This window comes from Carassius gibelio, chromosome B1 (genome assembly GCF_023724105.1).
Source record: "Carassius gibelio isolate Cgi1373 ecotype wild population from Czech Republic chromosome B1, carGib1.2-hapl.c, whole genome shotgun sequence".
Classification (NCBI taxonomy): domain Eukaryota; kingdom Metazoa; phylum Chordata; class Actinopteri; order Cypriniformes; family Cyprinidae; genus Carassius; species Carassius gibelio.
The window spans coordinates 34,870,940-35,015,118 of NC_068396.1; the positions used below are offsets into that span (position 1 = coordinate 34,870,940).

Sequence of the window (144,179 nt, forward strand, 5' to 3'; positions counted from 1 at the left end):
GTTGTGTACTGTACATGTACAGCTTTATGAGATATATTTGGATCTAACATTAATTGTGAGGGGAAATTTCTCAAAATAACTTTACCTCAGAAGAAAGGAACAATGGACAGTAAATTTGAAATCCGGAAAACAACACCATAGGAGTTATTTTCAACACTTTGAAAGTGTATATATGAGAACCACCCACAAAGTGTTTCAAAAGTGTTGCCTCATGCAACACCAATACAGTGTTAAAATGTGAACACTAAGAGAGTGAAATATCAACACCGATGCAGATAAAAACAACACTGTTACAGAGCTGGGTGTAGCTTTGTAGCACAGACCAAGAAACCATAAATGCTATGAAATTATTAAAAATAACAGTCCACGACAATGAAAAAAAGATGGTCATTGCAGTTTTGTAAATCAAATGGCTTGCAGTACATCAATTCCTCAGGTTTTTTCAGTATAAGACAATGCTCTTGTTCAACAACACTGAAAGCATGAAGGTGTTCAATAAACTCTGATTCCATACACGATACCAAAAAATTAATTCCACCCTTAATAAAAATTGTAACAATCTTTCCAAAAACAGGTGCATCATCAGCAAACTCTAAGAAAACAACAAGACCACTGCGATACTCAGTACCTTGACACTTTACCCACGGTGTGACCATTACCTCGCTAGAGATATCAATCTGGAGCTGCTCTGAAATAAAAATCAGAGTTTTCAAGGTCAGACAACAGCTCATTTGAAACAGGGCCAGACTCAATACCCCTGATAGTACAGGACTCCCAGTGATAGGCAATGGCTAGCTGGTGTTTTTTTGCAAGCGATTTGGCCAGGTTTTTGAAATTCTTCAGGTTTTTCTTAAAAAAAACTGTGTTTTGCCTCATACCTCATGATTTTGTAAAGATACAGTTCCACTGTTTGATGCTACAGCCCTCAAATTAAATCTAGTTAAATGTTTTCTAAACCCTTCATAACTTTTAAATTGCAAGGAACAACCATCCTGATCACAAACCAGACCAAATTTCTTACCAGGATATAAACCATGTACAAGTTTTAGGTGCCGAATTAATTTAGCTATTGTAGCAAACAGTGATTTACAGACATAACATTTAACATCATTCAAAAACTTGGCTCTAAGCTCCTTTACAGTAATCTTTCCAGCAGTGGAGTGGAAGTCAAGGTTTCTCCTAGTCTGATAACCTTTGCTTTGAAAACTGTCGGCCACCTTTCCAAAAGTCTGGAAGCAGTTTCTGACCCAAAGAGGAGTGTGAAGTCCTGAAGAATCCGAAGCAGTTTGAAGATAACACAAAGAATTTACAATATATTGTGATTAAAATAATGTGGCCAGTTTCAACAATGCAGACCATTTGACAGTTCTCTGATACTAACATTTCAATTTTAGTAAAACATTAAAGAAAATCCATACCAATCCTTTAGTGTCCAAGAATCTAGGAAAAACAGAGAGAATGGTGGTGGATCCCTCTGGATCATGGACAAGGCGCTGTCTGTATTCAAACGTTGCCTTCATCTTCTGCATGATGACCTCACGTTCACTTGTATGATTCATCAAAGAGATGGCCTCTACACTTTGATCATTATCTAGCTGATGTTCTTGGTAACATAGCTGTCTGTCAAGCAAAGGACCTCCCTTTTCTTCTGTTTTTGGAATCGTCCTTATTTCCAGAAGGTCTTGCCCCCCTTTGTACTGTCTTGAGGCGCCATGACAAGAATCCAGTGTTTTTTTGGCCATCATAGAAATATTCCTGTTGAAATGACACAAATTCTTAATTTAACCCTTAATTAAAAATAAAAACATCTTTAGACATTTCCAACTGAGCACAAAATATTGAATGTCCAATCAGTGATAATGACTTACATATCCAGTCCTTCCTTGGGGATCTCTGAGTGAGGGAAACAAGGTGATAATTCCCAATCCATTCTTTTGTTTGATAAGTCGATGTGGGACCCTTCTGAAGAATTTGAACACTCAATGTTACTTTACGCTGATAGGAAATGTTTAAGAACATTTAATTAAACTAAAAAAATTGGACAATTTGCACAAATTTGTATCACCCAACTACATCTATCTACTTCACAATCTATAGAGCATCAAAATCACTAACAAACTGAATAATGCAAGACCAAATTATATTTTTATAATTACCCTTCTGTCTCCATCATCTGTGCAACTAAGATGTTCACCATCACTTTCCTTGTGTCACCACTAATTGTGCCTGTATCTTCATACTCCTTAAGCACATGTCCTCCGCCTGGTCTTAAAAAAGAGAGTATTATTAACAGATACTATTATGAGAGAAGATAGTGCAGTAATATCTAAATTACCCTTAAATATGACCCTGATCTAAAAATATTATCAATATATATGGGGATTACAAAAAAAAAAACCTTATTGAAACTGAATATCATTATGAGTAAAACACCCAGTGTCTGTGTAAGGCTACTGGGACTCACATCTCTGGCCTGTGCTCGTTGTGATGCCACGTCATCATCATCATCATCCTTTCTGAATCGTTTTGGACTAAACCGGTCACTCTCTTCAATGCTTTTTGAAGTTATAGACAGTGTATCAGTATCCAAGCTGACTGAAGACTGAGGTGTGGAAGATCCTGTTAACGTTAAAACTGGGGTTAAAAGATGTCATGTTAGTATATATTAATACTGAAAAAAAAAAAAAAAAACTAATAACGAGAATTTTAAAATCCAGGACGTTAAAATAAAAAGACCCAATATGACCCTTGCCACCCAATATGACCCTTTACTTTTTATAAATACATTGTTGTACACCTACAATATTTTGAACACTGAACATATTAAAACACTACCAGTACTCATTCATAAAATGGGATACAGATCATTCAGCAGGTCCTGTTTTCACTCACCAATGTCAGTCAACTCATTTATGACTAAAACCAACCTACTGGTGGAAATTAGATCAGGAAACACATCTTTATCCACCTCTGTACCAGTTTCATCTGTAACTGTAACAGCAAGGTCGTCTGGAATTGAGAACTTCTCTTTCACTGCAAAACAAAATTTTTACTAATTTTAGTCAAGTTTTATTCATAATTTGACAAAGCTATAAAAAACATATAGATTTAATTATTATGATATTACATATCCCTCACCCTCTGCTAGAAATAAATCAAAGCACGCCTCTGAGATTTTTATCCAAAATTGTGCTTTGACAATCATTGTGATTAAGCACCTGAACTCCTGGCTAGTAGGAAGAAACACATCTTACTGGTTTGCTACAAACACAGACTCAATTTGAAACAAGATTGTAAAAAAATAAAAATATCAAGACAATTTTCATAATTTATCAAAACGACAAAGATACCAATTAAATCGAAATAGGTTAACTTTTTATCCGTTATAACCCCTCATTTACAAGACAAAACGGGAACTTTTGAGAAATTATACCATTTTCGTCTCCGTGCAAACTTTCACACTCTCCTCCTCGAGCAGTCTAAATAAGCGCACGGTTTCTTCATCTATTGCATCCGGAAAGACTTGCAATACAGTTTTACGCTACGTACAACGCCCCAATGTTCAAATCTCGTTATTGCCGATACATTTTACATAAAATTTCTGTGGTATATTGGTTTTAATTGTCGACATTGTCCACTTTTCTCAAATGAGACTTCCACCATGACGTATGCAGCCTTCAAATATGACCAGGACGCAGCCTCCAAAATGAGACAGCAATATATTCCACGAATTTGTTAATACGAAGACACATATACAATTGTTTGCTCCTTGTAATTGAGTACTTGAATTCACTAAAATAAATAAACTAACGTTAACCACGTCTGACCATAGACTGTATAAAAACACAAATCATATAACGCTGCTCAAACATCGACATTAAAACGTATCAAGTTACCACAGTTCAAAACCATGAAGGTCCCAGAAGCACGATCAATGATCAGCAGAAATCCAAGCCGAATCTTAAAACAAAATCTGAACAATCTTTTTTAGGCCAATAACCATATTGATAAATACATTTTCTGTTAACGTTAAAGGACTGCAGAAATTCAGTCTGTATAATTTATAGTCTGTACATAAAATATTTTTAAACTTTGCTATGTGTACTGTGTAAAGGTAGCCTAGATTTGCCATAGAAATTGCATTATGTACCGAACGGTTCGTTGGACTAATTAATTATATATATATAAAAAAAAGTGAAATATAATGATATGCGTTCAACAAGGTAGCCCAATAACCCCAACGACGTAACAGGCAACGCCCCTGACACCCCCGAAGAAGAAAAAAACACCAACTTATATGTTTATGTTAGGCTACTCAGTCAGGCGCTCGCTCACTCAGTACGCGCTGAAGGCTCGTTGCAAAGTAGCCAATGCGTTTAACAGACCAGAAATAGAAGATCCTCCAATAACCAACAGGCCTGGTGTTGGATTCCCTGTAAGCTATAGTGGTGAAGGCAAGAGAGTGGTGGATAAAAAAACAACAGTACGTTGCATCTGTTACATGACAACAGGGTACACCATCGGGAATAAAAAATAAAAAAATAAAAAAAACACACCAGCGGGAATACTTGAAACATGTCAACTCATTTACGGCGACATCAGCTTAGTGTGTCAGTATCTGGAAAAAGACGAAAAAGAGGAGAAACATACATGCAACAAACTATCCCCGCAGCATTTAGACATTTCCAACGGATTCAAACAGGGCAAAATACATCACAGCGGCGATTGGCCGAGCTTTCAGCGCATGCTGAGTGAGCGAGCGCCTTGGGGGCCGTTCACATATCGCACCTAAAAACGCGTGGTAAACGCTAGGTGCGTCTTTCTCCTCCTTTCCAAAGCGCTCGGGCAGAAGCGCCCCTGAGGCATCTACCTTTGCTAAGCAACAATGACGTGCTCTCTCCATGAAGACGCGGAAATTTCAGCAAAGGATAAATGGATTTGCAGCTCTAAAAATCGCTTGCAGTAGCTCTGCTACTAAATTTATTTCAAAATTGCAATCCATATCAGAATCAGAATCAGAAAGAGCTTTATTGCCAAGTATGTTTGCGCATACAAGGAATTTGTTTTAGTGACATAAGCTTCCAGTACACAGAGACACCAACACACAGACAAAAAAAAAAAAAATGTAGTCAAATAAATAAGTGTATAAACAATTGTGCTATAAATGATAATGGGATAGGATTGAAAAAGGTGCAGGGATGTACTAGGATGGAGGGGGTAACAAATAAATATAAGGATGTTGCACTTTTGTTTGCATAAGCATAAGTGGGGAACATTTAACTGTTCATGAGGTAGATTGCCTGGGGGAAGAAACTGTTTTTGTGCCTTGCTGTTCTGGTATTTGCGGCTCTGAGACGCCGGCCAGATGGCAAAAGTTCAAAAATGGGGTGACTTGGATGTGAGGGATCCAGAGTGATTTTATGAGCCCTTTTCCTCACTCTGGATGTATACAGTTCTTGAAGGGTGGGCAGAGGAGCACCAATAATCCTTTCAGCAGTCCGAACAGTACTCTGTAGTCTTCTGATGTCTGATTTTGTTGCTGAGCCAAACCAGACAGTTATAGAAGTACACAGTACAGACTCTATACATATACAACTATGATCAGCTGTTCCTTCATCTTGGCTGAGCTTTCAAAGTTGTTAAGGGAAAGGATGAAGCTGATTGGTTAGTTCTTGTCACATGACCCGTGGTGCGCTTGCGGCATTCTGAAAAGTTGAGGTGTTTTTACATTTTGCTGTATCTAAAACGTACCGAACCGTGACATCAGTGTATCGTATTGAACCGAACCGTGAATTTTGTGAACCGTTACACCCCTAATATATATATATATATATATATATATATATATATATATATATATATATATATATATTATACTGAGGATTTAAAATGACATGCCTTTTCAAAGACTGAGAAACAACAGTTATGGGAGATTATCAAGGATGAATTGCAGTACGTCCTGAACAAATACTCTCTCTTTAAACTACTCAAAAGAAACTACTCATTTAGTAGATAATTATTTGTTATCTTTAGACTAAAATGCCAAGTCATCAGATTATGTCAGTATGAGGGGCATATTTACTGATTTGGGGGCACCAGGCAAAATCTAGGAATGAGGCCCAATACATTTGCACACATTTATCTAGATTCTAGATCCACCTTGAGGTGTTTTGTGCAGAGGTGGGTAATCCAGTGGCCAAAGAGTAAAAGTCCTGCCATATTTTTGTTCCACCCATAAATTCAGCAGCTGATTTCATCAGAGGAGGGAGAAAAGTCATTCATTCCAAGTCACGAACTAGTCTTGAGTCAAATCCCAAGTCATCAAAGAGTTAAAGTTAATGAGATTATTAAATGACTAATTAAATTATGATTGTGCATTAATGATTAACATCTGCTGTTATTGAGAACTGCAGAGGATCAGATGTTGATGTTTTATTGGTTAAAATGATGCCACCATCATGGAGATCAGTGTTTGAATTAGTTGTGCTCTTGACCCTTGACTTGTTGTGTCAGATCTTTCTATGTATGTGGTGTTGTGGAGAAAAAAAAAAAAAAAGATCTGTGATATATGAAGAACATTTAGTCACAATTAACTGGTTTAATCTTATCTTAAGTAAGGGTTTTTCTATTTTTTACATGTTTAGGTTTTGAATAATCCCAGTGAAACTACAGTATACACAAAAAATGCATTGTTCTAATATTTAAAAGGAGTTAATTTAACACACATACAGTCATGCCCACAAATATTGGCACCCTTGGTAAATATGATCAAATAAGACTGTGAAAATTCATGTGCTTTGTTAATCCTTTTCATCTTTTATTAAAAAAATTCACAAAAAATGTATCATTTTATTGAATAATAAGAATTTTAAATGGGGGGTAATATCATTATGAAATAAATGTTTTTCTCTAATACTCGTTGGACACAATTATTGGCACCCTTTTATTCAATATTTTTTGAAACCTCCATTTGCCAATTTAACAGCTCTAAATTTTCTCCTATAATGTCTGATGAGGTTAGAGAACACCTCACAAGAGATCAGAGACCATTCCTTCGTCCAGAATTAGTCCAGAACCTTTAGATTCCCAGCTCCATGTTAGTGCTTCTCCTCTTCAGTTCACTCCTCTCATTTTCTGTAGGGTTCAGGTCAGAGGACTGGAATGGCTATAGCAGAAGCTTGGTTTGGAGCTCAGTGACCCATTTCTGTGATATTTCTGATGCTTGTGTTTGGATTGTTGTACGGTCGGAAGATCCAAACATGACCCATTATAAGATTTCTAACAGAGTCTGTCACTTACTGATTTTTTATCTGTTGGTATTTAATAGAATCCATGATGCCATGTATCTAAACAAGATGTGCAGGACCTCCAGAAGAAATATAGGCCCATAACATCAAAAATAGAGCAGTATATTTCATTGTACACATGGGGTATTTTTTTTTCTCTGTGTTCACCAAACCCATCTTGAGTGTTTGCTGCTAAAAAGCTCATTTTTTAGTTTCATCTGATCATAAAAGCCAGTCCCATTTAAAATTCCAATCATGTCTGATAACTGAATATGCTTTAGTTTGTTTTTGAATGAGCTAGGATAATTTTTCTTGTAACCCTCCCAAACAACATGTGGTGATGTAGGTTGTGTTTGACAATTTTTTAAAAGGTTTTCTGAACCAGACTCAACTATGTTCTGCAATTCTCCAGCTGTGACCCTTGGAGAGTCTTTAGCTACATAAACTCTCCTTCTCACCGCACATTAGGATGATATAGACACACATCCTCTTCCAGGCAGTTTTGTATCATTTTCTGTTGGTGGGAAATTCTTAATTATTGCCCTGATGGTGGAAATGGGAATGTTTACTGCTCTAGTTCTTTTCTTAAAGCCACTTCACCGATTTGTGAAGCCCCAATATCTTTTGCTGCACATCATAAATATTTTCTCTGGTTTTTCTCATTGTGATGGATGATTAAGGGAATTTGGGCTTTATTTTCCCTCCTCTTTATATTTCTGTGAAAAAGGAAGCCAGAGCTGGATGATTTCATGTTTATAATCATGCGAGAGTGCTCAAAATTGTGAATATGAATAGGAATATACTTCAGAGATATTTTACTCATAAGAATTTCTAGGGGTGCCAATAATTGTGTCCAACGAGTACTCGAGAAAAACATTAATTTCATAATTATATTTCCCCTCCGTTTTAAATTCTTATTATCAAATGAAAGGATACATTCTTGTGAATTTTTTAAATAAAAAAATCAAAAGGATTAACAATGCAGATGCATTTTCACAGCCTTCTTTGATCATATTTGCCAAGAGTGCCAATATTTGTGGGCATGACTGTATAGAAATCTAGAAATCTGAACTCCAGTGCTTACATTTTAGACACACACAGATATCAAGAACCAGCAAATGAATCTCTACAATGGTGACAATCAACAAAATTATTCATGTTGCAATACATGAAAGACTCCCATAATGCACTGCAGTATGAATAATTATTTCCAACACTGTTGAGGATCACATAATAAATGGTCATGACTAAATGCCTAATCCCAAATTGCTTGTTTTTTTAAATATATATATATATATATATATATATATATATATATATATATATATATATATATATATATATATATATACACTTTAATATTGAAGCATTATGGTGGCATTAACATAATGAGATTTCTCTCTTTTTTTGTGAAAGTGACATACAGTTAAGTATGATGACCCAAACTCAAAATTTGTAGTCTGCATTTAACCCATCCAAAGTGCAAAAAGCAGACCTCTCTAACCACAAATTATCTTATTTAAATTTATAATAAAGAAATTAATAAATTGAGATCATACAGTCATCAAAAGCATAAGTTACCTGCTAGATCAAGATTTGCATCAGCATTGCACAAATGTTTGCTGTAAATCAACAACGCAATTGCTTAGAAGCAAATTTAAAGAAACTGTTTAAAGGCTCAATAGCTCCACTAAAGCAAATACTCAACACTATTATGGTGGCACAGGTTTTTTTTTCTTCCAGTTGATTTCATCCAAGGCTGTGCTTAAAGTCAGTTGTAGTTCTTGTGTTTCTCTTTTCTTCAGTGATGTTGATTGTAAACAACAGGTGCACAATCTTCATTTAATTAGTCACTTAATTATCTAATTAACTTTAACCCTTTGAGGACTTGGGATTTGACTCAAGACTCATTTGTGACTTGGAAGGAATGACTTGTTTCCTCTGATGAAATCAGCTGCTTAGGTCATGGGTGGAATAAACATATGGCAGGACTTTTACTTTCTGACCCCTGGACTATCCACCTCTGGTTTTGTGTGATGCTTGGTGCTGCACAATGGTGCCCAATAGTTGTGTCCAATGTTTCTACATTTTTTATGTATGTGTTATAATGGCTTACTTTCATGTTGTAGACCAAGAAAAATAATTTCATTTACAAGTAAGATCAGGCTTTTCACAGAAACAAAATAAATTCTTAAATGATAAACTTCACAATCGAGTCTTTAAACATTTTTTTAAGAAAGGGATGAGTTAGAAGTATAAACTATCATATAAATTAAAAAAAAGGGGGTTGTGGGTGGATTCTTGCACTGGTCTGAACAAAAACTGCAGATGGGATTAATGAAAATGTACATTCCTCTGCCAGCAGAAGCACTTTTGGAACGTCAGAAATATAGTGGTTTTCCCAGGGTTAGCTATAAACAAAGCAGTGCTCATAACCACTACTTCATGAGATATTCAAGAGCCCAACTAAAGCAAATACTTATCTCTGACATGGTTACTTCAAATGAAACAATAAATCAACATCTAAACCTTAGTTCATTCTCAATAAGATCTTCTGTAGATGTCTGACAGAAATAAAGTCAGTCTGGTTATTAATAAGTGGAGCTGCTGATGCTGTTTGTGGGGTTGTTTCATCAGATCTTGAGAGATTTCATGTATTTTATTTCAGTTGATTTCATCTAAGTCTGTGTCTGAAGTCAGTTGTAGTAGTTCTTGTGTTTCTCTTTTCTTCAGTGATTCTGTTTGTTAACAGCAGCTGTTCATCACTAATTCTCAATTATCACTTAGTTAATCACTTAATTACTTAATTGCAATGTATATCTTCTTTCAGTGAACTCAACTGAATTAAGTTCAGAGTACTTATAACTGTTAGTTTTAAAACTTAAATGGGTTAAGGCAATTGGTTTCCTCAAACGGTTTGGGTTTGACCTGTTCAGGGCTTCAGGCGCAGGTCTGTTTCACCTGTAAATACAGCAGTGCATTTATTTGATCCAAAATACAGCAAAAACAGTAATATGGTGTTTTTTTATTATTTTAAATAACTTATTTCTAATTGATTCTACTGATTGTAATTTATTCCTTTGATCAAAGCTGAATTTTCAGCATCATCACTCCAGTCTTCAGTGTCACATGATCTTCAGAAATCATGAAAATATGCAGATTTACTGCTCAAACCCACACACACAGACTGCTCAAACCCACACACACAGACACACACACACACACACACACGACACACACACACACACACACACACACACACACATATATATATATATATATATATATATATATATTATAACAGTAGTTTATTTCAAGTTCCTTGATGAATTAAACATTCAGAAGAACTGAAATGGAAGTTTTTTGTACCATTATTATGTATTCACCACCCCTTTTGATCAATTTAAATCATCCTTGCTAAATAAAAGTACTATCTCCTCACACTGTCATACATTTCCATACAGTGACCTTCTGAGCAAAGTTTTGTCAGTCAAACCTCTGACAGCATGCAATTCAAATATTTCATTAAATAATCAAATGTTAGATGAATGACGGGTTTTGGATTGGTGTTGCTTAACGGAAATGTTTGATTATAGATGCAAATAAAAACATGAGCTGCTGGACAAATGTAACCTTAATCCTTTCATGTCACATATGGGCAGCTGTGGCCTAATGGTTAGAGAATTGGACTGTTTTATGTTTTTATATTATAGATACCTTTTACTTTTACTAACAAGACATACTTGGAAATTCAGACAAAGTCATGACACGCACTAAGAAACACCTGACAAAAGAAAAGATTTCAAACGTGACAAATACCCCAGCTGTTCACCCATCAAACCTGTTGTGTACTGTACATGTACAGCTTTATGAGATATATTTGGATCTAACATTAATTGTGAGGAGAAATTTCTCAAAATAACTTGACCACAGAAGAAAGGAACAATGTAAACCCAGATTTTTTATTAAACTCAAAGAGATTGAGTTCATTATTAAGCTGAACTTTTTCATGTCCTTTCTTCTTGTACTTGTGTTAAGTCCAATCAGTAGTTTCTACTAAAACAAATTGAGTTTGTATTACTTAAACATGTCATTTCTTTACATTACTTATGAATTCTGAGTAAACTGTACTTTTTAATGGCCTATCTTATTGTAATTATGTGTTTGAGCTCAAACAACTCATTATCAAGTTTTTCCTGTTACTAACAAGACTGGCTGCAGCCTGGCGCTTCTCGTGTCATGGCATCCCGTCTCATGCCGAGGCGTGTCCAACGGTTCATACACTGTAAAAAGTGTTTCCCTATATTTATTCAGTAAAATTTACAAGCAATATTATTCATTGAATTAAACACATTTTAATTACGTAGAAATAATCATTAAAAATGAGTAGAATAGCATAAAAAAATTAAGTAAAATTTACATAAAAATATTGATTTCATTGGACAAAAATTAAACAAACAAAAAAACACTATGCTAAAGAATACTATGTTATGCATGCCAGGCCAGTAGTTGCCGATCATGAAACATTATATGCATGCACATGACATCAGCCTTTTTACAAATTCACATTTTTGTTGCTTACATAGATATGATAAAGGCATCATGTTCAAAAGGTTGTAATGCCCCCAAAACAGTTATTGAAGACACCTAAAGTTCACAAACCGAATCAATGAATGAAAATAATAATAATAATTTGCTTACCATTGTAGTGGTCAGTGTTTGCTTTAGTTGGACTCTTGACCCTTAAAATTTTAAACAGATTTTTTGGTTGCTAGTTGTGATACAGCAGCTAGATAAGCCAAGAAGGAAATATGACCAGTTGGTGTTATTTGTGTTTACATCATCATTTGATATGGGTTGGGTGTGTCTTATCAATAACATGTGTCCTGTGATTGAACAATATAAGCTCTGGTGTTTTCAGCATTATCAGAGAAATTCTTAGAAGCACCTCTGATCAAAACCTTGTTAAAAAAGAATAGTGTCTTCATTTAGACACACAGACATCAAGAATCAGCCTGAGAACCTCAACAATGGTGACCATCAAAAAGCATGTTGCACTGCATTCTGGGTGCCACCAATCAAAACTCATTGTATGGCTCCCATCATGCTTTGCGGCATGAATAAATAATGAGCAACAATTCTATAGTAGCTTGTTTTGTGATTCTTACAGTTTGTCACCATTCTTGAGATTCATACGCTGGTTCTTGATGTGACTGTGTGTCAAAAGAAAGTTCCCCTTTCTCTGTTTTAAACAGAATTCTCAAACTCTGGTTTACACTGAAAATTCCACTTTTTTTTTGCTGAATCACAGGGCTGCCGTTATCTTGTCTCAGAGATCAGACTCTGAATGAGTTCAGACATTCAGGAAGAACAAAGATTACGTAATAGCATGACCAACACTACCTGATCATCTTTATTCTTAGCTTATCTAGCCGTTATAACTGAGTTACAACAGCAATGTAATATTAAAACATCAAGGGTCAAGAACACAACTAAAGCAAACACTGACCACTATAATGGTAACCAACAATTTACCCTTTGATTCTGTTTGGGAACTTTAGGTGTCACCATCATGGAGATCAGTGTTTGAATTAGTTGTGCTCTTGACCCTTGACTTGTTGTGTCAGATCTTTCTATGTATGTGTTGTGGAGAAAAAAAAAAAAAAGATCTGTGATATATGAAGAACATTTAGTCACAATTAACTGGTTTAATCATATCTCAAGTAAGGGTTTTTCTTTTTTTCACATGTTTAGGTTTTTAATAATCCCAGTGAAACTACAATATGCACAAAAAAAGCATTGTTCTAATATTTACAGGGAGTGAATTTAACACACATATAGAAATCTGAACTCCAGTGCTTGCATTTTAGACATACACAGATATCAAATGAATCATCAACATGAGGAGCAAAACACAGGAAAGAGTCTGACAGTTGTGAATATTAACATTAAAATAATTTAAATGTATAATGTATTTGATTTTAATTATGCTGCAGTGAATGTTTTTTCTTCTTCTTTTATTTCTTGTGAATGTATGTGTGTATGTGAGTGTGTGTGTGTGTGTGTGTGTGTGTGTGTGTGCAGGGCCGTCGCAAGTGGGGTGAAAGGTGGTGACAATTATAGGGGCCCACGGCCGAGGGGGGGCCCCCGGCGATTTCAACCGCCTGGCTGAGGCCAGTCTAAAAAGATGATCAGGACAGTTGACAGGCCACTGCTGCGTATCATCACGAAAGCTTATCATTTTCATGTGTTTTTAAGCCTGACCACTTTCCAGAGTTCATTCAATCTCAAGATGCGGATAATCTCAACTCATCGCATCTCACAGTCTCAGAGCCGCGTCTGACAGACAGCGATACTAAAACGAGCTCTGCTTTGCGAAGTTCTCCTCGAGCTTCCTCCTGCACCTGAACGAACAAATACAAATCGCAGTTTGAACAAACAAAAAAGGATGTAAAAAAGCCCATTTCAGAACCACAGTGTTCTGGTGTTCAGGGCTCACGCAGAGAAAGGCATCTCAAAACACTTTTTTAACACAGAATTTGCCTCTTTTTGCTCTTGTACAGACAAATAAATACAAAATATGTCAAAATATCCATCTCGGAAAGTATGCTTGAAAAAACTGTCGTTTATGTCTTAAGTAAATAGTTAAGAAAAATATTGGATGTGTATTATATCGGATGGTTCATTGTCTCTTAAAGTGACCACGCCTAATTTAGCTACTAGCTGCTGTAATGTTAATCCAAGAAAATTAAAGAAATACTTTTTTTTTTTTTTACGTTTTAATAGTAGGTGCAGGACACTACGATTAATTTAGGTAAGTGAGTATAGCAAAATAAAGTGAGCTGTGAGATATTATACCCCAAAAAATAATTCATACAGTGGAGTACTAGTGAAATTGATAGAAAAAAAATAAAATGGGACGAAAAATTATTCATACACTTTGACCTCAACATGTTTTTTGCTTATGTGTTTTTTTTTTTTTTTTTTTCTGAATTGCTAATGCAACCTTTTCACACCACAGACTGGTAATTGTTCAACAAAGTATTGCTAGTTGTGCAAATATAATCATAATAACAGTTGTCTGAAGTTTTGGTTGATTGTAATCCATTACATATCTTGGACCCACTTTATATTAAGTGGCTTTAACTACTATGTACTTACATTTTAATTAATAATTTAGTACAATGTACTTATTGTGTACATACATGTTTTTACATTGTACTTATATTTAAAAAAAAAAAACTACATGTAATTACATCTGTATTTAATTTCTGTAATTACATTTATAATTACACTGTTGACCCATACTTTACACCTTAACCCACCCTTAAACTTACCCATACCTCCAATCCCACCTCAATAGCAGCAAAAGTGTTTTACAACACAATATGAACACAGTAAGTACATTGTACTTATTTTTTTATGTAAGTACATAGTAGTTAAGGCCACCTAATATAAAGTGGGACCCATATCTTTATATCAAAGTTATCTGACATTATCAAGATGAATTTGTTCTGACAGTTCAACTCTGAGTTCTTGTCATATTTTATTACCATTTTATAAACTAGAGCAAATAAACTATTATAATGTAAGAAATGTTGAAGGTGTCTGAATACATTGTGGTTTGACTGTTAATAAATTTTTTACAGTGAAGACTATTTAGTGCGATTTTATATTTAATTATTTGTTTTCTGTACTTGGACACCTGCAAACATGAAACAACTTAATCATTGTGCAATTAGCACAAATAAATAAATAGAATGAACATAAAAATTAAACAACTTTAAACAGGGCCCACTGGTACAACCTGCACCGGGGCCCCGCTGACCCCAGCTACAGCCCTTTATGTGTGTGTGTGTGCGTGTGTGTGTTTGTGTGTGTGTGTGTTTGTGTATCATCATCTCACTGTCATCGATAAAACTTCAGAAAAAGCAATAGGTAAACAAACATGCTGAGTAAACAAGATCAATATCTGACATATGAGATATATAGGAACGAAACGATATACTTTAGGGAACATTTTGTCCCTGGAATTAAGTTAATTTCAACAAAACCTTTTTACTGGTACATCCAGTTCTCATCTGTAAGAATGATATCCTGTATAAATAGTATTTTTCTCAGGATGAACTGCATCTGTCTGTCTTTGTTAGCACAGAATATAACTGGTTGAGCATGATGCACAGTTTTATTTGCACAACTTTACACAGCTTTATTTGTTCTGTTTGTCTTTTTTGTATTTATTAGCTATATGAATTAGCATGATTAATTTAAACAGTTTCCTGTGTGATTATGTAATATAAGTTGGAGAAGCTCCACCCTGACAGGAGTGGCAATAGAGATACTGAAAGACTTTATAAACCAGCAGAAGATCTTACAGTCTTCACAAGACACAGCAGAAGAACATCACACTTTCCTTGAAAACATAAAACTCTCGAAATGACAAACACAGTAAGTAGACAATACTTAATAATTGACATTTAGACATGATTTACAATAACAGCATATTGAAAACTATTCTAAGCATGTACATATTGTGTTTAAAATCACTTTCAGATGTTAACAGTACTTAATATGAGATATGTTCTAGTGTAATGTTATGGTATGACTTATAAATCACAATGGTACCTAAACAAAATATGTTCAGCATATATATATATATATATATATACATATATATATATATATATATATATATATATATATATATATATATATATATATATATATATATATATATATATATATATATATATATATATATATAATATTAATCTGACTTAAATGAGTTGAATTGTGTATGATGTATACAAATTAAGAAGTAAGTCAAACTAATATAATTAGGTTAATATATGTATGTATGAATGTATATATATATATATATATATATATATATATATATATATATATATATGTAAATTACGTGTATGTCAATTTAATTCATTTAGGGCAGCAACTTATTTCCACAGTGTAAAATAATGTCAGCAGTTTACCAAATAAAAGCTTCAGTTGACTGTATGCGTTATGTAGCAATATACAGTAGTGTGCACACACTCTAAGATCAAATCTTTGCATATGCATGTTTTATAAATAAGGCCTTATGATTTTCTTGAGTTGTTAATTTTGTGGCGAAACAAACTTAACTAGGAACACAAATAGCAAAATATAACTTTTTTTGTAATTCATCTGAATATTTTTGTTAGAACAAACTAACAACAACAAAAAACTAAATGAATATAATCTTTGTGATGAATCAAATTAACATGTTCACTGTAAACTTTATCTATTCAGACAGAAAAATTCCTTGTGGGGGAACATGTCAGCATACAAGATCTGAAGAGCAGACCTGAAATAAGAGATGCAATTCATTTTCAAGGGTATCTTTCCAAAGAGATCCAAACATATCCAACTCCTGTTAAATTTCAGATCTCAGAAGTGTCTCATGTCACTAACAAGACAAGCCTTCCACAGATCTGGAATTCAGGTGGATTCAGGGGATTTGGTGAAGAACCACTTTCATGGTGGAGCCTGAAGATTAATGAAGCAGATGTAAGAGCAGCTGAGGAGCATTACCTCAAGAGCAAAGAGCTATCAGCTCCTCAGCAGTCATTCTTGAGAACATTCACCACATCACCAGCATTTAATAATGACACCTCACGATACGGCAACTTCCGCTTCACATTTCCTCTGACTGAACTGATGGAAGCCTACAAGCAGCAGATATGTAATGGCCAAGAGCCAGTTCTCCGCATATACGGGACCAAAACTTTCAAGCAGGAGATTGAGTATGTTGTTCTTGTTCACAGCCCTGAGTTCAATGAGACGTATAGTAATTTTCCACTGCTTACATCCAGCCCATTAGTTGCTTATGAAGCAAATAAAATAATCTGGATAGCCCAAGCCATTTGTGAAACTCACAACTTCCAAATGGTGATAAATGGAAAAACAGCAGAAACAAAACCCTTACATTCTCATGAGTTTTATGTGTGGGATCATGTTAGCCTTGCATTCCACACCAAAGGCATCCTGAGCTTCCCTAAAAGAAGGCTTAAGGAAAGCCTGAGTAGTTGTGTATTATCAAATATAAACCTTTCAAAAGGTGAAAACTGCTCTTCCATTGAAGAAGCTGATAACTTCATTAGAGGTATACCAGATGAATAAGAAAATGAATCTGGAGAGGTGAATATTTAAGAACTTTAGAGTTCTCTGCTTTGTATGGTTTCTTGGCTTGCAGTGAGAAATAAGCAAATAAATTAGAGGTGGAGGATGATTTGTTTCTTAATAATATTCTTTCTTGGCATTGAAAGACTATAACAAGGGCTGGTTTATGGGTGTGTGGAGTCATGGAGTGAAATATACCTAAATAATCATTGTTTTATGTACTTATCTAGAATGTTCTTTATTAGCTTCACTGTCATTTGATTTTGGTGAATATTTATTACTGTTGTTAGATTTTATAGGCTTGGATAATGTGCTCCGGATATCCCAGATATATTCATTATAGTTTGTTTATGCTTTAGGTCTATAGATCTGTATATTATTTGTGAATTGGTAGTGATGTTAATAAAGCATATCCTGATTAATATGTCACTTTGTGTTTCTGTGAGCTTCTGGTCTGTAAATGTCGGTTTACACTGATATGTTTCACTTTTAAAGTGTCTCAGAGTGATTTTTCCTCCAGGTTTCTGGTCCAGCAGGTTAAAATGGTGTCACATCAGTGTGTAAAAATGTGTATTTATTTATTAAAAAAGCACACCACTAACAATTTAAATAATAATTATTATAACAATAATAATATTATAGAAATTATGTGAATTAATTAATTAATTTTGGGCTTTCTGACAATTATTTACATCAAATGTCTTTTTCCCCTCTTGTTGATATCCCAGTTAACATTCACAACACTGTTCTGTGTAAAATGTGATAAAAGTGAATATGCAAATTCATTATTTGCCAGAAAAAAGCGCTTTTGCAAAAGTGAAGTAAACATTATGTTATTTATATTAACATACAAAGTAAACAATATGTTATTGCAGGCATTATATGGAGGTAATATGAAAAGAAAATGCCATCAAAACTTTCCTGGCCAAAACGTTAGTTTACAGGTATGATTTAAACATCATAAATTGCACAAAATATGTATTATTCATCATCAGTACTCTGACAAAACAATGTTTCATTCATCCAATTAAAAGAAATAGGTTAATGATTCACATCTATATTTTTTTACTTAAGCCAATGGAAAATTAATAAATCATAAATCGGTTAGTCTTTACTGTTGAATCAGCTCACATCTTCTCACATGCTTCTGTCAAACGGTCTGAACTGATGCGCGGGATTTGATGAAGGAGATGAAGCGGCCAGAAGAAGCAGTGAAATGTAGCAACATCACTGACCTGTTCAGGGCTTCAGGCGCAGGTCTGTTTCACCTGTAAATACAGCAGTGCATTTATTTGATCCAAAATACAGCAAAAACAGTAATATGGTGATTTTTTTATTATTATTTTAAATAACTTATTTCTAATTGATTCTACTGATTGTAATTTATTCCTGTGATCAAAGCTGAATTTTCAGCATCATCACTCCAGTCTTCAGTGTCACATGATCTTCAGAAATCAGAATAATATGCTGATTTACTGCTCAGAAAACATATACATATATACAGTGGGGATCGAAAGTTTGGGCACCCCTTTCAGAGTCTGTGAAAATATGAGTAATTTTCTAAAAATAAGAGAGATCATACTAAATGCATGTTATATTTTATTTAGTACTGTCCTGAGTAAGATATTGTACATAAAATATTTTACCATTTATTCCACAAGACAAAAAAAAAAATGCTGAAATTATTAAAATAACCCCACTCAAAAGTTTGGGAACCCTTGGTTCTTAGTAGTGTGTTCTGTTCCCTGATGATCCTCGACTGTCTTTCTGTTTTGTGATGGTTGTGCATGAGTCCCTTGTTTGTTCTGAACAGTTAAACTGAGCAGCGTTCTTCAGAAAAATCTTTAAGGTCCTGCAGATTCTTCAGTTTTCCAGCATCTTTGCATATTTGAACCCTTTCCAGCAGTGACTTTATGATTTTGAGATACATCTTATCACACTGAGGACATTTCAGGGACTCAAACACAACTATTTAAAAAGATTCAAACATTCACTGATGCTCCAGAAGGAAACAAGATACATTAAGAGCTGGGGGGTGAAAACGTTTGGAATTTGAAGATCAAGGTAAATTGTACTTAATTTGTGTACCGGGAAACATACAAGTATCTTCTGTTGCTTACGAAGGGCAGAACTAAATGGAATACGACAAAATAAGACAAATTTGGCCATCTTCTTCGTGTTCAAAAGTTTTATAGTATATAAAGTGTTGTATAGTGTTTTCAGCAGTAGTCCATCTAATGTGTCTCATGGCATTGAACAAACTGAACAGTTGTCAGAGACACACCTTCATAATGAACATGTATGTCATGTGTTAGTACATAATATTACCTTGTGAGAAGTCCATTATTAAATTGCTTTGCATTTTTGTAGCCTGTGATATGCTGAATCTTGTTTTTTTTTTATTATTTGTTGAGCACCCAATGTCAATGTATGCCTCCACACATATGCTGTTTACATGCATCTGGCAGACACTTTTATCCAAAGTGACTTACAGTGCTTTCAGGCTTACATTTTTTTTTTGCCTAACACGTGTTCCCTGGGAATTGAACCCACAGCCGTTTGCACTGAGATCACAATGCTCTACCACTGAGCCACAGGAACACACTAACACCATCATCTAAACAATGAAACCATGCTGGTCTGAGACACACCCTCATAATGACAAGACTTTCCTGAACGTGTATTCCTGCGAGTAAGTTGAGCTGCTGGAGCTGTGAAATCTCTAAGCAGATAGACAGACCTTTATTGCTTCCCCAGAGTTTTCTAACTACGCACAATAATAAAATAAAAGAGAAGATGTCTCGATCTGAACAAACCACAAAAACTCTCTCCGATTACAGGAAAATTCTCCAGGATCTAAAAAAGTCCTATGAAGCAAGTGAAGGTAAGGGAAGACAGATGTGTTGTGTGCCAACACAGATCAGCTGTTCATCTCATCAAACAGCACCTGTTCTTCACTCGTGTAACTGAACCTGTTTCCTCTCATCCCTTTACTTCCTGTAAACCACAGAAGGTTTTGTTTATGTGAGCATCAACACATCATTTCCACATCTTACAGTTGAACCTGCTAAACAGTACCAACAAGTCCTCCAACCCACACGACCGTATAAATTCTAAATTAAAATAAATGTATGCATTTAGCATGATGCTTTTATCCAAAGCATCTTACATTGCATTCTGGCCAACAATTCCCTCCTAACATGTCCTTGGGATTGGAACCATCAACCTTGCACTTGTTAAAGCATTGCTCTACCACTTGAGCTACAGATGCACTTTTTACCCGTGTAGGTCACTATCCTCAAATACGACCCATGACCGTTCCCTAAATTAGTGCCCCTGTGGGCAACAGGAGATATGCTACATGAACTTTGAATGCATTGTGGGTTTATTTTAATATGTTTGCTAATTGCGTTTTGAACTGTTTGTGTTTTAAACTCTCTCAGCTGTTCGAAATGTTTTGCTAAAAATAAATGGATTTAAGATGACATCGAGACATGTACAGATAGGGTTTCCACGCGTCTCATAAAAGATTCGATCATCCTGTGTTTATGAATAATATTATGAGTTCTTTTTTCAAATTACTGGACGCTTTTTGGCCTATTTGACCTGTTTGACGTTTAGATCATTCAATCGGACTCCGCCAGCATTATAACATTAGTTTTCATTGTGATATTGATTTGAAATTCACCTGAGAAGGAAAGAGGTCAATTAAAAGCCACACATTTACCATGTTTTTACCATAGTAATATGTCGCTCAACCACAACAACCTTTTATACAATTTTGCAATGTAATTGTAACTCAGTGTTTTTTTTTTTACTTTTCTGTTTTTAAGTTTCTTCATATCACACATATCTCCATCTACAACAACATTCAGTGTCCAGCAGCTCTTTGTGAATCTCTCTCTCTCTCTCTCTCTCTGTCTCTCTCTCTCTCTGTCTCTCTCTCAATCTCTGTCTCTCTCTCAATCTCTTGCTCTCATTTTCCTTTCCTATTTTTCTGAACTGTAATTCATAATTCAGACACATATTTTTCTTTCTTTCTTTCTCTTGTTCATCATGTCATATTTTCACAGCTCAGAATCAGATTTGGATCAGTTCTTGTATTAACAGGGAACTTGAACTCGAAGCTAAATCCTGAACTTGAAGAAGTTGTCAGGGAAGCTGAAGTCCTTCAAAGGTTCAACACGTCACACGTAATGTTGAAGACATTTAGCTATAACTGATTTATTTTAACTAATGTATCCTTACTTTATTTTTAATAACCTTCCTTATAGTCATTCTTTTCAAATATTTTGTCCACAAATCATTTCTCACACACTGTCTCAACATCTATGTATTAAAACAACAACAACATTTTCCTTTTTCTTTATTTCAGCTGAAACAGTAGATCAAACGAAGGTCTGTCAAACTCTTGTCAAACCCTTCTTGTTTGTGGAGAGTGATGAATTTGATCGTCTTGTGCATTTACAGAGAAGACCAAAAGTTGTAAAGGCAAACATTTCCAGTGGTACGTCTGTGTGGATCTGAGCACCTCAACAGTATTTTATTGCAGTTACATTTTGCACCGAATTTGATGTTTTGTTGTTGTTGTTTTTTTGTTTTTTTACTTTTAGGTTAAATTTAAACAAAGTGTTAATAATTCATACAAATTCTACAGTTTTTCCTCCTGCTGTCATTGGCCATCACCTCAGATCTCATGCAGACTCTGCCCATTGTAAGTAGTCAGAGCGTTATATCCTAAAGTTTATATTGAGTCCACTGTATCCTTTATTAGCGCAGTCTCTTCCCGTTCTAACAGTACATGATATCTGTCCATATCTCACAGTCTGCCTTTATTTCCATGTTGATTTTAATGGAACACATCTGTCTAAAAGCAAGTTTGGCAATGCTGTTTAACTTAAGCTGTGTGTGTGTGTGTGTTGTGTGTGCGTGTGTGTGTGTGTGTGTGTGTGTGTGTGTGTGTGTGTGTGTGTGTGTGTGTGCACTTTGGATGGGTTAAATGCAGAGCACGAAGTTTGAGTATGGGTCACTGTACTTCCAAAAGCATCCACATCGCTCTCTCTTGTGTGGCACATCTTCTCTCAGTCTTAGCATGTCTACTTGTATTATTTCTCCTCTGGTCAACACTCCCATCTCTACTGTGAACACTCCTGTCACTATCACCATCCCACCTACTGTATTCTACATACAAACTAATTCAAAATGGTAATGTAAAAGTTATTATTTCTTCTTAACAATGTTTCATTAATTACATCAACTTAATGTTACTGAATTGCATATATATATATATATATATATATATATATATATATATATATATATATATATATATATATATATATATATATATGTATTTGTTATATGTATTAGTATAGTCGCTTATTTCCCGTGTACTTTCACTTTCGTTTTTAGCTCGGCTCATGAGGACACTCTCGCTCCCTCTAGCGGCACAGAGCAGCAGCACACTCTCCTCTGACACACTGAAGCTGTGCTGTTGCACATTTTATATCTGCCTACACTGATTTCCAAAACATTGTATTCAAAATATTTTTTTTTTGTTGTTGTTTCTTTTTTTCAACTGCTTACTCGCAAATTCTTTACGTGTCACACAGTTTCTGAAAGCTGAAACTCAAACAGCAGAAGCACACAAGTCACTAAGAAATTCAAATAGTTACTTTTTTTAGGGAGTACCTCATTATTGTAATGTACTACTTTTAAAAGTAAGTTTTCCCAACACTGCTGAAAACACGTTACTTATAATTACATTTAACATGGGAACTAGATATCAGAACCATTTCATGTGGTTTAATAAGGAAAACGTATGCTGATATTCAGCGCTCTGTTTCGTGACAAACATTTACTAAACATTTACCACTCTTCTTTAACGGTATTCATTTACTCATATATCTCTCATAAACAATCAACTAACAATGACTGGATTTATGAACTCTCTGAAACAGAGATGGTCTGTATACTCAGATAATATGAGATCACAAGTGTTTTGTTAAGCTTTGCTGTAAAATGTTAATCAAATATTTTCCCCAGCCATAAGAACAAAAGGTGCTTCCATTAGTGAAAACACATTGTGCTATTAGACTTACAAAAGAAAAGCAAAAACATAAACCTGAATGGACATATGTAAGAGTTATAGAAGACAAAAAGAACAAAATACAGCTGAGATAACAGATATATGTCATATACAATGACATTATTAGAAATCAGTGGATATAACAACAAAATATTTAGATGTTTGTATTGCAGTGTATGTTTGAACCAAATAAAACTGCAGTGACTTCTGTCTGATTTGATAGATATTTATATAAGTATACATATCTTATAAGTACTATTTACAAAGAAAATATACTGCATTACATAGTGTAAGTATCTGTTAATAATTGCTCAAGTGAAAAGATTTTAACAAATGCAAACCAAAGATAAAAAGACTGAAAATACAACTTGTGATGATTGCAGACAACACAAATGACACTGATGTACACTCACGCTAGTGTTTTCAGTGATTGATTTTCAAATGTCTGTTTTAAATCGTATGATTGACCATTTAAAAATTACATTTCCATGCATGTAAATGACATATTTATCTACAAATACAGATTGAGCTGTAGATAAATGTTGTATAAAAGAGTTAATAAAAACCTGTGTGATGTTTCCTGAATCAGAAAGTAACACAGTGGCCTCATCTACTCAATATTCACAACAACTGTATTTAGATCTGGAAGGAGTCTGATTGTTCTGTGCAAAATGGGTCTTTCATGAAATGATAACTGATATACTGATTAATATTAGCAACATTCATAAAGCAGATAACCATGAGAGACTATTGAAATCACAAACAGTTCAGCTGTATGAAGACGATCGTCTCTGCAGCACAAGATCAAGATGAAAACCTGTATCATTCAAAGACTTTCAGTCATTACATCTGCCACATTATGTAGGAACCTCAACAGAAAAGTGTTCCTATGAATCACAAGCACACACACTGAAGATTATTATGTTGGGTATTTGGCTACAGATCGCAGGACATCCATATAAAATGTGCTTGATAAAGAATAAAGTGCACAATCTAATAATACTTTCTTAAAAACAATCATGTAAAACAAAATTTAAGACAAGTTTCTAATTAAGTCCGTCATTGCAGAGAAGAGAGCAGATGCGTGACATTAGAGAAAGTATGGAGGTTATATTTGTCCAGCAGCTCATGTTTTTATTTGCATGTATGATCAAACATTTCCATTAAGCTACACCAAAAGAAACACCCATCATTGATCCAACATTTGATTAATAAGTTAAATATTTGAATTGCATGCTGTCAGAGGTTTGACTGACAAAACCTCACTCACAAGGTCACGGCATGGAAATGTATGGCCATGATGAAATCACAGAGCTTCAGGTTTAGGCCAGGAGAGGAAAGTGCCTCAGGACAAGATATATTTGAATGAATGTCCATCTGTCCGCTGTGTCTTTGTTCTCTCTTTCAGTTCTGAACACAAAAAAGCTTTGATAAGCAATCAGTACACTGAACCATTCTTACATTTGAAGATATCTATAAAGGTGTGTGATATTCCAGGGTCTAATGCACAGATATGTCCTTTACTCAAACTGCTCTGACTTATCTAATGAATAAACTCCTCTGATAAATTACTCATCTAATAAAACACAATAACAGTTTACAATACGAGAAAACAAGAACAGAATAGTACACAGAAACTAGTTTACTTGTTAAAAAAGCATAATAAATATAAACTTTAAAATATAAAGTATTGTAGTATATATTTATTTAAAATTGCACAATGTTATTGGGATGCCATCCAATACACTTTAGAAGGTCTGTGTAACTTATATAACACATATAAAATATTTATACTCAACGCATCTTTCTCAACAAAATGTATGGAGGTTAAAAGAGGCAAACAGCATGTTTTCTTTTACATTTACATGCATATTTACATAAATCTCTCGGCAGTTTTCATCCAAACTGATTTACAAATGAGAACGAAAGCAAACTGCAGCAATTCATTAAAGAGGACACAAAACATTTCAAGTGCTGCACTGAGATTACAGACATCAGTAATACTTTACAGTGAGGGTCCATTGGTTAATATTAATGTATTTAATGTATATTCAGTTAATGTACTTAATTATTATTATTTTTTTATTATTATTATAGTTTTTGATTAATCAACATAGGAACTATTGAATACAAATAAAGAAATAGCGATTAAAGGCAAAAACACAACGGAAAGCGAATACAGATCAGCTGTTCATCTAGACAAACAGCATTATCTGTTCTTCACTCGTGTAACTGAACCTGTTTCCCTGTAAACCTTTAATTACTGTAAACCACAGAAGGTTTTGTTTATGTGAGCATCAACACATCTTTCCACATCTTACAATTGAACCTGCTAAACTGTGAAATTTAATTTTCAGGGGCGTTGGTATGTCTTGTGTTTTTATATTATAGATAGCTGTTACTTTTACTAACAAGACATACCTGAAAATTCAGACAAAGTCATGACACGCACTAAGAAACACCTGACAAAAGAAAAGATTTCAAACGTGACAAATACCCCAGCTGTTCACCCATCAAACCTGTTGTGTACTGTACATGTACAGCTTTAGGAGATATATTTGAATCTAACACTAATTGTGAGGGGAAATTTCTCAAAATAACTTTACCACAGAAGAAATGTAGTCATAAAGTTGAGCTGCTGGAGCTGTGAAATCTCTGAGCAGATAGACAGATGTGTTGTGTGCCAACACAGATCAGCTGTTCATCTCATCAAGTTCTTCAATCATGTAACTGAACCTGTTTCCTCTCATCCCTTTACTTCGTGTAAACCACAGAAGGTTTTGTTTATGTGAGCATCAACACATCATTTCCACATCTTACAGTTGAACCTGCTAAACAGTACCAACAAGTCCTCCAACCCACACGACCGTATAAATTTAAAATTTAAATAAATGTATGCATTTAGCATGATGCTTTTATCCAAAGCATCTTACATTGCATTCTGGCTAACATTTCCCTCCTAACATGTGTTCCTTGGGATTGGAACCATCAACCTTGCACTTGTTAAAGCATTGCTCTACCACTTGAGCTACAGGTGCACTTTTTACCCGTGTAGGTCACTATCCTCAAATACGACCCATGTGACCGTCCCCTAAATTAGTGCCCCTATCGGCAACAGGAGATATGCTACATGAACTTTGAATGCATTGTGGGTTTATTTTAATATGTTTGCTAATTGCGTTTTGAACTGTTTGTGTTTTAAACTCTCTCAGCTGTTCGAAATGTTTTGCTAAAAATAAATGGATTTAAGATGACATCGAGACATGTACAGATAGGGTTTCCACGCGTCTCATAAAAGATTCGATCATCCTGTGTTTATGAATAATATTATGAGTTCCTTTTTCAAATTACTGGACGCTTTTTGACCTATTTGACCTGTTTGACGTTCAGATCATTCAATCGGACTCCGCCAGCATTATAACATTAGTTTTCATTGTGATATTGATTTGAAATTCACCTGAGAAGGAAAGAGGTCAATTAAAAGTCACACATTTACCATGTTTTTACCATAGTAATATGTCGCTCAACCACAACAACCTTTTATACAATTTTGCAATGTAATTGTAATTCAGTGTTTTTTTTTTTTTTACTTTTCTATTTTTAAGTTTCTTCATATCACACATATCTCCATCTACAACAACATTCAGTGTCCAGCAGCTCTTTGTGAATCTCTCTCTCTCTCTCTCTGTCTCTCTCTCTCTCTGTCTCGCTCTCAATCTCTGTCTCTCTCTCACTCTCGCTCTTATTTTCCTTTCCTATTTTTCTGAACTGTAATTCATAATTCAGACACATATTTTTCTTTCTTTCTTTCTCTTGTTCATCATGTCATATTTTCACAGCTCAGAATCAGATTTGGATCAGTTCTTGTATTAACAGGGAACTTGAACTTGAAGCTAAATCCTGAACTTGAAGAAGTTGTCAGGGAAGCTGAAGTCCTTCAAAGGTTCAACACATCACAGGTTTTGTTGAAGACATTTAGCTATAACTGATATATTTTAACTAATGTATCCTTACTTTATGTTTAATAACCTTCCTTATAGTCATATAGTCAAGTATTTTGTCCACAAATCATTTCTCACACACTGTCTCAACGTCTATGTATTAAAACAACAACAACATTTTCCTTTTTCTTTATTTCAGCTGAAAAAGTAGATCGAACTCTTGTCAAACCCTTCTTGTTTGTGGAGAGTGATGAATTTGATCGTCTTGTGCATTTACAGAGAAGACCAAAAGTTGTAAAGGCAAACATTTCCAGTGGTACGTCTGTGTGGATCTGAGCACCTCAACAGTATTTTATTGCAGTTACATTTTGCACCGAATTTGATGTTTTGTTGTTGTTGTTGTTTTTTTTTTTACTTTTAGGTTAAATTTAAACAAAGTATTAATAATTCATAAAAATTCTACAGTTTTTCCTCCTGCTGTCATTGGCCATCACCTCAGATCTCATGCAGACTCTGCCCATTGTAAGTAGTCAGAGCGTTATATCCTAAAGTTTATATTGAGTCCACTGTATCCTTTATTAGCGCAGTCTCTTCCCGTTCTAACAGTACATGATATCTGTCCATTTCTCACAGTCTGCCTTTATTTCCATGTTGATTTTAACGGAACACATCTGTCTAAAAGCAAGTTTGGAAATGCTGTTTAACTTAAGCTGTGTGTGTGTGTGTGTGTGTGTGTGTGCATGTGTTTGTGTGTGTGTGTGTGTGTGTGTGTGTGTGTCTTTGTTCTCTCTTTCAGTTCTGAAAAAAAAAAAAAGCTTTGATAAGCAATCAGTACACTGAACCATTCTTACATTTGAAGATATCTATAAAGGTGTGTGATATTCCAGGGTCTAATGCACAGATATGTCCTTTACTCAAACTGCTCTGACTTATCTAATGAATAAACTCCTCTGATAAATTACTCATCTAATAAAACACAATAACAGTTTACAATAGGAGAAAACAAGAACAGAATAGTACACAGAAACTAGTTTACTTGTTAAAAAAGCATAATAAATATAAACTTTAAAATATAAAGTATTGTAGTATATATTAATTTAAAATTGCACAATGTTATTGGGATGCCATTCAATACACTTTAGAAGGTCTGTGGAACTTATATAACACATATAAAATATTTATACTCAACGCATCTTTCTCAACAAAATGTATGGAGGTTAAAAGAGGCAAACAGCATGTTTTTTTTTACATTTACATGCATATTTACATAAATCTCTCGGCAGTTTTATTACAAACTGATTTACAAATGTGAACGAAAGCAAACTGCAGCAATTCATTAAAGAGGACACAAAAAATTTCAAGTGCTGCACTGATATTACAGAAATCAGTAATACTTTACAGTGAGGGTCTATTGGTTAATATTAATGTATTTATTGAATATGCAGTTAATGTACTTAATTATTATTATTTTTTATTATTATTATAGTTTTTGATTAATCAACATAGAAACTATTGAATACAAATAAAGAAATAGCGATTAAAGGCAAAAACACAACGGAAAGCAAACACAGATCAGCTGTTCATCTAGACAAACAGCATTATCTGTTCTTCACTCGTGTAACTCAACCTGTTTCCCTGTAAACCTTTAATTACTGTAAACCACAGAAGGTTTTGTTTATGTGAGCATCAACACATCTTTCCACATCTTACAGTTGAACCTGCTAAACAGTGCAGTTTTATTTTCAGGGGCGTTGGTATGTCTTATGTTTTTATATTATAGATAGCTGTTACTTTTACTAACAAGACATACCTGAAAATTCAGACAAAGTCATGACACGCACTAAGAAACACCTGACAAAAGAAAAGATTTCAAACATGACAAAATACCCCAGCTGTTCACCCATCAAACCTACGGTGGCCGAGAAGGGTCACAACATGTACAAACGCCACAACAACTACATTTTCAGAAAACACCTCCAAATTCAGAAAACACATGCAAACGCCGCCACAACAACTACATATTCAGAAAACACCTCCAAATTCAGAAAACACATACAAATGCCACAACAACTACATATTCAGAAAACAACTTCGTCGATTTCACATCACGTACGCTGCAAATATTCACAGCACGAGCAAATAGGGAAACGAACTGCAAACTGCGAAAACACAACGGAAATGTTTCCAGGGGGGGCCATAATCAGTGACGGACCCGCATCCATCCGGTTGTCTTCGCGCTTCTGAATGTGCGCTTTTGTTGCTTATGGCTACAAGACGTAAGTGTTTCTCTTTTATTATGACAGACTTGTCGATGTGATCTGATACCGTGTTTTCAACATATTATCCCCATAACGTATTAGTCCACTGCCAACGCTGTTAGCTGGAAACTAGCTCGCTAGCTCGCTTCTGGTCACTAAATAGATGCATTACTGGCGTTTGTACATTGTTGTCCTGATATCTGAACTATTTATTTTTCAGATTGAAATGTTCTGTCCGTTTTGTGCTGTGCAACTGGGGGACGCTCCCAAGTTTTGCCCGTCGTGTGGTATGAACGTGGGGTTCCTTACGGAGCGTCCATCCACGTCATCAAGCGTAGGCCATGGGCCTACAGGTAACATCCCCTTGTTGTTCTCCTATTATCAACCCCCATCAGAGCATATTAGTTATTATAATGAATCTATCTCTCTCTCTCTCTCTCTATGTGTGTGTGTGTGTGTGTGTGTGTCCATAACCATGAACCCTCAGAGGATGACCTAATACGTGCCTACTTCAGAAAGGACCACTCCAACGAGATTATTAGAGATTTTTTGGAGTCAAAGCATGGGATTGTTATGAGCCTGAAAACTCTAAAAAGAAGGCTGAAACGGTTAAACCTAAGTCGGAGAGCAAATTACACTCCACTGGAGACTGTGAATGCTGCCATCACTACTGAATTGAATGGCTCAGGACAGCTGTTGGGCTACAGGGCTATGTGGCAGACCCTGCGACAGAAGCATTCACTGACAGTAAAACGAGACAATGTCATGCAAGCCCTCAGATTATTAAATCCAACAGGAGTATCTCTCCGTCATAGGCGCAGATTTGTTAGGCGATCCTATTGCGCCGCAGGACCCAATCAGGTGTGGCACGTGGATGGCTATGACAAGCTCAAGCCCTTTGGGATTGCCATCAGTGGCTGCATCGATGGGTATTCAAGGCGGGTTATGTGGCTAAGTAGTGGTAGCACCAACAACGACCCTGCAGTAATCGCTCAACATTACCTGCAGTGTGTTTCGAGCTATGGCCTTCCGGCTCGTCTTCGGACAGACTGTGGGACAGAAAATGGAGACATGGCTGCCATCCACTGTTCTTTAAGAGAGGACCACACCGATGAATTTGCAGGTTCTGTCAGCCACATGTATGGCACTTCAACTGCCAATCAAAGGATTGAAAGCTGGTGGTCATTTTTCAGGAAACAGAGGTATGTTTTTAGATGTTATAGAGGGTGTGAAATAGAAGACTTACACACATATACACACACATACATATTTTTCAATACTGTTTGATATTTCTGTAATCTTTTCATAATGTTAGAATTTCATAATTCTATTATGCTGGGTTGGCACCATACAATGATGACTTTGAAAATGTAGGTTTTTTTTTATGAGCGTCATTCATGGATTAGGCTGTGTACTGTTGATTTTGCAATAGTTATAACAAGTAAAAGGATTAGTGTGCGTGGTTGTTTCAAATTTGTTATAACGAGAAACAAGTGTTGCTAGTCCAACATTCTGCTGGTGAATGCAGTGCAGAATGTTGTTTTCCAAGACGGTCACATAATTTTTAAAGTATTTGTGTTAGAAACATTTATACAAAACTGAAATCACTGTGTATACTTTAACTCCATTATTAGTACACAGTTCTGGATGGATTTATTCAGTGACCTGAGAGAGAGACACTACTTCAATGGCACCCATGAACACAAGTGCCTTGTACGGTATGTGTTCCTGGGCATCTTTCAGAAAGAGTTTGATGAGCACCGAGAGCTTTGGAATAATCATACAATCAGGCCTGTCCGTCAGTCTCTCTGTCCATCTGGGAAACCGGAGACCATGTACCACCTGCCTCACAGGTTTGTTTGTTGCACCTGTATTGTCATTCAATAAATGTTTGGTTGTTTTCAATTTGAGATTTAAATATTATTCATAATGAGTTCACTGTTGTGTTTTTTGTGCGGCCTTAGGTTTGGTGGAAGGGATTGTGGATTCCCAGTGGATCCCCAAGTGTTACAGGAGTTCAAAGACCTTCTGCCACCCACAAACAGTTTGTGTGGAGATGCTAATCTCCAAGCATATTTTGCCAACTTGGAGAGACAGAGCCAGCTCGCTCCACCCATCAACTGGCCAGCTGCTGTTGACAACTACATTAGACTAAAGGAAATGGCTGGTCTTTGAGAGTGAGAGAGACAGACGTATAGCCAGTTTATTTTCTTTCAGACAGCATTGCCTCCAGTGTGGTATACTGATATGGACACCTTTAATGTTTGACACATGGTTAAATTAAAAGCAAAGATATTAATCGATTGCAATGACTTTCCCTTACTTTTTAAACCATCACAATGTATGTTTTTGGGGTTAACCCAGTGTTGATTAATACGGTATGCTGAAGCTAAAGGTGACCTTCATGTTGGATCAGTAACATTTCATGACCAATTTATGCAACAACAAATAAACTTCATTCTGACGGCCCTTGCAAAATGTTTCAGAATAGACAAACTTACATTTTCTTATATAAATGATTTTATTTCTTTAAACTGTGACAGTACTGACAAACAGTAAAGTGTGAACAGTAAGAGCAATGCAAATCTGCCACAAAAAGTTTCCAAATAGAGAAACGTGCAACTTTTCTTATAAAAAAATAATTGGATTTCTGTAAACAATGTAAAAGTGCAAACAGTAAAGTGCAATGCAAACAGTAACAACAGTAATGCAAATTTGCCATGAACGTTAATTTCTGATTGACACCTCAATGAAGCCCAAATCCAGGGGCGTTCTTGATTCCATAATTCATGGCTTCCTCAAAGATTTCATATGAGGGTAAGATTGGGAGTTTTATTGTGTTAGCGCAGACATTAGCCTCAGGAAACCTTGCGTGTTTCTGGAATGTGAGTTGAGGCTGTGGTATTAATTTTGCTGCTGGGATTTCTTTCAGGCCTGTTGCAAACATTAGAATGTCCTGCAGAGACATCCCTGACCCGTCCTCTGTGGGGGTTGGGAGTAATGAAACATTAAGATTTATGATCCATTTGAGGACATCACTTTAAACAACGTAAAGAAAATTATACCTTTTACAGCGATTAAGTAGTCCAGCCAGTAGCCAAGCACTCTCTCCTCCTCATGCCGATTTGAGCTACCAGTTGGGCTCAATTGTGGACGGAACAGTGACTCTACAATCTCGGCTGTCAGGTCTTCCGCTCTGTAACACATGTAGGGCAGGAAAATGGAGGGATGCTGTTCCAGAGCGTTGAAAAAGTTGAGGGTAGCCAGGCCATCCTTGAACCTATAACCGGGTTGGGTTATTAGTGCTATTGCCAGTAGGACTCACTTTTGACTTAACTATTTGATAGACACTCATTTAAGTTTCATTCAAATTCTCGTTTGAATACTTACAAAGTAGTCAATGTGACCTACCTCTGGAAGGAAACATGGTTGCGGTAGGTGAAGTACCACTGGATGTAACCATCCACAACTTTTTCCTTATCCCCCAGTGTCCTCAGGCATCGATAGCATCCTGCTGTCTGAAGCATGCTGGAGTGCTTATCTGCGAGTTCTACAAGTTCCTCCAATGTTCTAGCATTCTTAATCTAGAGTAAAATAAAAACATTGAATAGACAAAATTACATTATACATGTCACAAAGGTTGAGACTATAGAATATTTTAAATTTCTCTTTGACAGGAGTCTGTATTGTTTGGAATTTAAACTGTACATATTAGTGACAAAGCATGGAAGTCACTGGCTTTATTCCAGTATCACACTGGCTTTTCAAGCTACTGGGGTGTCCATATTGTTGATTGTTCATCAAAATAAAATAAAAAATGTTTTTCTTGAATATGCTTAGAAACACATAATTACCTCAAGGAGAACATTCCTGACTTCAGTATCAGGTATATCCTCAATTGGGGCCTCAATGGTCTTCACTTTACCAACCAGGTACTGGTAGAAGCTTGGGGAAAAGCATCGAGGCCCTGGACCACCATGTACAATAGAGACCGCAACCATTCTTCCAACCTGGAAATACTCATCACCTTCTGCAGCTAACAATGGCAATGTTCCACGGTTAGTTCAAATTGATTTATAATACTGTCAAAAAAAGTGACAAAAAGCAAATTACCTTTGCTATCAAATGACAGGTATTTGCCATCATCTTTGCCTTCAAAAAATCTACTGGTTTTAATGGCGTCCATCAAGAGTGTAAGAAATTCCCGCGTAGGCCCTCCTGTGTCCACAGCCTCCTCTGTTTGCCCGATGTCATCTGTGAATTTGACCAAAAGGCTACAGGTGGGATCAAATGAGGAACGTTTGAATCCCCTCAGAGCACCATCCCAGACATTAGCACGGTTTATATTAAACCTGCTACAGCTCATTGTGTTAATGTTGAATGACAGATTTGACAGAATGTCTGCAGCCGTCAGTCCAATATCGGTGTCTCTGCAACACAAGAAAGAAAAACATTAACACTGCCTTTTATGCGGATAATTAAAATATAAATCTTTTATTGACCCATTACAGTGAGAACACCATGAGAGTGTGATTAAATGTGATGGGCATAAGCATGAAGCACACATTGCAAGCTTTCTATAATTTCTGCCAGATTTTTTTTTTCTGTTAAGGGGTAAGTAAAAAAATAAATACAATGTAAATATTTACTTTAATAATTGTATGACAACAGAAACAAGGTAAATAAATGCCCAATGTAGCTTGAACTATTTAATATGTCATTAGAGAGAAAGAAGAAAAAAGGTTGACAGCATTATTTCTATCAAAGTACCTGTCTTCCTCCTGAAAGTTCTCTACGTCCTCAACATCAGAGCAACTGCTGTCAATGACAACTGGGGCATAGATCTTGGTATATGTGCTGTGGATTAAAGGAACAATGAAATACTAAAACAAGACGGTTGTGAAATTACAGTAAAAAAGGTGTTTTACTTGGTACTGTAATCCATTACATTCAGCAGTCGATAGAGCCAAAAGTATTACTGCAATGAAGAGAACAATTTTAATCCATTGTGACTTACTTGTAGGAGTCACATGATGTGTTGTTTTTTGGTTCTGCTCCTGCTCCATTGGCCTGTTGATGAAAGTAGAGATAACACCAAACAAATGAACAATAATTACATCACCACATCATTAACATAAACTTAATAACATTACAGAATAATACATACTTGCCCATCAGATGGCCTGGACATTGTTGGTGGACATTGTTTTGGTAAACTAAAAAAAACAAATAATTTGAATAATTTTATTTAAATCATAACATAAGTAATTGTTAATATGATTTAAAGAGCACAACATGCTCGATCTATTCCTTTTAGCAATAATAATAAAAAAAGAATGCTGTGAAATATCTGGATATTCAAAAATCGCTAGCACAGGTCTCAAAATGGCGCGAGAAACTTACATTTTCAGTGGAAGCCTAGCAAATGCTTCATCATCAGATTCTGAAGATGAGTCATCTCCATGACCTTGGAAAAGAGAAAATGATGCATCGTTATCAGGCTAGGTATACGCAAAATATATAGCAATTTTTCAACCAGCTCAAATTAAATTAAGAACTCACTCAATAACCAACCATTAGCAATTATTATTATTATTTTACATACATGTACTTCGATACTTACTCAAATCCTGAAGGGGGCAGATGTACAGTACGATCCTCTGGTAAGCCTTTCCAATGGCCTCTTTATAATGTTCAAGGACAAAGGGTCTGTCTGTGCCTGGTATATTTTGTACCTGAGAGCCATCAGGATAGACCAGGACATATTCTCCATCGTACATTGTGTCTTGATTAAAATCTCGCTGTTTTTTTATAGCAGCTGGCAAAATTTGTTTTGATGACCACAGGGGTTCAACATTTAATGGCAAGGTTTTCCCCCTTATAGGTTTTAACCCATATTTTGTTCTGGTCATTATGCCAATCGATATCTACATAAATAAGAAAAAAGAAGGAGGAAAAAAACATGTTTAAGACTGTGTGTAATAGTCACATTGTGACCTTAAACCTCCATATTTGCTTACCTTGACCGTAACGTTTGGTTTCTTTTTAGCCTTTGAAAAGGTCCTCCTCTCAGCCTCTTTAACTTCCCTGAACCTCATGAATTGAGCTGCTCTTCCTTGGATACTTGTCTCATTCACTAACACACACAGATTCATTATAGCTATGATTTGAGATTGGTTGATAAATTGTCGCCTTTCTGACAGCTAAAACCACGGGACGACAATTCAGTGCAGCACCAGTGGAATAGGAGCACAACAAGGGGATGTTACCTGTAGGCCCATGGCCTACGCTTGATGACGTGGATGGACGCTCCGTAAGGAACCCCACGTTCATACCACACGACGGGCAAAACTTGGGAGCGTCCCCCAGTTGCACAGCACAAAACGGACAGAACATTTCAATCTGAAAAATAAATAATTCAGATATCAGGACAACAATGTACAAACGCCAGTAATGCATCTATTTAGTGACCAGAAGCGAGCTAGCGAGCTAGTTTCCAGCTAACAGCGTTGGCAGTGGACTAATACGTTATGGGGATAATATGTTGAAAACACGGTATCAGATCACATCGACAAGTCTGTCATAATAAAAGAGAAACACTTACGTCTTGTAGCCATAAGCAACAAAAGCGCACATTCAGAAGCGCGAAGACAACCGGATGGATGCGGGTCCGTCACTGATTATGGCCCCCCCTGGAAACATTTCCGTTGTGTTTTCGCAGTTTGCAGTTCGTTTCCCTATTTGCTCGTGCTGTGAATATTTGCAGCGTACGTGATGTGAAATCGACGAAGTTGTTTTCTGAATATGTAGTTGTTGTGGCGTTTGTATGTGTTTTCTGAATATGTAGTTGTTGTGGCATTTGTATGTGTTTTCTGAATTTGGAGGTGTTTTCTGAATATTTAGTTGTTGTGGCGGCGTTTGCATGTGTTTTCTGAATTTGGAGGTGTTTTCTGAAAATGTAGTTGTTGTGGCGTTTGTACATGTTGTGACCCTTCTCGGCCACCGTAAAATTCACATAACCGACCTGAAATACGTTAATCACACAGCAGCAGAAAGAAAACCCGCACTACTTCCGTCGTGAGCTCTGCGCGAGACGCAGCAACATATGACGCACTTCCGCCCCCTGCTGGACTGGAGCGCTGGATATGACTTCAGTTTAACGATGAAAATGAGCGCATTGACAGACAACGGATGGTTGTAGGAAAATGAGTGCTAGTTAACCCATTTTATATTACATATGATAAATACTTTTACGATTTTATTGTAGGTAGGGCTGGACTGGGATAAAAGTAAAGTTTTTGAGTAAGATTTTTAATGTTTTTTTGTTTGTTTTATTATTCTCTTCTGCTCACCAAGCCTGCATTTATTTGATCCAAAATACAGCAAAGCAGTAATATTATTAAATTTGTTTACCATTTAAATAGCCCTTCTAATTGAATATATTTTATAATCTAATTTATTCCTGCGACTTAAGAGCTGAATTTTTTTGCATGATTACTCCAGTCGCATGATCATCCAGAAATAATTCAAATATGCTGATTTGCTGCTCAAAAAAACATTTATTACTATTATTATTATGTTGAAAACATATATAAATTTTTTTCAGGTATCTTTGATGAACAGAAAGTTCAGAAGAACAGCATTTATCTGAAATAAATAAAAAAAAAAATGTAACTTTATAAACGTATTTATAAACAACTTTGATACATTTAAAGCATCCTTGCTAAATAAAAGTATTTATTTATTTTAATTCCAAAAAATCGCAGGTGACTAATATGTTTTTTAAAAAAATGGTTTACATATTCTACACTCATGGCGTGCACACACTAGGAAAGGTTTAGATGCCTGCATCCGCTGCAAGTCCCTATAAATCACTTCACCAATTCAATGACTCTCTTCTCCTCCTGCCTGCCTCTTTGACCTGCATCTCTCGCCGCAGAACAAGCCTTTTCTTGATAATGCGCTGTGAAAACTTGGGAAAAATGATAAGGAAGATGGGGTAAAGCGATCTTTATTTAGCCAGAACAAAATACATAATTGCTCTGTCTATAGCGCATTGTGATTGGATGTTTACACTGTCAATATAGAAGACAAACCAATGGGGCACTGGCTGCTCACTGTCCCAGCGGGATGGTCCTCGACAAAAAAAAAAAAAAACAAGGCCCCAATATACTTCAAACTAAATCGAAGAACGCACTGATATGACGTCATTTCGAACAAAATTAGGCCAGAACAAAGTTCATTTTGATTTTGTTTGGCTACTAAACACCTTTGAGATTCCATTGGTCCGTGCCAGCAATCGATGGGTGTGTTCTGAAACTCCACCTTCTTTGACGTGCAATTATTTTTTCTTTGTTCGTTTCTTTATCAACAGAGGTCAGGAAAGAGAAAACAATATCTCCTAGTCACTAGCAACATGAATACACTGGGGTGTCGAATAGCTGAGCTTGCACAGATGTATCCACACCCGTACGATTGAGAGATGTTAAAGGTGCACTGTGTAATTTTTAGCAGCATCTAGCAGTGAGGTTGTGAATCGCAACTAACGGCTCAGTGCCCCGCTCACCCTCCCTTTAGCGAAGCCACGGTGGCGGACGCATGTAAAGATGTCGTCGGTAATGACAGCAGAGAGTAATGAGATTTCTTTACAAAGGTGAATCAAGGAATTATATTTACTTAATTATTCAATAAATCAATGTTATTGCAAATGTTCACATACCTGTTCGACATTGTGTCAGGGTTTTATTCGCAAGAACAACAAAGTTATGAAACGTGCTCTTTAGAGCAGTTGGACGATTTAGGGCTGCGGTAGAAACATGTTGGCGACTTCCATGTCAGAGGACATGTGGTGTATGTAGATAGAAATAACTCAATCTAATGTAATAAAAACATAACGGTTCATAAAGAAAGGTCTTTATACAACACTGAAAACATAGTTATGTCGATTATATTGCATTTATGTAAATAGATTGTTGTAAATATTACACATTGCACCTTTAAATATTAAGAGAAAGCATTTAATTTCAATAAAGTCATGACACCACATAAATATAAAAAGGTGTAATAATGTATCCAGTTTAATAAAGTAAATGAAAACTAATAAAATAAAGTAACAGATCGACCATATATATATTTTTTTCCAAACCATCAAGTTTCAAGTTTGTATTTATTTATAAAACACATTTTAAAACAGCAAGCAGGGCTGACCAAAGTACTAATCAATGAACAATTATAAAAATAAAACACTTCCATCACATCACAATGAATTAAAAGCTAAAGAAAAAAAGTAGATTATAAGAGAAGATTTAAAAACAGTTAGAGATTGAGCCGTTCAATTCACAGTCTAGGCCCGGCAATCACAAAGGCTCTGTCTCCTCTTTTCTTTAGCCGTGATCTGGGGACAGCCAAAAGTCTCTGATCACCAGACCTCAGGTTTCGTGTGGGATTGTGTGGACAGAGAAGCTCGGGCAAATAGCTCTGTGCCAGATTGCTTACGGATTTAAAAACAGAGAATAATTTTAAACTCGATTCTAAAATGCACAGGTAGCCAACCTGCTTACTTTTCCTTTTGAGGAACTTTGCAGAAGCATTCTGTACTGATTGGAGACGAGCAATAGAGTGTTTGGTGATGCCATAGTATAGAGAGAGTTGTAATAATCCAACTGTGATGTAATGAGTGCATGGACAGCAATCTCAAAGGTTTTTCAAATTTGGGGTTGTGGTCCCAGAGAACAGCCAAGTTCTTAGTGCAAGATGAAGTTGGAGAAAGGTAATCCGGATCAATGTTACTGCAATTAAAGTTGCCGTGGGGGCCAAAGACTATAACCTCGGTTTTGGATTAATTTGCGTCATTGCGTTTCAGAGGCAAATAAATGTGTATCATCTGCATAGTGATGGAATGATACACCATGCCTTAAGAAAGAGCCGAGAGGAAGCAAACACAGAGAGAAAAGAATGGGTGCAAGAATAGACCCTTGCGGCACTCCACAAAAGAGTTGGGTTGGAGAGGAAAAAAAAAATTACCAAGTTTGACAGAAAAACTTATATTTGTTAGATAGGATCTAAACCAACTTAGGACAGTTCCCTGGATGCCCACATACAATTATATTTGGGATAAGAGAGTTTTATGATCAACTGTATCAAAAGCCAAGGTTAAGTCTAACAGTATTAGGATCACAGAATCACCAGCATCAGTCGCTAACAGTATATCATTAGAAACCCTTAATAAAGCAGACTCAGTACTGTGCAGATACTTAAAACCAGACTGGAAAGTTTCGAAAATTTGATTTAAGAAAAGACTGGAGTTGATAGAGAACCGTTTTCTCCAATATTTTTGTAATAAAAGGACGTGTCAAGGAAATGATTAAAATCTCTATAATCAAGTGAAGGATTCTTAAGGAGAGGTGTAACAGTAGCTTATTTAAGTATGTCGGGGATAGTCCCAGTGCTCAAGCATTTATTCAGAAAAGACACCAAACATGTTCCAACCAATTCAAAGATTCACATCATGCTAAAGTTTTCAGACTTTGAGACATTCACACTTCTCATAAAGTACTTATTACGGTTCTTCTGTATATCAGACTTGATACTTGACTCTTAACTGCTGCTAATCATTATTATTATTTGTATTATTTTGCCAGCAGTGGAATGTTCGGAAACAGTACACCATCACTCAGCCTCTTCGAACTTATTTTTGCCCCAAAACAAATAATGAAAATGAACTTTGTACAGTATTCCGGTGATTTTAAAAACATTGGCCCACCGGGAAATTTCCTGGTATGCCCAATTACCAATCCAGCCCTGAGTGTAGGAAATTGGGTACTACAAAAACCACAGACATAATGATTATGTTAACCCATTTTATATTACATTATATTACATATAATAAGTACTTATAAGTAAAATAGACAATTTTATTGACACAGAAATGCACAGCTATATGCATCTAAGATGATTTATGTGAGTTTTTAAAGGGGGGGTGAAATGCTATTTCATGCATACTGAGTTTTTTACACTGTTAAAGAGTTGGATTCCCATGCTAAACATGGACAAAGTTTCAAAAATTAATTTGTACGTTTGAAGGAGTATTTTTACTCTTTACGGTTTGTCACAAGTTTCGGAACGTTTTTTTCGAGTATGGGTCTGTGTGACGTTAGATGGAGCGGAATCTCCTTATAAGGGTCCCGTGGAGCAGAGACGAGACATTCACTGATCAGAGCGAGAGACTGAAATGTCACAAAAGAAGTGTGTTTTTGGTTGCCAGGGCAAGACAACCCTGCACAGATTACCAAAAAAAAAAAAAAAAATACATCAAGGGACCAGTGGATGGAGTTTATTTTTAAAGAGCATTGACGGAGTTGTGCAAGTGTTTTTGTTTGTTCCCTGCATTTCGAAGATGCTTGTTTTACAAACAAGGCCCAGTTTGACGCCGGATTTGCATATAGTTTATTTCTTAAAGGTGCCATATGCAAAAATTGAGGTAAAAATATCCAAAATATGACCTACACGCATCAAAAGAATGAGAAGAAATAAGGGCGATGATGTCATTAAAAAAATGTCAGGTTATAGTGCTGCAGAGATATCAACCTTAATTAGCATTAGCATTACTAGCCGCGGCCTGACAGGTGTCGTAATACCAGTTTCGGCCATGGGGGGCGGTATGCAGGCAACATAACCACCAGCCAACCTGCAATACACAAATAACTCGCACGGCTTGTGGCCGTGTACTTGAACCTGATGTCACTCATGTGGAAAGTACAGCCCACTACTTCATTAAAGTTCAGGGAAGAGAGCGTCACCCGCTACAGGGAAACAACCGCACTCGGAAACACAAATCAAATCCAATAAGAAAAGGAGCCAAACCAGAGTAAACATCGGCACTGCTTTCAATCACTGGAGACAACTGATGCACCTGAAATAAATGAGGTTCCACTCCGAACTTGCAACATTTCTTTTGGATTGGTAAGTATGATGCTGTTAGTATTTCGCTAGAAGTTTGTTTTATATGTTTGTGTATTTGTTTTCGGGAAGTTATAACATAGAAATGTATAGAAGGCTGTTCGATAAACGTGCTAATGTTAACGATGGCTAACCGTAGCTGCGTTTGATAATTAGCTAGCTATAACTTACCCATTGTTTTATTTCATAATTAACCTGCTCTGTCTAGTCTGTTGGTCTCCGTGTCTTCTTTGCTTCGCGGTTTTTCTGTGCGAGAGAAAATTGATGTGTGGCGTGAAAGCGTGTGAAAAAAGTCAATTGCGTGTGTCTCACGGTGAATGCTTGAGAGTTGGCAGCTATGGTTACGTTGGTTGGCGCTAGCTTTGATCAGTTGTCTGATATTTACCAATGATGTTGACAGACTGCTGTCTGTCAAATTAATTTAATTCAAATAATGTGTATATACAACTCAAAATGTAATATGAACAAAACCAATAGGAACATATTGACTGGTAAAGGTGAAGGGGAGTAGCTTGAAGATGTCATGTTTCAAAATCACTTGACATCACCCAACGTTCCTCTGGAGGCAAAACGTCCTCTTTTAGGCTTCGGCTATGGCTATAGTGTTGTTGTGAAGGTAGGAGCGGAGGACAGAGACTATGCCGTTTCTTGTTTGTTACTCTAGAGTAAACCAATTCACTTTATTGAGGCATACTGCCCCCATCTGGTATGGAATGTGGAGTATGACTTGATTTTTTTTGCCAGACATGACAGATGGCACCTTTAAAGATAATGCAGTCCCAACGAAAAAGGGTCACGATCGTGTGTTGGAACCGCAGGCGGTGAGTAAAACTGCTTCAAATATCTCTGTGTTGTTAACTTAGCTATCGGCGTGTAAGCACATCAAGTAAACTTCTTGTACACCCTTAAAGATAAAAAAAAAGGACGACATAAAGTGTAACGGAGGCCAGCGAGTAGTGCTGTGCAGGTAAACCTCCCCGATCTCAAGAGACGCACTAGCAACAGACACTAGTGGCTATAGCCATTTAGCCTCCTTGTTAGAGGAGACCCGGGTTCAAGCCCCACTCGGAGCGAGTACGAGGAGCGTCAGAAAGGACCCGGGAGAGTGGGGTTACATAAGCAAATATATACAGTTTCAATACATACCACATAGAGACGCTGTTGTAGTCGTTGCTGCTGCTGCTCTCGTTCAGTTTCAGCCTCGGGATCTGATTCTGGATCATAATTAAACGGCTTAATCTGACTGTAAGCCATGGTTTGTTTTGGATGATGTTTTTTTTTTCCCTCAGGGTAATGTCACAGCTTCCTAACGCTCTCAACGCAAAAGCCTACTCGCACTCGTGATTCTTTAGCTCCGCCCACACGTCACGCCTTTTTTTTTCAAAAAAAATCGGCACAGACTTTTTTTCTCTTATAAATATGATAAAACTAAAGACTTTTTTGGAGATATGAAGGATGTAGTACTACTCTATAGGTACTCAAGATTAACAGGATATTGAGTGAAAATGAGCATTTCACTCCCCCCCCCCCTTTAAGTGACTGAATTGTTTTAAAAACAGTCAATGTTGAGTATCTTCAGACTTTATTTGATAGTTAATTGGAAGTAAATTAGAACATTTTTTCAAGCTCAATTCTTGGAGAGCCACAGGTCTGCAGAGTTTAGCTCCAACTCACAACTGCTTGGGAGTTTCTAGTGATCCTGAAGAGCTTGATTAGCTGGATCAGGTGTGTTTGAATTGGGTTGGAGCTAAACTGGAGCTAAACTAAGCTGTGCCCTCCAGGAAATGAGTTTGAGACCAAAGTTATATATATATAAAAACAAAACAGGCACTCTTTGGTGTGGAATAGCTCCAGATCTATATCATACGGTTCATGTTTTACATTCAAATCATCATGTGTATGGTGTTACTTTCATATATCTCATGGCATGAATTATGAAAGCAACTGCCGAAATAAATCCTTTACTGACAGACCAAGACATGAAAGTCACTCTGATGATTCTGGAGCAGTTTGTTCTTTAGGGTGTTTGTTTTGGTGGGTCTGAAAACTACCTAAATAAGCGAATCTCTCGCCGCAGATGGAGCAGGAGTAAGGTTTCTCTCCTGTATGAACTCGCTGATGGACCTTGAGGACGTCTGATCGAGCAAACATCTTTTCACACTGTGAGCATTTAAACGGTCTTTCTCCAGTATGAATCCTCTGATGCATTATTAAGTTAGTGTTTTGTGTGAAATTCATCCCACAAATGCTGCAGTGATATGGTTTTTCCCCAGTGTGGATTCGCTTATGTTCCCTGAAATGAGTTGGATCAGAAAAACTCTTCCCGCAGTGGGCGCACAGATACGGTTTCTCTCCGGTGTGAATCCTCTCGTGACAATTCAGATTTGTTCTTTGACGGAATCGTTTGTCGCAGTGTTTGCACTGAAAGGGTTTCTCATCTGAATGGATTCTCTGGTGTGACTTTAGAGTGAATGAGTTTGTGAAGGCTTTCCCACATTCTCTGCACTGATACGGTCTCTCATTGGTGTGCAAACGCACATGTTTCTTCAGATGAGATCCGTGATTGAAGCTTTTCTCGCAGTGAGGACACTTGTATGGTCTTTCTCCCGTGTGTATTCGCTTATGAGCATCAAGACTTCCTTTGGTGCTGAAATACTTGCCACATTCACTGCAGTGGAAAGACTTTTCACCGTGAGTCTTTAAGTGAACTTTTAGACTAGAATGATGGAAAAAAACCTTCCCGCATTGTTCACAGTGAAACTCCTTCTTCCCGCTGTGCTCTTTTGAATGAAGTCTCCTCTCTTCTGCTGTAGGAAAGCTGATGTTGCATATCTTACAGCTGAAGTCTTTCTGTTCTGTGTGTGTTCTCTCGTGTCTCTTTAAATTACTCTCTGAACTCAGTGTTTTTCCACAGGTGCTGCAGGAGAAACTCTTGGTCTGCAGCTGTGTTTCTTCATCTCCATCAGAAGATGAGCCACCATTGACATCTGAAAGGAACAAAACTTTAATAAAACAACTTTAAAATATACTTGGATAAAGATATTTGATCACGTCACGCTGTTGGCCTTTTTGATTATTCAAACACAGACAGAGCTATATGTTTTGCTATTTTTGGCCATATAATTTTGGTTGCCAAATACTTTTGGTTTCCCACACCTGTGTGATGGAAGTGATGGAAGTACTGATCTCCTAATCTCAAATAATAATGGAAATCTTACCTTCTATCACATGCAATTACTATTGCTCACCCTGTTAAAATCCACTTTGTAGTCATTTATCGTGCCTTAGATCAACTGACCAGCTTCTTTGAGGAATTGGATGTGTTACTATCAAACTTTCCAGAGGATGGTACTCCTCTGGTACTGCTCGGTGACTTCACCATCCATCTAGATAAACCCCAAGCTGCTGACTTCAATACTCTGCTCGCCTCATTCGATCTAAAGCGAGCGTCTAATACTCACAAGTCGGGTAACCAACATTTTAGTTGCTCCACTGCACACCTCAGACCACTTCATCACTTCCAACCTCACACTGACTCCTGACACAGCACACACTCCTCCGCAGGTCACCTTTCGATGTAAACTGTGCTAACTCTCTCCTTCTCGCCTATCCTCTATGGTTTCATCCTCACTTCCTTCACTCTCTCAGTTTTCAGCACTGGACGCAATCAGTGCTATTGACAATCTCCATTATAACATCTTGCTTCGACAAATTTTACCCACTTTCATCCAGACCAGCATGCACTTCCCCCTCTGCCCCTTGGAACATCACTCTATTTCCTCTTTGCAGCCCTGAGTTCAGTGCAAATAAAACAACTCTACCAACCTTAATGTGTATCAGTCACTCATCTGTTCCTTCTCTGCAAAGTCTCCATTGCTAAAATGACATACTACCAAAACAAACTTATCAACTGTTCTAACCCCAATCACATCCTTCAGGCCATTTCTTCTTCAGTCATACCTTCGCTAACAAACATTTTCAACACCTCTATTCACTCTGGTACATTTCCTACAGCATTTAAGCAGGCTCGTGTAAGCACACTGCTTAAAAAAAGCTTCTCTAAATCCAGCACTTTTAGAACAAAATAAACATAAAAATACAGACCTGTATCCCTTCTTACATTTCATTGCAAAGACACTTGAGTGAGCTGTGTTCAACCAGCTCTCTAAGTTCCTTTTACAGAACAACCTGCTGGACAGCAACCAGTCCGGCTTCAAAAGTGGCCACTCAACTGAGACTGCTCCTCTTCTTGGTTACTGGTGCCCTGCAACTGGCAAGAGCAGCTTCCAAATCCTCAGTACTCGTCTTACTGGACCTGTCTGCTGCTTTTGAAACCGTTAATCACCAGATTCTACTGTCCACCCTCAGAACAGTGGGCATCTCTGGAACTGCACTCCTGTGGTTCAAGTCCTACCTCTCAGATAGATCCTTCAGGGTGTCTTAAAGTGGTGAGGTTTCTAAGTCACAAAATCTTGCTACTGGGGTTCCTCAAGGCTCAGTGCTTGCACCACTCCTCTTCTCTATCTACATGTCATCTTTAGGATCTGTCATTCAGAAGCATGGCTTTTCTTACCACTGCTATGCTGATGACACTCAACTCTTCTTCTTATTCCGACCAGATGATTCGGCGGTAGCTGCTCTTATTGCAGTCTGTCAGACAGACATTCCTAGTGAAGACAGAACTGTTTGAGGTTCCAGCAAATCCATTGTTTCATCACAACTGCTATATACAACTGGGTTCGTCAACCTTAACTCTTTTAAGTACAGCCAAAAACCTGGGAGTTATGATGGACCATCAGTTGAGCTTCACAGACCATATTGCTATAACGGCCTGGTCCTGCAGATTTGCCTTATACAACATTAGCAAGATTAGACCCTTTATGTCAGAGCAAACCACAAAACTTCTTGTCCAAGCTCTTGTTCTCTTTAGCCTGGACTATTGCAATGCTCTCTTGATGGCCCTTCCAAGCACGTACTATCTATATACAACAGCAGTGAGAGTGGTCCACAATTAGCCAAAAAAAGTTTACCTTACTTCTCTCCTTTTCAGTTTACACTGGCTACCATTAGCCGCTTGCATCAAATAGGGCTGGGCGATATATCTAACGATATGATCATTCGCATTTAATCAGTAAATCTGGTTCCCTGATTACTGCTAAATCACCATCACCTGCTTCTAAATGGAGTGACATTTTATAGACAGAGCTGTAGATCACTGAAAAGCTACACAATATCGCGTTCATTATCCCAGATGAATCGCCTTCGATAATGAACGTGACATTGCGTAGCTTGTCAGCCCTAGCATCAAATTCAAGGTACTGATGCATGCCTACAAGGCAACCACTGGCACTGAACCAATATATCTAAAGTTAATATCGCTAGTTCAAACTTGGTTTGAAAACTAATAAACTTAAACTTATTAAAATTTTGCGCCGTCAAGAAGCTTGCGTTTTGCAAGTTGAATGGCGTCTTGTTTTGCTAACCAAAAGCACAAAATCACTCTCATTGACCTTTTCCTGAACTGTACCCAGCTGGTTGAATCATTCCTGATCCTATTCGAACAGCTCTTTAACCAATAATAATAATAAAAATAAAAGGTCTTAAGACATGTTTTTGTTTTGTTTTTGTTTTTCTTTACAAGCACCTGAACTAAATCCTAGCACTTACTTTTTCTATTCTATTCCATTCTATATATATATATATAAAAAACTAGCTACGTGTACTCTGCTAGACTAACTGAGACACGTCAAGGCATTTGTATAGAAGAAATTGTGGCCTAGTGGTTAGAAAGTTTGATTCCTAGCCCTAGGGCTGTGGGTTCGAGTCTTGGGCTGGCAATACCATGACTGTGGTGTCCTTGACCAAGGCACCGAACCCCGAACTGTTTCCCGGGCGCCGCAGCATAAATGGCTGCCCACTGCTCCAGGTGTGTGCTCACTGCTGTATGTGGGTTTGGGAACTTTGGATGGGTTAAATGCAGAGCACGAATTCTGAGTATGGGTCACCATACTTGGGTGTATGTCACGTCACTATTAATGTTGTTGTTATCTTGTTGGTCTGACTGCTTCTATTGTTCTCATTTCAAAATCGCTTTGGATAAAATTATCTGCAAAAGGAATAAATGTAAAAGTAATGATTCATAATGTATGAATATTTGTCACACTATACTGAAAAACAATCAAAGTGTGATGTTTGGCCAAACCCTGCAGCCCTACAAACAAACACAGAAAACCTGGAGCTCTTAAAAAGGGACATTTTTAATCCCATTCAAAAAATTATCAGAAATGTGTCAATTTGATTTTCCTGTAAATCGTTTAGCACTACTAAAATTTTCCATCATGGTCCCAAATATCTCTGAAAATCTGCGCCATCAGTCAATGTGAGCCTGATTCTGCAGAGTCGCTGCTGACAATGAAGTGTCATTTAAAACAACATAAAAAGAGAAACAAACCTGGAGGAACAAAATCTTCATCATCATCATCCCCATTATTCTCCTCCTCCTCTTCCTCATCAGTGTGTTGTTGTTGTTTCTCTGCGGTGGTTTCTTCTCCTCTGCTCTCGATCAGGTTCCTGCAGTCCACCAGTTTGACGGAGCACATCTTCAGCGGCGTCTGCAGCATCTGCTGTTCTCCAGCGTTACAGTCAGAGGTTTGATCAGTGGATTCATGATCCTGAGCGTCAGTATAACAGAGTAAAGTGAGGCTGAGCTCTGAGTCCTGTGTGTCTCTGGATCTCTGATCTCTGACGCTCCAGACTGAATCCTGAGCTTCTGTCCCATCAGTCTCACGCACCCAAACCTGCTCCACATCCTGACAAACACAATCAGTAATATATCTAGTGAGAGTATGATTAACAATAAGACATTGATTCACACAACAATCAGTCCATATTAGCAGCTAAAGATGAAATGAAGATCTGTTCAAACCTCTCTGTTCAGTTTGTCTCCTCTTTCTCTCAGCTTTGCCTCCAGTGAAGCCACCTCTTTCTTCAGCTGACAGATTTCTGTGATGAAATCCTCAATATCCAGCATGGACAGATCAGTTCCTACTGATTTACAGCAGACCACATCCACCTGCGCTTTCATGATCAACATCTGAACACAAACACTTCATGGTTACTGGAAGACACATTGATAATGGACTGAAAAAAAACTAATTCACATATAATTAGATGTTTCTTCAGATTCTGACTAACCTTTCTTTATACTAATACAATTTATTAAAATGAACTGCCTTCATGGCAAGTTAATAAAGTTACTAGTAATTATTAGTTCAAAGAATATTTACAATACCTTGTTTATAGTTTTCTACTGAATGTCTGGGATAATGGTAAAACAGACAAATCTAAAATAAAATCTAATCATTCAATAAAACGTTTTAAATACAAACCTTTTCATAACAAAATGTTTACATTTTACTATGAAAAATTTACCTTAGAGAGAAAAAAAAGTGCTCAAGAAATCCTAACAATGTTACAAAGATGATTTATGCTTTCTATCAAATATTATACAATAATGCATAACATTAATCACATGTAAGAAACGTTTAGCTGCTGGATTTGAAGTATTAAAACATGATATTGAACTCGCTTCTCTGTAAAACATAAATCATCGTCCGACACACAGTAGCGAGATACGATAAAACACACGGTCATAATCTCTTAAAGTACATTATGCAGTAAATTCACATAACTGACCTGAAATACGTTAATCACACAGCAGCAGAAAGAAAACTCTGTACTACTTCCGTCGTGAGTCTGCGCGAGACGCAGCAACATATGACGCACTTCCGCCCCCTGCTGGACTGGAGCGATAGGCCTTCAGTTTGACGAAAATGAGCGCATTGACAGACAACGGATGCTTGTAGGAAAATGAGCGAAACAATCACAGATATAATGATTAGTTAACCCATTTTGTATTGCATAAAATACATACTTAAGCAAAATAGTGGATTTTATTGACACCGATTATGTGAGTTAAGGAAACTGCTGGTGTTATTTAGCCAAGCACTAATGACGTGACTCACATATGTCCTGGACATATTTCACCTAAAATGAACAACAAATGTAACAATAACAGTCCCTCTCTCAAGCCCCGCCTTATATCTGTTAATGACAGTTATCCTGATAGCAACTCTTCTAAGCTCTTCAAAAATACTGTACATCTGTTTAAAGCCTGTTTTAAAATATTATAAGTATAATATAGAGTAAAATATATGGTAATATATGGGGTAAATGTAATCATATGCAGTAATGTCACAAATACAAAATAATAATAATAATAATTTACATACAACCCTACTGAAAAAAAATAAAAAAAGAAGCATATGCTCCAAAAGTCTTGGCCTCACTTTGCATGCAGATCACATGCACTCACACCTGCCTTCACTTGGAAATTCATCATAATGCACAATGTACTGTTTAACTTACATTAACAAACATGTTTCTTGGATCCATTTTTTCTTTGCAGATGACATGACATGTTCAAAACAAAACACAACATCCTCAATGGTTTGCTCTTCAGTAGATCAGATGTTTGAGAGGTAAACAGGCTTACATTTCAAGACACTGTCTGTATTTGTGTCTTCATAGTGCTTTATTTGTTTTTATACATTTGTACTCTTGACACACAAATTGGTTTGAGCTGTTGACATCCCAAAAACCAACATAAGACTCATTTCTGTTCATGACACATGCAAAGCTGGAGGTCATGCGATCTGTTATTAGCTCTTAACTTTTCACTAGAACACATTCAAGACCAAAACCCATCGAGGACAAACAGCAATTACCCAAAAACATACAACGAGAACAAACTATATTCTCTACAGAATATACAGTGACACTGTCTAAACAGCACTGAAAATAAAATTTCTGAAGCCGGAACTCTCTTCTTATTAAGTTTCTTTCTTTAAAGGGCTCATGAAATGGACTTTTTTATTATTTTTAATATGTTCCTTGAGGTTTGCTTATAATGACACAACAAATAAATAAGTAAATAAATAAATGATATGTGAAAAAAATATTATTTTCAACCCTTATTCTGAACTTCTCTCAGAAACGTCTCACTTACGTTTGTAACCCTCTTTCCCCGAAGAGTGGACAGAGACATCATGTCAGTAATGACAGGCGAATTGGGGTCTCACTTTGAGAAACCAATCCAACTTAAGTGTAAAATAAATGAGCCAATGCACAGCTGCCACTGATCATAGCGCGAGTATGAATAGGCAGCGTGTGCAATTTATTGGCCTAGTTAGGTTATTGCTGAGGAGCCGAGCTGGTGACCAGGCCAAACAGCTGTGGTGACGTCCCCGGTCCCACCTTCATGTTACGAGGGTTACAAACGTAACCGAGATGTTCCCTTGCAGTCAATCACTCTCAACGCCATGTCGGTAATGACTGACGAATTGGGATCCCTACCAAAATGTCATGGATGCTGCCTCTTCTAGTGTCCTGTGCAAGTCTCCTGCGCCCCTTTTCTTCATTGGCTGGGGCTTGCAACCAGAGGTGGACAAAGTAAACCACTCCACTACTTGAGTGAAAGTACAGACACTGATGGTCAAATATTACGCCATCGCAAGTGAACGTTGTTAAGACAGAATTTTTCTTAAGTACAAGTACAAAAATCCTTGCTTTTAAAAGCTCGTCCTTTGAACATGAACTGCATTACTGGTCAGATGCTCGCGAAGATGTGTTTCTGCATCAACATCTTGAACAGAAACCGATGAAGGGTCCGGTTATAATCTGTAATGCAATAAGTTACAGGAATAGATTCAAACTCTGGTCAGCTGCTCCTAAATCTTACATAACATTTTTAAGTGACATGAACAGAATGTCTGTTCCAAATTCTCTGGTATTTACTATGTACTTTGTTAAGTATTGCTACTCCTTTCAGAAAATTCCCATTTGAAAGTAACATTTACATAATGTTTGCAGAATGATAACATGGAAAGAAGTTCCTTCATTGTTCATAAAACCTATAGAGAAAGAGACATTTTGGAGATTCAGAGGACATATTTTGTTAGGGTTTGCTATCATAATATATTTGTCTGGCTCTACCAGACAATCTGAGTGCAAGTTGTCAGGCTGTTTGAGAGGCAATCTACACTTTGAATTGAATATGATTAATTAATATAAATAAAACAGTTGTGGCCATTTTGTCCTTTGTTATAATTGATGGTGTATGACTTAGTGTGTAAATAACTTTTGGCTGCAGAATGGGTTATTTACCAGAATCTAATATTTAATTTGGTATCCCCCCCCCTCTCTCTCTCTCTGTAAACATACATTACAGATAACATGATCATGTAGCTAGACATCTAGTGCTTACATTTACATGAAGATGCAGAGGAGGCGCCTGTCAATCTGACAGATATATAAAGAGTGTTTTTATCAAACAGAACAACACAAGAGGCACAACACAAATGGTCAGTTACTTTACAGAACATAAACTTGATCTTTCAGGAAATAGACATAACAGAAAAATGATTGTTATTTTTGTCAAGGTAAAACAGATCTCTGCTGTGATCTGCTGTGGGAAAGATTGAGAAGATGGCAGTACGTTTATACTAACTCTACATTCCTAGAGATGTTTTCAGCATTTTTTTAAAATTTAATCTCTTTATCTTTCTGTCTCATATAGATGATGGTGTTTTTGGTGGCTCTTCTTCCGGCTGTACTGGGCAGTGACTGTAAATTCATGCCATTCGACTGTTCTGACATTTTTAACTCAGGACAAAAAATCAGTGGGATTTATCCCATCTATCCAGTGGGCGACGCTCCTCTCTGGGTTTACTGTGAGATGATCTCAGATGGGAAAGTTGAAGACAATGGAGGATGGACGGTATTAATGTGACTATAAATCATTAACACACATCAGAACATTCATTATGAATCATATCTTCTGTATAAACCCATCACAGGTGATTCAGAGGAGAATGGACGGCAGTGTGAACTTCTATCGGCCGTGGGACCAGTACAAGAGAGGATTTGGGAATGTGGAAAGTGAATACTGGCTGGGTAAGATCTCACAGTGTGTGTGTGTGTGTGTGTGTTTGTGTGGATGTTCATGTCCCGTGTTTGGTTGAACGTGTTCTTCATGTGTGTGTATGATCAGGGCTGGAGAACATGAACCAGCTGACACGCAACAGGAAGTACACGCTGAGAGTGGATCTGGAGGACTTTGAAGGAAATCAAGTTTTTGCGGTGTACTCCTCTTTCTCTGTGGGTCCTGAAGCTGATGGGTATCGACTGCATGTTTCAGGATTCATAGATGGCGGAGCAGGTAGGTGTTACAGTTTTGCTCTGTTTTGGTCCTTCTTGCTGATCTTTGTCTGCTGCCGTCTCTGTTGCCTGCTTTGTTTGGTTCAACCTGTGACTGTTATTAAAGACTATTTTGGATCTTTACCTTTTTCAACATCATTGTCTTTAAAAGCATTATTGAGACAGAACAAATTAAATTGGAGATTGCCTGAATAAATATGGCCCCAATGTGAAATCATTACAACCCCAACTGGGCCACAATCTTTATTTGACAAAGAAGAAGAAACTTGGAGGTGTATGTGAAGAAGTTCATTGGTGCCAGCTACCTCGTCATCTGAAATAACATTACCCTCATGGAGGGGTTCAGGGTCTGATCTGGCAGCAAGATCTGGTTTGTGACGCCCCAGGTAAAGTCCTACTGGATGCTGCTAAATACTTTCTTTGAGGAAAAGCCTGAGATTCTGGCTGACCAGATGTGTGAGCCTGCCACAACATCCCTGCCTGTGATAAACAACAGACAGACGAAATCCTCAACATATGTACAAACGACAAGCTTATTCTGAAATCTGAATAAAGATTTATGCTTTTTATTCACATACCTTCATTTGCCTTGCACAGTCAGTTTATGTAATTTCACATTATATCAGAATATTGCAGGTAGAAGTAAAAATTAATTTACATAAAAATACCATGCAATCTAATCCCGTGCGACTGATACGCTTTAAATCGGGTGATGTGGGTCAGTGTTTTGGCTGTCAGTCATTGTCTGTAGTTTAGAACGCAATGAGCATCCAGTTATTATATACATCAGTGGATAACCTGAAAATAAATAGCAGTTGAATATAGTACTCTGGGCTCTGTTGTTAATTTTAATCTCTAATATTACAGTAATGTACCAAATTAGAGGGTTCCTTGTAGTAGAATATCAGAGTTTTTTTATTATTTATATTTTTTTTTTATCAGAAATAGATGTCATTCTAAATAATCAGAAATGTATTATTATAAATGGTCAATATGTCATGAATAAGTGAATAAGTCGCAAGATCTCAATGTGCTGAATGATGCTCTTCCTCTGCAGGTGAATCTTTGTTGTACCATCACGGAGAGAAGTTCTCCACCTTTGACAAGGACCAAGATTCCTATGAACATAACTGTGCCGGTCTGCATCTCGGCGCATTTTGGTACAAAAACTGTCACGGCACAAACCCTAACGGTGTGTATTTATGGGGAAAAACTCCAAATACAAACTTTTTTGCCATCGGGAATGTTTGGCAAAGTTGGAAGGAATATCTGATATTATTTTCATCATTTGATAGATGTGAAGGTTTAGCTTTTACTTTATCTTTGTTTTTGATCGTTTGATTTACTATTGTATAAATGTAGCAAACCTTCAAATAAATTTCAACTGCATTGAAAGCATTATGTCTATATGTACATTATGTCAGATGTGATCTCATCGGAAATCAATGATTTTATGAACAATAAATCATAACATAAGTGAAACAAATGCTTAAATAAAATAAAGTTGATAAATCATTAAATAAGTGAAGTAAATAAATTAACAATTTATCATTAAAAAGTGAAATACATTAGATAAATCAATTTTCTTGCCACACTGAGACAATGAGAATGAACAGAGGTTTAGATGATGATGTTTGATTGTTTCATTTCACACGCTAGCATCAAGCTGCTTAGTATCTGCTTTAGTTGGACTCTTAACCCTTGACTTTTTAGACATTATATTTTTTGGGCTGCTGTAACTGTGTTTGTAAAGCACATTTGATAACACAATCACCACCCAGATTCAATACGCAGTTTCTGTGGGGAGCTACTTATCTAAAGTTTTTTAATTATAAAAGGTATTTAATGATGCAACATATGCCAGCAGTTTAATAATTTATGAAAAGCATTACAAGTCACAAGCATTTTGAACTGCTGTGTCATTTAAAAACAGAGAAACATAAAAAATCAGTGTAGGAATCTCAACAATGGTGACAATTAAAAGCTCCATGCTGCAATGCATGCTGGGTACCTAGTCTCTGTACAGTGAGTGCACTTTGACCTCACATTAGTATGAGCACACATTGAGTGCAGTGTGAGGTTACACTTTTAGCTCACAGTGACCTCACATTGTGACCTCATCACAAGTATCCTGGGAGCTCATGGTGACATCACTGTGAGAGCAAAGTGTTGACAGGTAGGTAACTGATTCGTCCAGGAATCGTAAAATCGAAATGTAAAAAATGCTATAAAAAAAAAAAAAAAAAAAAAAAAAAAAAACGAAGGGGATCTTGATCTATCACCTTACTCTCTGTGTGGATGTGCATCCATGTTCATGCTTGCAGTGTGATCACCATATTTACACAGAAAAAACATTCTAATTTCTGATTGGCTGGTAGGTGTTATGTAACTCTGTATGATTCTGAGACAGATATGACCTCGACAAATAACTTCCCCAACCTTGTTTATTAATTTCTCTTCCATTGAGGAGTTATAACGAGTTTTCACTGTTATATACTCAGGGGCACTATTGCACATCTTCTGAACGAGTACAAGACCTCCCAAACAAAAACACACGTGAAAAGGATGGTAAACATTAATCTCTTATGTAAACAGATGCATATGAAAAATAATGTGATTATCAGCAATAGACAGCATATAAATGAAAACAGCATAATGTTACAGAGTACAATGTTGATCCAGGAAGGGGTATATATATCTGTGCTAGCTTTGGAGGTGTTGATGGAAGCGATTTACAGGATTTATGCTTTGATATTTATACTGAATATTATCCAGATGTAGTTTTTGATAAAAATTAGATTTTTTTCAACTTTTTGCTCAAAATTATGGATTATTTATGAAACCTACCTATATTCTAGTGTTGATAAAAAAAAATAAAAAAATAAAAAATATTTTTTTGTTTAAATCTGATCATTATTTTAGTGTATTACATACAGCAAAATATACTGGAGAACATCAAATTTGACTGAAAATCATCAAAATTGCTGGCGGTGGCTGCAAACTGTTTAAAAAAAAATGCTGATGGGGAAAGAGTTAATTGTTTAAATAGTGGGACAAGCTATCACTTACTTCTCAGCGTGGCCTGAGAGCGTGTGAACTCGACATGCGTGTGCCTCACTGTGGACGAGTAAGACTTGAGAGCCATGCTAACATCCTGTTGCTGCACCGGAAAAACTGAACAAGGTTATCTTTCCCTCAAAAAACACACTTTTTATGGTGACGTTGTTGATTTTGTAATATAGAAACAAGATGACAACTCTTGGAGCAAATCCAGAGGCCTATTTCAGAAAGAAGGTTAAATGAAAACTCTGACTATGTTAACCCTGAAAAGAGGGAAACTTCAGGAAAGTGCTGCTCACGTGGCCAGTCACATGATTGTCTGCTGTAAATAAAATACATTTTTATTTACAAATTTGTTGTTATTATTGTGTACAGTGTATTTAAAAATACTTATTGGTAAGTAAAATGTATTCTTATTATTCCAAGGATATTTTATAATATATAATCATATTTATTATTTGATTATTCAAATCTCCTGTTTAAAAAATAGAAACAAAGTCGGGCTATAGTGGTATATAATTAAACGCGATATATATCTGTTTATGATAGTACACATCTTAAAATGTTATTGCATACCTGCTGCTGCCACAATAAAGACCCACTTCGAGTGTTTTTCTTCTCTTTCTGCTCCCAGTCGCTTTGGTGGAGCAATTATGAAATATTGTTCTTTTAAATACTTTCCAGCATTTCAGAAATAAATATGTATGCAAATTACAATTATTAAAAAAAGGGTTTAAACACTGAATTTTGAATCAATTTCTTCTTGTAAACTCAGGGATGTGGCTTCGAGCAGCAATTAAATCACCACTCGACCTCTGTCTTTGTCTAAAAACAGTAGTATTTCTGACGGGGATCTTTACAAGGGTGGTGAGAGAAAAGCACCAAGATCCTGGATTCAGACGGCATTAAAAGCACCAACTGTAAATGGTGAAAATCACTTACGTCCCCCTGAGAAACAATTACAATCTGAATAAGGCTATTCACAGTGACTTTTCGTGAATGCTTCATCCTGCATTCATCAAGGGAAAAAAAGTGAAATCATTCTGATGCACTGTGTAATATAAAGCAGCATAATGGACTGTTTTTGAAGATTTAGTAGCTGAAGTGAATGACTCCTGAAGTCTCAAGGTAGCTTCTCTGTTAGATGGCTGGAGGGGTGTAATTTGCTGCTCTCTGCTTTAGTTCAGCTGTCACTACAACAGTTTTCTAATCACAGCCCTAATATGCCATGCAATGAGAGATTGGTACCATACTCTCAAGAACTACAACTGTGTCTGTAGATATCAGAGTGGGCAGATAGCTGGTCCACTGATCAAAAAAATGGCAGATGTATTTTACTATGGCACAGTAATATAATTTTTCTCCCCTGATCATTTGGAATGAGAATAAAAAGATGAAAAAAAAACCTTGCAAGTTTAAAAATCCATTCAATATCTATTATTTCCTGAATATTACTGATGAACTGATCAAAAAGTAGGCTACTGTTCACGTGTTTTACTGCTATATAGTATATTAATATAGTAATAATATAGTACTGTCCCCTGTTTTATTTTTGGCTTCCTAGTTTCTGATCATTTATAATGAAGATAAACACACACACACGCACAAAACATGCAAATAAGTTCAAACATCAATTCATTATCTAATATTTCCTAAATATTATGAAATCGGAGATGACCGCCTCTGGTGATGTCATAATATGCAAATTAGATGAATATATGTAGACCCCACATAAACTTTTGGTCATGCCCAACATTTGTCTAACTGACAGTAGATCTCTATCTTTAAGCCCTTTCAAGCCACATGCTTTTGAAATCTTGATGTCAAAATACAGCATTTTTTCCTAAAGGCCCTGGCGCCTAAAGGGTTAATGTTTTATTAATCAGTCTGTACAGTCCCTCCCAACATCATAATCTGGAGTAGACTGATTGTATTGTGTACAGAATGATGAGTCACTCCTGAAATTATGACTTAACAATAGTAACATTCTGAACTGAATGATAAAACTATTAAAATCACAAACACTTATGACCAGAAATACTGAAATATTGTGACCCCAGCTTGATGGAGTTGAGCTATCTTCAAAAGCGCATAATCAACAATGAATAAATGTTTAGATCAAACGAATCAGATCTGAGCTAATCGTTGTCTGATTTTCTAGTCCGTTCCGAGCTACTTTATTCATTGAACCTGCTTCGCCGGATGACTTATATTACCACATAAAACCAGTGAATGTTTATCTATTATACATGGGAAAAAGAAACCATGTCTTGTGCAGTGCAAACTACACAGCAAAAAAATACAGAGTGAAATTAACTCTGCTCAGAGTAAATGTGAGACCACACTCAAGAGTGTGAAAGTGTTAAAATAGGAGTGTTAAATTAACACTGAATCTGAGTTAAAGTTAATGAGATAATTAAGTGATTCATTGAGGGATGATTGACCATTATTGACGAGAATCAACAAAGACGAAAATCACTATTTTTATGTCACCATTATAGTGGTCAGTGTTTTGTTCAGTTGGGCTCTTGAGCCTTACATTTTTAAAGTCAGATTTGGTTTGGCTGTTATAACTGAATTGTAACAAATAGACGAGAGAAAATCAAAACCTGGGCATTTGATCTGAATCACCAAACTCAATTAAAGCCTAAACAGATTTGATTGATCTCATTGATTATAACAACCCTGTGATTGTATGGTAACTAGTGGTGGCAAAATGTGGCTTCCTGAACCACTGAAACCTCGCAGCCCATTGCTTCACCAAAAGGTTCATTACTCGAGGCTTCATACATTATTGCTCACTAGTGACACCTAGCTACTGTGCAAAGAAATAGCAGACCAATAAAAGCCTACTGAATCAATGACCTGAGCAGACATTTGTCCATTGCCTGGGTATCAAATAAAATATGTTTCTCTGTCTGTCTGAATTTACTTGTGCAGAGACAACTGTCACACACAGTTCATTCATTATTCATAAATTGTTCGGATAGTGACAGTAGGAACAACAAAAGTGAGACTGTGTTGAATGTAGTTCTTATGGTGGAGGGAGTGTAATAACGCAAATTACAACAGAAAAGTGTGGGGTGGGAAAGGTTAAGAATTGTTTCTGGTGTGTTTTGTGCATTAAACTGTTACTAGTTTTAGTGCAGTGTTGTGCTTATGGGACTTTGGATTTAGTGGAACAAACTGCAACACTGCAGTTTGGGGTGGGTGAGGGAAGGATCACACATTCTTTTATTGAGGAACAGAATTTTTCGACGATTTAGACGAATCCTCCTTTTGGACAAAACCTCTCCAGCCTTGGAAAAGATCATTTCGCATTGGAACAGAGGAACGCAGGGCCTACTGTTATAAATGAGGATACAGATGTTTATGTTGAGCCCAATATACTAGTGGATCCTGTGAGATTCACTTTGGATAAATATTGATTTGATTTGATTGATAAAGATTGTTAGTAGTCTGTGCATGCTCGTGCAGTGCTCGATAATGCCTGAGCATGGAGGAGGTGTTATTGTTGTATGTCAGCTCCTTTAGGCACAGCAAACATTTCACCTAGCAACATAAACGAATAGACATGAAATATAATACAGCCTTATAGTGAGTATTATTGTTAGATCAAGACAGTAAAACAATAATAATAATACACATACCTTATTGTGACCAACCATTTAAAAAAACTCCCAGACAGAGGAGGATTCCTCTTTCTTGCTGGCTCCATTACAAGGAAAAAGGAAGAGTTCACAAAAAGCAAACAAATCCAAAAGGGCAATCCAAATCAAAAAGCAGTCCAGTCCAAATCCAAAAAACCAAAGCAATCCAAAAAATCGTATCTAATTAATATAACAATACTATAACATAACTACTTTAATTAATAATAAAAATATACTATACCTAATATAACCTGATATAATCTAATATTATACAGCCCTAACACATATATGACACAATAACGATTACGACACAACTATCTAACTCTAACTCTGACTCTCTCTACTACAACTGATTCATCTACACCTGAAAACACCCACAAGGTGGCGTGAGTTTCGAACCCCCTTTATCCGGAACTGACACTCAGCCCGAACCGATGACGTGTCCACACAAACCGAGGCCTCGTTTGTCATCAGTCACGTGTTCTCCATGTCAACAACACAAGCCTCGAAAACCGGCTTTATCTGGCACGCCCCTTTTTTCTCAACACAAGCTCCGACACCTCGGTTCAAATGTCACATCACTAATGGTAACTGTTAATTAAAAAGATTTCTTGAAAGTTGTTCTGATAATAAAAAAAGCTTGTTTTAGGCACACACATACATCCAATATTTGTGTATGAAACTCAAATTTGTGTATGACAAACAGCATTTTCAGAAAAACAGAACAACTATAAACATTGGAAAACAAACTACTAAAAGTAACATAAAAAAAAAAAATAGAATAGTAAGAATAAAGGAAATTACTGAAACAATCCAGCTAATAATTTAATCATGCCACAATGCATCATGGGAGCCATGGATGAATTTTGATAGGTGGCACCCAGAATGCACTGCAACATGCTTTTTGGATTTTCACCATTGTTGAGATTCACAGGTTGATTCTTGATGTTTGCATGTCTGACTGAGAGCTTTTTGGTGCTGGAAAAAACTTTGTTGAAGACTCATAGAGCTGCAATAATCAACAATGTAACTTTAACTCAGAAAGAACAATGGGCTTTGCTTGTCCATCAGATTTATAACTCAGTTAAAACAGCCAATTAAAATCTGACTTTAACATTTTAGGGGTCAATAGCCCAACTAAAGCAAACACTGACCGCTATAATGGTGACACCATTAAAATAGTCATTTTCATCTTTGTTGATTCTGCAAGTTAACATCAGGTCTCGTCAATAATGGTCAATCATCACTCAATTAATCACTTGATTATCTCATTAACTTTAACTGTGCTTCAGTGTTAATTTTACACTCCTATTTTAACACTTTCACACTCTTGAGTGTGGTCTCACATGTACTCCCAGCAGAGTTAATTTCACTCAGATTTCTTTGCTGATGGAAGAAAACATTCTTGAATATTGTTAATTAATAATAATTTATAACAAATTATGTGTTTTGGTAAACACTATTACAGGAACCTAAAACTTACTAAACCAAGAGTCAAACTACCCAACTAAAGCAAACACTGATCACAGTAATGGTGATCAAACATTTTCAAATAAAACATTAACATTTAAACCTCTGTTAATTCTCAAAAATAATAATAAATAAATAGTTTGTGAGAGTGATTGAACTCTAGACATTCAGTGAAAGTGTTCTTTGATAATGTAAATGTTATTTGCTCTCTTTCTGTAGCCGATTTTATATGTCACAGTAACTTTAAATGTTTCAACATTTAATATAAAGTCAGTCGTATTAAAATATGTTATGTCATGAGGCTCATATCTGTTACTTAAGTAAACAGACAGGTTTTTATGCATACTTAACAGATTACATTATTAGGTTATATTGACCATTGCATATTATCGTTATTAAAATAGTCTATGAAGGTGAGAATCGAGATATTTCATGATACAGTTTATGCATCTGGGAACTGGGAATGTTTCTAATAAAAAAAAAAAAATAATAATGCTTAATAATAATTTGCCAATATGATGTTGTGGCTGCTGTGTGTCACATGATCAACATAGATCAACATGTTGGAGTGATTTCTAAAGGATTATGTGACACTGAAGACTGGAATAAAGGCTGATTAAATATACATATACGCACGTATATTTTATCTATATATCTAAATAAAAATAGAGCATAGATATTCAGTATATGACCCAAAGAAATTAACTACGTGAGTAGTTTTTTTAATCCGATACTTTGTTTTACTGTTACTCATGTAACTATTCAGACTAGAACTTATTTTAACACAGTTTTCGGGTACTCTGCCCATCTCTGTAGTTACAATAATCAAATAAAAACTAACATTAAAAAAGAGTCATACTGAATAACTACTGATCAACATAATGGTGAAGTCAAACCAAACTATTATTTTCAATAAACCATCAACAGGTATGTTAATCTCAATAAGAACTTTTTTAATTTATGACAAAAATAAAGTCAACCTTGTTTATAAGTGAAGCGGGTAATGCTGTCATCTAACAAAAGTTGGGTTTTCACTTTCAACCAACATTTGACTTTTGAGCTATGTCAGTACACATCTAGTGTGATGGGAAGCTTCATCAGAATGTTAGAGAATAATGTTTTATCAATTTTATCAATATAAATTTTTAGAATGTTAGAATGTAGAATGTTAATTTTAGAGCATGTTATCCTAACTTATAGCAGAACATTTTGGGAACTAAAATAAAACTTGCCGTTGAAACATTCCCAGAACATGAAAAACTCCTAGGTTGGTCAGCTGTTAATCTCGTCAAACAGCACCTGTTCTTCACTCGTGTAACTCAAGCTGTTTCCCTGTCAACCTTTACTTCCTGTAAACCACATAAGTTTTTTTTTTTTTTTTCTGAACATAAACACACCTTACAGTTGAACCTGCTAAAGGGCATTGGTGTGTTTTACGTTTTAATATACTTTTACCAAGATATACCTGAAAAATCAAAGTCACGACACTAAGAAACACATGACAAAAGACAAGATTTAAAACATGACAAAATACCCCAGCTGTTCACCCATCAAACCTGTTGTGTACTGTACATGTACAGCTTTATGAGATATATTTGGATCTAAAATTATTTGTGTGGTGTAATTTCTCAAAATAACTTTACCACAGAAGAAATGAACTCATAAAGTTAAGCTGCTGGAGCTGTAAAATCTCTGAGCAGATAAACAAACTTTCATTGCTTCACCCGAGTTTTCTTACAACCCACAAGAATAAAATAAAAGAGAAGATGCCTCAATCTGAACAAACCAGAAAAACTCTCTCTGATTACAGGAAAAGTCTCCAGGATCTAAAAAAGTTCTATGAAGCAAGTGAAGGTAAGGGAAGACAGATGTGTTGTGTGCCAATAAAGATCAGCTGTTCATCTCACCAAACAGCACTATCTGTTCTTCACTCGTGTAACTGAACCTGTTTCCCTCTTTTACTTCCTGTAAACCACAGAAGGTTTTGTTTATGTGAGCATCAACACACCTTTCCACATCTTACAGTTGAACCTGCTAAACAGTGCAGTTTTATTTCTAGGGGCGTTGATATGTTTTATGTTTTTATATTATAGATACCTGTTACTTTTACTAACAAGACATACCTGAAAATTCAGACAAAGTCATGACACGCACTAAGAAACACCTGACAAAAGAAAAGATTTCAAACATGACAAATACCCCAGCTGTTCACCCATCAAACCGGTTGTGTACTGTACATGTACAGCTTTATGAGACATATTTGGATCTAAAATTAATTGTGAGGGGAAATTTCTCAAAATAACTTTACCAAAGTAAAAAGGAAGTCAAGCTTACATTATTTTTTACCTAACATGTGTTCCCTGGGAATTGAACCCACAACCGTTTGCACTGATATCACAATATGCTACCACTGAGCCACAGGAACACACTAACACCATCATCTAAACAATGAAACCAGGCTGGTCTGAGACACACCCTCATAATGACAAGACTTTCCTGAACGTATATTCCTGCGAGTAAGTTGAGCTGCTGGAGCTGTGAAATCTCTAAGCAGATAGACAGACCTTTATTGCTTCCCCAGAGTTTTCTAACTACGCACAATAATAAAATAAAAGAGAAGATGTCTCGATCTGAACAAACCAGAAAAACTATCTCCGATTACAGGAAAAGTCTCCAGGATCTAAAAAAGTCCTATGAAGCAAGTGAAGGTAAGGGAAGACAGATGTGTTTTGTGTGGATGTAAACGTAATGTTTAAAGGCTACAATGAATTTGATTACTTAAAAATGAAGCAACACGTTATATCCAGTCTATATATTATACTGATGATTTAAAATGTCATTCCTTTCCAGAGCCTGAGAAACAACAGTTATGGGAGATTATCAAGGATGAATTGCAGGACGTCCTGAAGAAATACTCTTTAAACTTCTCAAAAGAACAAATGAAGGTAAAAAAAAATAATGATGATGGTATCATATTAAATCTTACTTCCATGCAGAAACATACAAGTCTATAGTTATGTTGTCAACAGTAGTCATTTAGTAGATAATTATTTGTTATCTTTAAACTGAAATGCCAAGTCATCACATGATGTCAGTGTGAGGGGCATATTTAGTGATTTGGGGGCCCCAGGAAAAAAATCTAGGAATGCAGAATTTTTCTATTTGTCAGTAAATGCCCTGAGAATTGGACATTACAGGATATTGCGCCATGTTTCAAGTTCGAAGGAAGTGGAAATGTTCAATTCAAAGGGCATTAATATGTGTAAGATGCAAATTTAAATTGTGTTTATTTACAGAGGAAGGCTACATTATGTCACACTTCACACTTCTATTATTAGTTTCATCTGTGTGTAAAACGCTGCAGGCAGTGGTCTCATATACTATGAAAAATAAAGTTTAATAAACACAATACACATCCTGCACCTAAACAGTGTGCCTGGTTGAATCTGCTGGTTGTGACATTTGCCAAGGATGGTAACCCATACTCAGAATTGGTGCTCTGCATTTAACCCAGCCAAGTGCACACACATAGCAGGTTATAATTTTCTCTTTGAAAATTTCAATAAAGTCATTACCGCTAAGCTCTTGGGAAATGTCTGCCCCTGTTGATGTTTTATGTGTTATTAATTTAGCTAGTGCACTGAATAAATAACTGTGGTTTTGTTTGATTTCTTCTAAAAGAGGCAACAAGTAAGTAGACCTAGAAGTTTTAAGAGTTATTGTATAAGTAGAAGTACTTTCCCTCCATGCTATATGAAACACCTCTAGTTTCTAGTTTTGATGCGCTCTCTTTAGGGGGCGAGTGTGCTTGTTATACTATGATGTCAGACTGTATTCTTTAATCTTATTTAAGCGTAAAGGAGTAACTGTATCTAAAGTGCTAGAAAAGAGTCCATAGTTTCTGTTATATCCTGTTTTTCTGAGCTATTGGATATGCTTTGAGAAATTGAGATGAGTCAGCATTCAGTATCAGTGTGCTTTACAAACTCCATCCCAGGCTCGGCGTTTTACTAGGCAGCGAATATATTGGTCAACATCTCAAAACAACATCTTTAGGTCTTCTATGTAACTACTATCTTATCCCAGTTGGTAAATTATATTTAGTTATAAGTTAAAACCAGTTAGAGCACTTAGCAAACAGATGCTTTTTGTCTTGTAGATCTTCAATGACCCCATTCATGGACACATGGAGCTGCACCCCCTGCTGGTGAAGATCATTGACACTCCTCAGTTTCAGAGACTCAGACACATCAAACAGCTGGGAGGGATATACCTGGTCTATCCTGGCGCTTCTCATAATCGCTTTGAACACTCTCTTGGGTGAGATATTATTATATTCAAAGGTTTATTAAATTCAGTTCAGGTGAGAACTGATCTGAACTGAGCCTTCAATACTGTGCAACTGTAGAAAGCTGGTTGTCAACATTCAGTGGGCGCTCTATATCTTTTGTTTCATTTATTGATTGACTATTTTGCAGATATTATTGTACTGCATAATCCCTGTCTGCTCAGTAAAAATTCTAGAATCAGTGAGCTTATATCTTGTGTGATTGTGGGTGTGTGTGTGTGTGTGTGTGTGTGTGTGTGTGTTAGTGTGGCATATTTAGCAGGTTGTCTGGTGAAGATCCTTCATGACAATCAGCCTGAGCTCAACATTACCAAACAGGATTTCCTGTGTGTTCAGATCGCTGGTCTGTGTCACGACTTGGGTGAGGAGCACTAATACTTATGGAAAATTATACAGCAAAAAAAATAAAAAATAAAATAAAAAATCAGCAACCTTTATTAATCAGTCCTAATATTTTCATCTCATATTTGTGTTGATTTGATACTTTTGTTTGAAGTGCTGTTGATATTTTTGTGTGTATTTATTTGTGTGGATTAAAGTTATTTAAAAAAGAAATATGTCTTATAGGTTAAAATCTTAAGGAGGAATATAATATTTATAACATTTAATATAATAGACCCCCCCCCCCCAGTAATATTTTCAATTCTACACAAAAATGCTGTTTATTATTATTATTATAATTATTTCTTATAAACCCTTTTTCCTTTTTTAGGTCATGGTCCAATTTCTCATTCATTTGAGAGGCGGGTTATTCCTGAAGCCAAAAAAATTAAAAAATCCAAACGTAAGTGCTTGTGAAAAAATAAATCTAATCAGAAGGATCAGTGAACATGCAAGTATCGTACTTGTGTCATTGCTATATTTGGACAGTGTATATGTGATCAAACTGAACTTGAAATAGTTGATATGATCGAGAGTTCATTGTTTTTTTTTTAGGCCTGCCTGATGACATTCCTGAAAATTGGGAGGTGAGAAATTTTAAGACTTCAACAACTGATTGAAAACAGTTAAAATTATATATACTGAAAATAATCAACAATTTCATAATCGCTTACATTCACTCTTCTTATCAACAGCATGAGCAGATGTCAGTCCAGATGTTCGATGACATTGTGAAACGTCTGAAGGCTGAGAACGAAGACGTGTTTGAAGAACATGGACTGGGTGATAAAGACGTCACCTTCATTAAAGAATTAATCAAAGGGGCAAAAAATTTAGAGGTACATATTGATGTGGTTAATTAAACCTAATCCACTCACAGTCCGTCGTGGAAAATGTTAAAGTGATTTTTTTTCAGTGGGGATACAAGGGCAGAGATGAAAACAAATCCTTCCTGTATGAGATTGTGGCAAATAAACAGAACGGCATCGATGTGGACAAATGGGACTATTTCGCACGGTAAATATTATTATCTCTGTTTATTTTTTCATCTGTCTAAAAATGTGTTAACATGTTTAACCTAATTTGATTATTTACATCCCATGCTTTTAAATGATGTGCTTTCTTGAGTATAAAGACAATGACAAGTCAATGAACTGAAGTATAAATTATCAGCTAAAACCTATTATTATTATTAGTAGTAGTAGTAGTAGTAGTAGTAGTATTTTTTTTTACTTCCACAAAGGAGCTGAAACAAAACATATATTAATATTATTATGTTATATGTGACAACTTTAATTTAGCCGTGTCTTGTTCATTTGTTAGTGTGATAAAGTTATCCATCAACAAGCTGGTTTAAAGATCATCCTATTATTAATGACCCATATTGAATATTAATTTGACAGAGACTGTCATCACCTGGGCATTCGAAACAGTTTTGACCATCAGCGTCTGCTGAAGTTTGCTCGAGTCTGTGAAGTGAACAGGAGAAAACACATCTGCTTCAGAGACAAGGTGCCTGATACAGTTATCACACACACACAAATTATGTACAGTATTGGTAAATGAAACATTATAAACATTACAGTGGCATTCATTCTAAACTATAATTAGGCTATTATAAGCTTCTCAACTAGTTTTACTTCACTCGTGTGCAAATATCCAGGTAAAACAGCCTCTTCATGTGTGCACATGTTTGGAAAAACACCAATGTTACGCTGATCGACAGCCTAACAGTCAATAATTTAAAGTCACCCGTGGAACTTCTTCAATGTGTTTTTCCCATATTGAGATTTAATGTGAGCACTGCATTATGGGATCTCTGATACACTGATGTTTGTGTGTCTAACAGGAGGCTGATAATGTTTATGACATGTTTCGCACTCGATACACTCTCCATCGCCAGGCCTATCAGCACAAGATGGGCTACATCATTGACACCATGTGAGTTTCTCTGAGCATGAAGAGGATGTGCATATAAAACACACCTGCAGATACCAAACAGCACATCTGTGCTGCCACGATATTAAAATGCTGCATTACCAATTCTTCTTTTATGAAGATTATACAGATTCATCTTTTGTGGCTGTACTCTTTATGCATGTTAAAACAAACTCTAACTTTATGTTTTTTTCTCTGTTAGGTTTGCAGAAGCACTCATACTAGCTGATCGTGATCTTCATGAAGGAAAACCTGAAGATATGCTAAAGATTTCTGAATCCATAAAAACAGCAGAGGACTACAGCAAACTCACAGGTCAGCTGAAAGACATGCTGAAGGTCAAATATATATTAGACACTACACAGCAAAAAAAATCTGAGTGAAATTAACTCTGCTGGGAGTACATGTGAGACCACACTCATTAGTGTTGAAATAGGAGTGTTAAAATAACACTGAAGCAGAGTTAAAGTTAATGAGATAATTAAGTGATTCATTGAGGGATGATTGACCATTATTGACGAGACCTGGGGCATATTCAAGTTCAAAATGGCGAGCGATGTTTTGCTACGGTTTCCAGATAATGACTCTTCTGTTCTTCTGTCAGATGAGATCTTTGAGCAGATTTCATCCTCCACTTCTGATAATCTGAAGGAAGCTCAAGAAGTCTTGAACAAGATCATCAGAAGAAAACTGCCAAAGTTTGTTGGAGAAGCCCGACTGACTGAGAACAGCATGTCAAAGGTAACTGAAAAACACTGGTTTAGTGTTTGTCTGATATCACCAATATTAAAAAAAAAAAACATGCCTTATCATTTATTTAAATAACTACAGATCAGACAATAGTCATAAAATCACAAGGAGTCAGTCCAAATGTCATTACAAACATGATCTTTTAAACTCTGAGTCACAAACACAAGCCAGTAACTACTGACTCTCTCAAATCAGGAAGAGCTGACAGATTCATGGAAGGCAGCTGTACACAAGTATGAACCTGCAGACCCGACTGTTTCTCTGAGCGCTGATGACTTCTCCATTTATGTAAGTTATGTTATATTTCAGGGCGGATTTGCAAACTTAAACTAGATTGCAGGAGTTTAGATGCATGTTTTTTCACTGAAATAAGATGCTCAGCTGTTTACTGGATTCATCTTTTACTCATAAACCATTTCATCTCTTACTCAGCTGGTTGATCTGGATCACGGCATGAAGGACAAAAACCCCATTAAAAAGGTATTTTTCTACAGCAAGAGGAAACCCAACGAAGCTTCTGCCATTAAAGATTATCAGGTATCCATTGCATTTACACCATTATATTTCAAATCATTCTTTAGATATGAATGGTTCTGAATGATTAATGAATGAATGGTCTTGTTCTGTCAGCTCTCCAGTTTCCTGCCACTGAGGTTTAATGAAGAGCTGGTCAGAGTTTACTACAAAACAACTGATGGGAATAAAGAGGAGCTGAAGAAGAAAGTGGAGGAGGCTGAGAAGTGCTTTCAGGATTGGTGTAAATCCAAATTTGGATGCCTTTAATGGTTTATACTATATCATACTTAAGGTTGTGGCTGCACAATCAGTACAAGTGTCTGTAATTTCACTGATTGTTTAATGAATAAACTACAGAGACAGTTTATATAAACCTTTTTCACATTCATGTTACTACACAAACATGGAGACAAAGAAAAATGATAATGGAAAATAAATTACAGGAGTTGTATTGATAGTATGAAATTCGCTAATTAATTAAGCACACTTTTATTTTATGAGTAAAAGACTTGTCACTGTAAGGCATGAAGAGTGACCAGCAGAGGACGCTGTTCTCATAATCTATTTATTTTTGGTAAAGGTTTCCCTGAGTCACTTTGCACCTGTGTTTATAACTCTCTGTCTGATATTAAATGATTGTAAATATTGAATCAATCATGCAATAATCTTAAGCATCAGTTTCTGATTAAATCTTAGTTTAGTTTGCTTTGAATTTGTTGGTTTAAGGCAAATTATGTGTCTAGATGAATGCTGGAAGAAATGACTGGAGCTGCCTTTTATACAGACATTAACACATTTATATGTGAGATAAAAGTCATAATTATGACATAAAAAGTCAATATTATGACATACTAAATTGTAATTATAAAACTGAAATTGACATGGTGGAAATTATGCAAAAATATTGATATAAAAAGTTGAAATTGTGAGATAGATCATAATTACAGTATGAGATAAAAGTTGAAATCATATCCCTGTATGCTACAGTTGTGCCATAAAAAATAAATGAACATAAATATTATCATTTAAATATATGTAATTCCCAATACGATCTCCTGTAGACTAAAAAGTCAGTCTGGTTAGTGTGAAGCTGTTTGTGTTGTTTGATCCTCTTCTGCTGAGATCTTCAGATTTAATGTCTTTTATCTTCCGCTGAATTCATGTAAGACTGCGGCTGGAAGTCACTTGTAGTTCTTATGTATATATATATATATATATATATATATATATATATATATATATATATATATATATAGTTTGCCAAAAAGTAAAAATAGACCGGCAGACAGAGAAGCATGTAGTTCCACGAGGGTGAGTAAATGATGATTTTTCATTTTTGAGTGGACTATCTATTTAAGTAATACACTTTAGTACAGACATGACATACAATCATATATTGTTAAGCATGCATATAATCTGCTGTTGAATACAGATATAATGACCTGCTGGACTTCCTGGCTCAGCTCAGACAATACAAAAGCAGCTTTTCAAACTGAACTGAATACCATTTGCAAGCAGCTGTAATTATATGTATACTATTCGTTACTTTCACTTTCGTTTTCGTTTTTTAGCTCGACTCATGTGAAGGACACTCGCGCTCCCTCTAGCGGCGCAGAGCAGCAGCACACTCTCGTGTGAGACCGCATTTGGTTCGTTATGTTCAGATGTTCAGTAACTTAGTGGTCATGTGAGGAGTTTTTACACTTCTCTGTGTCAGAGATTATTTATACATATATAATACATACTTATTTCAGTGATGCAAATCACAATTTTCATCAGCTTTTACTCCAGTTTCCAGAGTCACGGTTCTTCAAAAATAATTCTAATGTATTGATTAATTACCAGTGCTGGAAACAGTTTAATATTTTTTGGAACCTGTGATATTTTGTTTAGGATTGTCTAAAGTGAACATCATTAATAGTAGATCAACATGTTGGAGTGATTTCTGAAGGATTATGTGACACTAAAGACAGGAGTAAAGGCTTATGAAATAAAAATATTTACACACACATACATTTTAACTATACATCTAAATAAAATTAGACTATAGATATTGAGTATATGACCCAAAGTAATTAAAGAGTAGTTATTTTAATCTGATACTTTTTTTTTTTTTACTGTTACTCATGTAAATATTCAGACTAGAACTTTTATTTTTACACAGTTTTCGGGTACTCTATCCATCTCTGTAATTACAATAATCAAATAAATACTAACATTAAAAAGAGTAATACTGTATAACTATTGATCACCATAATGGTGAAGTCAAACCAAACTATTATTTTCAATAAACCATTGACATCTCTGTTAATCTCAATAAGAACTTTTTTAATTTATGACAGAAATAAAGTCAATCTCATTGATAATAAGTGAAGTTGGTAATACTGTTTTTTGGAGTTATTTACGCTGGAGTTTGACATCTAGCAAAGGTTGGGTTTTCAGTTTCAACCAACAATTGACTTATGAGCAATGTCAGTCCACATCTAGTGTGATGGGAAGCTTTATTAGAACATGGGAACTAAAATAAAACTTGCAGTTGAAACATTCCCAGAACATGAAAGATTCCTAGATGGATCAGCTGTTCATCTCATCAAACAGCACTATCTGTTCTTCACTCGTGTAACTGAACCTGTTTCCCTGTCAACATTTACTTCCTTTAAACCACATAAGTTTTTGTTTATGTGAGCATCAACACACCTTTCCACACCTTACCGTTGAACCTGCTAAACTGTGCGGTTTTATTTTCAGGGGCGTTGGTATGTCTTATGTTTTTATATTATAGATACCTGTTACTTTTACTAACAAGACATACCTGAAAATTCAGACAAAGTCATGACACGCAACACCTGACAAAAGAAAAGATTTCAAACATGACAAAATACCCCAGCTGTTCACCAATCAAACCTGTTGTGTACTGTACATGTACAGCTTTATGAGACATATTTGAATCTAAAATTATTTGTGAAGTATGATTTCTCAAAATAACTTTACCACAGAAGAAAGGAAGTCATACAGTTGAGCTGCTGGAGCTGTGAAATCTCTGAGCAGATAGACAGATCTTTATTATTGCTTCACCCGAGTTTTCTAACAACGCACAAGAATAAAATAAAAGAGAAGATGCTTCGATCTGAACAAACCAGAAAAACTCTCTCCGATTACAGGAAAAGTCTCCCGGATCTAAAAAAGTCCTATGAAGCAAGTGAAGGTAAGGGAAGACAGATGTGTTGTGTGCCAGTCATGCACCTGTTCACCAATCATGTAACTGAACCTGTTTCCTCTCATCCCTTTACTTCGTGTAAACCACAGAAGGTTTTGTTTATGTGAGCATCAACACATCATTTCCACATCTTACAGTTGAACCTGCTAAACAGTACCAACAAGTCCTCCAACCCACATGACCGTATAAATTTAAAATGTAAATAAATTTATGCATTTAGCATGATGCTTTTATCCAAAGCATCTTACATTGCATTCTGGCTAACATTTCCCTCCTAACATGTGTTCCTTGGGATTGGAACCATCAACCTTGCACTTGTTAAAGCATTGCTCTACCACTTGAGCTACAGGTGCACTTTTTACCCGTGTAGGTCACTATCCTCAAATACGACCCATATGACCGTTCTCTAAATTAGTGCCCCTATCGGCAACAGGAGATATGCTACATGAACTTTGAATGCATTGTGGGTTTATTTTAATGTTTGCTAATTGCGTTTTGAACTGTTTGTGTTTTAAACTCTCTCAGCTGTTCGAAATGTTTTGCTAAAAATAAATGGATTTAAGATGACATCGAGACATGTACAGATAGGGTTTCCACGCGTCTCATAAAGTATTTGATCATCCTGTGTTTATGAATAATATTATGAGTTCTTTTTTCAAATTACTGGACGCTTTTTGGCCTATTTGACCTGTTTGACGTTTAGATCATTCAATCGGACTCCGCCAGCATTATAACATTAGTTTTCATTGTGATATTAATTTGAAATTCACCTGAGAAGGAAAGAGGTCATGTAAAAGTCACACATTTACCATGTTTTTACCATAGTAATATGTCGCTCAACCACAACAACCTTTTATACAATTTTGCAATGTAATTGTAATTCAGTGTTTTTTTTTTACTTTTCTATTTTTAAGTTTCTTCATATCACACACATCTCCATCTACAACAACATTCAGTGTCCAGCAGCTCTTTGTGAATCTCTCTCTCTCTCTCTCTCTCTCTCTCTCTCTCTCTCTCTCAATCTCTGTCTCTCTCTCAATCTCTTGCTCTCATTTTCCTTTCCTATTTTTCTGAACTGTAATTCATAATTCAGACACATATTTTTCTTTCTTCCTTTCTCTTGTTCATCATGTCATATTTTCACAGCTCAGAATCAGATTTGGATCAGTTCTTGTATTAACAGGGAACTTGAACTCGAAGCTCAATGCTGAACTTGAAGAAGTTGTCAGGGAAGCTGAAGTCCTTCAAAGGTTCAACACGTCACACGTAATGTTGAAGACATTTAGCTATAACTGATTTATTTTAACTAATGTATCCTTACTTTATGTTTAATAACCTTCCTTATAGTCCTTCTTTTCAAAAATTTTGTCCATAAATCATTTCTTACACACTTTCTCAACATCTATGTATTAAAACAACAACAACATTTTCCTTTTTTATTTCAGCTGAAAAAGTAGATCAAACGAAGGTCTGTCAAACTCTTTTCAAACCCTTCTTGTTTGTGGAGAGGGATGAATTTGACCGTCTTGTGCATGAAGACCAAAAGTTGTAAAGGCAAACATTTCCAGTGGTACGTCTGTGTGGATCTGAGCACCTCGACACTATTTTATTGCAGTTACATTTTGCACCGAATTTGATGTTTTTGTTGTTGTTGTTTTTTTTTTTTAATTTTAGGTTAAATTTAAACAAAGTATTAATAATTCATACAAATTCTACAGTTTTTCCTCCTGCTGTCATTGGCCATCACCTCAGATCTCATGCAGACTGTGCCCATTGTAAGTAGTCAGAGCGTTATATCCTAAAGTTTATATTGAGTCCACTGTATCCTTTATTAGCGCAGTCTCTTCCCGTTCTAACAGTACATGATATCTGTCCATATCTCACAGTCTGCCTTTATTTCCATGTTGATTTTAATTGAACACGTCTGTCTAAAAACAAGTTTGGAAATGCTGTTTAACTTAAGCTGTGTGTGTGTGTGTGTGTTTGTGTGTGTGTGTGTGTGTGTGTGTGTGTGTGTGTGAGAGAGAGAGAGAGAGTGTGTGTGTGTGTTTGTGTGTGTGCGCACTTTGGATGGGTTAAATGCAGAGCACGAATTTTGAGTATGGGTCACTGTACTTCCAAAAGCATCCACATCGTTCTCTCTTGTGTGGCACATCTTCTCTCAGTCTTAGCAAGTCTACTTGTATTATTTCTCCTCTGGTCAACACTCCCATCTCTACTGTGAACACTCCTGTCACTATCACCATCACACCTACTATATTCTACATACAAACTAATTCAAAATGGTAATGTAAAAGTTATTATTTCTTCTTAACAATGTTTCATTAATTACATCAACTTAATGTTACTGAATTGCATATTATATATATATATATATATATATATATATATATATATATATATATATATATATATATATATATATATATATATATATATATATATATAATTATATTTGTTATATGTATTAGTATAGTCACTTATTTACATCAACTTAATGTTACTGAATTGCATATTATATATATATATATATATATATATATATATATATATATATATATATATATATATATATATATATATATATATATATATATATATATATATAATTATATTTGTTATATTTATTAGTATAGTCACTTATTTCCCGTGTACTTTCACTTTCGTTTTTAGCTCGGCTCATGAGGACACTCTCGCTCCCTCTAGCGGCGCAGAGCAGCAGCACACTCTCCTCTGACACACTGAAGCTGTGCTGTTACACATTTTATATCTGCCTACACTGATTTCCAAAACATTGCCTCTTTTTATATTTCAAAATTTCACACACAAATCCAAGAGCTGCACACACACAATGCAAAATGCCTCACATCTCATCCAAAATGAACCCCTGTATTCAAAATATATTTTTTTTTGTTGTTGTTTCTTTTTTTCAACTGCTTACACGCAAATTCTTTATGTGTCACACAGTTTCTGAAAGCTGAAACTCAAACAGCAGAAGCACACGTCCCTAAGAAATTCAAATAGTTACTTTTTTAGGGAGTAACTCATAATTGTAATGTACTACTTTTAAAACTAAGTTTTCCCAACACTGCTGAAAACACGTTACTTATAATTACATTTAACATGGGAACTAGATATCAGAACCATTTCATGTGGTTTAATAAGGAAAACGTATGCTGATATTCAGCACTCTGTTTCGTGACAAACATTACTAAACATTTACTACTCTTCTTTAACAGCATTCATTAACTCATCTATCTCTCATAAACAATCAACTAACAATGACTGGATGGATGAACTCTCTGAAACAGAGATGGTCTGTATACTCAGATAATATGAGATCACAAGTGTTTTGTTAAGCTTTGCTGTAAAATGTTAATCAAATATTTTCCCCAGCCATAAGAACAAAAGGTGCTTCCATTAGTGAAAACACATTGTGCTATTAGACTTGCAAAAGAAAAGCAAAAACATAAACCTTAATGGACATATGTAAGAGTTATAGAAGACAAAAAGAACAAAATACAGCTGAGATAACAGATATATGTCATATACAATGACATTATTAGAAATCAGTGGATATAACAACAAAATATTTAGATGTTTGTATTGCAGTGTATGTTTTTAACCAAATAAAACTGCAGTGACTTCTGTCTGATTTGATAGATATTTATATAAGTAAACATATCTTATAAGTACTATTTACAAAGAAAATATACTGCATTGCATAGTGTAAGTATCTGTTAATAATTGCTCAAGTGAAAAGATTTTAACAAATGCAAAGCAAAGATAAAAAGACTGAAAATACAACTTGTGATGATTGCAGACAACAAAAATGACACTGATGTACACTCACGCTAGTGTTTTCAGTGCTTGATTTTCAAATGTCTGTTTTAAATCGTATGATTGACCATTTTAAAATAACATTTCCATGCATGTAAATGACATATTTATCTACAAATACAGATTGAGCTGTAGATACTGTAAATGTTGTATAAAAGAGTTAATAAAAGCCTGTGTGATGTTTCCTGAATCAGAAAGTAACACAGTGGCCTCATCTACTCAATATTCACAACAACTGTATTTAGATCTGGAAGGAGTCTGATTGTTCTGTGCAAAATGGGTCTTTCATGAAATGATAACTGATATACTGATTAATATTAGCAACATTCATAGAGCAGATAACCATGAGAGACTATTAAAATCACAAACAGTTCAGCTGTATGAAGACGATCATCTCTGCAGCACAAGATCAAGATGAAAACCCTGCAACATTCAAAGACTTTCAGTCATTACATCTGCCACATAATGTAGGAACCTCAACAGAAAAGTGTTCCTATGAATCACAAGCACACACACTGAAGATTATTATGTTGGGTATTTGGCTACAGATCGCAGGACATCCATATAAAATGTGCTTGATAAAGAATAAAGTGCACAATCTAATAATACTTTATTAAAAACAATTATGTAAAACAAAATTTAAGACAAGTTTCTAATTAAGTCCGTCACTGCAGAGAAGAGAGCAGATGCGTGACATTAGAGAAAGTATGGAGGTTATATTTGTCCAGCAGCTCATGTTTTTATTTTTATGTATGATCAAACATTTCCATTAAGCTACACCAAAACAAACACCCATCATTCATCCAATATTTGATTAATAAATTAAATATTTGAATTGCATGCTGTCAGAGGTTTGACTGACAAAACCTCACTCACAAGGTCACGGCATGGAAATGTATGGCCATGATGAAATCACAGAGCTGCACACACACAATGCAAAATGCCTCACATCTCATCCAAAATGAAGCCCTGTATTCAAAATATATATTTTTTTTATTATTTAATATTATTATTTTTTTGTTGTTGTTTCTTTTTTTCAACTGTTTACTCGCAAATTTTTACGTGTCACACAGTTTCTGAAAGCTGAAACTCAAGTACACAAGTCACTAAGAAATGCAAATAGTTACTTTTTTTAGGGAGTAACTCATTATTGTAATGTACTACTTTTATAAGTAAGTTCTCCCAACACTGCTGGAAACACATGACTGATAATTACATTAAACATGGGAACTAGATATCAGAACCATTTCATGTGGTTTAATAAGGAAAATAAAAACTTAATGCTGATATTCAGCGCTCTGTTTCGTGACAAACATTTACTAAACATTTACTACTCTTCTTTAACAGCATTCATTTACTCATCTATCTCTCATAAACAATCAACTAACAATGACTGGATTTATGAACTCTCTGAAACATCCTTCCACAAACAGAGACGGTCTATATACTCAGTAAATATGAGATCACAAGTGTTTTGTTAAGCTTTGCTGTAAAATGTAAATCAAATATTTTCCCCAGCCATAAGAACAAAAGGTGCTTCCATTAGTGAAAACACATTGTGCTATTAGACTTACAAAAGAAAAGCAAAAACATAAACCTGAATGGACATATGTAAAAGTTATAGAAGACAAAAAGAACAAAATACAGCTGAGATAACAGATATATGTCATATACAATGACATTATTAGAAATCAGTATATATAATAACAAAATATTTAGATGTTTGTATTGCAGTGTATGTTTGAACCAAATAAAACTGCAGTGACTGATTACGAATTAGAATGATCCGATTGCAGCTGTTCTGGTGTCGACCACTCACTGATTCAAATGAACCGTTTAGTGCGCGTCAGTAAGAACCGGGAGATCTTGTGAGCGCGCGTGCGTCTGACGTTGCTAAAAGTAAGTTATTAATGTCGAAATTTTGGATTAATTATTGAAACTGAATATCATATTTAGGTCAAAACTGTCAGTTGTTTGGGGACTAAATCCGTTGTAAAGAGTGATCTGTTTAAGCCCACTCAAATGCTCGAGTGCAGACGATGCAGACACATCAATTTTAGGTAAAAAAAAAAAAAAAACAACAACAAAAAAACCCATATAATAACACAGATTAAATACAATAACTGTATTAAAATATAATGCACGTTCAAATTCACTGCTGCCGTAATGTTAACAGTTTTATTAAAATGTCCTATGTTACGTCTGTTTTTATATTGTTTATCGAAAGTAACGTTATACATATGTATATTGTTTGGATTAACTAGACGAGTAGACAGACATGAAGGTTCTTCGTATTGAAAATAAGTAAATATTGTTAGCTGATGCTGTCTAGCTAACAAGCTTGTTGGTGCTAAGTTGATGTAATTTTTATAAATAATGTCCAAATATTTTTATTCAGCCACCTATATATATATATATATATATATATATATATAGATTATAGATTATATAGATTACATAATATAGATTACATCTGGTTAGAAAAGAAAGGATGTGATGTTCAGAACATGGTAACTACAGTAATTATCAGTGGGAAGAGATGCACCCCGTTTGGCCAGGGGTGTTTTTAAACCACATACAAGATTTGAGAAGGAAAAAATCATTATGAAATTTTTTTAATTATTTTTTTTTTCTTAAAATGTTCTTCCTAACTTCAGGCCTTATTATCATGTCATATATACAGTACAGACCAAAAGTTTGGACACACCTTCTCATTCAAAGAGTTTTCTTTATTTTCATGACTATGAAAATAGTAGATTCACACTGAAGGCATCAAAACTATGAATATAACACATGTGGATTATATATGGAATTATATACATAACACAAAAGTGTGAAACAACTGAAAATATGTCATATTGTAGGTTCTTCAAAGTAGCCACTTTTTGCTTTGATTACTGCTTTGCACACTCTTGGCTTTCTCTTGATGAGCTTCAAGAGGTAGTCACCTGAAATGGTCTTTCAACAGTCTTCAAAGAGTTCCCTTCTTGAAGGAGATGCTTAGCACTTGTTGGCCCTTTTGCCTTCTGTCTGCGGTCCAGCTCACCCCTAAACCATCTCGATTGGGTTCAGGTCCGGTGACTGTGGAGGCCAGGTCATCTGGCGCAGCGTCCCATCACTCTCCTTCTTGGTCAAATAGCCCTTGATGCCTTCAGTGTGACTCTACAATCTTCATAGTCATGATGAAAATAAAGGAAACTCTTTGAATGAGAAGGTGTGTCCAAACTTTTGGTCTTTACTGTAACTTTGATATTCTGTAAAACAACAAACTTTAAAATACTTTGTTCTTACTGGTGAAAATCAGATGGTCATCTCTGTTTTCTCTCAGGTACATCACAGTGTAAGCTTCACAGTGAACATCACTCTCATCAGCGTAGTCCATATCAACAACAAAAATATATCTTGACTCCATATAGTGGTTATTTTGAAAAAATCCAAGGTATTTTGAGCAGTAGGATTATAAAAAATGTGCTAAAATAAAATAAAATTAAGTAGCCTATATAAAATTGCAAACATCTATCTTGCAGTACTTTTTTACTTAAGTACATAAAAAATTGAGAACTTTTGTACTTTCACTTGAGTAAAATTGAAAAAGGAGTACTTTTACTTTTACTGGAGTAATATTTTACCATATGTATCTGTACTTTTACTCAAGTACTTGATTTGTGTACTTCGTCCACCACTGGATTTGATAGGTATTTATATAAGTATACATATCTTATAAGTACTATTTACAAAGAAAATATACTGCATTACATAGTGTATGTCAATAATTGCTCAAGTGAAAAGATTTTAACAAATGCAAACCAAAGATAAAAAGACTGAAAATACAACTTGTGATGATTGCAGACAGCACAAATGACACTGATGTACACTCACGCTATTGTTTTCAGTGCTTGATTTTCAAATGTCTGTTTTAAATCATATGATTGACCATTTAAATTTAAATCACAAGCACACACTGAAGATTATTATGTTGGGTATTTGGCTACAGATCGTGTTTTTATTTGCATGTATGATCAAACATTTCCATTAAGCAACACCAAAACAAACACCCGTCATTGATCCAAGTTAAATATTTGCATTGCATGCTATCAGAGGTTTGATTGTCCAAACCAAAGTATTGTACTACATTGTCCAAAGTATTGTACTATATATTAATTTAAAATTGCACAATGTTATTGGGATGCCATCCAATACACTTCAGAAGGTCTGTGGAACTTATATAACACATATAAAATGTTTATACTCAACGCATCTTTCTCAACAAAATGTATGGAGGTTAAAAGAGGCAAACAGCATGTTTGTTTAAATGTCCATGTATATTTACATTAATCTCTTGGCAGTTTTCATCCAAACTGATTTACAAATGAGAACGAAAGCAAACTGCAGCAATTCATTAAAGAGTAAATAAAACATTTCAAGTGCTGCCCTGAGATTACAGACATCAGTAATACTTTACAATGAGGGTCCATTGGTTAATATTAATGTATTTATTGAATATGCAGTTAATGTACTTAATTATTATTATTATAGTTTTTGATTAATCAACATAGAAACTATTGAATACAAATAAAGACATAGTGATTAAAGGCAAAAACACAACGGAAAGCGAATACAGATCAGCTGTTCATCTCATCAAACAGCACTATCTGTTCTTCACTCGTGTAACTGAACCTGTTTCCCTGTCAACCTTTAATTCCTGTAAATCACAGAAGTTTTTGTTTATGTGAGCATCAACACATCTTTCCACATCTTACAGTTGAACCTGCTAAACTGTGCGGTTCTATTTTCAGGGGCGTTGTCTTATGTTTTTATATTATAGATACCTGTTACTTTTACTAACAAGACATACCTGAAAATTCAGACAAAGTCATGACACGCACTAAGAAACACCTGACAAAAGAAAAGATTTCAAACATGACAAAATACCCCAGCTGTTCACCCATCAAACCTGTTGTGTACTGTACATGTACAGCTTTAGGAGATATATTTGTGAGGTGCAATTTCTCAAAATAACTTTAACACAGAAGAAAGGAACAATGTAACCCCAGATTTTGATTCAACTCAGGAGATAGAGATCTTATTACCTAAATGTTTCTAATTTATTGACATTAATTGTTAATTCTGAGTAAGCTGAACTTTTTCATGTCCTTTCTTCTTGTACTTGTGTTTTTAAGTCCAATCAGTAGTTTCTAATCAAACAAACTGAGTTTGTATTACTTAAACATGTTTCATTTCTGTACATTACTTATGAATTGAACTGTACTTTTTAATGGCCTATCTTATTGCAAGTATGTGTTTGAGCTCAAACAACTCAATATCAAGTTTTTCCTGTTACCTACAAGACTGGCTGCAGCCTGGCGCTTCTCGTATCATGGCATCCCGTCTCATGCCGAGGCGTGTCCAGCGGTTCATAGAGTCAAAAACAAAATACAAAATCGCTAATTATTTTCCAGATGGAGTCATGGAGTCAAGTTCGTGATTTCTGGATGTTATTGTTGTGTCACTGATGTTAACGTACAATTGATGAAACCTCATTTAAAACGACATTAGTGTTGATTGACATTTGTCAGCGAATAGCTAAGTTTTTTTTTTTTTTTTTTTCATGCCATCACTGAGGAAACTAAACATCCAGAAGCTTATTAGGCCATGGCTTTGTTTCTTTTGTTGCTGAAAAAAGGCATATTCAATTAAAAAAAAAAAAAAAAAAAAAAAAAAATTGGATCAGTGTAATGTTGCAGTTGTATGAATGTATTTTACATTGCTCTATTAATTGAAAGACATTTTGAAACAGAGTTTCAGGGTCTAAAAGTTAAGTTGGGTCAGATACAATATACAATTTAGTTGAATTGGTTATGGAGTAAGTAATGCTTACCAAGCTGAGTTAAATAAATGGGTGGCAAATTATTGTTTAAACTAAGTATCTTCAGTTACTATAACTCGGTTATTAAAACGTTCAACTTCAATGTTCTATTCCATTATATTATGGGCTTAAGTACATTGAACATAGTACACTTCACTTATTCAACTAATGCTTCATTACTTAAAACTTTTAAGGCAACGAGTTACCTTGTTTTTTTTGTAAAGTAGATTCTACTTATCTGGGTTTACAGTGAAGTCATACACGCCTGGAATAACATTGGGAGAATAAATTATTCCTAGCCTTTATTAACTTATATTGGATTTACATTAACATATATTTGCTAAACAGACTAACCAATCAAACACTGTAAGACAAATAAATACAAAATAACTATATAGAAAATATTGTTCAACTGGCAGCTCATAATTGTATAGTGTTTTCAGCAGTAGTCCATCTAATGTGTCTCATGGCATTGAACAAACTGAACAGTTGTCAGAGACACACCTTCATAATGAACATGTATGTCATGTGTTAGTACATAATATTACCTTGTGAGAAGTCCATTATTAAATTGCTTAGCATTTTTGTATAGGCTGAATTTTTTTATTTTATTATTTTCATTATTTGTTGAGCACCCAATGTCCAGCATTGTGTGGCTGATGTGCAGTTTTGTTTAGTATACATCTCTGTGCAATCACAATATACGCCTCCACACACATGCTGTTTACATTTATGCATGTTGCAGACACTTTTATCAAAGTGACTTGCAGTGGTTCCAAGCTAACATTATTTTTACCTAACGTGTTCCCTGGGAATTGAACCCACAGCCGTTTGCACTGAGATCACAATGCTCTACCACTGAGCCACAGGAACACACTAACACCATCATCTAAACAATGAAACCAGGCTGGTCTGAGACACACCCTCATAATGACAAGACTTTCCTGAACGTGTATTCCTGCGAGTAAGTTGAGCTGCTGGAGCTGTGAAATCTCTAAGCAGATAGACAGACCTTTATTGCTTCACCTGAGTTTCTTAAAACCCACAATTATAAAATAAAAGATAAGATGCCTCGAGCTGAACCAACCAGAAAAACTCTCTCCGATTACAGGAAAACTCTCCAGGATCTAAAAAATTCCTATGAAGCAAGTGAAGGTAAGGGAAGACAGATGAGTTGTGTGTGGATGTAAACGTAAGGTTCATTTGCGCAGAGAGTAATTTTCTGTTTTCAAAATAGGCTTCAAGGAATTAGATTACTGAAAAATTAAGCAACACATTATATCCAGTCTTTCAACTCCTGTCATCACATAACCTGTTCTGTAAAGACAGTAAACCCGATAGATTTATCAAGGTAGAAAGACAGCCTACTGTTTTGCAAGAGGAAAATCCACCCACAGGAACTACGTCAGAGAGACATAAACATAACATCATCTACTCGAATCCCTAAAACTAGTCACACTACTTTAATATCAATTCAGCATAAATATTGTATGGGACAATTTTATATATGTGTTATATTATATTAGTGAATATTAGTGGTATTATTAATGTATTATCCTGTACATATTATATATATATATAAACTTTGCTACGTGTACTGTGTAGCCGAGATTTACCATAGCAATTGCATTCAGCATATATATATATATATATATATATATATATATATATATATATATATATATATATATATATATATATATTATACTGAGGATTTAAAATGTTATGCCTTTTCAGAGCCTGAGAAACAACAGTTATGGGAGATTATCAAGGATGAATTGCAGGACATCCTGAAGAAATACTCTTTAAACTTCTCAAAAGAACAAATGAAGGTAAAAAAAAATAATAATAAAAAATATTATGATGATGGTATCATTTTATTCTCACTTCCATGCAGAAACATAACAGTCTATAGTTATGTTGTCAACAGTATTCATTTAGTAGATAATTATTTGTTATCTTTAAACTGAAATGGCAAGTCATCACATTATGTCAGTGTGAGGGGCATATTTAGTGATTTGGTGGCACCAGGCAAAATCTACACTGTAAAACCTCAATTCACAAAAGTTCACTTAACTCAAAAAAATAGTTGAAAATTTTAAGTCAAATTAACTTAAACATTTTTAAAAAAAAAAAAACTTTCAGTGATGCAGGTTGAGTGGACAAAATTAACTTCATTTATCCATTCTTCCAACTTTACATTTACTTACTCATCTGCACCTAGCCAGTTGCTAAGACACACAAGGTTATTCACATTTTCAGATGATAAAGAGAGACATTTTGCTGAAATGTGCGCTAAACATTTTATTCATGTTGCACAGCAGTGGGACATTTCAAATAAAGTCAGCACACTTAGCACAGATAGTGCAAGAAATATGATCGCTGCTGCAAAACATCTGCCTTTTGAACACGTCCCCTGTCGCGCGCAGTCTCCAGCGTTCTGTCATAGTATCTCTGCACAACAGAGCGTTTGACAACGTCCTGGCCAAATGCAGAAAGGTTGTGGGCCATTTTAAGCACAGTGCAGCGAGTGCTGCAGAATTAGAACAAAAACAAATTGAACTTGGACAAAAGAAGGAGTCGCTTATACAAGACATTGCAACCAGATGGAATTCGACTCTGGACATGATTTTCTGTTTTGCGCGCTAGCTCATCCCAAGCAGCCAGTAGCCTACTGATAAACATCTCACCCCTCCTGTGACCCATGGTTTGTGTTGTATTCGGTTGTTTTATTACAGTCTAGCTATGTGTATTGAAACGCAATGAGCAACGGACTTTCAAAATAAAAAGTACGTTAACGCACGATAAACTAATTGTCGGCGTTAATTAATTAATGCGTTAACGCGATAAAAACTCGTTAACTTGCCCAGCCCTAATATATATTTTAAAAAAATTTTTGAAATGATAAATGATCTGTGGGGTATTATATATATATATATATATATATATATATATATATATAAAATACCCCACAGATCATTTATCATTTCAAAAATTTTGAGTGAAAGCAGAAACATAACTTTTTTTCGTGCCTGTCTCTTTAAATGCAAATGAGCTACTGCTCCTCTGCCCTCTTTTCCAGAATAGAACAAAGGGTCCTCGCTGCAGCCTGTCATGATGACATTAGCTGGATCAGATCCTATATGTATTGGATGTTTGATGCATCTGTGCAGTATTGGACTTATCATGCATGCGCGAACTGGGACTGTCAGTGAAGCTAGTATTTAATGTAAATAGAGGGATATATGACATCACCCTGGAGGTGGATCGGCTGTTACCTCGACAAAAAGCTTATAGGATTCGCAAAAAAATAAGCTCTGTGTTCAACCATAGTTCATGAAACTTACACGTTTTGTCTATCAAGGTAATCTTCACAAAGTAAAATAACTTTGATAAATTTTGAAGCCTAAATAAAAGCACCAGAATTTAAAAGCTAAACTCAGGCTACAATTGATCTACAGCACCACGGGCGCTCGACTTCAGCGTCACCACCTCCACGCTTCGCACAATGTTTTCTAACTTATTTTTAATTTGTTCACTGAAAAGGATTTACTCTGTATATGAATTTTAATTCACATTACATGAACCTTTCATATAAATTGGAATAAATACAAAACTAGATCCAAACTAAAACTGAAATGAGACATTAATAATAAACAGTATAGTGAATAAATAAAATTATCATAACTAGAGTGAGTGAGTTTTTGGATATGGTCAGATTAAACTTATTTTAGTGAATAAAGTACCACATTTCATCTTTGTTAGGCTAGGTAAGTTACACAAAATATAATTTTATCCTTGCTTTTACACAGCAAAATAAATCTGAGAGAAATTAACTCTGATGGGAGTACATGTGAGACCACACTCAAATTAAAATCTGACTTTAAAATTTTAGGGGTCAAGAGCCCAACTATAGCAAACACTGACCACTATAATGGTGACATAAAATAGTGATTTTCATCTTTGTTGATTCTGCATGTTAACATCAGGTCCCGTCAATAATGGTCAATCATCACTCAATTAATCACTTAATTATCTCATTAACTTTAACTCAGCTTCAGTGTTAATTTAACACTCCTATTTTAGACCTTTCACACTCTTGAGTGTGGTCTCACATGAACTCCCAGCAGAGTTAATTTCACTCTGGATTTTTTGCTGTGTAGGAAATCATCAATCTATGCTTTCTAACAGCTTCATGTGGACGTAAACATTAAAATTTAATGTGGCTTTAAGTGCTATACATAGTTAAGGTTACTTTCACCATGACTAAGCCATTAAATGTGGTGTTTACATGGAAAATTATTAGTATGAGTTTAACTTACAAAGCCAGAGTCTCCGCATCAGTAGGAAAGTGATAAAACAAGCATCTTCTATCTGAAGACTTGTGTTCCATTACAGGACAAAAAAACAAACAAAAAAAAAACAAACATTGTCGACCAACAATATAAAATACTGGAAAAAATAAATTAGTTATACTACAATTAATTGTATTACAAATTATACTACTACTGGAAAACACTGCAAATTGATCAACTGTTTGGCGTGATGACATTAATGCCCCTGACAGTGCCCACAGTCCCATTTAGCAACTTGCTAGCAACCATCTTTTAAAGAAACACAACAATTAAAAAAAGTCACGAGTGTTGTGTAAGCAGTCTGTTTTATGTCGTATAATAAAATGTGAAAGTATCTTATTTTAGGAATTTAGCCAAAAAAAAAAAAAAAAAAAACATTTAAAAAGGTCTATTTTAACTAAATATAAATTGGTTATGTAAATACTTAATTTAGGAAAGGAAATTATACATTAGGCCCTTGGCTTTTTTGGGCTCAAGGGGGTCACCTGTTTTTGCCTAATGGGTAAGTCCGCCTTTGGTCAGTGTGTTAAAAGTTTCCTCAATTTGTGTACATAAAGAGGAATCATTTCAATGGGAGGAACTATTTGTGAAGAAAGTTTTGCTCCAACAACAAAACAAACACTTATAAATGAACTCAGAGCAGAGCAGGGGGCTGCACTGGGATTGGGATCCTGGATTAAAATCTTGTGGCAATGGGCAGGGATCCCGCCTTCAAAGATTTTGCGTATTACAAGAATAATGGAGTTAAACAAATTACGGTTTTCTACAGTAGTGGGTGTATGTGTTTGGTCATATGCTTTTTATTGAAATAAAAATAATTGAGTTAAATTTGGAAACGTTCACTACAGTTATAAACTGAAAGCCTCCGCTCTGCTCCATACAGGAGTTGACTGACAAAACCATGCTGAAGGATTTGCTGCTCAACAGATCCTGAGCTCATTGACAAACTCATTGACAAATATTTGATTTTGTAAGATGTGCTCCCTTTACGCAGAGTGAGCATGATTACAAAATTAAGAGTGAAAATTGATCAGCAAGCTCTTATTCAAAAGCAATTTCAAAAGCGGAATACGCGTGTTGTAGAAGCAGGATTAAAAAAAAAAACTGACTAGAGCAGATTTCTGTTTCTGAATGAACCAGATCAGCCAATGAATCATTGGAAATCAGTTGAGCGAATGATTCAATGACTCACTCATAAACCCAGCTAACAGGGAATATCCTCAGAACTTCGTACATTGAGTCACAAATTCATTTTAGTGAGATAAACCAGGGATTTATTTTTCTTTTCTTTTTTTTTCCTGTAGATCTTCAATGACCCCATTCATGGACACATGGAGCTGCACCCCCTGCTGGTGAAGATCATTGACACTCCTCAGTTTCAGAGACTCAGACACATCAAACAGCTGGGAGGAACATATCTGGTGTATCCGGGTGCTTCTCACAATCGCTTTGAACACTCGCTTGGGTGAGACTGAATTAATAATACCATATTCAAAATAAAAAAATTAAATAATAATAATAAAAAAAGGTAAGGCATGCTCTTCCATGTGATGAATAACAGTCACATGACATGCAAGCAAAAAAAAAGAACATTATTAATCTTTTTGTAAGATTCGGTGCTTTCGATTTTGTTAAGGTAAAGTCACGCGGGTGTGTGTGTGTGTGTGTGTGTGTGTGTTTGTGTTTTAGTGTGGCACATTTAGCAGGACGTCTGGTAAAAGTTCTTCACAACAATCAGCCAGAGCTCAAAATTACCAAACAGGATTTCCTGTGTGTTCAGATCGCTGGTCTGTGTCACGACTTGGGTGAGTAGTGCTAATACTTATTTATGAACTATTTATACTGGAATCTTCATCTCTTGTTATTTTTAACATTTTGTTATTTTCTCCAAAATTTTTGTTCCAAAGTTAATAAATACTAAGAATACATTTAATTTAATACTATTTTTGTATTTGTAATGGTGTCCATTTCACCCAAACCTTCGTAAACTTCAGCAGAGATTTATGTTGACCTTAGCTACACAGTACAGTAATAAGTACAGTAGTAGTTATTACTGATAGTTTTGTGATATTTGAAACAAAAGGGACACAGAGTTTAGTGGCCCAAAACTAGAATCCCGTTTAAGTGTATAAATTAGAAAAACAAGAAGATACTGCAAGTTTCAAACGGTGATTATCACTTTTAGAGATCATGTGCAAAATGGACATAAAGACACATAAGACAGAAAAAGAGACATAAGACTGCAAAACATGCATTTTCTTTTCTTTTTCTTTTTTTTAGGTCATGGTCCGTTTTCTCATGTATTTGATGGTCTGGTTATTCCAGGAGCCAAAAAAATAAAAAAATTAAGAGGTAAGCAGCAGTGTGACATGACATCTAATCAGAAGAATCTGTGGACAAGTTTCCTCTCAAATCATTGTTACATTTTGACATGTAGAACTACTGTAAATGTATGCCTTGTAAATATTACTGGAAAAGTTTGTAATAAACTTAAATCAAATATAATGTACAATATGACTTTCAACCTGAGAGCTGCTTCTTTTTCTTAGGGCTGCATGATGACATCCCTGAAAACTGGAAGGTAAGCGCAAACACACTGCTCATGCAGCCAAAGCAACTGGTTGTGTATTACATGTATTCATGATGACATCTATGTTTCTGTATTTACTGCAGCATGAGCAGATGTCAGTCCAGATGTTCGATGACATTGTGAGGAGTCTGAAGGCTGAGAATGAAGATGTGATGAAAGAACATGGACTGGATGATAGAGACATCACCTTCATTAAAGAGTTAATCGAAGGGGCAAAAACCTCAGAGGTACAGACTGATACTCTTTATGGTGTGTTAATAAAATTGACAGTTCAGTAGAATGAAGTCTGAACCGCTCTTCTGTTCAGTGGAGATACGAGGGCAGAGATGAAGACAAATCCTTCCTGTATGAGATTGTAGCAAATAAACAGAATGGCATCGATGTGGACAAATGGGACTATTTTGCACGGTAAATATTAGAATTTTGCACAGATGCAAGGGCTGTTGATGTCATGTGACTAATGTCTCTGGATCTGTAGGTAAATGGCAATACTGTTTGGCTGAATCACTAATGATTATTCTGAGATGTGACGTCACAAATGCCAGACAAATATAAAACCATTACTCACTTTAAGAGCCTAAAAAAAACTGAGAAAATATCTACTATGGTGTTATCATTTTAGTAATGTACATATTCACAGCTGTACTTTAACCATGTCTTACCTTATTACAAGCTGTGATAAAGATGATCCTATTATTTATGCTTCCACTGTGTTTTCATATTGAATACTTATTTGACAGAGACTGTCATCACCTGGGCATTCGAAACAGTTTTGACCATCAACGTCTGCTGAAATTTGCACGAGTCTGTGAAGTGAACAAAAGAAATCACATCTGCTTCAGAGACAAGGTGCCTCATACAATCATCACACATTATTTCAAACCAAACACACCCACTCTGTGTATGGCATATAATGGTAGGGCTGCACGATTATGACAAAAATCATATTTGTTGATAATTCCCTTGAAATAGTAATTGTGGTTATCGATTACAATTATCACAATTTACATTGAATGATGCAACTGCATGACATAATTTTACATGAAAATAAACAATGAAAACACTCTAACTGAAAAACTTTTAGTGCTATAGTATTAAGCCTAAAATGTCAACTATAAATCTAATTGGTTTCTTCTTAAAATTATAAAAAATAAAAATATTGTAATATTATAGTGGTATTCTAATGTTACACTAAAATTAAATTGTAAATAATGGGAAAAACCCTTAAGATAACATGTAGAAAGAAAAAAAAATGCATCTTAAGCAGAAAAACATTAAGTGTACTTTGAAAGATTAATTGCCGCTTTGACCGATTAATTGCCGATTAAGTACTAACCTGATTCCAAAAAAGTTGGGACACTGTAGAATTTGTGAGTAAAAACAGAATGGAATAATTTACAAATCTCATAAATTTATATTTTATTCACAATATAATATAGATAACATATCAAATGTTGAAAGTGAGACATTTAGAAATGTCATGCCAAATATTGGCTCATTTTGGTTTACATGAGAGCTACACATTCCAAAAAAGTTGGGATGAGGCCATGTTTACCACTGTGTGGCATCCCCTCTTCTTTTTATAACAGTCTGCAAACGTCTGTGGACCGAGAAGACAAGTTGCTCCAGTTTAGGAATAGGAATGTTGTCCCATTCTGGTCTAATACAGGCTTCTAGTTCCTCATCTGCCTTAGTTCTTCTTTGTCACATCTTCCTCTTCATGATGTGCTAATTTTTTTTCTATGGGTGAAAGATCTGGACTGCAGGCTGGTCATTTCAGTTCCTGGATCCTTCTTCTACGCAGCCATCATGTTGTAATTGATGCAGTATGTCTGGCATTGTCTGGCATTGTCATGTTGGAAAATGTAAGGTCTTCCCTTAGAGGGACGATGTCTGTATGGGAGCATATGTGGATCTAGAACTTGGATATACCTTTCAGCATTGATGGTGCCTTTCCAGATGTGTAAGCTGCCCATGCTACACACACTCATGCAACCCCATACCATCAGAGATGCAGGCTTCTGAACTGAGCGCTGATAACAACTTGGGTTGTCCTTGTCCTCTTTAGTCCGGATGACATGGTGTCCCAGTATTCCAAAAATAACTTCAAATTTTGATTCGTCTGACTGCAGAACAGTTTTCCACTTTGCCACAGTCCATTTTAAATATGTTACGTGAAAGATAATCAGATGAAAGTTGACAGTACCCTCCCCCATAGGAACGCCTACTGGCGTTCACAGACTATCCTACCTGTCGATTGTAATCATTGATAAGGGAGTGATCCAGGATGTCCCTAGCAAGTACCCATCTTCTCTCCTCCAGACCGTAACCTTCTCAGTCCACCAAGTACTTGAATCCACGTCCCCTCCATCTCGAGTACGGAATATGGTTCACCGAATATGTCGGTTCCTTGTGTGAATGAAACATGGGTTTAATCTTTGATACATGGAAGGCGAGATGAATCTTCCTGTACGTTGGAAGAAGTTTGAGTAGGACAGAAAAAAAGGCCAATACATTTTGGAGCTAACTTGTTAGATATGGAGCAGAACCGAATGGTTTTGGTAGAAAGCCACACTTTTTGACCCACAGCTTATATGGGAGGCTTCGACCGGTGGCGATCGGTCTGGGCCTTGGTGTGCTCCCCCACCTTAAGAAGAGTCTCACAGGCTCTACTCCAAGTGTGGCGGCACCTCTGGATGAAGGCATGGGCAGAGAGGAACCCGAAATCAGATTTCAGACTGGAAAAAATAGGTGGCTGGTAACTTAACCCTTTCGAGTCGATTAACGCATATATGCGTTTTGAGTCATTTTCTCCTGATAACCCCGAAAAGAACTTAAATTACACTTTCAGTTTTAATCGTACAGATAAGAGCAATACATCAATCGAATCTGTAAAGGGTCTAGTTTTTTTGGATACAGACATAATAACAAAAAACCTTTGTGCACTTATAAAATAAAGATAACAAACAAGGTGCGCTGTCTACAGTCTTTGTCTCCGCTGATCGTCATGTACAAACATTTCATTAAAATGAACTGTAACTCCGTGAATACTCAAAGAAGAGACATGAGAGAGATTTCTATAGAAAGCCTGGAATGTCTACTTTTAAACTAAACAAGTGCTGCCGAAAACAAATATTCTGAGATAAAGTAATCCATATGAAAACAACGCAATGTCTGTTTTTCATATCTCAGCTCATTATATCTAATGTGACCACGCCCCCGCGCTGAACGTGCTATTCAGATTCAAACTGAAGCGCGCGGCTTGAATACGCCCACACAGAAGAAAAGGCATTGACACTGTTCTTCAAGTTTTTATTTTATTTTACTGTTTGCTTCGCGATGAGAGGACTAAGACATAATTCACCCCAAAAAGATGTGGTGTGGCTGAGGATTTGAGAAATGGATTTCCTCAGAAAAAAGAATGAAGCACTTTATTCAGCAGAGATCATAAACATCAGTAAGTCTCTTTTTATTTATTTGTACTAGTTTTCACATAACGTGTAAACATTTTACTAGTTAGACTTTTTCCAAAGACTTTTTCCAAACTATAATTCCTGACTAAACGTATAATCAAGTGAAACATTATGAAGTTTCAATAATAATATACAATACTATACCATTCAAAAGCTTGATGTAAATAATATAAATGTGACAAATATAGATAACTCTAACAAATGTAAAAACAATGCAGTTCTTTCGATTTATTCCCCCTAAAAAAACCTGAAAAATATTCTCAGCTCTTTTCAACATTAATAATAATAATAATAATGATGATGGTAATAAATGGGGTTTATTTGGTAGAAAATAAGATTGTTAAAAGGATTTCTGAAGGATTGTGTGACTGAAGTAAGGATGCCAAAAAAATTGTTTGAAAGTCAGCTTTGATTGTTCCTAATAAACTGTTTAACTGCTCCCCCAAGTGAATATTAAATTATGTTGTGGGATAATTAAATATATTCTTAATAAACTACAAACATAAAATTATAAACTTTTATTTTGTTCTCACATTCTTTCTTGTAAGTCCTCCCTCACAGTGGCACAGTTTAATGGGAGGCTCTTTATGCAGCTCATTATGCAGGCCTTTGTCTTCTCAGGTGTAAATCACAATGATATTCATGATAGTTGACGCCTACTCGCATATGACTTTTACCAACAAAAAGTGTTTTAGAAAATTTTAATCAATACATTGTTTTCTGTGAATGAGTAAACAAGATGATTTTCACATCATTCAGAAAGAAAAATTCTTGGCTACAAGCTCCAGTTCTCAACTTTTCCGGCAACCAATTTTATGTATGTGTTTTATTGCCTTATTCAAGTGATTTAACATTTTTAGTTTTTCACTAACCATGCATAACATTTTTTTTCTCAAAAATGCAATCATGTACATGCATGCCTTTCACATATTATTATAGCCCAGTTTGTGCTGATTACAGTGATATTAGACTTTACCCATTTAGATATTTATTAGAAACTGAAAAAAGCACAAATGTCAGGGCATGACAAAACTTCTCAAGGCCCCAAAAATACCCTTAGACTCCAGAGGGTTAAGCTACATTCAAACGAAGAAAGGCCTGTGGATGACACTGGTAACGAGTCATGAGCATACTCAACCATAGAGAGTTGCTGACTCCAAGAGGAAGGATTCTTGGATATCAAACATTGCAACACTCTCTCCAAATCTTGGTTGGCTCTCTCGGTTTGGCCATTGCTTTGGGGATGGAACCCCGAAGATAGACTGACAGTCGTACAGTAACTTACGAAACTCCTGCCAAAATTTGGACACAAATTGGGGTCCTCTGTCGGAAATCATGTCCATCGGGAGGGCATATAGCTGAAAGACGTGATGTACGACAGTTACCGCTGTGACCTTGGCAGATGGTAATTTGGGAAAGGGAATAACATGAGCCGCCTTCGAGCACCGGTCCACTGCTGTCAAAACTACCATTTTCCCCTGTGAGGGTGGGAGGGTGGTAATGAAATCTAGAGCATTGTGGGACCAAGGTCTCAAAGGGACTGACAGCGGTTGGAGTTGCCTATCTGGGGGTCGATTGGAAGTCTTACCAATGGCACAAACCGAACAAGCCAAAACAAAATTATGAATGTAATGAGCCATCAACAGCCACCAGAATCGTTGCTTGACAAAAAAACTGGTGTCATTAACTCCTGGATGACACACAACGTTGGAACAATCCCCACACTGAATGACGTTGGAGCTTAACCCCTCCGGCACAAATTTTCTATGCGGTGGACAATAGGTCGGAGGCGTTACCACTTCTGCCGTTCTGACCCTCGATTCAATCACCCATGTCAGAGTGGAGACCACTAATATCTCTGGTAAAATACACTCGGGAGTAGACGGGCATTCAGAAGGATCAAAAATATGTGACAAAAATCGGTTTGACATTTTTGGAATCCGGGGTGTATGAAAGAGAAAAATGTAATCGTCCAAAAAAAAGTGCCCACCGAGCCTGCCAGTTAAGTCTTTTAGCAGACCTGATATATTCCAGTTTCTTATGGTCAGTCCAACTGATAAAAGGTACCTCCGACCCTTCTAACCAATGACAGCATTCTTCCAACACTAATTTGACTGCCAACTACTCTTTGTTCCCAATATCAAAATTACGTTTGGCGGGTGATAAACAATGGGGAAAAATGCACAGGGATGCATCTTGTCGTCTGTGGAAGGACGTTGAGATAGAACTGCACCTACCCCCACCTCTGATGCATCGACCTCCACCATGAAGTGATGTGAAGGATCAGGGGCTATGAGAATAGCGAATACAGCCTCAGCTGTATCAGACAACCTGAATGTCATTCTGGGGGAGGTCAAGGCAGTCAGAGGAACGGCTAGTTGGCTGAAATTGTGCATGAAACTCCAATAAAAATTGGCAAACCCCAGAAACCTCTGTAGGACCTTATGGGAATCTGGACTTGGCCAATCTACCACAGCCTTAACCATGTCAGGATCCATATGTACTCCCTCAGACGAGATGATGTATCCTATAAAAGAAACAGACTGTGCATGAAAATTGCATTTCTCCACCTTGACAAAAAAACTATTCTCTAGCAGCCTCTGAAGCACTCTTCTGACATGCTGAATGTGTTCCTGGAAAGAAGATGAAAAAATCTATATGTCATCCAGGTAGACATATATGAATTGATCTACCATGTCTCTAAACACGTCATTCATGAGCAGAGATGTATAGTAACGAAGTAGAACTACTTCACTACTGTACTTAAGTACTAAAAGGCGGTATCTGTACTTTACTAGAGTATTATTTTTTTCTCCTACTTCCACTTTTACTTCGGTACATATTTTCGCTGAGTTTAATACTTTTACTCCGATATTTTTTTTATGTGCTGCATCGTTACTCGTTACAATTATAATAATGTTACGAATCATTCCATTACAAACCACTGCCAGAACTGTAGATGACATGTTTGATGAAGCTGGCACATCATTGAGCGAATCAAGCGAGACTGCGCATGCTGACTGAACTGCTGTGAAGAGAGAGATGAACACCGAGCCGAGCCAGATAATGACTCGTTCACGAGTCAAGAACCGGTTGCACCGGTTGAAGAAAACAGTTCACCGATTCTTTTGCGCTCGATGCAATGGCGTCATTGGCGTTGACTGCACATGGGCTCATAACATTAACACAGAATCAGTTCAGAATCAGTTCGGTTCCAGACGCTCTGTGTGTCGGTTTGCTTCACGCTAAATCACACATGCGCAGTATCATCAGCTCCTCGGTTCACAAATCGGACAGAAACGGTTCTTGACTCGTGAACGAGTCATTATCTGGCTCGGCTCGGTGTTCATCTTCAGTTCTCTCTTCACATCAGTTCAGTCAGTGTACTGTTTGAGTCAATGAATTACTCCGGGATATTGGTTTGTTTTAACTCAGAGGGAGTGTCAGACACATTAAACAAGTTAACAGCTTAATTCATCTGTGGATTAATGCGTATTGGAGACGCGAACTGTTTAAAACGATTCAGTTCGATTTGGTGGACTGTTTCAAAAAGATCCTGTTAAATCGAATGATTCGTTCGCGAACCAGATATCACAAACTGCTTTGTTTTTAACTGTCTTACAACAGACACGGAAAAGAAGACAATGCTGAATAAAGTCGTAGTTTTTGCTATTTTTGGAGCAAAATGTATTTTCGATGCTTCAAAAAATTCTAAATGACCCTTTGATGTCTTAAGGGTTTGAAACAACATGAGGGTAAGTTATTAATGACATCATTTTGCAAATTGGGCTAACTAACCCTAGTAACCATTTTTTGTTTACAAGAAGTTACAGTCAAATGAATTGTGATTGTCCTTTAGGTTAATCATTTGAAATAGTAAAAACAATATGTTCAAACTTTTGACTACTTTCTTTAATAGCTACATAACACAATACTTCTACTTTTACTTTCAGTACTTGAGTAGTAAATTTTAAAATAGACTACTTGCAATACTTAAGTACAAAAAATGTTGAATACTTTAGTACTTCTACTTAAGTGTGGTGCTTAAAGAGCACTTCTACTTCTACTCAAGTCACTTTTTTGATAGAGCACTTGTACTTTTACTCAAGTATGGGTCTCTAGTACTTTATACATCTCTGTTCATGAGTGCCTGGAAAACTGCTGGGGAATTGGAAAGGCCGAACGGCATAACCAAATATTAAAAATGCCCTCTGGGGGTGTTAAAAGCGGTTTTCCATTCATCCCCCTTTCCGAATGTGAACCAAATGATAAGCATTACGGAAATCCAATTTAATGAAAACGGATGCTCCCTGCAACCTCTCGAAAGCTGAATACATCAACAGCAAAGGATAGGTATGCTTTAACGTGATGTTGTCCAGTCCTAGTTAATCAATACAAAGCCACAAGGAACCATCCTTCTTCCCCACAAAAAAAGAACCCCGCCAGATAGGCAACTCCAACCGCATAACTCGTTACCAGTGTCATCCACAGGCCTTTCTTCGTTTGAATGTAGCTTAACCCTCTGGAGTCTAAGGGTATTTTTGGGGCCTTGAGAAGTTTTGTCATGCCCTGACATTTGTGCTTTTTTCAGTTTCTTATAAATATGTAAATGGGTAAAGTCTAATCTCACTGTAATCAACACAAACTGGGCTATAATAATATGTGAAATGCATGCATGTACATGATTGTATTTTTGAGAAACAAAATGTTATGCGTGGTTAGTGAAAAACTAAAAATGTTAAATCACTTGAATAAGGCCATAAAACACATAAAGAACAATGGTTCCCGGGATTTTTGAGAACTGGAGCTTGTAGCCTAGAATTTTTCTTTCTAAATTATGTGAAAATCATCTTGTTTACTCACTTACAGAAAACAATATATTGATTTAAATTTTCTAAGACACTTTTTGTTGGTAAAAGTCATATGTGAGTAGGAGTCAACTATCATGAATATCATTGTGATTTACACCTGAGGAGACAAAGGCCTGCATAATGAGCTGGATAATGAGCATCTCATTCAGCTGTGCCACTGAGTGAGGAGTTACACGAAAGAATGTGAGGACAAAATAAATCTATATAATTTTATGTTTGTAGTTTATTAAGAATATATTTAATTATCCCACAACATAATTTAATATCCACTTGGGGGAGCAGTTAAACAGTTTATTAGGAACAATCAAAACTGACTTTTTTTTGGCATCCTTACTCCAGTCACACAATCCTTCAGAAATCCTTTTAACAATCTTATTTTCTACCAAAAAAAAAAAAAAAAAAACATTTATTATTATTATCATAATCATTATTATTATTATTAATGTTGAAAAGAGCTGAGAATATTTTTCAGGTTTTTTAGGGGGGATAAATTGAAAGAACTGCATTGTTTTTACATTTTTTAACGTTATCTCTATTTTTTACATTTATATTATTTACATCAAGCTTGAATGAATGGTGTAGTATTGTATATTGTTATTGAAACTTCATAATGTTTCACTTGATTATACATTTAGTCAGGAATTATAGTTTGGAAAAAGTATTTGGAAAAAGTCTAACTAGTAAAATGTTTACACCTTATGTGAAAACTAGTACAAGTATATAAATAAATAAAAAGAGACATACTCATGTTTATGATCTCTGCTGAATAAAGTGCTTCATTCTTTTTTTCTGAGGAAATCCATTTCTCAAATCCTCAACCACATCACATCTTTTTGGGGTGAATTATGTCTTATTCCTCTCATCATGAAGCAAACAGTAAAATAAAAAAAAACTTGAAGAACAGTCTCGCTGCTTTTTCTTCTGTGTGGGTGTATTCACCCACTTCAGTTTGAATCTGAATAGCGCGTTCAGCGTGGGGGCGTGGTCACATTAGATATAATGAAGGGAGACATGAAAAACAGACATCGCGTTGTTTTCATACGGATTACTTTATCACAGAATATATGTTTTCTGTGACATTTGTTTAGTTTAAAAGTAGACATGTCAGGCTTTCTATAGATATATCTCTCATGTCTCTTCGTTGAGTATTCACAGAGTTACAGTTCGTTTTAATGATGTGTTTGTAAATGAAGATCAGCGCAGACAAAGGCTGCAGACAGCACACTTTGTTTGTTATCTTTATTTTATAAGTGCACAAAGTTCTGTTGTTATTATGTCTGTATCCAAAACAAAAGTAGACCCTTTACAGATTTGATGGATGTATTGCTCTTATCTGTACGATTAAAACTGAAAGTGTAATTTAAGTTCTTTTCGGGGTTATCAGGAGAAAATGACTCAAAACGCGTATCCGCGTTAATCGTCTTCAAAGGGTTAAGTGCTGGTGCCAATCCACCCTGGGGTTGTGTTGAGTAAGCCAGGGGTGACCGAGAACTATGGGTGCCAGAGGGGAGTCCATGAGGAAAACCGTGATGGTCTCAGTGTGGTTGCCTGATGTGGTAAGGGTTATTGGACAGGTAGTAAGGGAGATACTGGGGAGTTTCTGTCCACTAACAGAGACCTGTCTGGTGAGTGGTGTGATGGGGAGGCGGAATTTCTGGGCAAAGTGAGTGTACATGAAATTAACCTTGGCTCTGGAGTCCAGTAAAGCTTGGCAGGTGTGAGTGTGATTGGCCCATCTCAGTCTTACCGGAAGAAGAATGGATTGTGAGGACTTCTCGGCCCAGATCCCACCCGATAGTAGCCTATTCAATACTATCGGGCCTGCTCTTTTACTGGACACGAATGTAGGAAATGGCCCGTTCCTCCACAGTATAGACAAAGTCTTCCGGGTCTCCCTACGTCCATGGGCTCAGGATCAGCGGCGGGACCGACCGTGTCTCCCTCGCTGGTTGTTTGGCCTTCAGCGCCTCCGGATCTGCGGTTAGGATGAGTGCACTGCTCAAGGCGGTTGGGACTAGGATATACATGCAACACCAGGTTGACAAGTCTGTTGAGACTCTGGGGGAGGTCCAAGATGTATATTTCCCTTTGGATACGGTCAACCAACCCATGCAAGAACATATCCTACTGCACCTCTTCGTTCCATCTGCACTCTGCCGCCAACGTCCTGAACTCGATGGAGTAGTCAGCTACCATATGATCACCTTGTCTTAGATATGCAAGGAGTCTGGCAGCATCCTTGCCTGTTACCGCACAGTCGAAGACCCTCTTTATCTCGGTGGTGAGTGCCTGGAACAAGGTGCAGCTTGGGTCCTTGGTTTCCCACACCGCCGTCCCCCATAGCGCCGCCTGACCAGTGAGAAGGGTGAGTACAAACACCACCTTGGACTCTTCTCTCTCAAAGGTCCTGGGATGTAGGGAAAAGTCCATAGAACATTGCGTGAGAAAGGTTCTGCAAAAATCGGGCTCACCAGCATAGCTCTGATGAATGGGCAGGCACGGTTCAGGTTGGTTACTCGGGTCCAATGGTATGGGGGGCACAGTCGGATTACTCAGGAGTTGGAACTTTTGGGAGAGCTCGGACACCTGCGTTTAAAGCGCTTGCACAGCGTGCCCCGTGGTGGAGATACTCTCCTGCTGCTGATCCATACAAGCAATACTGTGGTTGATGAACTCAGTGAAGTGGAACTTGCTGCATCCATAATGATGGTAAGATCGTTCTGTTATGTGAAACATAAGCGGATGAAAGTCGCAAGTAAAATGACTCTTTATTGAGATTACAGCAAAGGTCTTCCTGTTGCAACCAGCAGGAGAGTGGTGGCACAGGGACTTCAATGGGCAATCCAGTTGAGATGAGTGATGACAGTGAAGAATTCCCCGGAGTGGTGAGTGATGAGTCAGGTGTAGAATCCACAATGAGACTGGAAAAGGTACAGCTTGACACAACAAACTCAAACTCAACAAAGATCTAAGATGATACAAAAGACAAGGCATTAAATGGGCTGGGGAAATTACATGCAGCTGCTACTGATCACTGATCATCAGAGGTAATGCCCAAATAAAACAATCAGCGTAACGAGACGCCCACACACACACAAACACACAAGACTAGGATGAGACAGCGGCTACCTTGACAAAATAAGCATAGGCCCAGAGAAAATGGCTGCGCTTCTGGATCATGTTTAGATATGGTTTCTTTTTTGACCTATAGAGTTATAGCGGGCAATGGCGAATGGCACGGTGGATTTTTATCACCGACAATGTTTTCTGGCCTTGACCCTTACGCACAGAGATTGTTCCAAATTCTCTGAATCTTTGGATGATATTATTTACTGTAGATGATGATAACTTTACACTATTTTACATTTTCTCTGAGAAACTCCTTTCTAATATTGCTCAACTATTTTTCTCCGCAGCATTGAGGGAATTGTAATTGCGATTAGAAATTTGATTAATTGTCCAGCCCTAGCAGAAGCTCTATTAATATATACAGAATATGTTATAGTTATATATCATGTCAGACATACTAATATGACTTTCAAATGAAGACTTTAAATTAAAGTATGTTTAAGTTAATTACATATCCTCCTGCTTTTCTAAACCTGTGATACCATGTTTCTATTGTTTCTGTCCATGCCATGAGTCAGTGAGCTCCAGAATAACCCTTGAGGCCCTTGAGAATTTCTTTGTATAGACAAAAAACATTTCTCACACTATGATGTTTGTGTGTCTAACAGGAGGCTGATAATGTTTATGACATGTTTCGCACTCGATACACTCTCCATCGCCAGGCCTATCAGCACAAAATCTGCAACATCATTGAAGACATGTGAGTTTCTCTGTCTGGACAGTGGTGATATCTGTGCTTCTGATTTAAAAATCTTGCATTTCTAATATTTTCTTTCCAGGATATTACACAAATTAGGTAACTGACTGCACACCTTATACATGTTTGAAACACTAACTCAGATGTATTTTTTTCTGTGTTAGGTTTGCAGAAGCACTTGTTCAAGCTGATCGTGATCTTCATGAAGGAAAACCTGAAGATATGCTGAAGATTTCTGAAGCCATAAAGACAGCAGAGGACTACAGCAAACTCACAGGTCAGCAAAAACACAAAACACACACAACTATATTTAAATTAAAGAAGTAATATGTGCCCTATTATACCAAGATAAACACATTTCCTCTATTAAAGACTTGTGGTAATGTGTCTCAGGACATAACATACAGGAAATAACAAATTTTTATTGATGATAATAATGACTCTTCTGTTCTTTTATCAGATGAGATCTTTGAGCAGATATCGTCCTCCACTTCTGATAATCTGAAGAAATCCAGAGACATCTTGAACAAGATCATCAGAAGAAAACTGCCAAAGTTTGTTGGAGAAGCTCGTCTGACTGAGAACAGCATGTCAAAGGTTAGACAGAAGTGAAAAGCACACTGGCTTACACTTTGATTAACCCTGTAGAACTGACAAGTCCTCTCGAATCTGAAATTTCAGGAAGAGCTGATGAAAACATGGAAAACAGCATTAGAGCAGTACAGACCTATAGACCTGACTGTTTCTCTGAACGCTGAAGATTTACCAGTTTATGTAAGTTATGTTTCAAACAATTCACATCTGCCTTCATATCTTCACAAACTAGCTATTTCATCTCTTTTTACTCAGGTGGTTGATCTGGATCATGGAATGAAGGACAAAAACCCCATTGAAAAGGTCTTTTTCTACAGCAAGAGGAAACCCAACGAAGCCTCTCCCATTAAAGATTATCAGGTACTTGACACTTAACTGTTTTATTTCAGAATATTTAAGGGTGCAGTAGGAGATTTCAGAAAATGCTAACTTTAACCTGATAGCACTAAAATCCATCATCACACCCTCCCTGCAATCGCTGCCCAAAGCCACATCCCCTGAGTGCATGAACACACCCTTAGACCTGATGACCAGAGAAACATTACAACAATACATCACAGTGTTTCCCATAGACTTGCACTCTATGTGTGGCGCCACTTTCCCTGGGGGAAATATATATGTGTATATAATGTGGGGCTACTCGATTATGGCAAAAATCTAAATAACGATTAATTTGGTCAATATTGTAATCACGGTTATTTAACACAGTTATGAGGGGGTCATATGAACAAAAATTTATACGAGTGATTTATTCAAAATTATTGAAAATAATTAAACTGTCAGTAATAAAAAAGCAAAGGGCAAATACAGTAGAATAAATAGATACAAATTAAACAAACTGTGCTTTAAATGTTTTTTATTTTTATTATTCTGTTGTTTTTATGCAAGTCTCAAGCAGTTTACAGCCTAGGCTAATACAGAAATTAATAATCAAATGTAAAATAAAACAGCACAGTTTTCACTGTAAGGAATAAACTTTTTTGTTTCTTAAACCTACAAAATCCCTTCACTCAAGAGCAGTGTGTGATTTTGAATTTGTCTTTTGTTGTTTGATTATAAAGCACACTTTCGCAGCAGGAAAATAGCCCACTGTCGCATTAAGAGCCGCACAGATCCAGTTTACCGTTACAAGCATATTTTCATTCTATATACTCAACTCTTTATGTTCAGTTATTTCATGACCGACAAAGGTATACGTGAATAATCATGAAGCGCAGAATTTTGTAAAATGTTTGCGTGTATTTGACCGTTTAGGCACGCACCTTGAGCTAAAAGATGACTTTACATGTCCGTGTTCTGTTCTGTCTATGAGCGCATATGTTATCTTCCTGAGGAGCAGATCAAATTCTCTTTCACTCTTTTAAAAACATTAATAAATATACTTCAATAAATCAAGCACGACCCATTTTGCAAAAGTCAAGTTACATGATTTTACTGGTTTGCACAGGAAATTGTGCTTTAATGGAGAAACGAAAACTTTATAGTTCAGTAAAAGTAGGGGAGACAGGGTAGGGTTGTAACACTTTTTTCTTCAACACCTAAAACTACCTTTGTTTTAGCTACACGTCTGAAACTTTTAGACAAAGTACCCACATTTTTCTACTACAAATGGCAACAATTTAAATTGCTTCAACTATATCACAGACTTTGTGAGATGATGACACAAGGTGGTCCTCTGTTACAACCTACCCCACTACCGGGGTAAGTTGTAACAGGTAGACAAAATGCACAAAAACTAAGGGTACTCCAAGTGATATGCCACAACAAGAAAAAAATTAATGAAAGGCATTCTTTAGTCACAATGGTGACAAGAACAAACAAATTAAATCCATTGTTAATTAGAGTCACAATGGTGACAAATGAAATTGGTCAGGCCGGGAGTGCATGCCTGGTGGGCCCAAAAGCTACATAAAACACACTTGACCCACACTTCTTTGGATCTTGAATTTCTAAATGGTTCCATGCAGACAACACAGAAATCTTCCTCTTCTGAAGAGGAGTTATCAGTCTTTTCCCGGCAGGTTTTTTTACCTTCTTGTTTTTGCTTTTCACACTCCCAAATAATTTTTTCTGATGTTTTTCCCTTTTCGACGCTCCTCCTTTTCCAATGCCAGCTTCACTACTGTAAAAGTGAGAATTTCCAAGCGCCTCTTCTTTTAGCCCTACCTGTCTCTTTCTTTGGGCCTGCTTTTGGAAATGGCCTAATGAGTTATGGACTGAACAACTGACCTATGATGGACCCCGAGGTGCTCAGCATCTCATCAGAGTGCAGGTGGACAGCATGAGTGGCTGGAGAGGAGCCGGGTGGCAGGTTAGAGGTCTTTACGGGTCCAAAAATTCATGCCCAAACCCAAAAGAGACCATAATGTGCTACACTGAACCAACCCAGACCCATCTATTATTTCAAAAGCTGGACCTGAACCCGCGCGAGAGATCACTTCCGGCACTTTCCGCGCTTGCACAGACTAAGCCAGAGCACGCGTGCACGTCACATCAGGAAGCACTCAAGCTCTCAGATCACTTGCATGTGGTTGTGTACAAGAGGTAAAAATTATATAAATACTGTTTGTTTTCTTACACAAACCACTCGTTTCGTGTCTTAGGTCTTCAATGTGTACTTACGATGGGGAATTGTTTAATTTGGACTCCTCTGTGCATGCTCTTTGAGGTGGTGACCATAGACCTCCATTATATGAGTCACAGACAAGAACGGTTTGACCTTAAAAATATCAAAATGGGAAATACTGCGGAAACAAATCTTTGATGCCCTTGAGGTAAGCTAAAACTTATAAAAAATTTATTTGAAAGTGAACCATCCCTTTAATCCACTTATTATTTCATCTTCAAACGTCCACTAGATGTCATGGTGACGGATGACAAATGCAACTTTGCACATGTACATTCTGACTCAAGTTAACTCGCATGATAACTTCAACTGTTTGCTCTTTTGAACTATAAAAGCGATTGCTAGTTCAGTGCCATGGCCACTGACGTTATTTACTTGCTATCATCTCTGTGCTCTGCATGGAGTCTGAATCTGACCACTAAATCTGTAAGATTACAAGAGGGTTTATATATATTATTATGAAAATGGAAGGAAATGTAAAGTGCAGCTTGGCAGTCGAAGTCACTGCAGAAGGTCTGGTTGCCATAGAAACATGACACGTGCTTGAGACTGCACATGCTCGCTAGCTGGATCAACCTAAAATTAGTTTTTTAGCACAATTTGAGCGTCAAATAAAACATTTATGTGACAGTTCACCTCAGATTTTGTTGCTGATTTGAAATATAATAAATATGAGTGTGTCAAGTCTGCAAGCTTTTTTTTGTTTTGAACTTTTATTTACTACTATTTCCGTGTTTCCACCGAAATTACTCGGAACATTTGTACCAGGAACTTTTTTCCCCAGGAACCATTTTCCACCCAGACCTGTTGCTTTCTGCGTTTTCACCGCGGTGTAAAGTACAGGGAAGATTAAGCAAATAGACTGGTGACGTAGTTCTGTGCGCGTTTCTCAATACAAAGTACGCTGATTTTGGACGTGCATCCTCCGTAGTTCAGACTTTGTGAGTTCGACTCGGGAGTGTGATATCCGCGATGACGCAAATCCGGTAATTCTGCAAACAGCATCGTGCTTGATAACATCAGTCAACTGACTATGGCTACTGCAATTTTTCTCACTGTACATTTACAATAAAACAAAATAGGATATCAAATTCCACAGCTTTCTTTCATTTGAATATAAACATAGTAACAGCTGCAGAAATGTACAAGTACAGAAATGACACTTAGCTACATAGTAGAAGACTACATATATCAATAATAACTGCCAAGAAAAACATCAAATAACACATAGAAATAAAATATACTTCTATATAAAAAAATTATCTGATTCACCACTGCACACAAAACCATGCATGACAACAAACCATTTAATGATGGGTATCTTACTTAATAAAACAAACATAAAACATCTTGAAGTGTGCAACTGTGCATTCTGTGCAGTCAATATGCATTCAATTACATTTGCATGCGAGTACATAATTATATTCAACATAAATGTTCTTGAACATCTGGTCAGCTGACCTGAGAGAGCGGCTGTGAATGTAGGGGTGCAGCAACTCGGCGAGATACGGTGGGGCAAGGCCATTCAAGGCTTTAAAAGCAAATAAGAGTAGTTTAAATTGAATCCTAAAATGCACAGGCAACCAGTGGAGTGAAGCTAAAATAGGTGAAATGTGCTCATACTTTCTTGTGCCAGTTAAAAGACGAGCAGCAGCATTTTTAACCAGTTGCAGACGGGCAATGGAGGACCCATTAACCCCCAAATAAAGTGCATTGCAGTAGTCCAGCCGAGTGGTCACAAAGGCGTGAATTACTGTCTCAAAGTGCTGTTTCTGAAGGACTGATTTAATTTTTGCCAGCTGCCTTAACTGGAAAAAGATGGACTTCAGTACGGCTTTAATCTGGTTGTCAAACTTAAGGTCAGTGTCCATCTTTACCCCTAGATTAGTAATAATTTGCTTGTGATACTGTGCTAAGAAACCAAGATCAACCAACTGGGTCACAGAAGTGCCACTACCACTAAAGACCATGACTTCTGTCTTTTTTTCATTAAAATTAAAAAAAATTAAGAGACATCCAGGCCTTAATGTCATGTAAACACGCTAGCAATGGCTTAACACAGTAGGAGTCTGACTTTCTAAGACGGACATAGATCTGACTGTCATCTGCATAGCAATGAAGATAAATACCATGCTTCCTGAGAATTGAACCAAGTGGGAGTAGATAGAGGGAAAATAAGAGAGGTCCAAGCACAGAGCCCTGTGGCACCCCATGTGACAAGGGAGCAGTCTAGGAAACAGAGTCAGCAAGGCCAACACAGTTGGCTTGGACAAGTAGGACCTAAACCATTCTAACGCTGTACCACTGATGCCCACCCACTGCTCCAAACGAGTAATCAGTATTTCATGATCTACTGTATCAAAAGCAGCAGTCAAATCTAAAAGTACAAGGACAACACAGTGACCCGAGTCAGTAGCTAAAAAAAATGTCATTAAAGACTCTTAAAAGTGCTGATTCGGTGCTATGTAATGTTTTCAAACCGGATTGGAAAATCTCAATAATATTATGTTCATTTATAAAGTCCATGAGCTGGGAATAGACAATCTTTTTTCAAAATTTTAGAAATGAAAGGCAATTTGGAAATAGGCCTAAAATTAGCCAAAACAGTAGGATCCAGCCCAGGTTTTTTCAACAAGGGCTGCACAACGGCAAAATTTAAAAAAAGGAACCACTCCCGAGGACAGACTGCTATTAATAACTGTAGTAAATGATGGTCCAATAGTCAGGAAAACCTCTTTAAAAAGTCGAGGAGGGACAGTATCACCCGGAGAGCCTGAGGGCTTCAAATGACCAACAATCTCCTGCACAAAGGGCAGAGTCACAGGCTCAAAAGTGTCTAGAACAGCAGAGCAGGGGACAAACACTGAAGGATCGAAACCAGGGGATGAAATAAGTGCTCTGGCAGAAAATACTTTATCAAGTAAAAATATTCTTTTAGCCTCTCTCACAGTGGATTGGTAATGGCGCCAGCGATCCCTCAATATTTGAAAAGACACTTGTAATTTGTCCTTTTTCCACATTCTCTCAGCTCTTCGACACTGCTATCTGGAAGCACGGATGGATTCATTCAGCCAGGGCTCAGACTTAGTTTTTGTCCGTCTGATTTTTAATAGAGCCGCTATGTCAATGGCAGTTTGATAGTTGTCGAGAAACCAAGAGTTCAAAGCCTCAGTATCATTATACACACTTTCAGGCAAGATGCAGTTTTGACTGAAAGCAGTCGAGAAGTAAGCAGCAGTGTAGGGGTTAATAACTCGGCAAGTGCGAGCAGCAGCAGGGAGGTTTAACTGTTTGACAGCAAACACTAGCTTCAAACAGTACCGGCATGTGATCAGAGAAAAAAGCATCACAGATCTCCAGATTAAAAATAGGCAAACCATAGGATAAAACAAGATCAAGTGTGTGACCACGTTCATGTGTCGGCCCAGTTACAGATTGGACAAGATTAAAAGAGTCAATGATATTTAGAAAGTCTCTCGCTATTGGATTCTCAGGGCAGCATACATGAATATTAAAATCACCAACAATAAGGACCCGGTGATATTTAGGCATAATAAAGACAGAGAAGTCTGTTAAAAAGTCTTTGTTAAATTTGGGAGGCCGATAAACCACCGCACACAACACTGTGTACGACTGACCCAGCTCAAACAGACTAAGTTCAAAGCTAGTGGGGGATGACAGAGTCCTGCTGTCTGCTTGCATTTAAAGTCACTCTTAAAAACAGTCGCAATTCCTCCTCCTTGGCCAGATTCCGGGGAGAATTAAAATAGCAACACTCGTCAGGTAAAAGTTCCGTAAAGACACTGAACTCACCAGCACTCAGCAAAGTCACGGAGATAAAGAAAATCTAGTTCCCGTGATATAAAGAAATGCTTAAGGATAAATGTTTTATTCCCAAGTGACCTGGCATTAACCAGGGCAATTCTAGCCGGGGGCCGGCGGGTCAGGACGAACAGCTGACGAGGAAGCACAACACAGAGGCCGCAGATACTCCAGATTCACTCCGCGCCAGCGGAGACAGGGAGAGCAGGGGCCGCAGGGTTGGAAGGCCACATTGGAACCCGCCACCGTAACCAGACAGGAGGCAACAGGGTCCAGAGAACATTGAGCGACACACAGGCGAGGACCAGCTCCATATCGACCTCGATCAGGACGTACAAACACCGCCCTCAGCCTCACGAGACAACCGCTACACTTCCCCCGGCGTGGGTATCTTTTTCGTCGAGACGGTAGAGCAGGAGTGCGGCGGAGGTGTGATGGAATATCCGAAAGGAAGGGAGGCTCAGTCCCCCCACCGTAATAATCCAATTTGTGCAGATTTCCAGCCTTTATTATCAGATCTAGCAGTGTATCATTCAGCAACAGAGTGTTGACAGTATGTACAAATGTTAGAAACAGCAGAAACAAATACAACAGATTGAACGGCTGACGGCATGCCTGACACACTGGCGCCATCTTGCCTTTAGTCTGTGTGTTCTGCTTCTAATGGCAGAGAGAGAGAAAGAGAAAGCGCGATTGAGATCACTTTTTTTCTAATTTTACAAGTTGCAAGTTACAAAAAAAAAACACAAGCAGTGTCTGATAACGGCCGGTGTTCTCCGAGTCCGATGATTCCGATTGCACGGGTATTACACACAATGTTGAACAGACCTCGGACCCGAAGTAATAGATTCGGACCTGGATCCAGACCCGGACCTGGCTGATCATTTAAAATATAGACTCAAACTCGTATGGATCCCGGGTCAATGGGTCTCGGGCAGCAGGTAAGGAGGAGAGGAGCCAGGTGGTACGTGAGATAGAGAGGATCCAGGTGGCAGGTGAGCTGGAGAGGAGCCGGGCGGCAAGTGAGATAGAGAGGAGCCTGGCAGCAGGTGAGCTGGAGAGGAGCCGGGCACCAGGCGAGATGGAGAGGAGTTCTGTTGAAGAGACCCAGATGGATAAGGACAATCTGTGACTTGTGAAGGTGCAAAGTCACATTCCTGAAAATTTTTGCAATTGTAAGGCCATATGCCTGTACAATGGAAACCCACCTGTATGTTTTTCTGTGTTGCGACTGTTGGCAGGGCAATCCTAACAATGTCTGGAATGACGTAAATACTCATAGTTTTATATTTCTGCCAAGATCTGTTCAAGGTGACATTGCAGATTCCGTTTTTTACTTTTTTACCTCAGAATTATATAGAATTACCTAATTGTTAATGACTTAAATTTCAAATAAAATTTTATAAATTAAAGATTGTTGAACATGAAATTCGCAGGCTAGGAAGGGCTAGTGATGCTGGGTGTAACTTAAAAGGTGCCATTGTGCGGTGACTCTCATATAGCATGATCTTATTAACTGTTTATCTCCTGAACTGCAACTTTCTTTCCCACGGTATTCAGCGCCAATCCTGCCATTCAGTCAATTTCACTGGTTAAGGTAAGGTGTGGGGTAGGTTTAGGGGTTAGCGTTTTTTTGTTGCATAGTTTAGGAAACACTTTAACTGACACAACCAATAAAAACTTCAGAATCAGTTGTGGGGCAGAGTTTGCACTGAAGTGGATTTGGGGAAAAATTGTGCATGCGTGTCATGCGCCTGTCTCTCAATGGGAGGAAGCCACGCCTTATTCTGGAGCTCCCACCCCATTTTGGAAATCCCTCCCCTATTTGGAGATCTCCAGGCTGCAGTTATACCCTTCTCACCATTCTCGCTCCATCTGCACATCGTATGTGAACGTGCTGATGATGTATCGTGTCTGCTCGTACCGGTGCACAGAGGTATGCAAATACATTTGTTGACAGGCAGGGAGGAAAGCCAATCAAAATGCTCGGACCGAGCGTTGAGACGAGACTTTCATCCAGCATACATACAGTCGGCATCTAGTCATAGTTTGGGCCATGGTCTGGCGTGGCGAGGGTGGAGTCAGCGTGGGGGAAAACACTGCGAACATCGTGTGTATTTGAATGACAAAAAATTTGAATTGCGAGTCATTAACGCCTACTGACCGGCAATGATACATTGCAAAATGAACTGCAATAGGTTATAAATTGCCCTTATTTAATTAAAAACTGGGTCAATGACCCAACCAAATGTCGTTTCCAGACATATTTTGTTATCTGGTTGAATCTCCAGGTAAAAATGCTAAGTCTAATTATATATTTATGCCACTTTCTGAAACAAACAAATAATTATTGAATAAGTGTTTCTTAGCAGATGCGTTTTCATGCGAGTAGTTAAGGTTCGACATTAGGCTACAAAGTTTTGCTTATGGTAGAATGATAAGGGTAATTATATATGCATGCCACTTTCTGAAACAACCTTACACAGTTTTGATAACGTTAATAATGAACACAATGTTAACGTAGCCTACATGTGATGAAATGCAGACTGTACACATACACATGCTTAGTCTTGGGATTCCACAACTTCCCTTGATCATCCTCACGCCCTATTGCTTGTAGCCATTTTGTCCTTTCTGGTTCTGTATGTTTATTAGGAAGGATGTAGAACTTCAATTCATAATTTGTTAGTTTATTGGCGGTAGAGAAAGCGACACAGCAACTCTTCGGCATGATTGTCACGTGATGTACGGGGTGTTCCCGGGGGCGTTCCCAGACCAACAGTCTGTATGTATAGCAAAAACAAATTCTGAAGACAATCACCTATTGCACCTTTATGTATTTTTCCAAATGAGTGTGATCAGCTATGTTTCCATCCACGTGTTTTTTATGCAAATTTTGAAATATCACATAAAAAAAGGAAAAATAAGCCTGGATGGAAATGGCAAGATAAATTCTAAATATATGCATACAAAACACAAAAAAAAAAAAAAAAAAAAAATATATATATATATATATATATATATATATATATATATATATATATATATATATATATAAGAACACATACATAAACTATCATGGAAACATATTTACAGAATATGAAATGTTGTTTTGGTTATTCTGAAATGCCTGAGCCAAAATATTAGTCAAAGTGGTTCAGTAAAATGACCTCCAAGAACTGTTTTAATGACTGCGTTCTCAAACAGCAGTCATCCACCTCCAAAAAGCATTATTTAATTAATTTATTTAAATACAATTGATTAAAAAACAGTGACTTCTACTTCTGCAGTGAATTAGTCTTTTATTCAATCTATAAGGAAGTGGCAATTTTGTTTTATGCAATATTAACATTTTGCCATATTCACAATTTTGGATTGAAACATCCAAATAAATAAGTAAATGAATAAACAAATAAATAATTGCACACAGACTTGAACTTTGTATAAAATATTTTCGAAAACTGATTGTGTTTCTTATTTTCAGCTCTCCAGTTTCCTGCCAAATAGGTTTAATGAAGAGATGGTCAGAGTTTACTACAAACCATCGGATGATCAGGCAGCTGAAGATAAGAAGGAAGAGAAGAAGAAGTTGGAGGAGGCAGAGAAGTGCTTCCAGATGTGGTGTGGCTCCAATTTTGGAGTCAAATAGGCAGCTGAATAATTGACATATAAATATTTTCTGTTACTGTAACACAAAAATTATTTATTCAAAGAAATCATCTGAACGTTCAGTTAAAATCAGTTTTAAGGTAATGGTTTATAGTTATTGAATAAAGCAATAATTTAATCTGAATTATTTTTTTTTATTTTTATTTTTTCTGGTTGCAGACACGTTCATGTGTTTTTTTTTTTTTTTGTGCGTGTTTTGAGTCATGAGTTTTAAGATTGTGTAGGATTGATGAATGTGGAATTAATAAAAAAGGTTTAATTTATCTGTGTTGCATATTTATTTGCAAAAGGGAGCAGCAAGAAGTTATTTACAGAGAGTAAAACTTGTATTTTCATATTTTAGGGGTCATATGATGCGATTTCAATTGTTCCTTTCTCTTTGGAGTGTCACAAGGCCTTGGTGCATGAAGAAGATCTGTAAAGTTGAGTCAACCATGCCTACCTAAAATGCCTCATTCTAACATGCCCCCACATCTCTACATCACTATGTGGGAAGATTTGCATAATACCGCCCAAATGTTCACGCAAAGAAAGAAGGCTTAACTTTTATTCTCGCTGTTGCAGCTGCCATTTTGTGGAGATGCTGTGTGTTTCATTGTGAAAGCGAAAATACTTTGTTTGGTCTTGGTAAAATACATTTCACTGATGTGTCTTTTTATCTTACACTTTTAACCCATTGTAACGCCACGCCAGCAGAGGGAGCCCTCGCCTGAGTATTGACTGGTGCCGCTCCCTCTGCTTCTACTATCACTTCCTGTTTGGCAACCATTTAAGCATGGCCAGGCCGAAACATGATTTGCGAAGTATTGCCAGTTCTACTGCCTTACCAAGCATTTTTCCATTGTCTGATTTGATTACACTGTGTTTGACTTTTTGCCTGTTTCTCTGGATTTTTGCCTTTGGTTTGCCCCTTTTGCTTGTTTGCTGGTTGGATTGTTTTCTATGATTTTGACCCCTTTGCCTGTGACCTCGACTCTGATTTCTGCTTCACGATTTGGATGGTTGAACTGTTTTTTAAATAAACTTCTGCAAATGGATTCTAACACAGCTTCGGCTTCACCGTCATTACACCCATTTAACCCCACAGGAAAACCACACTACAGAGAGTAAAAGTAACACTGAAACAGTTTTGCCATTAATGAGATATTAAGTGATTAATTAAAAATTAAGCATTAGTGAACACCTGCAGTTAACAAGCAGAATCACTGAAAGAAAGAGAGAGAGAAAAAATAACTACCACTGAAATATAAGAAGACATTAAATCTCTCAAAATCTCAGCAAATTATTAAATAACTCCACAAACAGTATTACCATGGTGCGTTTCCCAGGAGTGTGCTTCCCAAAAGCATCATTAGCTACAGTAACTATGATCACAAGTTCCACTGAACTCAATTGTCAACAACAGGATTTGGATAGGTGGGGGATGCTGTAACATGAACATAATAAAGAAATAATAATAATATTTGGTACAACAAAACAAAACTGCAAGAAACAAAAATCTCATTGAGACGGGTTATTTATTTGTGATGATTAAAAAACATATAGCAGTCTGGTTGACTTATCTCATCCAGCATCTAATCTTCTATTGAGTGTGTTTTGTTCTTTAGACCCTTTCACTTCACAGTACAGTAAAAGTCACACTGCTGCTGTCAATTAAAAAAAGATTTTAAACAAACTTTTACCAAACAGTTTTGAACATATCAAGAATCAGCAAATGAATCTCAACAATGGTGATAATGCTGCAATGCATGCTGGGAGTCAAGGGTGAGTTTTGCCCTGTGCTTGTACCCAGCATTCATTGTGACATGAAACATTTAACATCTCCATTGTTGAGATGTTGATTCTTGATAATTGTGTGTATCTAAATGTTAACGTAACTTAAAATATTATTAGCACTTTGTGTTTTTAGAATCCTTCATAACAAATGATTATCACATAGCTAAAAACGACTTCTCTATCAAAACAGCCCAAGAAAGATAATGTTGAAAAGTCAGATCAAGTGCCCAACAAAAGTAAAAACTGCTCTCGATAATGGTGACTTCAAAGAAATCCATTGGAATGTATTCTCTCCTTCAGGTGGACTATATTAGTAAACTGCAAGGAATATTGTATGGTGGTGTAGGATGTGATAATTCACAGTTATATTGCAGTCAGCTACTTTACCGGAAACAACAAATATTATCAAGTATTTATTGTTCTGTATTAAATATTACTGTTAAGATGGATACAGTATGTTCCTGTTAGAATTTGGCAGTTTTTTTTTACATCACAGTTGTACATTGTAGTATTATAGCATCAGTAAATGATCTGATAATGAGAAACTTATCGAGGAGGGAGCACTGTAAAAAGTGATTCTCTATATTTATTCAATAAAATTGTGTCAAAAATTTACAAGCAAATTTAAATTTAACACATTTTAATTAAGTAGAAATAATCATTCAAAATGAGTGGAATAACATGAAAAAAAAAGTAAAATTTACACAAAAATATTGATTTCATTGGACAAAAAAAAAAAAAAAACCTAATGCTAAAGAATACTATGTTATGCATGCCAGGCCAGTAGTTGGCGATCATGAAACATTATATGCATGCACATGACATCAGCCTTTTTACAAATTCACATTTTTGTTGCTTACATAAATATGATACAGGCATCATGTTCAAAAGGCTGTGTCTTAAGGCCCCCAAAACAGAGTTATTAAAGACACCTAAAGTTTACAAACAGAATCAAAGGGTAAATTGTTGGTTACCATTACAGTGGTCAGTGTTTGCTTTAGTTGTGTTCTTGACCCTTGATGTTCTAATATTACATTTTTGTTGTAACTCAGTTGTAACAGCTAGACAAGCTAAGAAAAAAGATGATCAGGTGGTGTTGGTTATGCTTTTACATAATCTTTGTATAACCTGAATATCTGAACTCATTCAGAGCCTGATATCTGAGTTACATTAACTTTCATTATAGCAGCCCTGTGATTCAACAATAAAAGGCCTGGAGTTTTCAGTGTCAAACAGCATATTCAGACGAACTGTAAGAATCACAAAACAAGCTACAATAGAATTGTTGCTCATAATTTATTCGTGCTGCAAAGCATGATGGGAGCCATAAATGAGTTTTGATTGGTGGCACCCAGAATGCAGTGCAACATGCTTTTTGATGGTCACCATTGTTGAGGTTCTCAGGCTGATTCTTGATGTCTGTGTGCCTAAATGAAAAAAACTTTTTTTCAACAAGGTTTTGATCAGAGGAGCTTCTAAGAATTTCTCGGATAATGCTGAAAACACCACAGCTTATATTGTAGAACCACAGGACACCTGTCATTGATAAGACACACCCAACTCAGAAACCAAGAGCAAATGATGATGTAAAAACAAATAACACCACCTAGTCGCATTACCTTCTTGGCTTGTCTAGCTGCTGTATCACAACTAACAACCAAAAAAAAATCTGTTTAAAATTTTAAGGGTCAAGAGTCCAACTAAAGCAAACACTGACCACTATAAAGGTAACCAATAATTTACCCTTTGATTCTGTTTGTAAACTTTAGGTGTCTTTAATAACTCTGTTTTGGGGGCCTTAAGACACAGCCTTTTGAATGATGCCTTTATCATATTTATGTAAGCAACAAAAATGTGAATTTGTAAAAAGGCTGATGTCATGTGCATGCATATCATGTTTCATGATCGCCAACTACTGGCCTGGCATGCATAACATAGTATTGTTTAGTATAGTTTTTTTTTTTTTTTTTTTGTCCAATGAAATCAATATTTTTGTGTAAATTTTACTTAATTTTTTCATGTTACTCTACTCATTTTGAATGATTATTTCTACTGAATTAAAATGTGTTAAATTTAAATTTGCTTGTAAATTTTTGACACAACTTTATTGAATAAATATAGAGAATCACTTTTTACAGTATAAGAAACACCTGACAAAAGAAAAGATTTCAAACATGACAAATACCAAAGCTTTTCACCCATCAAACCCGTTGTGTACTGTACAGCTTTTTTGAGATATATTTAGATCTAAAATTATTTGTGTGGTGTATTTTTTCAAAATAACTTTACCACAGAAGAAAGGAAGTCATACAGTTCTCATACAAATCTCTAAGCAGATAGACAGACTTTCAGTGCTTCACCCGAGTTTTCTAACAACCCACAAGAATAAAATAAAAGAGAAGATGCTTCGATCTGAACAAACCAGAAAAACTCTCTCCGATTACAGGACAAGTCTCCAGGATCTAAAAAAGTCCTATGAAGCAAGTGAAGGTAAGGGAAGACAGATGTGTTGTGTGCCAATACAGATCAGCTGTTCATCTCATCAAACAGCACTATCTGTTCTTCACTCGTGTAACTGAACCTGTTTCCCTGTCAACATTTACTTCCTGTAAACCACAGAAGGTTTTGTTTATGTGAGCATCAACACATCATTTCCACATCTTACAGTTGAACCTGCTAAACAGTACCAACAAGTCCTTCAACCCACATGACCGTATAAATTTTAAATTTAAATAAATTTATGCATTTAGCATGATGCTTTTATCCAAAGCATCTTACATTGCATTCTGGCCAACAATTCCCTCCTAACATGTGTTCTTTGGGATTGGAACCATCAACCTTGCACTTGCTAAAGCATTGCTCTACCACTTGAGCTACAGGTGCACTTTTTACCTGTGTAGGTCGCTCGTCACTATCCTCAAATACGACCCATATGACCGTTCTCTAAATCAGTGCCCCTGTTGGCAACAGGAGATATGCTACATGAACTTTGAATGCATTGTGGGTTTATTTTAATGTTTGCTAATTGCGTTTTGAACTGTTTGTGTTTTAAACTCTCCCAGCTGTTCGAAATGTTTTGCTAAAAATAATTGGATTTAAGATGACATCGAGACATGTACAGATAGGGTTTCCACCCGTCTCATAAAGTATTCGATCATCCTGTGTTTATGAATAATGTTATGAGTTTTTTTCAAATCGATACTGGACGCTTTTTGGCCTATTTGACCTGTTTGACGTTTAGATCATTCAATCGGACTCCGCCAGCATTATAACATTAGTTTTCATTGTGATATATTTGTTTGAAATTCACCTGAGAAGGAAAGAGGTCATGTAAAAGTCACACATTTACCATGTCATGTGTAATATAACCTCAGTAACCACAACACATATCATGTATCTCCCGTCGTAACTGTAGTTTTACTCGTGTATTTGTAGTATAAACACGGTGCCATGATTTTTACCACAGTAACTGTGTTTATTGTGTACTCTTTAGTTACGTAACACAGTAAACACATAATTTGCCACACCTTTTATACAATTTTGTAATGTTATTGTAATTCAGTGTTTTTTTTTTCTGTTTTTCAGTTTCTTCATATCACACACATCTCCATCTACAACAACATTCAGTGTCCAGCAGCTCTTTTTGAATCTCTCTCTCTCTCTCTCTCTCTCTCTCTCAATCTCTGTCTCTCTCTCAATCTCTTGCTCTCATTTTCCTTTCCTATTTTTCTGAACTGTAATTCATAATTCAGACACATATTTTTCTTTCTTCCTTTCTCTTGTTCATCATGTCATATTTTCACAGCTCAGAATCAGATTTGGATCAGTTCTTGTATTAACAGGGAACTTGAACTCGAAGCTCAATGCTGAACTTGAAGAAGTTGTCAGGGAAGCTGAAGTCCTTCAAAGGTTCAACACTTCACACGTAATGTTGAAGACATTTAGCTATAACTGATTTATTTTAACTAATGTATCCTTACTTTATGTTTAATAACCTTCCTTATAGTCCTTCTTTTCAAATATTTTGTCCACAAATCATTTCTCACACACTGTCTCAACATCTATGTATTAAAACAACAACAACATTTTCCTTTTTCTTTATTTCAGCTGAAACAGTAGATCAAATGAAGGTCTGTCAAACTCTTGTCAAACCCTTCTTGTTTGTGGAGAGGGATGAATTTGACCATCTTGTGCATGAAGACCAAAAGTTGTAAAGGCAAACATTTCCAGTGGTACGTCTGTGTGGATCTGAGCACCTCGACACTATTTTATTGCAGTTACATTTTGCACTGAATTTGATTTTTTTTTTTTTTTTGTGTTTTTTGTGTTTTTTTTTTTTTTTTTTTACTTTTAGGTTAAATTTAAACAAAGTGTTAATAATTCATACAAATTCTACAGTTTTTCCTCCTGCTGTCATTGGCCATCACCTCAGATCTCATGCAGACTGTGCCCATTGTAAGTAGTCAGAGCGTTATATCCTAAAGTTTATATTGAGTCCACTGTATCCTTTATTATCGTCGTCTCTTCCCGTTCTAACAGTACATGATATCTGTCCATATCTCACACACTGAAAAAAAGAATTAGTAAATTTACTTAATTTTTATTTGGCAAGTTTTTGCACAAGCATTTTTCAAGTAAATTTACACATTTGGAAATTAAGTAAATCTACTTAACTTAGTTAAGTAAAATGTAAAAAAAACAACTAATAAGTACATGTAACTTGACATGTTAAATTTTATTGAGTAAATTTAAATTAAAGCAATTAGCAGATACTTTTATCCAAAGCAACTTACAGTGCATTCAGGCTAACAATTTTCACCTATCATGTGTTCCCGGGGAATCAAACCCCCCAACCTTGTGCTTTCTAATGCAATATTCTACCACTGAGCTACAGGAACACTTCAAGATCTGGTGAAAAATAAGTGCAAATTTCACTTACTTACTTTTTTATTTTGGAAAAAGGAATTTGGAAAAGTTTTTACACTAATAAAAAACCTGAGATTCTAGAAATTTCTAAATGTAAAATTATTTTTTCAAAACAGTTTTATCAAATGAGGGTAAATAAGTCTCTCACTTCTGTCCCTTTAAACCAGTTTACAGCAAAGACAGCACGAAGGACTGGATGCACATGATAAATATTCTGCAATTAAGAAAACAGACAAAAGAAATAGCACTGTAAAACCCGATAAGTGAACTTTACTCAAACCGTTTGAGTAAATGATGAACAGCTGCTGTTAACAAACATGATGCCTTTATTTCCATGTTGATTTTAATGGAACACATCTGTCTAAAAGCACCTTTGGAAATGCTGTTTAACTTAAGCTGTGCATGTGTGTGTGTGTGTGTGTGTGTGTGCGTGCGTGTGTGTGTGTGTGTGTGTGTGTGTGTGTGTGTGTGTGTGTGTGTGTGTGTGAGAGAGAGAGAGAGAGTGTGTGTGTGTGTTTGTGTGTGTGCGCACTTTGGATGGGTTAAATGCAGAGCACGAATTTTGAGTATGGGTCACTGTACTTCCAAAAGCATCCACATCGTTCTCTCTTGTGTGGCACATCTTCTCTCAGTCTTAGCAAGTCTACTTGTATTATTTCTCCTCTGGTCAACACTCCCATCTCTACTGTGAACACTCCTGTCACTATCACCATCCCACCTACTGTATTCTACATGCCAACTGATTCAAAATGGTAATGTAAAAATTATCATTTCTTCTTAACAATGTTTCATTAATTGCATCAACTTAATGTTATTGGATTGCATATTATATATATACTCTCGCTCCCTCTAGCGGCACAGAGCAGCAGCACACTCTCCTCTGACACACTGAAGCTGTGCTGTTACAGATTTTATATCTGCCTACACACATTTCCAAAACATTGCCTCTTTTTATTTTTCAAAACTTTACACACAAATACAAGAGCTGCACACACACAATGCAAAATGCCTGACATCTCGTCCTAAATGAAGCCCTGCCTTCAAAATATTAGAAACTTATCTCAGAAGCAAACATCTGCGAACACCTTTGCCGTAATATAAAAAAAAATAGTTTTTTTTTTTTGTTGTTGTTTCTTTTTTTCAACTGCTTGCTCGCAAATTCTTTACGTGTCACACAGTTTCTGAAAGCTGAAACTCAAACAGCAGAAGCACACAAGTCACTAAGAAATTCAAATAGTTACTTTTTTTAGGGAGTACCTCATTATTGTAATGTACTACTTTTAAAAGTAAGTTCTCCCAACACTGCTGGAAACACATGACTGATAATTACATTTAACATGGGAACTAGATATCAGAACCATTTCATGTGGTTTAATAAGGAAAATAAAAACTTAATGCTGATATTCAGCACTCTGTTTCGTGACAAACATTTACTAAACATTTACTACTCTTCTTTAACGGTATTCATTTACTCATATATCTCTCATAAACAATCAACTAACAATGACTGGATTTATGAACTCTCTGAAACATCCTTCCACAAACAGAGACGGTCCATATACTCCATAAATATGAGATCACAAGTGTTTTGTTAAGCTTTGCTGTAAGATGTAAATCAAATATTTTGCATTACATAGTGTATGTCAATAGTTGCTCAAGTGAAAAGATTTTAACAAATGCAACCAAAGTTAAAAATGACTGAAAATACAACTTGAGCTGATTGTAGACAACACAAATGACACCGATGTACACTCACGCTAGTGTTTTTAGTGCTTGATTTTCAAATGTCTGTTTTAAATCGTATGATTTTCCATTTTAAAATTACATTTCCATGCATGTAAATGACATATTTATCTACAAATACAGATTGAGCTGTAGATACTGTAAATGTTGTATAAAAGAGTTAATAAAAGCCTGTGTGATGTTTCCTGAATCAGAAAGTAACACAGTGGCCTCATCTACTCAAATTCACAACAACTGTATTTAGATCTGGAAGGAGTCTGATTGTTCTGTGCAAAATGGGTCTTTCATGAAATGATAACTGATATACTGATTAATATTAGCAACATTCATAGAGCAGATAACCATGAGAGACTATTGAAATCACAAACAGTTCAGCTGTATGAAGACGATCGTCTCTGCAGCACAAGATCAAGATGAAAACCTGTATCATTCAAAGACTTTCAGTCATTACATCTGCCACATAATGTAGGAACCTCAACAGAAAAGTGTTCCTATGAATCACAAGCACACACACGGAAGATTGTTATGTTGGGTATTTGGCTACAGATCGCAGGACATCCATATAAAATGTGCTTGATAAAGAATAAAGTGCACAATCTAATAATACTTTCTTAAAAACAATTATGTAAAACAACATTTAAGACAAGTTTCTAATTAAGGACGTCACTGCAAAGAAGAGAGCAGATGCGTGACATTAGAGAAAGTATGGAGGTTATATTTGTCCAGCAGCTCATGTTTTTATTTTTATGTATGATCAAACATTTCCATTAAGCTACACCAAAAGAAACACCCATCATTCATCCAACATTTGATTAATAAATTAAATATTTGAATTGCATGCTGTCAGAGGTTTGACTGACAAAACCTCACTCACAAGGTCACGGCATGGAAATGTATGGCCATGATGAAATCACAGAGCTTCAGGTTAAGGCCAGGAGAGGAAAGTGCCTCAGGACAAGATATATTTGAATGAATGTCCATCTGTCCGCTGTGTCTTTGTTCTCTCTTTCAGTTCTGAACACAAAAAAGCTTTGATAAGCAATCAGTACACTGAACCATTCTTACATTCTTACATTTGAAGATATCTATAAAGGTGTGTGATATTCCAGTGTCTAATGCACAGATATGCCCTTTCCTCAAACTGCTCTGGCAACAACTCATCTAATAAATAAACTCCTCTAATAAATTACTCATCTAATAAAACACAATAACAGTTTACAATAGGAGAAAACAAGAACAGAATAGTACACAGAAATGAGTTTACTTGTTAAAAAGCAAAATAAATATAAACTTTAAAATATAAAGTATTGTACTATATATTTATTTAAAATTGCACAATGTTATTGGGATGCCATCCAATACACTTTAGAAGGTCTGTGGAACTTATATAACACATATAAAATATTTATACTCAATGCATCTTTCTCAACAAATTTATGGAGGTTAAAAGAGGCAAACAGCATGTTTTTTTTTTACATTTACATGTATATTTACATTAATCTCTCGGCAGTTTTCATCCAAAGTGACTTATGAGAACGAAAGCAAACTGCAGCAATTCATTAAAGAGTAAACAAAACATTTCAAGTGCTGCACTGAGATTACAGAAATCAGTAATACTTTACAGTGAGGGTCCATTGGTTAATATTAATGTATTTAATGTATATTCAGTTAATGTACTTAATTATTATTATTATTTTTTATTATTATAGTTTTTGATTAATCAACATAGAAACTATTGAATACAAATAAAGAAATAGCGATTAAAGGCAAAAACACAACGGAAAGCGAACACAGATCAGCTGTTCATCTAGACAAACAGCACTATCTGTTCTTCACTCGTGTAACTGAACCTGTTTCCCTGTCAACCTTTAATTCCTGTAAATCACAGACGGTTTTGTTTATGTGAGCATCAACACATCTTTCCACATCTTACAGTTGAACCTGCTAAACTGTGCAATTTTATTTTCAGGGGCGTTGGTATGTTTTATGTTTTTATATTATAGATAGCTGTTACTTTTACTAACAAGACATACCTGAAAATTCAGACAAAGTCATGACACGCACTAAGAAACACATGACAAAAGAAAATATTTCAAACATGACAAAATACCCCAGCAGTTTACCCATCAAACCTGTTGTGTACTGTACATGTACCGCTTTATGAGATATATTTGGATCTAAAATTAATTGTGAGGGGAAATTTATCAAAATAACTTTACCACAGAAGAAAGGAACAGATTTTGATTCAACTCAGGAGATAGAGTTCATATTACCTAAATGTTTCTAATTTATTGACATTAATTGTTAATTCTGAGTAAGCTGAACTTTTTCATGTCCTTTCTTCTTGTACTTGTGTTTTTAAGTCCAATCAGTAGTTTCTAATCAAACAAACTGAGTTTGTATTACTTAAACATGTTTCATTTCTGTACATTACTTATGAATTCTGAGTAAACTGTACTTTCTAATGGCCTATCTTATTGTAATTATGTGTTTGAGCTCAAACAACTCAATTGCTGAGTCCCAATTCACATACTATCCATCCTAAATAGTATGCGAAACTAGAATTAGTACGTCCCAAATCGTAGTATGTTGAAAAGAGTATTCCAAAGATACCCAGATGGTCTACTATTTCCGGTTAGAATTCGAAGTGCTGATCAATGCACACTCTAAGTGCTAATATTGCCCACAACCCATTGCGTGCGGGAGGGAGGAGCTTTGCGATCGATGTCTTTGCGTTGATGTAAACATGGCAGCCGGATGCAGCAATGGAGATGAGCGCTCAGCTTTAAGAGTAAGAATTCAAATGTTATTAAAGTTTTAATAACTAATTAAAGTTGTATTTCGTTACACACATTGCACATGAACGTCAGAACCAGCCGCCTCACAAACGACCTGCGTTTGGTTCTACGACGATGCAGCCCTGCTTCTTCACTCCTCACTCCTAAATACAATTTTATTGGACATAAAGAATGAATGAAACGTTAACAGTTGTGGTGTGCGTAACTGGGCAACCAGGTTGTCGTTCACGTTGCAAGACGTCATCGAAGTATGTCACAGAACGTGCATACTCTTTTGCTACTCACTCAAAAGTATGTACTTTTTCCTCACAAAAAAGTACATACTTTTAAGTCGTAGTATAAGTAGGCGAATTGGGACTCAGCGAATATCAAGTTTTTCTGTTACCTACAAGACTGGCTGCAGCCTGGCGCTTCTCGTATCATGGCATCCCGTCTCATGCCGAGGCGTGTCCAGCGGTTCATAGAGTCAAAAACAAAATACAAAATCGCTAATTATTTTCCAGATGGAGTCATGGAGTCAAGTTCGTGATTTCTGGATGTTATTGTTGTGTCACTGATGTTAACGTATACAATTGATGAAACCTCATTTAAAACAACATTAGTGTTGATTGACATTTGTCAGCGAATAGCTTAGTTTTTTTTGTTTGTTCATGCCATCACTGAGGAAACTAAACATCCAGAAGCTTATTAGGCCATGGCTTTGTTTCTTTTGTTTTTTTAAAAAAAAGGCATGTTCAAAAAAATAAAATAAAAAAATAAATAAATAAAATAAACAAATTAGATCAGTGTAATGTTGCAGTTGTATGAATGTATTTTACATTGCTCTATTAATTGAAAGACATTTTGAAACAGAGTTTCAGGGTCTAAAAGTTAAGTTGGTCAGATAGAATATACAATTTAGTTGAATTGGTAATGGAGTAAGTAATGCTTACCAAGCTGAGTTAAATAAATGGGTGGCAAATTATTGTTTAAACTAAGTATCTTCAGTTACTATAACTTGGTTATTAAAACGTTCAACTTAAATGTTCTATTCCATTATATTATGGGCTTAAGTACATTGAACATAGTACACTTCACTTATTCAACTAATGCTTCATTACTTAAAACCTTTAAGGCAACGAGTTACCTTGTTTTTTTGTAAAGTAGATTCTACTTATCCGGGTTTACAGTGAAGTCATACACGCCTGGAATAACATTGGGAGAATAAATTATTCCTAGCCTTTATTATCTAATATTGGATTTACATTAACATATGTTTGCTAAACAGACTAACCAATCAAACACTGTAAGACAAATAAATACAAAATAACTATATAGAAAATATTGTTCCGCTGGCAGCTCATAATTGTGTAGTGTTTTCAGCAGTAGTCCATCTAATGTGTCTCATGGCATTGAACAAACTGAACATTTGTCAGACACACCTTCATAATGAACATGTATGTCATGTATTAGTACAAAACATTACCTTGTGAGAAGTCCATTATTAAATTGCTTAGCATTTTTGTAGCCTATGATAGGCTTAATTTTGTTTGTTTTTTATTATTTTCATTATTTGTTGAGCACCCAATGTCCAGCATTGTGTGGCTGATGTGCAGTTTTGTTTAGTATACATCTCTGTGCAATCACAATATACGCCTCCACACACGTGCTGTTTACATTTATGCATTTAGCAGACACTTAAGTGACTTGCAGTGGTTCCAAGCTAACACTATTTTTACCTAACATGTGTTCCCTGGGAATTGAACCCACAGCCGTTTGCACTGAGATCACAATGCTCTACCACTGAGCCACAGGAACACACTAACACCATCATCTAAACAATGAAACCAGGCTGGTCTGAGACACACCCTCATAATGACAAGACTTTCCTGAACGTGTATTCCTGCGAGTAAGTTGAGCTGCTGGAGCTGTGAAATCTCTAAGCAGATAGACAGACCTTTATTGCTTCCCCAGAGTTTTCTTAAAACCCACAATTATAAAATAAAAGAGAAGATGCCTCGAGCTGAACCAACCAGAAAAACTCTCTCCGATTACAGGAAATGTCTCCAGGATCTAAAAAAGTCCTATGAAGCAAGTGAAGGTAAGGGAAGACAGATGTGTTGTGTGTGGATGTAAACGTAAGGTTCATTTGCGCAGAGAGTAATTTTCTGTTTTCAAAATAGGCTTCAAGGAATTAGATTACTGAAAAATGAAGCAACACATTACATCCAGTCTTTCAACTCCTGTCATCACATAACCTGTTCTGTAAAGACAGTAAACCCGATAGATTTATCAAGGTAGAAAGACAGCCTACTGTTTTGCAAAAGGAAAATCCACCCACAGGAACTACGTCAGAGAGACATAAACATAACATCATCTACTCGAATCCCTAAAACTAGTCACACTACTTGAATATCAATTCAGCATAAATTTTGTATGGGACAATTTTATATATGTGTTATATTATATTAGTGAATGTTAGTGGTATTATTAATGTATTATTCTGTACATATATATATATATATATATATATATATATATATATATATATATATATATATATATATATATATATATATATACTTTGCTACGTGTACTGTGTAAGGGTAGCCGATATTTGCCATAGCAATTATATACAGCATATATATATATATATATATATATATATATATATATATATATATATATATATATATATATATATATATATATATATATATATATATTATACTGAGGATTTAAAGTGTAATTCCTTTCCAGAGCCTGAGAAACAACAGTTATGGGAGATTATCAAGGATGAATTGCAGGACATCCTGAAGAAATACTCTTTAAACTTCTCAAAAGAACAAATGAAGGTAAAATATATATATATATATATATATATATATATATATATATATATATATATATATATATATATATATTATGATGATGGTATCATTTTATTCTCACTTCCATGCAGAAACATAACAGTCTATAGTCTATATTGTCAACAGTATTCATTTAGTAGATAATTATTTGTTATCTTTAAACTGAAATGCCTAGTCATCACATTATGTCAGTGTGAGGGGCATATTTAGTGATTTGGGGGCACCAGGCAAAATCTACACTGTAAAACCTCACCTCACAAAAGTTCACTTAACTCAAAAAAATAGTTGAAAATTTTAAGTCAAATTAACTTAAACATTTTTAGTTCAATAAAATATATATTTTCAAGTGTCTGTTACCATACACTGTAAACCCTAATAAGTTCACAGAACTCTTAAGTTTACATTAAATTAGAAATTTCATTTGCAGTTGCCTTAATTTAGCTTAGTCATCTTATAAATATTGATATTTCTCAACTTATAATTAGAGAGTACTTCACTTAAAATGTTCTCTTTTTTCAACTCATATAATGTGGGAAATACACTCAAACTTAGTCTATTGTTGTCCATTCTCAACCTAACCACAGGCTCTACTCTTCCCCACAACGGTAACACTACAAAAACAACATAATAGTAACCTTTGTAAGTTCTGACATAACACAACATTTAAGTACTAACTTAAGTCCCTCTATGTTAATCTTGTAAAAAACACACAAAATAACGCTCAATTTCTACATTTATTTGTTTCCCTTGTTTTCTGATGCAAAGCATGCTGGGAACTTGAAAACGCAATCATTTTAAGTTCACCTTACTACAGCAAAATTTTGAGTTTACAGAACTTATTTAAAGTCCAATGAACTTTCATTATTATTTGAGTGCAATTAACTAATTTCATTTGATTAATTTCACTGTTTGGTTTTACAGTGATGGGCCCAATACATTTGCACACATTTATCTAGATCCACCTTGAGGTGTTTTGTGTGATGCTTGGTGCTGCACAATGGTGCCCAATAGTTGTGTCCAATGTTTCTACATTTTTATGTATGTGTTATAATGGATTACTTTCATGTTGTAGACCAAAAAAATCATTTGATTTGCAGTTGAGATATGGGTTTTCACAGAAGCTACATAAATCCTTAAATGATAAACTTCACAATCGAGCCTTTAAAACAATTTTTAAGAAAGGGATGAGTCAGAAGTAAAAATTATTATATAAATTATAAAAGGGGGTTGTGGGTGGATTCTAGCATTATTCTGAACAAAAACTGCAGATGGGATTAATGAAAATGCCCATTCCTCTGCCAGCAGAAGCACTTTTGGAACGTCACAACTATAGTGGTTTTCCCGGTGATAGCTATAAACAAAGCAGTGCTCATAAACACTACTCATCAGACAAAATGAAAATGCCATTCAAACTTTTCTGGAGACAGTCAATTCCATTCAGAAACTCATTCATATACACACACACATATATATATATATATATATATATATATATATATATATATATATATATATATATATATATATATATATATATATATATATATAAATAATACCCCACAGATCATTTATCATTTCAAAAATGCCTATTTTGAGTGAAAGCAGAAACATAACTTTTTTTCGTGCCTGTCTCTTTAAATTAAAATGAGCTGCTGCTCCCTGTCCTCTTTTCCAGAATAGAACAAAGGTTCCTCGCTGCAGCCTCTCATGATGACATTAGCTGGATCAGATCCTATATGTATTGGATGTTTGATGCATCTGTGCAGTATTGGACTTATCATGCATGCGCAAACTGGGACTGTCAGTGAAGCTAGTATTTAATGTAAATAGAGTGGGAGATATATGGCATCACCCTGGAGGTGGATCGGCTGTTACCTCGACAAAAACCCTATGGGATTCGCAAAAAATAAGCTCTGTGTTCAACCATAGTTCATGAAACTTACACGTTTTGTCTATCAAGGTAATCTTCACAAAGTAATATAACTAAATATAACTATAGCTAAACTCAGGCTACAATTGATCTACAGCACCACGGGCGCTCGACTTCAGCGTCACCACCTCCACGCTTCGCACAACGTTTTCTAACTTATTTTTAATGTGTTCACTGAAAAGGATTCACTCTGTATATGAATTTTAATTCACACTACATGAACCTTTTCATATAAATTGGAATAAATGCAAAACTAGATCCAAACTAAAACTGAAATGAGACATTAATAATAAACAGTATAGTGAATAAATAAAATTATAAGAACTAGAGTGAGCGAGTTTTTGGATATGGTCAGATTAAACTTATTTTAGTGAATAAAGTACCACATTTCATCTTTGTTAGGCTAGGTAAGTTACACAAAATATAATTTTATCCTTGCTTTTACACAGCAAAAAAATCTGAGAGAAATTAACTCTGATGGGAGTACATGTGAGACCACACTCAAATTAAAATCTGACTTTAAAATTTAGGGGTCAAGAGCCCAACTATAGCAAACACTGACCACTATAATGGTGACACCATTAAAATAGTGATTTTCATCTTTGTTGATTCTGCATGTTAACATCAGGTCTCATCAATAATGGTCAATCATCACTCAATTAATCACTTAATTATCTAGTTAACTTTAACTCAGCTTCAGTGTTAATTTAACACTCCTATTTTAACTCTTTCACACTCTTGAGTGTGGTCTCACATGAACTCCCAGCAGAGTTAATTTCACTCTGGATTTTTTGCTGTGTAGGAAATCATCAATCTATGCTTTCTAACAGCTTCATGTGGCCGTAAACATTTAAATTCAATGTGGCTTTAAGTGTTATACATAGTTAAGGTTACTTTCACCATGACTAAGCCATTAAATGTGGTGTTTACATGGAAAATTCATGGTATGAGTTTAACTTACAAAGCCAGAGTCTCCGCATCAGTAGGAAAGTGATAAAACAAGCATCTTCTATCTGAAGACTTGTTGTGTTCCATTACAGAAAAAAACATTGTCGACCAACAATATAAAATACTGGAAACCATAAATTAGTTATACTACAATTAATTGTATGACAAATTATACTACTACTGGAAAACACTGCAAATTAACTGTTTGGCGTGATGACATTAATGCCTCTGACAGTGCCCACAGTCCCATTTAGCAACTTGCTAGCAACCATCTTTTAAAGAAACACAACAATTAAAAAAAGTCACTAGTGGGGTGTAAGCAGTCTGTTTTATGTCGTAGACTAAAATGTGAAAGTATCTTATTTTAGGAATTTAACCAAAAAAAAAAAACAATTTTTAAAAGGTCTATTTCAACTAAATATAAATTGGTTATGTAAATACTTAATTTAGTAAAGGAAATTATACATTAGGCCCTTGGCTTTTTTGGGCCCAAGGGGGTCACCTGTTTTTGCCTAATGGGTAAGTCCACCTTTGGTCAGCGTGTTAAAAGTTTCATCAATTCGTGTACATAAAGAGGAATCATTTCAATGGGAGGAACTATTTGTGAAGAAAGTTTTGCTCCAACAACAAAACAAACACTTATAAATGAACTCAGAGCAGAGCTGGGGGCTGCACCGGGATTGGGATCCTGGATTAAAATCTTGTGGCAGTGGGCAGTTTTACTGTATATAGTGCAGGATCGTGCCTTCAGAGATTTTGCGTATTACAAGAATAATGGAGTTACACAAGTTACAGTTTTCTACAGTAGTGGGTGTATGTGTTTGGTCATATGCTTTTTATAGAAATAAAAATAATTGAGTTAAATTTGGAAACGTTCACTACAGTTATAAACTGAAAGCCTCCGCTCTGCTCCATACAGGAGTTGACTGACAAAACCATGCTGAAGGATTTGCTGCTCAACAGATCCTGAGCTCATTGACAAACTCATTGACAAATATCTGATTTTGTAAGATGTGCTCCCTTTACGCAGAGTGAGCATGATTACAAAATTGAAAGTGAAAATTGAACAGCAAGCTCTCATTCAAAAGCAATTTCAAAAGCGGAATACACGTGTTGTAGAAGCAGGATTAAAAAAACTGACTAGAGCAGATTTCTGTTTCTGAATGAACCAGGTCAGCCAATGAATCATTGGAAATCAGTTGAGCGAATGATTCAATGACTTACTCATAAACCCAGCTAACAGGGAATATCCTCAGAACTTCGTACATTGAGTCACAAATTCATTTTAGTGAGATAAACCAGGGATTTATTTTTCTTTTCTTTTTTTACCCTGTAGATCTTCAATGACCCCATTCATGGACACATGGAGCTGCACCCCCTGCTGGTGAAGATCATTGACACTCCTCAGTTTCAGAGACTCAGACACATCAAACAGCTGGGAGGAACATATCTGGTGTATCCGGGTGCTTCTCACAATCGCTTTGAACACTCGCTTGGGTGAGACTGAATTAATAATTAAATAATCAAAATAAACAATTAAATAATATAAAAAAGGTAAGGCATGCTCTTCCATGTTATGAATAACAGTCACATGACGTGCAAGCAAAAAAAAAAAAAAAGAACATTATTAATCTTTTTGTAAGATTCAGTGCTTTCGATTTTGTTAAGGTAAAGTCACGCGTGTGTGTGTGTGTGTGTGTGTGTGTGTGTGTGTGTGTGTGTGTGTTTGTGTTTTAGTGTGGCACATTTAGCAGGACGTCTGGTAAAAGTTCTTCACAACAATCAGCCAGAGCTCAAAATTACCAAACAGGATTTCCTGTGTGTTCAGATCGCTGGTCTGTGTCACGACTTGGGTGAGTAGTGCTAATACTTATTTATGAACTATTTATACTGGAATCTTCATCTCTTGTTATTTTTAACATTTTGTTATTTTCTCCAAAATTGTTCCAAAGTTAATAAATACTAAGAATATATTTAATTTAATACTATTTTTGTATTTGTAATGGTGTCCATTTCACCCAAACCTTCGTAAACTTCAGCAGAGATTTATGTTGACCTTAGCTACACAGTACAGTAATAAGTACAGTAGTAGTTATTACTGATAGTTTTGTGATATTTGAAACAAAAGGGACACAAGTTTAGTGGCCCAAAACTAGAATCCCGTTTAGTGTATAAATTAGAAAAACAAGAAGATACTGCAAGTTTCAAACGGTGATTATCACTTTTAGAGATCATGTGCAAAATGGACATAAAGACACATAAGACAGAAAAAGAGACATAAGACTGCAAAACATGCATTTTCTTTTCTTTTTCTTTTTTTTAGGTCATGGTCCGTTTTCTCATGTATTTGACGTTCTGGTTATTCCAGGAGCCAAAAAAATGAAAAAATTAAGAGGTAAGTGGCAGTGTGACATGAAATCTAATCAGAAGAATCTGTGGACAAGTTTCCTCTCAAATCATTGTTACATTTTGACATGTAGAACTACTGTAAATGTATGTCTTGTAAATATTACTGGAAAAGTTTGTAATAAACTTAAATCACATATAATGTAAAATTTGACATTCAACCTGAGAGCTGCTTCTTTTTCTTAGGGCTGCATGATGACATCCCTGAAAACTGGAAGGTAAGCGCAAACACACTGCTCATGCAGCCAAAGCAACTGGTTGTGTATTACATGTATTCATGATGCCATCTATGTTTCTGTGTTTACTGCAGCATGAGCAGATGTCAGTCCAGATGTTCGATGACATTGTGAGGAGTCTGAAGGCTGAGAATGAAGATGTGATGAAAGAACATGGACTGGATGATAGAGACATCACCTTCATTAAAGAGTTAATCGAAGGGGCAAAAACCTCAGAGGTACAGACTGATACTCTTTATGGTGTGTTAATAAAATCGACAGTTCAGTAGAATGAAGTCTGAACCGCTCTTCTGTTCAGTGGAGATACGAGGGCAGAGATGAAGACAAATCCTTCCTGTATGAGATTGTAGCAAATAAACAGAATGGCATCGATGTGGACAAATGGGACTATTTTGCACGGTAAATATTAGAAATTTTGCACAGATGCAAGGGCTGTTGATGTCATGTGACTAATGTCTCTGGATCTCTAGGTAAATGGCAATACTGATTGGCTGAATCACTAATGATTATTCTGAGATGTGACGTCACAAATGCCAGCCAAATATAAAACCATTACTAACTTTAAGAGCCTAAAAAAAACTGAGAAAATATCTACTATGGTGTAATCATTTTAGTAATGTACATATTCACAGCTGTACTTTAACCATGTCTTATCTTATTACAAGCTGTGATAAAGATGATCCTATTATTTATGCATCCACTGTGTTTTCATATTGAATACTTATTTGACAGAGACTGTCATCACCTGGGCATTCGAAACAGTTTTGACCATCAACGTCTGCTGAAGTTTGCTCGAGTCTGTGAAGTGAACGAAAGAAATCACATCTGCTTCAGAGACAAGGTGCCTCATAGAATCATCACACATTATTTCAAACCAAACACACCCACTCTGTGTATGGCATATAACGGTAGGGCTGCACGATTATGACAAAAATCATGTTTGTTGATAATTCCCTTGAAATAGTAATTGTGATTATCGATTACAATTATCACAATTTACATTGAATGATGCAACTGCATGACATAATTTTACATGAAAATAAACAATATGAAAACACTCTAACTGAAAAACTTGTAGTGCTATAGTATTAAGCCTAAAATGTCAACTATACATCTGATTTGTTTCTTCTTAAAATTATAAAAAATACTGTAATATTATAGTGGTATTCTAATGTTACACTAAAACTAAATTGTAAATAATGGGAAAAAAAACCCTTAAGATAACATGTAGAAAGAAAAAAATGCATCTTAAGCAGAAAAACATAAGTCTACTTTGAAATATTAATTGCCGCTTTGACCGATTAATTGCCGATTAAAGGGGGGGGGGGGGGTGAAATGCTATTTCATGCATACTGAGTTTTTTACACTGTTAAAGAGTTGGATTCCCATGCTAAACATGGAAAAAGTTTCAAAAATTAAGTTGTATGATTGAAGGTGTATTTCTGTTCCAAAAATACTACTTCCGGTTTGTCACAAGTTTCGGAAAGTTTTTTTTCGAGTATGGCTCTGTGTGACGTTAGATGGAGCGGAATTTCCTTATATGGGTCCTGAGGGCGCGTCTGCCGGAAGAGCGCGCGCTCCCGTATAGCAGAACACTGAGAGCACAACAGACTTCACTGATCAAAGCAAGAGCGTCGCGAAATGTCACAAAAGGAGTGTGTTTTTGGTTGCCAGGGCAAGACAACCCTGCACAGATTACCTAAAGAGAAACAGCAGTTGGATGGAGTTTGGATGGAGTTTATTTTTACAGAGCATCAACGGAGTTGTGTAAGTGTTTGTGTTTGTTCCCTTGCATTTTGAAGATGCTTGTTTTACAAACAAGGCCCAGGTTGACGCCGGATTTGCACATCGTTTATGTCCCAACGAAAAAGGGTCACAATCGTGTGTTGGAACCGCATGCGGTGAGTGAAACGGCTTCAAATATCTCTGTGTTGTTAACTTAGCTGTCGGCGTGTAAGCACATCAAGTAAACAACATGTGATGTTGTCATCAAACTGCATGAGTAAAACTGCTTCAAAGATCTCTTTGTTGTTAACTTAGCTATCGGCGCGTAAGCACATCAAGTAAACAACATGCGATGTTGTCATCAAACTGCACTTTCCACATGTACAGCTACGACAAAGTGCAACTTAATCATTTTCCAAAACCGCTGAGCAAATATATATACAGTTTCAGTACATACCACATAGAGCCGCTGTTGTTGCTGCTGCTCTTGTTAAATTTCAGCCTCTGGATCATAAATATACGCTGAATCTGACTGTTAGCAATGGTTTGTTTTGGTTGGTTTTGTCCTCAGGTAATGTCACAGCTTCCAAACGCTATCAGCGCAAAAGCCTACTGGCTCTCGTGATTCTTTAGCTCTGCCCACACGTCACGCCTACAGACGCTCGTGTTTTTCCGGAAAAAAAACGGTACAGACTATCTTTCTCTTATGAATATAATAAAACTAAAGACTTTTTGGAGTTATGAAGGATGCAGTACTACTCTATAGGTACTCAAGATTAACAGGATATTGAGTGAAAATGAGCATTTCACCCCCCCTTTAAGTACTAACCTGATTCCAAAAAAGTTGGGACACTGTAGAATTTGTGAGTAAAAACGGAATGGAATAATTTACAAATCTCATAAATTTTTATTTTATTCACAATAGAATATAGATAACATATCAAATGTTGAAAGTGAGACATTTTGAAATGTCATGCCATATATTGGCTCATTTTGGTTTACATGAGAGCTACACATTCCAAAAAAGTTGGGACAAGGCCATGTTTACCACTGTGTGGCATCCCCTCTTCTTTTTATAACAGTCTGCAAACGTCTGTGGACCGAGAAGACAAGTTGCTCCAGTTTAGGAATAGGAATGTTGTCCCATTCTGGTCTAATAGAGGCTTCTAGTTGCTCATCTGCCTTAGGTCTTCTTTGTCGCATCTTCCTCTTCATGATGTGCTATTTTTTTTTCTATGGGTGAAAGATCTGGACTACAGGCTGGTCATTTCAGTTCCCGGATCCTTCTTCTACGCAGCCATCATGTTGTAATTGATGCAGTATGTAGTCTGGCATTGTCATGTTGGAAAATGTAAGGTCTTCCCTTAGAGGGACGATGTCTGTATGGGAGCATATGTGGATCTAGAACTTGGATATACCTTTCAGCATTGATGGTGCCTTTCCAGATGTGTAAGCTGCCCATGCTACACGCACTCATGCAACCCCATACCATCAGAGATGCAGGCTTCTGAACTGAGCGCTGATAACAACTTGGGTTGTCCTTGTCCTCTTTAGTCCGGATTACATGGTGTCCCAGTATTCCAAAAATAACTTCAAATTTTGATTCGTCTGACTGCAGAACAGTTTTACACTTTGCCACAGTCCATTTTAAATATGTTACGTGAATGATAATCAGATGAAAGTTGACAGTACCCTCCCCCATAGGAACGCCTACTGGCGTTCACAGACTATCCTACCTGACGATTGTAATCATTGATAAGGGAGTGATCCAGGATGTCCCTAGCAGGTACCCAACTTCTCTCCTCCGGAACGTAACCTTCTCAGTCCACCAAGTACTTGAATCCACGTCCCCTCCATCTTGAGTACGGTTCACCGAATATGTCGGTTCCTCGTGTGAATGAAACACGGGTTTAATCTTTGACACATGGAAGGCGAGATGAATCTTCCTGTACGTTGGAAGAAGTTTGAGTTGGACAGAAAAAAGGCCAATAGATTTTGGAGCTAACTTGTTAGATATGGAGCAGAACCGAATGGTTTTGGTAGAAAGCCACACTTTTTGACCCACAACTTATATGGGAGGCTTCGACCGGTGGCGATCGGTCTGGGCCTTGGTGTGCTCCCCCACCCAAAGAAGAGTATCACAGGCCCTACTCCAAGTTTGGCGGCACCTCTGGATGAAGGCATGGGCAGAGAGGACCCCGACATCGGATTTCAGACTGGAAAAAATAGGTGGCTGGTAACTTAAGCTACATTCAAACGAAGAAAGGCCCGTGGATGACACTGGTAACGAGTTATGAGCATACTCAACCATAGAGAGTTGCTGACTCCAGGAGGGAGGATTCTTGGATATCAAACATTGCAACACTCTCTCCAAATCTTGGTTGGCTCTCTCGGTTTGGCCATTGCTTTGGGGATGGAACCCCGAAGATAGACTGACAGTCACACCCAGTAACTTCTAAACTCCTGCCAAAATTTGGACACAAATTGGGGTCCTCTGTCGGAAATCATGTCCATCGGGAGGGCATATAGCTGAAAGACGTGATGTACGACAGTTACCGTTGTCACTTTGGCAGATGGTAATTTGGGAAAGGGAATAAAATGAGCCGCCTTCGAGCACCGGTCCACTGCGGTCAAAACTACCATTTTCCCCTGTGAGGGTGGGAGGGTGGTAATGAAATCTAGAGCATTGTGGGACCAAGGTCTCAAAGGGACTGACAGCGGTTGGAGTTGCCTATCTGGGGTGTCGATTGGAAGTCTTACCAGTGGCACAAACCGAACAAGCCAAAACAAAATTATGAATGTCGTGAGCCATCAACAGCCACCAGAATCATTGCTTGACAAAAAAACTGGTGTCATTAACTCCTGGATGACACACAATGTTGGAACAATGCCCACACTGAATGACGTTGGACCTTAACCCCTCCAGCACAAATTTTCTATTCGGTGGGCAATAGGGCGGAGGCGTTACCACTTCTGCCGTTCTGACCCTCGATTCAACCACCCATGTCAGAGTGGAGACCCCTAATATCTCTGGTAAAATACACTCGGGAGTAGACGGGCATTCAGAAGGATCAAAAATATGTGACAAAGAATCGGTTTGACATTTTTGGAATCCGGGGTGTATGAAAGAGAAAAATCTAATCGTCCAAAAAAAAGTGCCCACTGAGCCTGCCAGTTAAGTCTTTTAGCAGACCTGATATATTCCAGGTTCTTATGGTCAGTCCAACTGATAAAAGGTACCCCCGACCCTTCTAACCAATGATAGCATTCTTCCAACACTAATTTGACTGCCAACTACTCTTTGTTCCCAATATCAAAATTACGTTTGGCAGGTGATAAACAATGGGGAAAAAATGCACAGGGATGCATCTTGTCGTCTGTGGAAGGACGTTGAGATAGAACTGCACCTACCCCCACCTCTGACGCATCGACCTCCACCATTAAGTGACGTGAAGGATCAGGGGCTATGAGAATAGCGAATACAGCCTCAGCTGTATCAGACAACCTGAATGTCATTCTGGGGGAGGTCAAGGCTAGTTGGATGAAATTGTGCATGAAACTCTGATAAAAATTGGCAAACCCCAGAAACCTCTGTAGGGCCTTATGGGAATCTGGACTTGGCCAAGCTACCACAGCCTTAACCATGTCAGGATCCATATGTACTCCCTCAGACGAGATGATGTATCCTATAAAAGAAACAGACTGTGCATGAAAATTGCATTTCTCCGCCTTGACAAAAAAAACAATTCTCTAGCAGCCTCTGAAGCACTCTTCTGACATGCTGAACGTGTTCCCGGAGAGAAGATGAAAATGCCCTCTGGGGGTGTTAAAAGCGGTTTTCCATTCATCCCCCTTTCCAAATGTGAACCAAATGATAAGCGTTACGGAAATCCAATTTTATGAAAACGGATGCTCCCTGCAACCTCTCGAAAGCTGAATACATCAACAGCAAAGGATAAGTATGCTTTAACGTGATGTTGTCCAGTCCTAGTTAATCAATACAAGGTCGCAAGGAACCATCCTTCTTCCCCACAATAAAGAACCCTGCCCCCGCTGGAGAAGAGGAAGGTCGGAAGAACCCCGCTGCCAGAGAACCAGAAATATATTTCTCCATGGCCTCCCTCTCGGGAGCAGAAAGAGAGTAAAGTTTGCCTTTAAGCGGAGACTTACCTGGCAATAAATATATAGCACAGTCATAGGGACAATGCAGAGGGAGAGAAGCAGCACGGGACTTACTGAAGACTTCCCTCAGATCCAGGTACTCTACGGCACGTTTGATATGTCCACTGCCTTCTCCTGAAACACAGAAACAAAAACAGAAGGACAAGCAGACACAAGAGTCTAAGTGAATATTTGAGGCCTGGAGAAGTTGTGTCATGCCCTGATATTTGTGCTTTTTTCAGTTTCTTATAAATATGTAAATGGGTAAAGTCTAATCTCACTGTAATCAACACAAACTGGGCTATAATAATATGTGAAATGCATGCATGTACATGATTGTATTTTTGAGAAACAAAATGTTATGCGTGGTTAGTGAAAAACAAAAAAAATTAAATCACTTGAATAAGGCCATAAAACACATAAAGAACAATGGTTCCCGGGATTTTTGAGAACTGGAGCTTTTAGCCTAGAATTTTTATTTCTAAATTATGTGAAAATCATCTTGTTTAATCATTTACAGAAAACAATATATTGATTTAAATTTTCTAAGACACTTTTTGTTGGTAAAAGTCATATGCGAGTAGGCGTCAACTATCATGAATATCATTGTGATTTACACCTGAGAAGACAAAGCCCTGCATAATGAGCTGTATAATGAGCTGCATAATGAGCCTCTCATTCAGCTTTGACACTGTGAGTGAGGAGTTACAAGAAAGAATGTGAGAATAAAATAAATCTAAAAAATTTTATGTTTGTAGTTTATTAAGAATATATTTAATTATCCCACAACATAATTTAATATCCACTTGGGGGAGCAGTTAAACAGTTTATTAGGAACAATCAAAACTGACTTTCAAACTAATTTTTTTGGCATCCTTACTCCAGTCACACAATCCTTCAGAAATCCTTTTAACAATCTTATTTTCTACCAAAAAAAAAAAAAAAAAAAAAAAAAAAAAACATTTATTATGATTATCATAATCATTATTATTATTATTAATGTTGAAAGAGCTGAGAATATTTTTCAGGTTTTTTAAGGGGAATAAATTGAAAGAACTGCATTGTTTTTACATTTGTTACGGTTATCTCTATTTGTTACATTTATATTTTTTACATCAAGCTTGAATGAATTGGTATAGTATTGTATATTGTTATTGAAACTTCATAATGTTTCACTTGATTATACATTTAGTCAGGAATTATAGTTTGGAAAAAAGTATTTGGAAAAAGTCTAACTAGTAAAATGTTTACACGTTATGTGAAAACTAGTACAAGTATATAAATAAATAAAAAGAGACATACATGTTTATGATCTCTGCTGAATAAAGTGCTTCATTCCTTTTTTCTGAGGAAATCCATTTCTCAAATCCTCAACCACATCACATCTTTTTGGGGTGGATTATGTGTTATTCCTCTCATCATGAAGCAAACAGTAAAATAAAAAAACTTGAACAGTCTGGCTGCTTTTTCTTCTGTGTGGGCGTATTCAAGCCGCGCTTCAGTTTGAATCTGAATAGCGCGTTCAGCGTGGGGGCGTGGTCACATTAGATAAGGGAGACATGAAAAACAGACATCGCGTTGTTTTCATATGGATTACTTTATCACAGAATATCTGTTTTCGGCGACACTTGTTTAGTTTAAAAGTAGACATGTCAGGCTTTCTATAGATATATCTCTCATGTCTCTTCGTTGAGTATTCACAGAGTTACAGTTCATTTTAATGACGTGTTTATAAATGAAGATCAGCGCAGACAAAGGCTGCAGACAACACACTTTGTTTGTTATCTTTATTTTATAAGTGCACAAAGTTCTATTGTTATTATGTGTGTATCCAAAACAAAAGTAGACCCTTTACAGATTCGATTGATGTATTGCTCTTATCTGTACGATTAAAACTGAAAGTGTAATTTAAGTTCTTTTCGCGGTTATCAGGAGAAAATTACTCAAAACGTGTATCCGCGTTAATCGTCTTCAAAGGGTTAAGTGCTGGTACCAATCCACCCTGGGGTTGTGTTGAGTAAGCCAGGGGTGACCGAGAACTATGGGTGCCAGAGGGGAGTCCATGAGGAAAACCGTGATGGTCTCAGTGTGGTTGCCTGATGTGGTAAGGGTTATTGGACAGGTAGTAAGGGAGATACTGGGGAGTTTCTGTCTACTAACAGAGACCTGTCTGGTGAGTGGTGTGATGGGGTGGTGGAATTTCTGGGCGAAGTGAGTGTACATGAAATTAACCTTGGCTCTGGAGTCCAGTAAAGCTTGGCAGGTGTGAGTGTGATTGGCCCATCTCAGTCTTACCAGAAGAAGAGTGGATTGTGAGGACTTCTCGGCCCAGATCCCACCCGATAGTAGCCTATTCAATACTATCGGGCCTGCTCTTTTACTGGACACGAATGTAGGAAATGGCCCGTTACTCCACAGTATAGACAAAGTCTTCCGGATCTCCCTACATCCATGTGCTCAGGATCAGCGACGGGGCCGATCGTGTCTCCCTCGCTGGTTGATTGGCCTTCAGCGCCTCCGGATCTGCGGTTAGGATGAGTGCACTGCTCAAGGCGGTTTGGACTAGGATCTACATGCAACACCAGGTTGACAAGTCTGTTGAGACTCTGGGGGAGGTCCAAGATGTATATTTCCCTTTGGATATGGTCAACCAACCCATGCAAGAACATATCCTACTGCACCTCTTCGTTCCATCTGCACTCTGCCGCCAACGTCCTGAACTCGATGGAGTAGTCAGCTACCATATGATCACCTTGTCTTAGATCAGCATCCTTGCCTGTTACCGCACAGTCGAAGACCCTCTTTATCTCGGTGGCGAGTGCCTGGAACAAGATGCAGCTTGGGTCCTTGGTTTCCCACACCGCCGTCCCCCATAGCGCCGCCTGACCAGTGAGAAGAGTGAGTACAAACACCACTTTGGACTCTTCTCTCTCAAAGGTCCTGGGATGTAGGGAAAAGTTCATAGAGCATTGCGTGAGAAAGGCTCTGCAAAAATCGGGCTCACCAGCATAGCTCTGATGAATGGGCAGGCATGGTTCAGGTTGGTTACTCGGATCCAGTGGTGTGGGGGGCGCAGTGGGATTACTCAGGAGTTGGAACTTTTGGGAGAGCTCGGACACCTGCGTCATAAGCGCTTGCACAGCGTGCCCCGTGTTGGAGATACTCTCCTGCTGCTGATCCATACAAGCAATACTGTGGTTGATGAACTCAGTGAAGTGGAACTTGCTGCATCCATAATGATGGTAAGATCGTTCTGTTACGTGAAACATAAGCGGATGAAAGTCGCAAGTAAAATGACTCTTTATTGAGATTACAGCAAAAGTCTTCCTGTTGCAGCCAGCAGGAGAGTGGTGGCACAGGGACTTCAATGGGCAATCCAGTTGAGATGAGTGATGACAGTGAAGAATTCCCCGGAGTGGTGAGTGATGAGTCAGGTGTAGAATCCACAATGAGACTGGAAAAGGTACAGCTTGACACAACAAACTCAATGTAGCCGAAGGAACACACAAGAAGAACTTAAACAGGAAACAAGACGGGGAAACTCCAACGAAGATCTAACATGATACGAAAGACAAGGCATTAAATAGGCTGGGGAAATTACATGCAGCTGCTGCTGATCACTGATCATCAGAGGTAATGCCCACATCAAAAAAAATCAGCGTGACGAGACACCCACACACACACAAACACAAAAGACTAGGATGAGACAGTGCCTACATTGACAAAATGAGCATAGGCCCAGAGAAAACGGCTGCGCTTCTGGATCATGTTTTGATATGGCTTCTTTTTTGACCTATAGAGTTATAGCGGGCAATGGTGAATGGCACGGTGGATTTTTTTCACCGACAATGTTTTCCGGCCTTGACCCTTACGCACAGAGATTGTTCCAAATTCTCTGAATCTTTGGATGATATTATTTACTGTAGATACAGAATATGTTATAGTTATATATCATGTCAGACATACTAATATGACTTTCAAATGAAGACTTTAAATTAAAGTATGTTTAAGTTAATTACATATCCTCCTGCTTTTCTAAACCTGTGATACCATGTTTCTATTGTTTCTTTCCATGCCATGAGTCAGTGAGCTCCAGAATAACCCTTGAGGCCCTTGAGAATTTCTTTGTATAGACAAAAAACATTTCTCACACTATGATGTTTGTGTGTCTAACAGGAGGCTGATAATGTTTATGACATGTTTCGCACTCGATACACTCTCCATCGCCAGGCCTATCAGCACAAAATCTGCAACATCATTGAAGACATGTGAGTTTCTCTGTCTGGACAGTGGTGATATCTGTGCTTCTGATTTAAAAATCTTGCATTTCTAATTTTTTCTTTCCAGGATATTACACAAATTAGGTAACTGACTGCACACCTTATACATGTTTGAAACACTAACTCAGATGTATTTTTTTCTGTGTTAGGTTTGCAGAAGCACTTGTTCAAGCTGATCGTGATCTTCATGAAGGAAAACCTGAAGATATGCTGAAGATTTCTGAAGCCATAAAGACAGCAGAGGATTACAGCAAACTCACAGGTCAGCAAAAACACAAAACACACACATACACACAACTATATATAAATTAAATATATGGGTATAGTATAAATAAATAAAGTAATATGTGCCCTATTATACCAAGATAAACACATTTCCTCTATTAAAGACTTGTGGTAATGTGTCTCAGGACATAACATACAGGAAATAAATTTTTTTTATTGATGATAACAATGACTCTTCTGTTCTTTTGTCAGATGAGATCTTTGAGCAGATATCGTCCTCCACTTCTGATAATCTGAAGAAATCCAGAGACATCTTGAACAAGATCATCAGAAGAAAACTGCCAAAGTTTGTTGGAGAAGCTCGTCTGACTGAGAACAGCATGTCAAAGGTTAGACAGAAGTGAAAAGCACACTGGCTTACACTTTGATTAACCCTGTAGAACTGACAAGTCCTCTCGAATCCGAAATTTCAGGAAGAGCTGATGAAAACATGGAAAACAGCATTAGAGCAGTACAGACCTACAGACCTGACTGTTTCTCTGAACGCTGAAGATTTACCAGTTTATGTAAGTTATGTTTCAAACAATTCACATCTGCCTTCATATCTTCACAAACTAGCTATTTCATCTCTTTTTACTCAGGTGGTTGATCTGGATCATGGAATGAAGGACAAAAACCCCATTGAAAAGGTCTTTTTCTACAGCAAGAGGAAACCCAACGAAGCCTCTCCCATTAAAGTTTATCAGGTACTTGACACTTAACTGTTTTATTTCAGAATATTTAAAGGTGCAGTAGGAGATTTCAGAAAATGCTAACTTTAGCCTGATAGCACTAAAATCCATCATCACACCCTCCCTGCAATCGCTGCCCAAAGCCACGTCCCCTGAGTGCATGAACACACACGTAGACCCGATGACCAGAGAAACATTACAACAATACATCACAGTGTTTCCCATAGACTTGCACTCTATGGGCCCTATTTTAACGATCTGAAACGCAAGTGTCAAAGCGCGAAGCGCAAGTAACTTTGTGGGCGGGTCTCGGCGCTGTTGCTATTTTCCCGGCGGGATAAATGGCTCTTGCGCCCGGCGCAAATCTAAAGTGGGTTGGTCTGAAGTAGCTTCATTATTCATAGGTGTGGTTTGGGCGTAACGTGAAATAAACCAATCAGAGCGTCATCCAACATTCCCTTTAAAAGCAGGTGCGCAAGTTCCATTATGGATTGCTATTATTATGGCGTATTTACCAGGCGCACGCCAGGAGCGGTTCACAGCCGAGGAGACTGATGTTCTTGTAAGAGCAGTGAAAGACAGAGAAGTTGTGTTGTATGGGGATGGGAGAAACCCACCCAAAATACACCACAATGATTTCCGTCATCTCATGTGTTAATATTTTTTTTAGTGTAACAATTTATGATATGCAAAAATAACTGTTGCATCTGTGTAGATTACATGAGCAAAGTGTATGCGCGTTGTGCACGCTATACACTATGGTCAAGCATGCGTCCTTAAAATAGCATAATGAACAACGCGCAACGCGCCACTGACTATAGACTAGGTTTTTTCTGGTCAGTGGCGCAATTGTTTAATGAAACAGCAAAATAGCACCAGGGATTGTTTGCGCCGGAACACGCCTCCTTTTTTGCGCTGAACCGCCCAGGGAGCGCAAGTTCATTCACTAGTTTAGCGACGTGCTTCTGTGGAGGGAAAAGCGCGCTTTGCGCGGGTGCAAAATAGGAATGACACATGCGTCGGTGTACAAAGTCAATTGCGCTGGGTGCAAGATAGGGCCCCTCGTGTTGCGCCACTTTCCCTGGGGGAAATATATATGTGTATATAATGTGGGGCTGCTCGATTATGGCAAAAATCTAAATAACGATTAATTTGGTCAATATTGTAATCACGGTTATTTAACACAGTTATGAGGGGGACATATGAACAAAAATGTATATGAGTGATTTATTCAAAATTATTGAAAATAATTAAACTGTCAGTAATAAAAAAAACAAAGGGCAAATAAAGTAGAATAAATAGATACAAATGAAACAAACTGTGCTTCAATGTTTTTTTATTATTATTTAGTTGTTTTCATGCAAGTTTCAAGCAGTTTACAGCCTAGGCTACTACATAAATTAATAATCAAATGTAAAATAAAACAGCATAGTTTTCACTGTGAGAAATTAACTTTTTTGTTTCTTAAAGCTACAAACACCCTTCACTGAAGAGCAGTGTGTGATTTAGAATTTGTCTTTTGTTGTTTGATTATAAAGCACACTGTCGCAACAGGAAAATAGCCCGCTGTCACATTAAGAGCCGCACAGATCCAGTTTACCATTACACGCATATTTC

General features: G+C 36.5%; 6 protein-coding genes and 1 long non-coding RNA gene across 7 annotated transcripts in view; 5 read left to right on the forward strand and 2 right to left on the reverse strand.

Annotated features, from left to right (window-relative positions):
- The first annotated feature begins 29,383 nt into the window (after positions 1 to 29,383).
- On the forward strand, positions 29,384 to 30,909 carry LOC127949574 (uncharacterized). The gene is made up of 3 exons (XR_008152366.1): positions 29,384 to 29,749; positions 29,952 to 30,084; positions 30,219 to 30,909. It is a non-coding gene; the product is annotated as an uncharacterized LOC127949574 (long non-coding RNA).
- A 1,554-nt stretch (positions 30,910 to 32,463) lies between these two features.
- On the reverse strand, positions 32,464 to 36,736 carry LOC127949443 (G2/M phase-specific E3 ubiquitin-protein ligase-like). The gene is made up of 13 exons (XM_052546745.1): positions 36,336 to 36,736; positions 36,001 to 36,133; positions 35,752 to 35,867; positions 35,355 to 35,658; positions 35,135 to 35,198; positions 34,899 to 34,947; positions 34,749 to 34,801; positions 34,502 to 34,588; positions 33,845 to 34,161; positions 33,586 to 33,767; positions 33,143 to 33,315; positions 32,797 to 33,011; positions 32,464 to 32,713 (listed from the first exon to the last, which is right to left on the reverse strand). Exons 2-13 carry the CDS (start codon positions 36,125 to 36,127, stop codon positions 32,478 to 32,480), a joined length of 1,923 nt encoding a protein of 640 aa, XP_052402705.1. The 5' UTR covers positions 36,128 to 36,133; positions 36,336 to 36,736; the 3' UTR covers positions 32,464 to 32,477.
- A 6,518-nt stretch (positions 36,737 to 43,254) lies between these two features.
- On the reverse strand, positions 43,255 to 49,502 carry LOC127949500 (zinc finger protein 239-like). Its single transcript, XM_052546877.1, has 3 exons — positions 49,385 to 49,502; positions 48,141 to 48,782; positions 43,255 to 44,676 (listed from the first exon to the last, which is right to left on the reverse strand). The coding sequence occupies exons 2-3, from the start codon at positions 48,307 to 48,309 to the stop codon at positions 43,676 to 43,678; spliced, it is 1,170 nt and encodes a 389-aa protein (XP_052402837.1). The 5' UTR covers positions 48,310 to 48,782; positions 49,385 to 49,502; the 3' UTR covers positions 43,255 to 43,675.
- A 2,822-nt stretch (positions 49,503 to 52,324) lies between these two features.
- On the forward strand, positions 52,325 to 59,123 carry LOC127948410 (microfibril-associated glycoprotein 4-like). The gene is made up of 5 exons (XM_052544844.1): positions 52,325 to 52,526; positions 52,606 to 52,702; positions 52,800 to 52,967; positions 54,024 to 54,229; positions 59,079 to 59,123. The coding sequence occupies exons 1-5, from the start codon at positions 52,326 to 52,328 to the stop codon at positions 59,121 to 59,123; spliced, it is 717 nt and encodes a 238-aa protein (XP_052400804.1). The 5' UTR covers position 52,325.
- A 4,643-nt stretch (positions 59,124 to 63,766) lies between these two features.
- LOC127949480 (deoxynucleoside triphosphate triphosphohydrolase SAMHD1-like) lies at positions 63,767 to 69,620 on the forward strand. Its single transcript, XM_052546820.1, has 15 exons — positions 63,767 to 63,854; positions 63,997 to 64,091; positions 65,306 to 65,466; positions 65,740 to 65,855; positions 66,207 to 66,278; positions 66,431 to 66,462; positions 66,571 to 66,714; positions 66,792 to 66,892; positions 67,279 to 67,387; positions 67,725 to 67,816; positions 68,016 to 68,128; positions 68,418 to 68,554; positions 68,759 to 68,851; positions 68,996 to 69,100; positions 69,194 to 69,620. The coding sequence occupies exons 1-15, from the start codon at positions 63,767 to 63,769 to the stop codon at positions 69,344 to 69,346; spliced, it is 1,611 nt and encodes a 536-aa protein (XP_052402780.1). The 3' UTR covers positions 69,347 to 69,620.
- A 13,449-nt stretch (positions 69,621 to 83,069) lies between these two features.
- Positions 83,070 to 101,729, forward strand: LOC127948411 (deoxynucleoside triphosphate triphosphohydrolase SAMHD1-like). Its single transcript, XM_052544845.1, has 12 exons — positions 83,070 to 83,157; positions 83,740 to 83,834; positions 87,662 to 87,822; positions 88,047 to 88,162; positions 88,638 to 88,709; positions 88,907 to 88,938; positions 89,031 to 89,174; positions 89,255 to 89,355; positions 89,688 to 89,796; positions 101,029 to 101,120; positions 101,282 to 101,394; positions 101,578 to 101,729. The coding sequence occupies exons 1-12, from the start codon at positions 83,070 to 83,072 to the stop codon at positions 101,727 to 101,729; spliced, it is 1,275 nt and encodes a 424-aa protein (XP_052400805.1).
- Positions 101,730 to 125,063: 23,334 nt separating this feature from the next.
- Positions 125,064 to 144,179, forward strand: part of LOC127948412 (deoxynucleoside triphosphate triphosphohydrolase SAMHD1-like) — a 24,159-nt gene continuing 5,043 nt past the window's right edge. Inside the window, exons 1-14 of the mRNA XM_052544846.1 lie at positions 125,064 to 125,151; positions 125,811 to 125,905; positions 130,135 to 130,295; positions 130,536 to 130,651; positions 131,122 to 131,193; positions 131,391 to 131,422; positions 131,515 to 131,658; positions 131,739 to 131,839; positions 132,173 to 132,281; positions 141,503 to 141,594; positions 141,756 to 141,868; positions 142,084 to 142,220; positions 142,305 to 142,397; positions 142,473 to 142,577. Coding sequence (XP_052400806.1) covers positions 125,064 to 125,151; positions 125,811 to 125,905; positions 130,135 to 130,295; positions 130,536 to 130,651; positions 131,122 to 131,193; positions 131,391 to 131,422; positions 131,515 to 131,658; positions 131,739 to 131,839; positions 132,173 to 132,281; positions 141,503 to 141,594; positions 141,756 to 141,868; positions 142,084 to 142,220; positions 142,305 to 142,397; positions 142,473 to 142,577 — 1,458 coding nt within the window. The remainder of the gene's footprint in view (positions 125,152 to 125,810; positions 125,906 to 130,134; positions 130,296 to 130,535; positions 130,652 to 131,121; positions 131,194 to 131,390; positions 131,423 to 131,514; positions 131,659 to 131,738; positions 131,840 to 132,172; positions 132,282 to 141,502; positions 141,595 to 141,755; positions 141,869 to 142,083; positions 142,221 to 142,304; positions 142,398 to 142,472; positions 142,578 to 144,179) is intronic.

Excerpts from the sequence above, each read along its gene's own strand:
- LOC127949443 (XM_052546745.1), bottom strand. The coding sequence starts at position 36,127 with ATGTTCTGTCCGTTTTGTGCTGTGCAACTGGGGGACGCTCCCAAGTTT. Across the intron at positions 34,948-35,134 it reads GCTAGGCTTCCACTGAAAAT|TTTACCAAAACAATGTCCAC; the intron begins GTAAGTTTCTCG and ends TGTTTTTTTTAG. Across the intron at positions 32,714-32,796 it reads CTACTTAATCGCTGTAAAAG|AGGACGGGTCAGGGATGTCT; the intron begins GTATAATTTTCT and ends CAACCCCCACAG.
- LOC127949500 (XM_052546877.1), bottom strand. The coding sequence starts at position 48,309 with ATGCTGCAGACGCCGCTGAAGATGTGCTCCGTCAAACTGGTGGACTGC. Across the intron at positions 44,677-48,140 it reads TGAAGATTTTGTTCCTCCAG|ATGTCAATGGTGGCTCATCT; the intron begins GTTTGTTTCTCT and ends TGTTCCTTTCAG.
- LOC127948410 (XM_052544844.1), top strand. The coding sequence starts at position 52,326 with ATGATGGTGTTTTTGGTGGCTCTTCTTCCGGCTGTACTGGGCAGTGAC. Across the intron at positions 52,527-52,605 it reads AAGACAATGGAGGATGGACG|GTGATTCAGAGGAGAATGGA; the intron begins GTATTAATGTGA and ends AACCCATCACAG. Across the intron at positions 52,968-54,023 it reads ATTCATAGATGGCGGAGCAG|GTGAATCTTTGTTGTACCAT; the intron begins GTAGGTGTTACA and ends CTTCCTCTGCAG.
- LOC127949480 (XM_052546820.1), top strand. The coding sequence starts at position 63,767 with ATGTCTCGATCTGAACAAACCAGAAAAACTATCTCCGATTACAGGAAA. Across the intron at positions 66,279-66,430 it reads AAAAATTAAAAAATCCAAAC|GCCTGCCTGATGACATTCCT; the intron begins GTAAGTGCTTGT and ends TTTTTTTTTTAG. Across the intron at positions 66,715-66,791 it reads AAGGGGCAAAAAATTTAGAG|TGGGGATACAAGGGCAGAGA; the intron begins GTACATATTGAT and ends ATTTTTTTTCAG.
- LOC127948411 (XM_052544845.1), top strand. The coding sequence starts at position 83,070 with ATGCCTCGAGCTGAACCAACCAGAAAAACTCTCTCCGATTACAGGAAA. Across the intron at positions 88,163-88,637 it reads TGGTCTGTGTCACGACTTGG|GTCATGGTCCGTTTTCTCAT; the intron begins GTGAGTAGTGCT and ends TCTTTTTTTTAG. Across the intron at positions 89,356-89,687 it reads AAATGGGACTATTTTGCACG|AGACTGTCATCACCTGGGCA; the intron begins GTAAATATTAGA and ends CTTATTTGACAG.